The sequence below is a fragment of the Blennius ocellaris genome (assembly GCF_963422515.1).
Source record: "Blennius ocellaris genome assembly, chromosome: 5".
In the NCBI taxonomy this organism is placed as follows: domain Eukaryota; kingdom Metazoa; phylum Chordata; class Actinopteri; order Blenniiformes; family Blenniidae; genus Blennius; species Blennius ocellaris.
The window spans coordinates 15,349,981-15,477,472 of record NC_137654.1 but is presented as its reverse complement, the minus strand read 5'-3'; the positions used below and the strand labels follow the sequence as shown (position 1 = coordinate 15,477,472).

Sequence of the window (127,492 nt, the reverse complement as noted above, 5' to 3'; positions counted from 1 at the left end):
CATTTGGTTGTGAGTTGTTGTTTTTAAACGAATGGATGACCTGCGGTTGAGAGAAGCCATCAAACGATGAGACGCATTCCTATTCCTACTTATCGATATATCTCAGAATTATTAACCCTCACAACAGTCAAAGGTGGCTATTTATAAGACGACTGAATGAACTCAGTGACGATATCCAGGTGCGTAGATGGTCCACAAATTGGCAGGCTGGACGGGCCTGAACTCTACAGGTGATATCTGGTTTGTCCGACCTCAGCCTGCCAGGTGTTTGCATATCTATAGATTTGTTTAGTTTTAAAAAAAAGAAAGAAAGAAGAAGAAGCATGTCTTTATTCAGAAGAAAGAATATGTTGGGATCTCTGAAATGAACTGATATCAACTTGGTTCTCATCCCACAGCCCAAAGAAGCTCAAACAAGGCACGCAGTATCAGTGACTTGATGTGAACAACAACCTATTGTTCCTCTTGCCTAAAACGTGCAGCATTTTAATTCGGAACATTACCATTAATCTGAGGGTGGTCTGCAGTTTCTTTGCTGACGTTAGCCACATGAAAAGGTTGCGTGTTCATATGATCTGTTGTTTGAACAATTGCATGTATTGTTAAATGACGTCTGGTTATAAAAAAAAAAAAAAAAAAAAAGAGGAAAAAGTCTTTACAGTTGAAGTGTTGATGTTCAGGGAAGCAGAAGTCAGTCTATGACTCTCCTGCTACTCACTTCCACCGTCTGAGCGTTGAGCTCAGTGGATGCCTGTTCAGCGAGGAGACTCTTGTGAGTCGCACACGGCCGTGATGCAACACAAACACGCTGTGGTTTTACAGTGATTTATATGCTGTAACTTATCCCGAATGGAAGGCCGGACTTCACAGCTGTGTCGTGACTGCTGACTCCTGCTGCGTTGGTCTTTTGGACATACTTGACAGAGTGAATAACAAGGATAAATATAAAGCATCCTCATGGGCTTACAAGTGGAGAAATGCCAGGGAGAAGACTCATCTGACTGGAAAGTATTTTCTCATATGACATACAATTGGAATACAAAGCATCCACTATCTCTACGTGTGAAAGGAGCAAGTGTCTTATCATCGGTACATGTATTTGTTAAAATACAGATATTTGCTGTGTTGACTAGATTTGATGAGAAGATCAATACGATCCTCACGTAGCCACGCGCACACAAAGGAAAAATTTTATAATTCCACAGATAAAGTGTCCCAGACTCAAAGCAGACTCAGAGTTCACTGTTTACAGGCTTTTCTTAAAACATAACCAAGTAAGTTAAGCTGCATGTGTCCATACAGTTGGAAAATTGTCCACCTTCAAGTTAGGACTATTGATAATAAGAAAATAGTTGTATGACTTGAATGACAAACTTTGTCATGACATAATAAAGCTAACACGGATAGAGAATGGTCTGTAAGAAGAATAAGAAAGGTTTACAGTTCCAAGTTGCAATGACTTGCTGTGGCAACGCCTATAAAATAGAGAACCTCAATCATCAAAGCAGCTGACAAACTATGAAGGCAAGGCAAATGTCTGGTTACTTGAAGTAAAGGCTTGTAAGTCAAGTAAAGTATGAAGTAGGATTATAATAGTGTCCATCATTTAAAAAAAAACCCTCAAACTCATAAATGTGAAAGTTCTGCCCTGTGTAGTGACTCCATGTGCTTCTCACTGCTCTCTGAAATTCCCACTTTTCCAGGGTGAGGTTTGACAGTTAAGTTGTATTTTTTCCAAATAGAATTTTCTCTTTTCCAGTTACTCTTGAACGCACCATAACGACCTGCCAACTGCAGTGTTATATTTATTGTACATGATTAACAGCAGACATTTAATTTCAGGATCAGCAAGAAAATCTAGATTCACATTTGCAAGTTTGTTTATTTTATGAATGTATTTAATAGCAAAGTGGTTGTACAGTGATGAGGGAGGTAGTGTGCACCAATAGCAGAGACAAGGTTCCAGGTTTGAATCCAAATTGGCTGAACTGCCTTTTTCCCTGTGCATGCATGGGTTTTCTCCACGTACTCATGATTGCTTTCCACAGTCCAAAAATGTAATTATTGTCACAACCTGGACTGATGACCTCTCCAAACGTGTCCATCTCTTATACCATAGTCAGCTTCACAGTTTAATAATGTGGTTGAGAAAATAAATAGCTCAATGGACTGTGAAACAGAGAACAAACTTTAGCATAAGTATTTTTTTTTTTTGTAATGATGGAGTCAGGAAGACAAGAATTGACAAAGAAGATAACTCCAGTTCTATTCCATGTACTTTCTTGTGAAGTTTGCATAAAACCCCTGTGAATGTGTGGGTTTTTCTTTCACAAACCCCAAACAAAGTGTGTAAAAGAATAGTTGGTGACTCTGAATTGACCATTGGGTGTGATTGTTTCTCTGTGTTCCAGGGTGTAACCAGCCTCCTGCCCCCTGTCAGCTGGGATCTGCTCCCACTGATGAGCTCATTCACATCAGGAGATTGACAAATTAATGATTTCCAAATGTTTCTGTGAAAATGAGCACGTGACCATTCGGTTGTTTTAGGTATACTGTGATCACACATAAACTGTAATATTAAAAAGAACTCGTCGTTAAACTATTTGACTGCGATATCACCAAAAACAACTTAAATATCAGGGTGTATTTCATCTTCTCATCAAGGAACATGTCCTCAAGGAAGGGTCACATTAGGGTTACATATTTCTCACAGCTTGCTTGGTCACTTGTGATTGGTTTTGGGGAAGTTGTGGGTGGAAAACATTTCTGGTGGTCTTTTGTTATGACAACATACCGAGCAAACAAATGAGACCTGCCCAGAAACATTGGGCCACACAACTTGTCATTTTTGGTTCCAATCAAAATTTTTAAAAGCAGTTTATTTGGTCGAAATTGATCAAACTGTTCAGTTGAGCACTAACGGACAACAGTATTCAAAATACATCTCCAACTTTTCCTTTAGTGGGATTAGAAAGTTTCAGGCACTATACGGAGGCGAGCGCAAAAGTGATCTACACGACATGCCTTATAGTACGTACACAGACTATATAAAGGAATATTGTAGTGCAACGATGGTGACACCGGCTATTTGCACTGATGCCTGATAAGTAGTAAACAACACAGTTGGGGTCACCTCAGGGCCACACATTCTGCAGTCTAACCTACTTACACTTTAGTTTGTTTATTTAATCTGTAGAAAAACAATCAGTGTTACTTATTGAGCTTTAGAAGAGTGTTTAAATTGATTTTTTTTTTTTTTTTACCTGCCAAGATAACCTTATTACCTCTCATTCCAGCCTTCGAGTTTAGCGAAGCTGACAGGCTGCAGCCTTCAAAGCTACCTCTGAGGATTGAAACTGTTTGATGACTACAACCTCCAGAAGACAAACACACATATGTCATGGCTTCCAGCTCAAACGTTCCTCCTTTTAACCTTCTTTTCTTCAAAGGTGATTTTTTTTTTCTTTTTTCTGTGCCACAGTTTCTGCTCAGATTCTCTCTCTGCTTCACTTTTCCCGCATCCCGCCCCGCATGACAAAGCCTGCTAGCTGGCTCAAGGCCGCTCATTACCAAAACGTGGGGCTGTTAAATTCTTTTCTTCTCTAATACGGACACACCCTGCACTCGATGTGATTTAAAGCCAGGCATTAACTGTAAGGGTTCCTAAACCTTTCACGTACATATATTACCTCTGTCACTGCTCTCCACTCATCATCCTCCTTCCCCCAGCATGCACTTGCTGTGCACCTCCACATTTACTCCTCAGCCATTACCTGATAAATAATTTTATTCATAACAGCACGACCCGATCCTGACCTCCACACCATTTTGCTGGGGATAGGAAATTTTATTGTTTGATCTGATAAAAAAAATAAAAACGTGACACATTTCCACCTAAATACAAGAATGTGTCGTGCATATCCTCAATAATAGCAAAGAAAATGTTGAGCTTAATGAATGAGAAGCAGCTGTTTGTTTAAACTCAACAAAGGTACGTCTGAGTCATCGACTTTTACCCCGTAATCAGCTACAAAAAAAAAAAAAAAAAAGGATGCAGAGGGAGAAAACAGACCTTCAGGTGGTTCGACAAAGAGTACGTTGATTCACCTGCCAGCTGCTGGTGACACGGTCTGTCTGCCCAGGAGGGGAGGCAGTGATTAGGAAAAGGCTGGGAGTTGACCTCCCCTCCCTGGGTGAGTGGTCACACTCTGTGGGAGCCTAATGAAGGGCCTGCATGCACAGAAAAGCCCTGCAGGGTCACAGGCTGATGTCAGTGAGAAACTACAGAACCCTCTAATCTGGTGACACCCAACACAGAGCAGCAAGGCGGCCCGGACACGTGTATGTGAGCACATGTGGGAGCATATGACTCAGCTGCAGCGTGTTGAAATGGTCAGTTCACTGCACATACAGAAGGCACAGCCTCACCTTCAAGTCCTGTGGTGGAAAAGTCTGAGTTTTATTAATATTGATTCTCATCTTGGAGACCAACATGAGTATTTACTAGAGGGACTAAAACTATTCGCAAATATACTTTGAATACTTTACAACATAACAAATATAAATTATGTTTCTTCTTTATAATTAATCCACCAAGGGTTGTACTGTGTCATTAAGAGTAGGATTAAGAACAAAGCTCTGAGACCCGAGGCCGAAGGATCAGAAACGCAGCATTGAACGCTGGCTGCCACCTTCTCAATTGCAGTTTGCCTTTAACAATGCAGCCAGACTTGAGGGTGAACTCGTGAAAACAGGGATGTTAAAGGGTGCAGAAATCATGTGCCTGAGAAGTTTATTTGCTCAATAGAATTACTGTTACAGGATAAATGTCTTCATATAAAAGCTGAACATGAGCTTATTTCTAATAAAATGTCTAATTCATCATATTTTGTAAATATATATATATATATATATATATACACACACACTAGATTGAGATTTTTGCATTATGTACTTATTAAACTTTGCACCAAAATGAAGGACACCTTGACCACATGCACATGAAAATTGACCTTGACCTTGACCACATAAAAACTACCAGAAAGCTCAAAATATTAGATTTTTGTTAATATATATATACATACATATATATATTGGCTGATTCAGTGACTCCAGGACCTTTACAGTACGATCATCCACTCACAGACAAGATTCAACAGAATGTCACTTGTTCATAACAGAAAATAAAAAGTATTATTAACAGGACAAAAACATTAATTCATTATCCACTTATTTGACAATTCTACAGTCATAAAAATCTAAATAAATCATCATGAGTTGACTAAACAAGGAAACTGCGACACATTGATCTCACTGTTCTGGTTCCATTGAACAGTGAGATCAACACGCTCCACTGACTCATCCACACTTTTGGAAAACAAGCAAAGCCTTCACAAGCCTTCGGACCTTTTCGGTTTTAAGCAGGAGGTGTCAGAAAACGCTTGTTGATCCTTCGATGTCGGCTCTTCCTATCATTGTGAAGCAGAATTCACCAAGCGTTGGATTGTTCGCCCACTAATAGGGAACCCTTCTGACGATGTGTTGTTACAATACTAATGCCTCCGAGCTTCCAAGCATGGACAAATAACCCATACTGTGAGGCAAGAGTCCTGTATTAACAATACTTACAAAACTCTGTTTCTCGAGGCGCTGAGTCGTCACCATTGCACTTCTCACTCGTTTCTCAGTACATCTTCACTCAAAAGCCTCAGTGTTACTGTATCATGTCTACTGCCTTGGCAGTGGAGTTGAATGGGAATGTTTGTGCTTAATTTGGGTGAACTGACCTTGTAAAAAGCTCTTATATTAAACCGAGTCTTTTTAAGAGGAAAAGCATTTAGTAGTGGAACATTGGAAAAAAAGAAAAGTTGGCTAAGGATATGAACTATGAAGTGCAGGGTTCACCCATCGCTCACAGGGATGTCAGCCATGGCGTCTGCTCAGAAAGCATTTAGTATCCATTGACTGTATGCACACGCACGCACACACAGGTCAAAATATCCCTGAGAAATCTGTACTCACCACACAGATGCTATATTGTCCCATTAGATCAAAAAGTTCACTAATTGCTTCTACTTTTTCTTATAACATGTATGGAAAGTGTTAAAAAACAAAAGTGCTGGTGCTGGTCTGTGAGAAACTCAAGCAGAAAGTGAAAGAGGGAAGATCAGGATGTATTCATTAACCAGCTAACGGCTCAAGTTCACTTTACTCCACCAAGAATTTATGACAGTCTGAGCCTCTCTTCTCTTCCGTGAAGGTCCGCGCTCTTTTCCCTGGAGTTTAATGTCAGGGAGGGGCGTTTTGGGTTTCTATTGAAATATTTTATCATCTCCCAGGATGCTATCTGACAAGAGAGTCAAGTAAAAATGTACAGGGATCCCGGCTGTGTCCTCTGATGTTTTTCAAGAACGCCTCATCAGTCTCAGTTAACTCTTTGAGACCCAGACAGACGGGGGTCCTGGTAATCAGATTTCTTTGTGAATCCCTCTGGGGGCTTGGTGGGAAAGCCATCACATCTCATGAAGTGCTGAACCAGATATTTTTTTCTTCTTTCTGAGAGCAGCTGGGAGTGTCTGGTCATTAAAGGAAGAAGAAGGAGATCAAATTGACATTGGGCGGTGTGGTGACCCTCTTAAATCTGCCCTCTTGGTGCTGCTTAATCCGTCCTCTCTGCCAGGTTAAAAAGCTCAGGTGACTCTCCAGACTACTCGAAACAAAATTCCCGGCAAAGAAAAAAACCAAAAACAAAACTTTAGTCTTAGTTCAGTACTTATTTTACACCTGGTTTGAGGTTTTTTTGATTTGTGTGAAAAATGAAGGAGGAAGAAAAAAAAAACGGCATAAAGATAAACCGCGTCAGCATTCCAGAGCATTACCCAGCTTAACCTCCTGTTCATTTGGCTGAACTTATCTGTTATCTATTACTGATTGCTCACACTTAAAACCTGACATGAGCTCACAGATACAGCGCAGGTATTTTAAAAGAGCCAAACTCCAAATGACCTCACACTGCTTTTGTTTAGTCCACCAGTCAAAGGCATGTTTCTCAGTGTTCAGGCGAGCAGCTTACTGATACTTCCACTCTCTCTGAGGGGATCTTCTTTCCACTAAAAAACCCTGTGGTGGGGCTATAAATAATCTTCTGAAGTCATCCCTGATGTGTAATTAATTTTCAGCAGTAGGTCTCCCAGTGATGAAGCTCTGCAGTGTTATGACAAGCCCCTCCATCAAACCCATCACCTGTTGGACTCACGCTATGCTTGTTTTCCCAGCAGTAACCCGAGATCAAACCTCTGTCCAAGCATTCGGGTACAAAGGAGAGAGCAAGTAGAAAATAGCACGTGTGTCGGGCAAAGTCTTCTTATATTCAAGCTGAATGATTCCATATTGTATGTGTTTATAATAGTTGCTGGGAACTAACTAATGAATTTCTGGTGTTTGCTTTTCCTGCAAAAAAGGACTTCAGTAAGACAGAAACTTGCTAATGAAGAGTAGCCTCCTTCAAATCAGTTAAGGTCCATCCATTCAAACATCCATCCATCCTGCTGACTCAATCAATTTGTTTGAATGAAACATTGCTTACAATAAACAATACGTTTTACTTTTATCTGAGAAGATGTGACTTTTTGTCTGGAGCTTATCTACTTTTTCTATTTTTCTGTTTCATTTCTTTTCCTTCTTTATTTTACCTTTACTAATAAATTTTGTAATATTTACATTTTTTTTTGTATTTTTGTGGTTTCACCATATTCTGCATCAATGAGATCAATACAATTATGTCAACATAGTTTGGTGTCGTTTGGCTTGTTTGTTGTTGGAACAATGTTTATGAAGACAATCAAGATTTAGAATTTTGGAAATCCCTTTCTATTGCTTTTAAACTATTATTACCATTATTATGATTATCCAATTTCTTTTAATATATATTTGTTATAATTCCTGACATTTTTCTTTTCTTTTTATAGAACCAGAATGTTTTGATTTAAGTATTACTAAATTATATGATTTCTCATCATTTTTCACTTTTAAGTCTAAAATACACATCAAACCACCAATGTGGCAAACACTCAATATTTTTAAATTATTCCACAAAGGGAGAAAAAAGCCTCTTCACCCTCTATCGTCCAACACTAAATGAAGCCGCCTTTTCTCTGCATACATAAAAAGCCCAGCACTGTCGCCATGTGGAAAGTTTTACCCACAGAGAGCACGGAAAGTACTGTTTTCACAGGTACGCCAGAGAAGCCCTTTGTTACAGGAAATTAGGTCACTTAAACTGTCAATATACAAAAACAGGGACTGAAAACAGAAGAAAACATTAACACAGCTTTTCCTACAGGGAATGAGTACCACAGCTCTTTTGACACAAGAACAGGGGAAAGACAAAAAGACCAGTCAGAATATGGGGGGGGGGGGGGATTTTTTTAATGATTCACATAATTGTCCGTTAGGGAGAAGGGCACACGAACAGGAAGTGAGTCCACATCCTTTCCCAGATTTTCCAAAACACAAATCTTGCTTCTTCCCACCACTTGTATGATATGGAAGATGCTATTCACACACCACACGTTACACATCAAATGCATTAAGCACAAATACCTTAACTGAGCAGGAACATCATTACAACAAAAATACCAATTTCAAGAGAGCACAGCTTAATAGGTTGTTTCTCTTTTTTGTCATGGACAAAGTTTAAAGCATTGCACAACACATAATCATTTCAAGTCCCATCAACTCTCAGAACAAAGCTGTCATTTTTATAAAACATGATGAGGATTTGCCATTTCTGAGAAAAAGATGCTTCATTTTGCGAAGTCATCCAGTTTAGTCTAATCCATAAAATAACTGATGACATCTTTCATTATGAAACACAGCGACAAACAAGCCATTGCCATCAGTGAAGAAGCACATGTGCAGCTTGAATGAGGTACGAGTATAAATCTGTTCCGCATCATCGGGTTTTAATGAAAACACTTTTTTAGCGATTGATATCATCAAAACAAAATGAGAATAACCACAGACAATTGTTATTTCTCTGCTTCTTGACAGTGTTTTATCACAACCAACTCTGACTTAACAGGTACAATACATACTGTACAATCAGTACAATCTTGAGTATTGGTTTATCAAGACAATGTCGTGATACACTGCTGGTGTATCGAAAAAAAAATCAGCTGGTTTTCCAACAACTGTTGCCTAATTAGTCTTATGACACAACTTTACACCACAAGATGGTGTATTGAGTCTCTCAAAGAAGCAGTTTTCAACAATGGCTGACGCTCTGGGACACTACACAGTGGCAGAGCCAATGTGATTAGCAAAATCTGTTTCCATGCAACTCCTAAATAGGAGTGCCATTGCTTGTTTTTTCAATGAAACAATGCACATGCACAGACAACAATATTATATTATAGACATTAACAATGGGAGTACATGGACATGTGTATGAACGGAGGGCGGTGTTGGATTGGTACTACGGCTGACTGTCAACAATAAAACTACCAAGTTCCAGGAGAATATGGACTGGGACTCACGCCACTCTGGAGGCTGCCATTGTTGCTATTGTCCATCTACTGAGCATGTCGAGAAGAATCATTTACAACAGCCGTGGTGCACATGCACATTAGAAGGGTCTCTGTTGTCCACAAGGCATCCCAAGCATTTTCAAATAGTTGCGTTTTCCCTCATTTACATGGCAACGGGGTCGGAGCATTTTTGAAAAAGTTCCACCTTGAAAGTCATTTTTCAAAAATAGTGTTTTGAGTGGCTTCGAGCCACGTTGGCATGGGAAGACACACCCAAAACGCAATGAAAATTTAGATTTTCCACTTGAAAACATTGTCGTGTAAACCTCAGTTGGTAGAGCGAGTCATCTTCCAATCTCAAAATTGAGACGACGTACAAGCATTGTGCATGTGAATATCACTGATCATGTAAAAGTGTGTCAACAAATTCACTATAGTGGCAATTAAAATTAATCAGCAAGCATTAGAAATCAGTCCAAGCCAATTTGTCGTAGCAATGTGTGTTTCCATAAATTAAAAGCATCCTTCCAGCTGCAAGAGTGAAGCAACAGATGCATATTGCCTTTTTTACGGATACCACTGTTATGAAGTCACCTCTTTCTTCTCTTCACGGGTAAGATAGAAAACATTCAGATGAGGTTCACCCACTGGTTTTGGTTAAGAGGCTATGTAGGCATATAGACATTTAATCTTCCACCTCGAGGAATATGGGCCCACCGCCAGCTTCTTAGCTAATGGGATGGTTTTTATTACCACGACCGGGAGGAAGAACATGTAACGTTCAAGGAAAACCACAAGAAAACATGCACAGGAACAAAGCTACATGCTGCTGTGTTTTTCCTTTCACTTTTTTCCTCCCAAAACGTATGATGTTTTAGCGATGTTGTTGTTGAGGATCTTGGATAGCTATGATGGACGTGTCCTTGGGGACCAGCAGGCAGTACAAGACACATCATAACTCACACAGCTGTGTGTCCACAGCTGTTTTTTCTGGTTCTGTCAGGAGTTGTTCTGACTCTGCTGCCATGCTCTGCTTCACTTCAAATTATTTTAGTTTAGTTCAGGAAGTGCCATCTTGCCCCCAAAGTGATATGACATAATAGAAATCTTCAGATTTTAGTTTGAGTGTTTTGCTTGATAGCTGACCGTGTTTAGGCCGGATCAATGCTACATTGGATCAAATCAATTAACAAAGGATCAATTATCCAACCGCTTACAGTTACTAAAGAAAAGTAGATGTTACATTGCTATTTATTATCGTCTCAGAAAATCAATCTTCCATTAGCTCTGACTGCTTTGTGCAGGTCTACAGTTTTGTTTCCTGGTGTCCTTAGACAGCAGTCTAGTGCCCATAGTGGAGGCTGGAGTCTGACTGACTGAGTGAACAGGTGTTTTTTTATACAGGTGACCAGTTCAAACAGGTGCAATCAATAAGGTGGCGAATAGGACAGCTTCTTTAAGAAATCCTCATCCATTATTTAACAATCATACAATGTGATTTTCTGGATTTTGTTTAAATGACAGACCTCTAAATTCTTTGTAAGTGGGGAAAAATGCAACTGTTGTTACATTCGTTGTTTAGCACTGAAGCTTATATCATGATTCAAATTTAACTCTATTACACTTATAAAAGTTTCCTCTTCTACACTTGCTTTATTCAATTCTTGGTTGCAGGGAGCTGGAACTGATACCAGCCGATTATGGACAAAGACATTGTGCAAACTGCGGGAAATAGACATTTACAGACACACGTACACCAACTCAAATCTCAAGGTTGTCACTTACGCGGAAAGACAAGTCTGTAGGAAGAAATCCATGCTTGTAAAAGATGAACATGCAAACCCCATGCAGAAAGCCTTGACTCAAGAAAAGGAAAAAGCCTGATACACTGTGGTAATTCATCACAGGTAAAACAAAGTTATCTAACAGTTCGCGAACAGGACAAAGAGAGAGAGATGGCAGCTCTGAAACTATCCAACTATTTTTATGTATGATTGTGGTAATGAGGTAACAACAAAATCAGATGCTGTTTTAGTAGAAAACACCAGACCTACTGGTAACAATGTCAGAATGATTTATTTTTAAGAAATCCATAAAGTTTTACGCCATGCAAAATGTATATTGTTTCTACTCACAGGTGGAATAATGTCTCAGTATAAATGCTGTAGCTGAACTCAAACCTCTGTTCATTTAGAAAGAAAAAAAAAGAGAAAAGAGTACAGTGAAAGAGTGTCCTGTTTGACTGCAGTGGAAAAGTGTGCACACAGGACTTTGTTTCACACACCAGAACACCCACACGCAGTTTACACAGTGGTATATATACATACCAGTGTTTGTACAGGTATCCTCTACAGACCAACAGATGCTCACATGCACAGCTGGAAACCACAGACAGGACAAAAAAATGCTAATGTTTTCTGTTGTGGATCCAGCCACCCTCTCACACACAATTTAAAGTAAAAATCACAATATATTGACAAAAACATGTCCTAATCATATTATTATTTACTTTACTGTAGCGATGATGGCTCTAATGACATTGTTGATTAAAGATAAATCAATGGTACCATAATGATATATGATACAAAAAACACCACTGTACCCCGTTTGTTTAGATTCTACAAAAAGAGGGATTTTTCATCCATCCAATAATCATGTGCTGAGTTGTTCTCAGTCTGCTCTCAGTTTATCATGAGGCCAAACCAGAGGCAGGCCATTACCGTGTTTCAAATACATGCAGCAGATTCGTCCATCTAACAGGTCTATGGTCCTGGGTAATTCCTGAGATGTAACTCAAACCAATCAGGAAATGTTGAAATGGTCTGGAGGATTTGCATTCAGTGTTCTTGTTCTCTCCATCCAAAGACACATTAAATGGTTGCTGCTGGAGATCAGCAGCAACAACAACTATAGTGAACAAGCTCAGTAATTATTTTTGAACTGCAGTGTGGACTGCCTTTTGCAGTATTGTTTGTTATTGGGGTTTTTTTTATTCCTTTTGAACTTGTCAATATTTTCCTGTTTAATAGTGTTGAGCTTCATGGAATGATGGAAAGAAGTAGAAGAATTAAACACAAGTTAAGGTTTGCCTGTTTTTAAGGGGTTTATTTTTTTCCTGATTCTATGGATGAAGTGTTTCAATGTAAAAGCAGTAAATGACAAAATTCACAAAAACAATGTCTCCTTTTAACACTATTAAGTATGAGTATATAGACTGTAGGAGGAAGCTGAAGCACCTTAATTTTTTTTCTTTTTTCATTTAGAGCTACTTTCTAATAATATTGCTGTGAGTGAACTGACATCTGAATAAAATCCATAACAGTAAATTCCAGTGATATAACAGAGAATCCATTGTTAGCATGCATGCAGCAAATATTAGAGAAGTCATGTGTTTTCTACAGATGGCCTGACACAGGAAGTGGAGGGAGCTGCAGTAGTGTGTTGATCTTGACTGGCCTCATAGCTTCCTACTTCCTGCTTTCACTAGGTTATTCAGATCCCCTCTACTTAGCACACAGTTCAAACTTGACTACAGGACCCGGTTTCCCCTCTCCCGTTGAGACAGCGTGTAAAGTGCATGGGTAGACTATGAAAATACCACGAGCCAGTTTTATGAATAGTGCCATTTAAAGGAGATTGGTTTCAGCGAGGGCCTAATGATGCCATCGCCCTGGCGTCACAGGGTGAGAGAGAGGGGGAAAGAAGGAGCATTCTTTCCAGGCGCTGGAGCAGCGCTTTCAGACGGGGAGGATGGAGCGAGGTGGTGTGGCACTTTTCCATTTCACATACGTCACTCTTAGCGCCCGGCTGCTCTCCATGCCTCTGTCCAGTCACAACTCTTAAGCGAAGACTCTGATGGAGCTGCTGATTTCACGCGGCTGTCAGCACACTCTGGGATGAGTGTGTGGGTGATTTTCCCTGATTCTGATGTTTTTATAACGTCGTCTTGAAATCTTTCCACAGGGTCATGATGGGCTCCATCACCAGCTCTGAAGCTATCGGGGAGAGCCGACGTCTTCCGGCCATTGGAGAGGCAAAACAATAGGGAGCCAGAGACAGGAAAGGTTGCACAGACGATAGCCTATTCTAAAAGCTGTGGACCTCTGCCATGATTGTTCCAGAGGTTTCAAAGGCAATTTGTTTTTTTGTATGTTTGTGGTTGCCCTGCTCCCAGTCGGAGTGTGGCAGACATGCATTGCTTAGACCGGAACAAAGGAACTCTACTTTTTTTTGCACTGCACTTCCATTATGTCGGCAAAAGAGACACATTCAAAAGAAAATAGTCAAATATACTTTGTTACACACGAGGACAGAATGAAATAATGAAATGTGATTGATAGAAATATGTAGGAATTAAAATATTTCATGTCTTTGTTTTGGGGAGGGGGGGGGCTACTCTGCCACAGTGAATCCCCTGTCTCATTCACTGTTAGACCACTTGCGAAACAATTGACTTTTCTATGAAGTCTCCCTCTTTCCTCTGCTCACCTCATGTCCAAACCATTTCCATTTAGTTTGTTAGTTTTGTTACGAAAAGAACAAACTTAGCTGGCACCCATTGTCCATGCTGTCCACCCTGGACACTGCCAGTGCAAATCTCATCTTCTTCAGCCCAGCCTATTGTCTTTTAGACGGTGCCACTGTCTCCAAACCAAACAGTGCAATAGGTCTCACTACGTTCTTGTACACCTCCCCTTTCACTTTTGCTGCTGTATTTGTGTCACTCATCAGCCCTGACTCTCCAAGCTGCCTCCATCTCCATCCTTCTTCATTTTGTGTGCACTGTAAATGGGTTTGGATGGTTTACCTGAAGTACTTGAGCTCATCCACCCTCACTACTTCTACTCCTCTGTGTCACTCACACACGTATTCTGTCATGTCTCTACGGACGTTAATTCCCGTGCAGATCTTCACCTCTTCAGGCCCTTTTTTCACTTGTGATCTATGTCAAATTCAAACATCATGGTACACCTGGGAGTCTTCTATAATCCTGGCCATTAATATTACAAACAAAAAGGTTGCTCTGGTAGATTTAACTCTACACCCACCTCACTACTATGATGCACGTTCTGCACCACTCTGACATACTTTTTTCTGCCACTCCTGATTCCACAAACAGTCTCACAGTTCCTCTATTGGCACCCAGCAGGTATAAATATACAGCGTTACAAATGGTATGCGGCACTCAGAGAGATGGATTATACGGTCCGATGGTCTCAGGCAGGAATGACTTCCTGTGGTGCTCGGTGGTGAGAAAACTGCTGTCGCTGAGGCTATAAGCCCTTCTCCAGTCTACAACCCTTCATTTAATTATTTACTTTTGCTGTCAAAGACAGTAAATAATGTCATGGGTTAGAATTGCAACAAATTGAACATTTGACCCCAAGAGACCCGCAAGTTGAGGCTGAAGGACGACCTGGTTTACCAGCTGAGCTACAGAACTGAAGCCCCAATAACATCATTGCTGGTAATGAAATCTAATCACTGGAAATTATCTTTTTTTTTCTCCACCCATTTTGTTTGTTTGTTTTTCTGTTCCAACACACAACATACAAGTCAACAAATGAACGAGGCTCTGGAGAAGCCTGATAATGATCCTATGACATGGGTCAGGTGTGTTAGAAAAGGGAAGCATGCGTGCAGGGCGCAAATCCCTAAGAAACACTGCTATCAAGTAACTTTCCTGTCGTGTTGGATTTGTTACAAAGTCAATGTCTGAGAAATCAAGGTTTCCATTTTAAAATTGCTCACATTCAAAGAGTATTATCCAGTACATTTTTGTGAGCGGTGATGCAAACAATCTCAGTGGTCTTTGATACTTGTGCAACAATGTCTTCAGCCCCTGGCAGATAGTAGCAGTGTTTGGTAGAGCCACTCAATCACTGAGAGGCTTATTTGTACCAGACTTATCGGTATCTGGTTTGCTCAGCTTCTAGGAGGAAACTGAATGCCAGAGCAGTGAGACAGCATCCTGCATCTCACAGCTAAGACCTCTAAGATGTGAGGGCCACTGTGGGGGCCCATTGAGGAGGAATCCATTCCATCTTCCATCAAACGTATAGTCTGGTGTGATGCAGTTGACTCCAGCTGACGGCGGTTTTAAAGTGGACAAACTGGAGAAGTACAACACAGAGAGAAATAGACAAACCCCACACAGAAAGACCTCTAAATCAGTTGCAACAACCGGTTAAGTATAAAGGTAGCGTGAGAAAATGTTCAAGTTTGTGGAAAGACAAGGCTGAAAATATCATTTGTTCATAATATACAAGAGGAAAACTGAATCAAATGTGTTGATTTACAAAATGTACAGTAGAGCGATAAAGAAACCAAGCCGGATGTGATTTATGAGCTGCTACATTAATATCTCTCCAGTTGTTCACATGCAGCATGTCAGACGCTTTTAACGTCTGCAGTGAACAGACAAAGCGCTGAGTGTGTGCTGCCATCTAGAGGTCACAGTGGGCACCGCAATGAGTTTGATGAAAACAAAGGTTTTCCCATTTTTATGCTTCTCTTTATTTGTGTTGACACTTGATGCACATATTTCTGTTATGAAACTACATGATATTCTGGGAAAAATAATTACCTTTTTTTTCTGTTCCAAATTTTAAAAAAACCCTAGAACTCAAAAATTAACATCAAATTGCCTTATAAATCTGTTTTTTAATTTTTATCTAAATGATTACTGCATATTTTTTTCAAATTATACATTTTCATAACATCCTTTATGATGAACTCTGACCTGATTTCTATGTTGTTCCTTCAAATAATTATTTTTATATATTGTGTTATTATTTGGCAATTTAACTATTAGATTCTCAAAATGCACATTTACATTATACATATATAAAGATAGTGATTTGTTTCATCACAGGAGAAAGTTACTTCCATGTTTTAAAAGCACCATTCAAATAATCAGTTGGAAGTGTGTGATGTTGATGATAGAATGTAAAGGCAAACGTCAATTTTTGTCAGTCTGAAAACAGGAATTATGTATGAATTATGCACAGTGAAATTAAAGAAGATCAGTCTGAGGGCTGCACAGTGGTTAGTAGTACACTCTGTTCCCCAAAGAGTCCAAAAACAAGTTAAATTGCCTGTCGATGTGGGTGTGAGTAAATGTACGTGATTGTGTGTATTCTGCCCTCACCCAGCTTCAGCACTCTGTAATCCTGAGTTGAATAAAGTAATATGAATGAATAAGTGTATGGGTGATATTTTATTAATATCATTTGAAAGGACCTGATTTTAATCGGATTTCTATACGAGGTTTGGTACAACATTTGAGAGAAAATCTGTTGCATCTGCACATTATGAATGGATGAAGCTGATGTTTTTGATTTGGAGTCTACGCAATGATAATTATTTAATATTTAATCAACGCAGACACCTTCCCCCAAAAAAACCAAAATACAAATAAAACAAAACAGAATTTTCTATCAGTCTTCTTGTAGTTATTTGTTGAAAATGTAATTTTGAACATGCCAGGTTTTCTTGTGGAGTTGTATCTTTTTCCTTGTCTGCTGATTTGTTCCTGTTCTGATGAGAACTGTTTGGCTTTCTCCCTTTTCCGGTAACCTATGCCCTCGAACATGTGCAACCTGTGCCCAACTACTGCCACCAAGTGTCCAAATAATGCAACAAAAAATTATCTAAATTAATTCAATTGCAAACAAATACATATAAATGTCTGTATTGGAACAAGCTCCCTTTGCTCCCTCAGATATCTTCCAAACCAGCCAATCCTGCAGCAGGATACACCTGAGGGTCAGGGGGGATCGCTTATCCCAGCATGATTTTCAATAAGGTTTATAGTTTGAAAATGTTTTTATGTGTCACAAATCTAGATTTTTACTTGTGGCATTTTTTTAAGTATAGATATGTTTACAGTTGGAAGGCTGAAAATCTATTTCAATGGGGCAAAAATAAAGATAATTTATGTACAGTTACACATCTACCCATCTTATCTGCTTTATCCTGTATGGTGTCCTCGGGCACTGGATTCAATCCCAACTATGTGTGAAGGCAGAGAACGCTGGTTATACATTTATCTAGTAACCATCTTTCATAAGTTCGGATTTGTTGAAGTGTATTTGATGTTACGTAAAGCAGAAGTGTCATGCATCATTATGATCATCCAAATTCTAAAAATGCAACATAAGAAACACATTTTTTCCCCCTCATGTGGGATTGCTAATGGGAATGCTGTTAATATAACTGGTAATATCTAACATGAATAGCAATAAGAGATCATTACGTGACGTGAAACAAAGCATGTCAGAAACCACTGTTAATTTCTATTTCAAGCGATTAAAAACAACAACACACAAAAAGATTTTTTTTTTGGAATGAGTGTTTTATTGTCTTTAATTTTGTATAAAAAACCTTTTTTGTCCACTTGAGGCAACAGTTAGCATGAGAGTAGTCCTCACAGCTTTTAGATGACGTCTAAACTTATTCTTCTCAACAGTCTCTCTCTCTCTCTCTCTCTCACACACACACACACACACGCACACACACGCACACGCACGCACACGCACGCACACACAGAGTGTACTGGAGTTAATTTGGCGCAGTGGTCCCAAACCTAAGTCTATTAGTAGAAAGCCGAGGACAAAAGCTCAACAATAGGCAGCTTGTAATCATCACCACTTCAAAGATGGTACTACTGTCAAGGCAATTCACACAAACACAAAGAGCCACGATAAATCTGCAACCTCACGGTAACTACAAGAGGCTGCTTTGTTAAAATCTGATGGGTGAAACACATCATTTCATGAGGTTTGAAACCACTGCTTTGGTGCAACTCTTAAGCAGGTTTTATATTAAGACAATTAAAAAAAATAAATAATAAAAAACCTAAACAAAAGGCAAAGGAATACATCAGACAACTCATACACAGCAGCACATCCTGTGTTAGGCGTGTTGTTACGATGAAAGCGACAGCTGTCATTTTCAGCAACGAAACAAAGGACTGATTTTGTGTAAAGGAGAGTCGGCACACTTACGCATATCAGTATTAATCAGACGTAGCGTTAAAAAGACATTTAGAGACGAGAAACGTTATACGATTGCATTAACATAGTCAATCACAGAACACGTCAGTCCATGAGTCACCACGGTAATGATTTGCAGTGCAGTAGCTATTGCGTTCCTACAAGAGGCCCTCCGATAAGTTAAATTCTTACGTCAGTCACCGAGAAACATCTCCTTCAAACCATTTCTCATGATGGCAGGGAGACAAACCTGTAAATTGTAAATCTGTAACATCAGCACCTTTCAGGAATAAAATACGTATCCTCGCTAATACCCCCCCCCCCCCCCCCCACCCCCCCCCCACCCTCTAATACAGTACATACTCAGGTGCTTTAACACCTTTCTCTCACATACAGATCACACACACAGGTTAAAACTGAACAATCAAACAAAAAAACCCAACAAAAACAAGACAAATTCATGTTGTTATCAATCTGATCCATAAATTACTAACATCACATAGTTTTATATAACTACTTCCAGCTGCTCTGGCTGCAGTTTGGACTCTTTGAATGCTATTCTTCTTCATATGTAATTTGACAGAGTCATCACTGTCTTACAGAGCGACATATATTAAAAAAAAAAAAAAAAGATCTATTGTGGCATTTTCTTCACAACATGACTGGCTACATGGCATGACAGTGTAGCAGTATGAAAGAAATACTGTTTGCTTTCATTCAAAAGAAGCAAAAACAGACGGAAACGGACTTCAAAAACCAACAGCATCTAGTCCACAAGAGACACATCACTCAAAAGAATATTATAGGCATTGCAACTACAGATTAACTTTTTTGTTACGCTAGTACTTTTTTTTTTTTTTTTTTTTTTTTGTTCTGTTCATGTCGACCATTTGAACTGCATTCATACGAGCAGTCCAAAGTCAGCAACAGCAACAACTAAGGCCAGTGCTAAGCTGCTGCTGTGAGTTGGTTCACCTGCATGCTTCCATACAGCAACACCTGCTGCCCCCCCCCCCCCCCCACACACACACACACACACCCAGCCCCTGTTCACAATGTGCATACAGATGCAATAAGCAGCAACCTCAGCTCTGTCTTACACATTGCAAATGCATATACAGTACACAAAAAAAAACAAGTATTTCCAGGATTATTAGGTCTATTTTCAGCAGAGGATACTATCAGACGCCCTCATTTTGGCTTGACTACAGCGCAGGGTCGCTGTAATAGAAGGTGAGCTGGCTAAGTATCCAAATACACCAGCTTCTCGCGCACTGCAAAATTATGTGTGTAGAGTTAATAGCTTTATACAACACCAAACAAAAGGCTTATGTCAGCATTCACACTGTTGTTGGTTTTTTTCTTCTTCAGCTTGTTGTGTTGGAAATGTAGCACTGCTTGCTGTTCTCATTATCAGCTCCTTACATATAATTTTTTTTTTTTTTGTGTGTGTGTTTCTCCATTAAGGCCGCATTCATCACCCCCCCCCCAAAACAGAGTAATTAATGTATAACGTTGCCTTTTAACTGCATCCATGCTACTTCCGGGGAGTGATCCGTATGTGCTTTGAGCATCTCTTCTCCCTTTGTGTGTTCAAGCTCTGTCTGCAATGACAAGTCATTTTAAGAAACTGCAACCTGTAGTCATTCTTGATAGTATCAGTAATGCATGTAAAATGTGTAATTTACTCATCTTAGATGAAGCTATTGTGCAAAATATCTGCAGAGAAGCCTGTATTAAACCTCAGGAGGCAGTGGACTTAATTCTTTTCCCGAGCAGGGCTCCTCACGGCGCTGTGCTTCCAGGATGTTTTGCTGAGGATCGGAGGGCCCCTCCTCCACCACTGCTGCCACACATTCCTCTGAGCACAGAATCACATTGGTCAAAGACTTGCCCAAACTCTGCCTGCAGGCTGGGTTTTCATGCTTATCGTCATCGGGGTCTTCTCCTCCTTCTTGCTTCCTCGCCACAAACTCCGCTCTCACTGCATCCCGTTCTCTCGCCGAGCGCTCCTCCTGCTCGCCGTCCTCGGCTCTGGGCAGCGTCTCAAACGCTCCGGGTTCGATGGAGCTCAGCTGATAGTAGAGCAGTGAGGTGGAGTCTTTGAGGAGGTCCGAGGGGCTCTCCTCCTGGTTATCAGTGATGCACAGGACCGTGGCTCCTGTGGGAAAAGGCCCCTGCAGGAGGACCTGCTCCACACCCGGAACCTCCGCCTGCTCGGGCAGCTCGCCCCCCAAGGCACTGGGAAGGAGACAGAGAGGCTGCTCTGCAAGGCCCCCGCCGCTCAGTTCCTGCTGCACTGCCTCTCCTTCCGCCTCCTCCCTCTCCCTCCTCTCCTGCTCCTCGGCGCTCTGCAGGTGCAACACGGCGGTCTCGTTCTCCTGCTCCAGTATATCCTGCTCCACCAGGAGGTCCTGAACCTCCACCACCGAATGCACCTCGGTCTCCTCCAGCTCGGAGTCCAGGCCAGCCATGGAGGACAGGTCGGGGGAGGTGGGACAAGTTGAGGAGGGCGAAGACAAGGGGTCAGCTTCCATGTACTGGTCCCCGTTTCCCTGGATGAGCATCCGTCTTTTTTCCAAGTCCAACTTCATGATGGTGTGCAGGTAGTGAGTTCTGACACGCAGAGGATTGAACTCAATGCGTCCAGCTACGTTAGCACAGCCGTCCCTGGAGCAGCCACACGGGAAAGACATTCGATCTACCTGCAGGACAAAACAGAGGGGAACTGAATTTTATTTTCATCATAAATAAGAGGAAACGCCTTGAAACGACCCTTTATTTGCAACACAAACCAGTCCATTAAGGCTGACACTAGCTGCAGGTAAATAGACCATAAGCATCTGATTAAATGACAATCACATAAAAATTGCATATGCAAACACATCTATCTGATTAAATTGGCTCAATCCAAATCAAATTTACTTTAGGATCGGAGGTGGTGGTGTAATCGTTTATGATCCGATCAGTCAGCACATCACATTGCTTCTTGCTGTCTGAGCTTTGCCATGTCATGTGGAGCTTAGAGTAAAAATGAAAAAAAAAACACTCCTGTCTAATACAACAAACAACAATGCTCTTTCATGTTCTTAAAGACTCTTAGTTGAAAGGCTCCTTCTTGTTTCTGAGCAAGAACATTTCTTTGGTGCTGACAGAGGGATGATTTATCAGCACCTCGACTAATAACATCCTCGAAACAAGTCAGTCAGTGTTTTATTTCTCACTGTCACATGTCTTGAAAACCTCCTCTGAGGGGAAAACAAATATGTTCAACAGAAGAGGCAGTTTTGGATCCTGAGCTGGAGCCGACTGCACAGCAGCTCTCCGCAATAAACCCCAGCCAACTCCTACCTGGCACTTAATACCAGCCTGGCTGCAGCCGCAGTGGCGAGGGTCACAGTACAAACGGCAATCGCAGCCGCATTCCTCCCGAGAGAGGCGGATGGCTCTGAGCTCGGCTTTCTCCCGCGCATCTATGCGGGCGATGCCCGAGGCCCGCAGGAGGGCGCGGCGGCGCTTTGTGGGCAGCGGCTGAAGGAAGAAGCAGTCGTCGACCTCCACGCCGTCGACGTCGAGGTCCTCGTCCGACACGTCCTCCAGAGTCAGCAGGTCTGCCTGAGCGCACTCGACTGTCCCGTTCCTGGTCAGCTGCAGATGACAGTCAGTGTGGATCTGTGAGAGGTGGACAATAATAGACTATTTCGCTGTTCGTAAGGTCAAGATGTTGATAAGCATCGACAACATCTTTTTCTGCATGGTTCCTGGTACTCAGACGCAGGGACAAAAATACTGTCATTGTAAATATAATGACGAATGAAAAGTGGGTTGAGGTCTGCATAGGGTTTTCTTTTTTTTTAAGTCAAGTCTTGTGGTTCCCAGGCTGTGTGCTGACCTCTTCAGAGGGTCACAAGATAAATCTGAAGTCTGAAATCTGAAAAAACAAAGCCCAAATCGACAGCTATTTACTGATCTTTCAGGCTTATAACTCATCAGTGTAACACCATTTGTAAGACTGAAAAGTTTTACCTTCGTTCCCTTAAATCATTTTACAACACTGCAATTAATCAGCTTATGCTTCAGTATAATAAGGAAGATGAGGTTGTTCCTCTTTTTGATATTGTTATTTTATTGTGACATTAAAAGCCTTTTTTACTTTAAATAATATCAATAAACGACAATAAGACCATATTATTTTTTCCACATATTTTGCCGCCAAGATAGTTCCTGTTGAAAAAGATTTATAAATAAAAATGTTTACGCAATCAACTTGATGATGATTCTCACCCTGAAACTTGTTCTGCTGTGATGACAGATTGCATGTTTATCTTAAATCAACATAAATATAGCATCACTTAAGGATGGATTTCAAAATCCAGCACTGCTCTGCAGAGATAGGAAGTGTGGTTGTATATTTTTACTCTGGTGATACTTTCACACTGAGGTACACACACCTCTGAAGTCTGAAAATCTGTCGAGCAAATCATTGTTACTCCTCGTCTCTGTTCTTTTCCATCCAAAAAATAAATGCTGCTTATTGTCTGAAATGGACCCCTTCTTGTTAAAATGTCTTTGACATGGATGCAACGTACTGAATCTCATGATAACCGCAGGATTCAAACCTGCTTCATAGAACATGCTGATTATTTACACGAAACCAATACAGGTTTATAAATCAAACCTTATGCGAACGCATGTCCTAAAAGTAGAAAAATGTTTAAGAGTCTGTTTTCATGAAAGGGGAAATAACCTATCCTAATGGATGGAACAAAAGGAGCCACTGTTGTAAGTTTTTTTTATATGAAATATTATTATTGACACGTCACCCACGTCTTTGACTTGTGTGAGCAAATCACATTTTTAAGATGTCACGTGCATGTCATTCTAAAACCGATAACAACCTGATTCAACCGCAAAGGTAAAAAACGTCTGTGTTCACCTTCATCTTCCGGGCGTTGAGCTTCTCCTGGCGCAGGTGCTGGCGTAAAGTGTGCCGGTGGCTGGTCTCCTGCTCGCGCGCAAACTCGCCCAGCGTGTAGTGTCGGATGGAGGAGTGGTGACGGGCCATGCCCAGGGAGCTTCCCCCTTGGCTGGGCACGCTGGTGAAGCCCTGCCGCCGGGGGAAGTAGTAGACCGTCACCACGTCAAAACGCACCCGTTTGCCCCCCAGCGACGGCTTGTGCTGCCTGAGGATGGAGGTGGCTGATGCGGGGAGAGGAGTAGAGAGAGATTAGCCACGTGGGATTACACACCAGAGACTACTTGTGCCGATTGCTTCGTTTTTCGTGAAAACGGTCCCAGTGAGTGTTGCCTGATGTTTCTTACGGGTGAAGGCGGAGCTGGAGGGCGGGTTGAGGCTGTCACAGCTGTCAGCGCTGTCACTGCTGGAGATGTCATCATCAGAGTCTTTAGGTGTGGAGAATGGAGAACTGTTGTCCACCTCTTCATATCTTCGTTTGAGGCTAAGGGACGCACCTGCCTCCATGGAAACCTGGTGTCTGCGGGGACAGTGAGCACACGCAGGAAAGAGTGAACAACGTGGGAAGGAGTGATCACTTGACAATGATTTATGTAAAGATACGAAAGAAAAGAGGACGTGCGGTAAAGCACCTTTCTTAGTGGATTCTTTGTGTCGCTCACATATTGTAAAAATGTTGTTTGAGGTTCTTGGGAGAATTGAGGTCAATTTTCGCCTGAAGTGTACACGACACTTGCCCAACACTCGTTTGACTGTCTTGTTATTAAAATATGTATTAATATTATGCAACATGTTGATAGACCAATAGAGAATTCTTGACCAAATAAATAGAATCTTTCTCCAGTCCGGCAGTTTGTTTCGGGAATTCAAGCAAAGAATGGAAGCTGCTGGATGAGCGCCCCAACTGGACTACGGTGAAGACTCATCTCACACACTTCCAGAAACAACTACAAGACTATTTTGTAGTAAATTGTAGCGTAAGTTGTTTGTACATATTCATTTAAGTAAATTGTTAGTGAAGCGCCATCTATTGCTGCATTGAGATATTTTAGGAATGCCTACATGTTTGCTCCATGCTAACCCAGCCCAGCGAGATAGGGGCTTGGGGGGGCTCAAATATCAGATTTTATAACCCATGGGGTCTTTTCTTTAGCTTCATTAAGGAACAGTTACATGTAAATGATACACGGGACGTGTTTTTCAATGGGTGTGGTCTGAGATTTTCTACCTCGTTTACAATTCTTTTCATGCATTCAACTATTAAATTAATTGCATAGATAGATAGATAGATAGATAGATAGATAGATAGATCCCCCCATATCCCACCTATTAATGCCCCATACCCATTTAATGTATTGTTCATTCACAATGCAAGTTACTACCAGTCGTGGTAAAAGGTCGAGGTAACGCATACAATCCTAGTTCGGAACACAAGATTCTCCTCTATTCAAATTGTGGAATTGATCTGTTTCAATCTCAAAATTAGACCCCAGGACTCCATCCGACAGAGAACATTACCCCCGAGGCCACCCTGAAGTTCCGCCTCTGACTCCAGAGACAACAGGGTGTAGTTGTTTTTCCACAGAACTGGATATGTTGAGCCAAATTATTTCCGTGTGAGGTCAGTTCTCACCACCGACACGGAAAACAAAGCGAACAAAGAAAGACATAAAAAGAGGAGTGACATCTGTTCTCCATCTCCTTTCATCTGTATTCCAGCTCCATCATTTCGTCTCGGTGTGCCTCAACATCTCACACGGAATCCTACTTTGAAATGATCAAGTCAGGGAACGTAACCATGGCAACTAGACAAGCACGGTTTATATGAACAGCCTTGAAGCAAATGATCTCTGTGGCTCCACACTCTTTCCCCATCACCACCACCAATTCTGCTGTTAACAGTGCGAAGGGGGAAGAATCGATAAGCATGAATGTGAAAGATGGAGCAGATCAATCAATCTGCAGCAGAGGTCAAGCAAGGTGAAGAAAGGCAGCTGGAGATATAACATAAAGCCCTTGCGGGTCCGCGTCGCTCGAACCTTTGCATTTTTAGAATATAGTAGTTATACATTTATTTACACAAAACATTAATGTCAGCATTTACTGTGGTTTGAAATAGATATTGGTAGAGATAACTAGGTATATACTGCACAGAAGACCGGGGTTCTGAAGGGTCTCCAGACCAGACGTATGAATACAATCTTTGTTTTGGAGAAAAAAGATTGCACCATCTGACAATAATACACGCAATTGAAACGTTATCCAAAGCGCCAAGAACTATTTTAATAAAACTCCAGGTGCCCACCTCAAAAGAATTAGAATAGAGTGGAAATGGCCAGCATAATAAAACTTCTGTGATTAGTAGATCATCTTTCTGTTGTGACAATGATCAATAGCAATTGACCTTATGCAACCGAAAAGCCTGTTTAGCTCCATTATTGATTGTGACAAATTTGGAAGGTTTTATGCATTTGTAGGATGAGCAGCAAAGAAGCAGAATTTGTGGTTTCGCATTGGCAGAGGAAAGTTTTGGCAAACCCACGTACTCATCTCCACTGCTCATCCCACAAAGGCATGTTTCCTCCACCAGGGGCACTATTGGAAATATAATAGATTCACATTAGAGGAACAATCTACCAAGAACATAGGTACTCACTTTTTCTGCTATGTTTAGATGTATTACCCTTACTGCAACATTTCAAGTCAGTTTTGTAGTATTCTTCATCATTCAAGCTTATGCCACAAAGACATAATACAGTATCTAAAAATGTTGGGATATTTGACAATATATGATGTTCTGATTTTTAACTTGAGCATAGTTCCTACATTTTTAATCCCTCGGTTGCTTCAGTTTGTATGATTTGAATCAAGGAATACACGACAAATGAATTACCATTTCACTGATCATTCTATATCATTCAGATGTACCTATGCATCTCCAGATACTCCAGTTGGTGCCCCCGCCTGACAGCAACATGTAATTACCGGCATTGAGCATCATCATTCCTGAGCTACAAATGAGCAGTCATCCATCAAGGTTCTGAAAATCTCAAAGAAAATAAACTCCCCATGTTACATTTTCTTTTGCCATGTTACAGTTCAGTTTGTCCGTCAGCTAAATAAAGATATGATGGTGAGATGATGTCATGCAGAGACAGATCCTGAAGCTGCTCTATGAATAACTAAACAACTGCAGTCATGGTGACTTCACCGAGGACTTTTTTTTTTTATGCATGTGTTCGAGCCTAATTATTACAACTAATTAGATGGTGAGAAGGAAGATGCTGTAATTGTGTTGTCAAAGTACAAAATAAAGAAAGAAATACAGTGTTGATCACTGCACATGAGATTCTCACCTATTCCGACACACTTGAGGATCCTGATAGTGCTGCTGATGGAGGTTGTGTAGAGATGCTGACGTGGTTGTAACAGCGCAGGGCTCCAATGCAGGCATTTTTTGGAGTGGATTTTTGGAGGGGCAATATATTCATGATCATTGTACAAGTCGGACTACTACCCTCTGGAGACCTTAGAAACCTCTGGATAGTTTAGTCGCAGTCTAAAAGGAGGTCTGCATGATGCATTCATTCAGTTTTACTGTCATAGTGGACCAACTGTGTGAGGATGGGAAGGACATCATCAGCCTGACTTGCAAAAGCTCCACAACCCTGTGCGTAGTAGGCAAGCCCTCCCCATTTCTTTTTTTCTTTTACACACACACACACACACACACACACACACACACACACACACACACACACACACACACACACACACACACACACACAATGGCAAACCGCCCAGTGAATGAAACACTAAACCCTCTTACCTGGGGCAGAAACAGAGACCCTTATTCCAACCACCCGGTCGGTCGTTTCTCTTTCCAGCCCGGGCTGCACATCAATCTTTGCACGCCCAATCAGACGCTTTTTTTTTTTTTTTTTTGAAGAGGAGGAGGGGGTACCAAAGCCTGATAATCCTGCACTGAGTATCCCAGACTGCAAACCGTGGGGGCAATGGCTTGACCCAAGAAGTGATCTGACTACACGCTTACTTGATTGTCAATTTGCAACACTTGACGTCTGGGCTGAATTTAGGCTACTTGGGCTCCATGTTCATTGTCCTGCACAGTGAGAGATCAGAGAGAAACCCGGGGCTGCCTCATTACACCGGCGGGTTTCATTTAAATGTTGCATGCCTGGTCTATTTAAAGGACGGACGAGAGGCAGAGGGGCGTCATAGCAGCGATTTATCCCCAAACATTGTCGGTGCAGCATGAATGATGTAAATAGCTGGATGTCTTATCTTCTGGATGTGAGCCTTGAAATGCTTGTAATGGAGAAATCCGCTGACATCTGTGTTCGTTTATCCTTTTTTTTTTTTTTTTCTCGCCGGGGCGGGTTCAGTCGGTTGGGCTCGTGCTTCGCTGTCTTCTCGCTGTTTTAAAAACGCGGACCGGCTTCTTTCGGTTCGGTGTCGGAACGTTGCAGGGTTTCTACCGAGAAGACGCCTTTTTTTTTTCTCTCTTCCCCCCTCTCGTCCCGGCCCCGTTTGTTACAATGTAACAATGGAGGAAGAAATTCTTCGCCGAAGCCTTATTTATACCCCTGCGTGACGTCACCGACATGCACCGCGCCGAGGCATGCTGGGAAATTAAGTCTTTTTTTCCATTCTTTTTTTTGGGGGGAGCTTCTTTGTTCATTTTGTGCAGGAACAGATGTGAAAATGTAGCATGGATCCCACTGGCTTCACGAAGTATACAGCATATATGCATTTCACCATCGTGTCACGTCAAATCTACAGTTTCATTGGCAAGAAAATTGACTTTAGTCTTATCTTTACTGTAAGCTTGTAATTGTCTTCCAAGCACTGACACCTGACAGTGAGATAGCCATGGGTTCAAATCCAAACCTGGGCTTTCTGTGCACACATAGATTTCCTCCCACAGTCCCAAAACATGCAGTTGAGGTTAATCAGCAATCAGAGTTAGGTGTGAATGTACGTGTGGTTGTCAGTTTCTCTGCTTGAAACCTGCCTTGATGGATGGATTTTTTTCCCCCCAATTCACATTATCCCATTGTTATCTTTCAATTTGAGCTCTGTATCAATGTTTTTTTTATTGTAAGTTTATTTTAATCTCACACTTGGGTTTAGTTTTATACACTCTGACATTTAAAGGTCTGTATGTTTAAGAAACACTTCAATTTCAAACCACTTTCAGATGTCCTCTTCAGCATTTTCTTTACAAGCTTTTACCGGGTTACTTTATGCAACAGTTTCAGGAGGGTTTTTGTTTGTCTGGTCAGACCAAAACGACATCTGGTCTGCGGGGATCCATCGGAAATTAAAAGCATGATTTTTGTCTTTATTCCAGTTTGATGATTTTTATTCAACATATGGTATGCAAGTGCCAAAGCTTATTTTACCAATCCAATTAATCACTATAACATGTACAATAGTTCAGAAAATGTGCTCTGATGTGACACAGGGGAGGCGTGACCAAAAGTCGGAAAAACACAAGTTAGGAATATTGCTTTGTTTATTAATTTATAAAACAAAATCTTGAGAAAACAGACAGCAGCCATCAGTGGCTATGTGGGTAAGTACTTTAATAATGCTAATGAGATGCGGGAAGATGGCTTCCTAAAACGTCAAGCTAGAAATGTACAAAGGACTGAACTTAAAACTAATCATATCTTTCCACATGCAGCTCTGGTGTGCCCAACAACCCCACATGTGGTAACATCCACAGAAAAAAGTAGAGGATGTAAATATGTAAAAAAAGATAAAAAAAAAAAAAAAAAGCACTGCCAAAATAATTCCTTAAAAACAAAAATCTTAAAATTAACTATTTAAAAACACAGTTGGAAAATGGCAGAAAAGGAAAGAAAATATTGGTGTGCTAAATAGGCAGCTCAGGATAGAAAGCACAAGAAGACAGATTGCTGGTGTTGCGTCTATGATCACTAACTCGGAAAGTGTTTAAGTAACAATCACATGTGCCAGTATGCTGTCAACACAAACAACAGGGACAAGAAAAAAAAATATGAATCCAATGCCTCAGCTTTCTGTATTAATTGGTCATAAAATGTGATCAGCTCCACATCTTGTTTAATGTAACATCGCACTATCAACAATGAACTCAACTGCATGCTTTTGGGCTGCAGGAGAAAACTGCAGCATCCACAGAAAATCCTCACATGCACATGCAAACCCCACAAATTCCAAACATAACTTGAATCAGAGTTTTTCTAATTGAGTTGCAAGAACACTAACTGGTATACCAGCGTGCAGTGCAATCATATTATTTTACATTTTTATTGAACATATATATCAAAAAGAAAAAAAAAGGGGGGGGGGGGGGGCGTGAGTTCCACAGCGAATGACCAAGATAAAAGTTGAAACAAGACAGAGCCGAGGTATAAAGCCAGTATGAACTATAAAAACAGCTAAACTGTACTTTTCACAAGAAGCACTGCTGATATGGACACATTGCTAAGGTCAAGAATTGTTGATACATTAAGCAAGAGGTCACAAAGCCACTTCAGACTTTAGATATTCATCAGCCCTCAGTAATTTAAACTGACTTAACTTCTCCATTGATGTAGGTCACGAGCCAAGTTGTTGAAGGAGGCCCAGGGGGGCAAAAAAGAACCCTGAAAACAGCAGCTTAAGAGTTGAAGGAAAATATAATCTGTTCATGAGCCTAACGTACCCAAAACATGAAACAGAAATGTCTCCCTGACAACACGCCACAAATAAAGCCACTGATTTACAAAGAAACGAAAGCACAGCTGATGCTTGCTTAGCAGCACTCTCATACTCACCCACCCATCCATCCATCTCTATACTGTTCAGGGTAGCGGAATGCTGGGGTCAATCTCAGCTAACTATGGGAGAGTTCATGATAAACCCTGGACAGACCTGTCCACTCTCCAATACGACGGAGACAATCCTTTGTCATGAAGCCGAGACTGAATTGTTTAGAAAGAACATGCAGCAATATGCGCAGCACAAAACTGGCACCACACACCAAAGGAAAACACCGAAACAGTGAAGCAAAGTGGAGGGGACGTCGTGGTTTGGGGATGCTTTGTGCCTTGCCATACTGCGGGCATACATGAATTCCCAAGCTTATCTGGGCATGTTGCAACCAATACAGTAATGATGGCAAACGACATCATCATTTTGGCCATTTCAATTAATAATACATATAAATAATAACACAACTAATGTATTAAGTTGTGAAAAGTGTAATAAAACATTTCAGTCAATATCTTGATAAATGTTTTCCAATTATGGAAGAAGATATTACAATATTGGCTGGTTACTAAATCCTCAAAACAGCATGAAAAAAAAATACTGCAGGCAATAATGTTTTGCAGTTTTTGAACTGGATACTCATTTACCCAGGATACAGATTAAGCAGCACATTCTGATTTATAGTTTATTATTTTATGACATTTATGTCTAGTCATTATGCTATAGGCTGTATTACATTGAAATTGGTGAAAATGTATAATATTATTGAAGGGTACATTATAGGCCATTATTACATGATTGGTTGATACAATGGGTCTCACAGAGTCATCAATGCAAAACATCCTGAGATGGTTGAGGTGAAGCAGTTCTGAGAGGAAGAACAGTCAAAACGTTCTTCTGAGTGCTGCGCAAGTCTGGTCAGAAGCCACCAGCAGCGTTGAGTAGTTGTTATTTCTGTAAAAAGGAGGGTCAACCAAGCATTCACTTACTTTTTACAACTGTGCATGTTAACTGAATATGCTTGATAAAAACATGAATTATTAAAATGGGTGGGATGGTAATAGATCAGGCACTTTTGTCTACAAATCTTATGCATGATTATTGTTGAAAACTGAGAAAGTCCCTCAGATTCACATACTTTTTGTTGCCACTGTATAGGAACCTAACAGCATCAGGTAGTCTGAAGAATTGGAATTTTTCTTCAAAAGTAACAAACTTTGTTTGCATTCAAAGATGTTTTGAAGCACAGAAAGTTTCCCTTAACATCCTGGGGGTGGATTTTTGATGCATCATGTGTTGAACTGGCTGAACTGTGCGATTGTGTTAGCTTTAGCATGCTGTCCGTAGATTCTAAAAAGCAACCAAGCACAAGGATGGAGGAAATCATGCTCAATTGCAAGTACTTTCATTCTAACTCGCGAACTATCGCCATTATTTTTCTTTTTTTTTTGTCACTCCTTTGTTGTTGGTTTTCAAAGCGCCCGTAGACGGTTGATACTGAAACACAGGGTTTTGGCACACCAGATGCCCAGCTAACCAACAAACGACGGCAGCTGCCGTGCCAGGAGACACAAGCGACGGAGGAAAACGTGACCATTGAAGGGAGACACTGGCAGGGCAAGAACACTGTTAGTTCACTGTGGCATTAAGAGAGTCACTCCCTCCAAAGTAAGACAGTAAGGTATAGCAAGGAAAGGGCCAAGGGCTTCCGTCACATGTTCCTCCTAGTTGGCCTTGAAAAGTTTCTTCAGGCACCCCCTCCCCCACCCTCATAATGTGTTCCTGGAACAGCGAGGAGAGTGAAGCTACAGAGGGGCTGACTCTTTCGGGTCTAAAGAGGAGCGTGAGGAAAGGCTGTTCTCCCACAGAGTATTCACTTCAAGATGATGTGGTAACCATCGTTCGAGTCATCTGGAAAGGAGAGAATAACTTTAGCGTCAAGTTGAAATATTACAGGCTCCTTTAAGAGCATAAAACCACCGTGGCTCAATACCTTTCATTGTGTCCAAAACAAAACAAACTTCATCCTGAAAATTCTGAATCATCTGTGAGGAAAAAGAGCAAATCTTTGATTAATGAGTGACAGCCAGTGAAGTAAAACTGTAGCCTCCATTGCTTGCACAACATCTGCTCAACTTTTCGCAGAGTGGGAATTGTAAAGGCCACCTTACCTCGTCGCTGACCAGCACATGTATGCCAGTGGGCCCCTGTTTAAAGATCTGATTTATCTGTCTGGGCGAGATGCTGAAGAGCTGAGCAATCTTTTCTGTCAGCTCACCAGCTGTGAGTTCCTCCAGGTAAATGGCGTGATAAACTGCAGGGGCAGAAAGCAGATGAAATAAGAACAGGGGGAAGTTGGAAGAGACATGAAGAGAGCCTCGAGGTGCACACAACGTTTTGGGAAACACGACGGCTTCTTTCAAGTCTCCCTGCAGCTTTATATGTAGTGTGAAAATGTTTATCCGTCAACTGGGAGAAGAAAAAAGGGGGAAACACCCCAAAACCACAGCTTTGTCCAAAGGTGTACAATAATCATCGTATTCGTACGATCTGCGTACGATCAATAATACCAACAAAGTATGAACGTCTGTGGGGCTATAATCATCCTGTCATGGTCTGCTCGACACATTTTCCTGCCATCTGTTCTCATGTGACACGTTTCCAGCCGATCGTGGTTCAGCGTGTGATGAGAGTGAGTTTTGCTCACAACAACCATGACTGGCTGAATGCTCAGCTGTCAAGGGGGAAACACATTGTGAGTTTCGTACCGACGTCACAAAACCCTGAGCTTCCGCAGGAAGACACGGAGTGATTCAATACACACATCGTGCCACTGTCCATGGTGGGTTTTTGATCTTTTAACTCCAAAAGTACAATGCAATAGTGTTACATTTCCCACTTGCTCACACTGGCCTCGGTTTGAAATCAGGATCACAAGTATTACGTTGCACCATTTGGTGCTGTTGCACAGTGATACCCAGAATTATTCAGGTGTTTGTACATATTTTCAGTAACCAGGTAATTGTAATGCTTCTTTGTACAAGATTAATTTAATGTCCTGAGCAGGAAAATCCAGCTTTACTGGCACCTTCTGGTTTGTACTCATTGAGTCATAAGTTTTGGATTCCATAAGGTTCCTTCATTTTAATGAATGGCGGCATATCAGGAATGGAAGTTGGTGCGGTACACTGAGTGACGTGTGAAGTGAAGTAAAAAAAAAAAAAAAGAAGAGCTGTGCACACAACAGAGACCCATCTGGTCATGGGCGAGACCAGGGAGGGCCGAGGTCGGCAACGACATTCTGCCATTGAATTTCTTTCCTCTGACCAAAACAGAGTTTAGTAGATTTTTAAATAACAGTCTACTCTAGTGCTAAAAATCATTTGTTAATGCTAAATCACAGTTAACCTCTGAGCCTGTCCCGGCTGTGCAGAGCTGGTCTTTTCTATCAGATGCTGAATTAGAAAATGGCCTTGAGAGCACCATGAGTCATCAGACATTTTTTCTACAGCATAAGAGAAGGAGGAATAGATATAGATTTTTTTTTTTTTATGAAGACTGGAGGTCTGCATAAATGGCTGCCTATCACTGCAAATGTGCTCAAAACTTTTTAAAACATACATGTATATATGTATATACACAGTGATGTGAGGATGTTGTGACATGCCTGAGCTGCACCTCGGTTTATTTTTCTGGATCATAAGCATGGACTAACCGAAGAAAGTGTTGGCAGCAGCATCTCCATTCTCATGTTTCAGCTGCTGTTCGCGTGACTGCTGAGACTCCTGACAGACGTAGACGGTCAGCCTCGGCCGTACCACCCTGATTTAATAAACGGCAGGGGAAAAAGCAAATGCAAATGAAGAAATCTTTTTTATTTTTTTTATGATGTCAAATAAATTATATTTCATAAAACCGTGACAGGATTAAGTGCAACCCACCGTCCTTTCAGTGCATTAAAAAGTCGTATACCATCCGCTGGCCCACAGATTTGAATCACATCTTCTCTGGTCAGCTTCAACAGGTCTGTCCCTGGTACACAAAAAAACAACTTTTTGTTTTTAACCTCTACAAAACAGTTGGCGTCAAACAGTCTCTATGTTCAAAAATGCCTCTTCAGCTCTTAATTTTCATTTTGTCTGCTCTGGCTGGTATTGTGTAGTTTAACAACATCAGTCCTTGATACACCACTTTACACTTGATTCATAAAGAGCAGTTCGTCATTCAGCTCTTCAGAGACTTAGCTATGACTCATTCATTTTGCTTAAACAGGCTGGAGCATGGAGGAAACAGACAGGACACTGCTCACTTTTATTTATCCGCTTTCTCCAAGCAAAAACAGCTACATTAATTTGTGTATTCTGCGACAAACGCATGTCTCCCACGTACCGATGGGTACCTTTCACATTTGAACCAATACAGTACTGACACCCGGTCCCTGGTACCTGGAAACTGCCTCCTCGTTCACTCCCTCAGTCACAAAGATGCATTTAGATACGGTAAACTGATACAGTTTCATTTACGTGAATCAGTTGGTTAGAATCGTTAGTAACGATGGAGTTCGGTCGGTACCTATAAAAGTACAGACTTCGGTACCCGTCCCTATTTCCAAGTGACATATTTAAAATGAGACAACACTCATCTGCATGACATGTTGGATTTGTAAAAAAAGAAAAGAAAAGAAAACGCAAAACAGTATTTAACTTACCTGAGAAGTTGGTGAAGAGTCGAGAGTAGGGTGAGAAGCGATTTCTGTGAAGCCACTGTTGTGCATCCTGTGGCGTTGCAGCAGGTAACAAATTCTAAAAGAAAACAAAAAAAAAACAGAAAACAAGTAAACAAGTGTTAGTAGTTGCTGTGTTTACTTGGCTGCCCCACTTTAGAAAGTTGTTGCTACAACATAGACGTGGTTAGTTTTTAGACCAGAGGCCCTTTTCTTCACACCCAGACTGAAGGTTAAGAATCAACCTGCTGCACTAAAGGAGGGAGCGAAACACAAAATAAATCAAACTGCCTAAAACAGTCAACCCAAACGCTAACCGACAAGGAATAAAAATATATATTAAAATCTTTCAAATTCAAAAAGAATCCAAAATTTTGAAGAGCCAATTTAAACGGTACAGAATGGTCGATGATTTGCCAAAAACATTACATTGAAGCCAAATAATAGTGGTCACAACCATTAAAAAAAAAAAAAAACTAAACTAAAAATCATCTGAAGTCCACTGAAAAATCAGGGGTTTCTAATAAAAACATTTCACAGTTTGGATGGATGGATTAGAGGATCACTGTAAACTGTACCAGGATTCAGCATTTGCCTGATTTTCTCTAGTGTTTCTGCGTTGCCAGCTTGGATGCTTTTCAAATGCATCGTCTTAAATCTATGGAGCTTTCTGCATGGATTTGTCTGATCCTGGGAAGAAGAAAAAAAAAAAAAAACACTGAAAAACCCAGGAAATTGCAGCAGGTTTTCTACGTGAACAACTGTAATCCTGCGGAACACTGCACAAAGACACTGTCCATTTGAGTCGACAAAACACGTTTAGTCACAGTGTTTTGAACCTGCGCAAAAATTTAACTGTGACAAACTCAGCTGACAGTCTGTGTTTGTTTCCAGAATAATTAGCGCATGTAGGAATGGGGATCTCTTTATTTCTGTGTTAAACAATCCAACTACAAACTGAGCACTTCTCGACCTCACATATTCAGCAATAAAAAAGGCTCTTTTTTTTTTTTAAGGCAAAATACTAAACATATCCAGTGACGTACAGAATGTATACAGCATGATAGAGTCTGAAGTCATGAGTCAAATATTAGAAACATTGCGTCATTAGATCAGAAATCACTTTAGCTTTCTAAACGATCGTTGACAAGGGTCTTTTCCTTTTCATTCGGTATATTTCAACGCGCAGTAGAATCAAGCGAGTAGTGACATCATACTCACGTCTGCCACCTGAACCACCGGCTCAGGCTGGTGGGTTGGTGACCCGTTTCTAGAAAGGATGAAAAATGAACCGTGTTAAAAGATACTGAAGTCGTCACTGTTCAAACACAGCCATGTTGTTTTCACACTGAATAACATCCAAGCTGCAATATTTGCTCAGTTCTGACAGGAATGATCAAACACTCGTACCCTTCAGCCACTGGGAAGCTGTTTTGTGAGCTATTGAAGCCAGGAGAGGGGGAGTTGTTGATGTAAGCGACCTCAGGCCAGGGTGAACACTGCACAAGATAAACAATTGTTATTGGGGCGCCTCAGTAACACGTCAGAGCTTTCTTTTTTTGCTTTGAGATGCAGTATTATTTAATATCAGTTTACAATAAAAAAAATTAAAAAAAGAAAAGAAAAAGAAAAAAAGAAATGCAGCCAAAGATGTAGTTTTGCTGAGGAAACATATTTCAAATGCTTTTGTTTTTTTTGTTTTTATTTTTACTGCACAGGTGCATCTTATACAGTTCACACACTCACATTTTTTAAGTTATTTCTATACTCATAATCGAAAACATGCATATTCATGTGTGAACTCCAAATATAATGTGCAATATAAGTTCATTCACAGCTGACGGAAAAACATTGGATCTGATGAAATATGATCATTTTTGTATCAGAAACCAGCTTTATATTTGCTTTTGTATTTTAATGAGAAGTTTCAAAATAGAAGCATATGATGGTGTGGGTAATACGATGAGGCTGCATTTAGTTTTGATCACATTCATCCAAGCAGTGATTCATGCGTTTTACCCAAACAATCTGCAAACCTCAGTCAGGATTGTGGTTTCATAGGAGGGCTGGTACTTCTCCTTTTCCTGTGGCGCCCTCTTCTCCATCTTCTCTCGATCCGTCTTCTGCTTTCTGTCTGCGCCTTTGGGCTGAAACAGGTAATGTGGAAGAAATTAAGCTTGTGGACATGAACACCACCACCAGAGGGGCCAATCAAGCAGATGGCGTTATGAAAGAGGGGCTTTAATGTTCCTATTCTGCCCTGGTTTTCTCTCACCTTGAAAACTTTGACCTGGCAGGAGGCGGAGTGGAGATGCTCCGTGTACTCTCCGCTCTCGTTTTCTTTAAACGTGTCGATCTGGATGCGAAATGGGACGCCTTTTTCTCCGCCGTGCTTGCGCATGGTGAATTCTGTGCTGATGCAGTGAACCTTAAAAAAGAGAGACGAAACAAATTACACGAGTCACATATTTTAGGTCACTAAAAGTGATAAATCAACATATCAGTAAAACTGTTGCGTGAAATATCCTCTGTTATTTCAAGGAAAGGTAACATATGGGTACAGTCAGTTTAGTTTTATAGTGTCAAAGAGCTTTGACCTGCTTCTGGTTCCAACAATTAGATTGAAAGGAGTTCAACACTAGACAGGTGCATCACAAAAATGTGAGTATTATTGAAAACCCGATGGCTTTGGTCATTTCATAATATCCGTCTATCCTGAAGACGACAGACAGACAAAATATTTTGAAATTGGGAAAAAAACAGCGAGGTTTTATCGTTTGAATCACATTTTGCAGAAGATGTAGTATTCCACTGTATTCTCTCTCTTTTTTTTTTTTTTAGATGCACCTGTTGAACAGATTAAACAGCATGCTGCAAGAAAACTAGAGTCGGCCGTCATGCTACCTGAATAAAAACCGATGTTCTTTTCGATGGGTCCCAAAGGAACTCCACAGTGTTAAGCTGAGTAGGGTTAGCCCTGGGGTCGATAATGCCGACTGACATGGGGATATCTGCAACGGATCAATGCAAAAAAAAAGCGGGTTATCATATGAGGTCTTGAATCACAGCATCTTCTTTGCATTATGGCCACTGTCATCATCTTACCAACAGTGGAAACTACATGACGGTTAACATGGCTGCACAGCTACTTCTTTCCATTAGCAAAAAGTTGAACGCATTACATGGAAAACAAACTTTAGAAAACACCCAAAAACCATTTTCTGGGGTGTTTTTTTTTTTTTGCTCACCAAGGTCGAGGATGCGATCCCCGGGCCGGTTCCAGCGCCAGCCCTCCAGCTGCTGGTGCTCCGTGTACTGAAGTCTCCGGTCATGAAACACCACACGGATGATGCTCTGAAATCAGGAGGAATTCATGAGCTCTTTGTAAATGTTCACTCCGACAGACTGCTCGTACACACACACACAGCTGAACACATACGTACCTTCACCATTTTACCAGTGATTTCAGGAAGTTCCCCAATTTTTCGATTGTCAAGCATTCTTATTTCATAGGACTGTCCTGCAATCAGTGAAAAGAGCAAACACTTCAGTTACAAAAAACAGTTTATTTCACAGATATGCACCACAAAGCAAAAACAAAGCTCATCAGAAAGCCAGACATGCTGATGACAGTGGGATTATAAAGCGTCATTTGGAACATCAATTATAAAGTTAATATGTTGTGTGAATAATTTCATCACATAATGATTGACTTAAAAACAAAAATATGACAGGGGAAATCATACTATTCAGTTTTCTGTATTATGATATGAGTAATCTTTGTTCCAGTGGGATGATGTTAACTGATATACAGTAATAATGTAGTTTCAAGATGTGACACCACAACCGTTTGCTGTGGTGCCATTGTTTATGAATAAACTGTCTAATTACCATGTAAAGAATTCACAGGAAACGGAAACTGAAACTTTTCACACCACAACACTTGAGACAATGTTTGATGGTCTAATGTAGGAGTGCATTAAGATGTGACACAGAGCCTCTTCTTTTTAATGACAGCGTAACCATTCAATCTATTAAATTGTCTTATTATTTTTTGGAGAACTAACAAAATATTCTGACTTCATTTTCATGTGAAGATTATATGCGGCGCTATCTCTGAACTAAAAAAAAGAGGCTGGACTATATGCATATATATTCTTTCTATCCCCACCTCTGATCTCTACTGAATTTAGCATTTGACATTGTCGCTGTAACTCTTGAAGACTTTATACGGAGTGGAAAGTGGCTGGGATTCTGATGCTGACCTTGGTTGAGGTAGGTGAGTGTTTCGTCATGCAGTTTAACGGCTGGCGAGGTAGCTGCGCACAGAACATACTGAAAGGGAAGGATCTTGTTGTCAGAGTCTGGAGGCAGGTTGGACTCCTCCTGCTTGAAGATGGGGAGGGCGAGCACATCGCTGGAGAACGGGGACAAAACGAAAACACTGTCATCCGCCTGAAAGTGATCACTTCATTCAGACATGGAGTGCTTTAATTAAGAAATACAACAATATTCTAAGGGCCTGATTTATTACTGGAGCAGTAAGACATGCTCAATTAAAAACTGTTTAATGGTGCAAAAGGACGATGCATTTGTGGGATGAGCAGCAGAGTTGAGTGTGTCGATAACAAATTTGCCAAATCTTTGTTCACCAGTTCAGGCGGTTATTGACTCCTATTTCTTGGATTAGACAGCCTAAATTCTGAAGAAACAGGACACATTTGTAATTTAAAAAAAAATGTATCTGTTGCACAAACAGGAATCTGTAGCGTACGGACCAACCGCACAAAGACACAACAGCTGCTCAGCAGCCTGCTCACACACTGCTCTGTGTTGGCGTCACATTTTGCGATCAGCATTTGTCACGCACATATTCAAATCTAACACGAGTCAATAAACCAAAAAAATATTTTCTTCATGTTTTGTGCCATGGTTTATTTGTTTTTGGTGCATTGCTGTGATCCAGGGACCGGTTGGGTAGAGACGACTCGTTTTTTTTTTCCATTTATGCACTTTTAATTTAGCTTGTGTTATGTATGTACATTGACAAATCACATTCACATAGAAGAAGGGTTTGTTTTCATCTGATATTTGTTTAATTTCTTAATTTTTTTGGGGGGGGGGGATTAAATCCATTTGTTGGCAAGAAAAAATGTTATATTCACAACTCGCTTACACTTTTCAGAACATCTAAAAAGCCAAAAACAGACTCCAAAACTGATCAAATCTCCAACAACAAGCAAAATACTTAAGTTAGCTAAAAGTACATTTATTTTTATATAATTACAATTTCTATATGTTAGCACATACATTACGGAGTAATATTCTCTCCAAACAGCCAAAAAAAACCAACCCACATTAAACACAAAAGACATGCAAAACTACACACAACTATACAGATAGTTACACAAATGGGTTGAGAATATGTTGCATCGTGACAAGATAAATCTAATACTCAAGTAAACCTAGTTTCCAAAGATGAAACTCAGCCTTGCTGTTAAAATGTGGAAGCAACAGCGTGAGCTTTCATCTGCATGTGGTGATTAATTTGCTTCCCGCTATCTCTCATTACGAGATTCCACATGATCATGCACGGATTTAAAGCGTCGCATTTTCTTCCTCTCAAACTGCCCACTGGTGCAGACATAAAGCCCTACAGTCAGAAAATGTGAAGCACTCTGCTTAAGTAATCAGTCAGATAAATAATTTATCTGGAGTGATTTCCTTCATTTAATAATGCCTCGTCACACGCGAGTTCAAGCAAAATGAGAGTGAGAAAGGAATCCGAAAACAACTTCCGGAATATAACATGAACTACAAACAACAAAAGCAAAACACGGAATCATAAAATGACAGTCAAGCTACGGAAGAAGAGAAAAAAAACACACACGTAACAGACACTCGAGCTCAAGCAGACGATGCACTTTCAGTAAATGTATAAGAGCCTCTGCTTTCCCTACCATCAATGCCTGGTTGTGTAATTACAACTAATAGTTTTTAATCTTGATTGATATGTTCCAGTAAATATATTGATGTGGAGGAAAAGCACTACACTTAAAGCCCTTAGCTCATTACTACTGAGAGACATAAAAAAACCAAAAGAAAATAGATTTTCTCGGAACAATTTACAAGTGGAATTACACTGTATTGGCACTGCGTGTATCATAAAACGTTCAAGTAAAAACACCATATGACACTTGTCTGCATATATTAATATTCACACATCAAGCGCTATTTGATCAAGCTGACAATGAAAAAAAAAAAAATGCTCAAAGATTCATATAAACAAGCTCATGTATAATGCAGGGGTGTCAAACATAAAGCCTGTGCTCCAAAACTGGGCTGCAAAACCAAACCGGCCCGCCAAATCACCAAGCAAATGGTAGAAAAACATTTTTTTAAAAACAAATGTTCTAAGACCTGAACTGAAATGTTGGCAGTGCTGCTATGAAAGCTTGCTACCTCCCTGTTATCAATCTCGCCTCAAAGTCGTGCTGGCAGGGTGAGTTTGTATAAACATGCAACAGTGATAAGAGAAGCTTTTTGGACATTTTACTGTATTTTGTACCAGAAGGCATCATTGTAAAGTGAAGTAAGTCAGTAAATACATATAATCGAGTATTTTTTCATAGTGGATAAAATAAGAGAAATGTTTGACAATATTCAAATGCAATTTTAAGCCACGTCACCCACTCCTAAAATTAAAACCCTCACACAATCAAATCAAGTCGAGTTTTAAACGACTGTACCTCATGCTGTAGGCCCCGGCACCGAGCTCCTGGCCGATGCCAGAGAGGCTGGCATCAAAGTCCTGCACCAGGCCAGACTCGATCACTTCGTCTGTGAGAGGCAGCTTGAGAGCCCACGCCATGGTGCCGAGGTGGAGATTTGATGGAGTGCAGTCTCGGTTAAAACGTTCACCTTTTCCACAAAACCTTTTTCGAAATTGAAAAGAGAAATAATAGACATATTTTAAGTAGTATTTTAAGCAAACATGACTCCAACAATAACACAATGTAAATAATACAAAACATAACCAAAACTGTGACTCAAGGCAAAGTAAAGACATAAAGATGTGATATATGATGGCCCCTAAAAGTATGCTTGAATAAATTATCCAAAAAAGGCACAAACTTATAAAAGGGAAGAGACCACTTGTATGTCACAACAACTGCAGTTTAACTGCTTGACTGGTACTCTGCTACATCTAAACGTCTAGCAGATAAAACATTTTAATAAAAATACTTTTCATTCAATGTCATGATAATAGAAGAAATTTGACTACGTTTTTGTTTACTTTGAAAGCACGTTTCTCAGATGAATAGAAAAACATAAATTACGCACAAAACGAGAGGCGCTTGTGTTTGGTAGATTAACGCTTACACCACTAGTACATACTGGCTCCTATTATTATTGTAGTACACATTTGTAAGAAACCGATAGTTATAGGATGAGCAGAAGCTTTTAGCCCATAAAAAAATTCCCCAAATCTGTGCTATTCCATGCTGTCGACTCTTTGGGTTTGTTTGTGGGGAACTGGATGAATAAATTCTGTAGAAACAAGACAAGTTGACAATTTATAATTTTATTCATCCTAACAAACAGAAGCTTTCATAGCCTGTGGAAGAGCCTGGCACCTCCTCCTCGTGAAGGCCTGCTCACAGCCTGCTGTGGCGGTCCCATTCTTTACCAGCATTTGTCACATGGTTATGCGGATCACTCTGGCATGAACATCAGACTCAAGTTGATCCAACAAGTGTTGAGTGGCGTTGCGGTCAGGACTGCTGGCAGGCCATTCCGTCCTCTCCACTCCCAAATTCTGCAGGTTGTCTTTAAAGAATCCTCTGCAGTCGCCAGCATTGCCATCTTGGAGGATAAAGTTTGGTCTCAGATTGCGGGGATGTGGGATTGCCCCTGGGTGTATAATCTCATCTGGATAGCTCAGTCAACAGAACCAGCAGAGGAAAGCTGTTTCACACTTGTCTGAGGAGGTTTTGCTTAAACTTTCATGGACACAACACATATGCATGTTCCTTTCTAATTAAACAAGGGAAAGAAAGAAGCTTTTTAATTGTATCGGGTTTATTGCTGGGGAGCACAATGATCAGTGTGTGCAGTGATTGTGACATAATATAAACAAACAGATCCTCAAATGTTAACTATTGGTGGATTTTCATAATTGTTATGCATTATTCTTTACTCCCCTGTTAAGAGGCCTGTATGCTTACTGTCATCTGTCCCTGATTGGCAGGGTCATTGAGTTCTGTCCACTTTGACCAGAAGCTTGACAGTCCATTGTGGTTCCACAGAAGAGAAGGACATCAAACACCTGATAATTTGTAACATGTGGAGAGTGATAGTCACAACAAGCTGTCGTATCAAGGCTGAGTCTGAGAGAAACCTGGTAGAATATGACCAGTGGAATCATAGCCTCGGAAGTGGAGTGGCATCAAACTTGTTGTTTTTTTTTGCCTCGTTACTACTATCTTTCATATTTTCTCCAATAAACATCGCTGCTGAACACATCTGTCCTTCAGCTCGTGTTTTTTTTCCTCCACAACAGCAGTTCACACATGTTCACAGCGACCAAGTCCAACTTTCTCCTTATGTGGCTTCATAACGAAATGCAAACATAAGATGCAAAGCTTACCTAACGGAGAAACGTGTAGCAGCTGGCTAACACACTGCGATAGTTTCACGCCATCATGTCGCGCTGCTCCGTCCAGGCACTAAAATAAACATGTCGAGCTAACGAGTTAGCCTGACACTTCAGTGAGCCACAATGATGCTGGAGCTCCTTTATCTGCACTGTCGGGCTTCCACCGGACCTGACGGGTTCTGGTAAGCACATCTATCCACGAAACTGCGTCAAAATCCCATCAGTTCTACTCAATTGTGGGGGAAATATTGTCCTGCTTTTGTTTGTTTATCTTGCTTCGTCGGGGGAGAGAGCTGCCGTAAGTTCCGCTTCTTCTTCTTCGCGAGGACGAGACTCCTGTATATGTACGCCTCGTTACCGCCACCTAGCGCTGAGTTTTATACACAATGTATACTCGTAGAATTAGTTCGTCATTGTGCTCGTTTTCATCCATTTCAATTTAGAAAAAAAAACATTGAAGTTGGAATAAAACACATACATGTGAGCGATGGTTGGAAAGGGGATGGAATCTGAAGATAGAGAAAGTTGTAAAGAATAAAATGTGTTTACAATTACCTCCCTTCTATTTCCTGTAAAACCAATTATTGAGTTTTGGAAAATTGGAAATGGGGGCTCCATGAGGACCACAGGCCACCAGTTGTCATGTCTGTTTTATGATTTTAAAAATAAAATGGGGTGAAATGAAACTCTCAACAAACATAACAAAAACGTAGCTTTTTTCCATGTAATAAATGTAAAAATACAACTTTTTTGCATGTTGGATTAGCATTAAGGATTACAGATGAAAATGTTCTTTAAATTGTCACATTACTCTCCTTTTCTCATTATTACTCCTGAAAACTCAGCTTCAATTGGGAGACTTTTTGATACTCATGTCACATTAACGATTTGATGCTATGTAACATTGTTTTTGGGGGGAAAAGCCTCAAGTTGCTTTTTAGCATGGCAAAACTCTTCAATTTTTACTTTGAAACACATCATTATCCTTTGATTAAGTATCCAACTTTCAACATGTACTGTATATATTTCTAGGAGTGTCCAAAATATGAATTCACTCTAAACTATACCCATTGTGGAAGAAGTTTTGTTTCAGATCTTTCTTGTCTGACACAAAACTATTTTCATGCGCAACCGTACCATGTTGAGCACTGGCCCGACAGTAAAAATGCCACTCCATGGAGTCAGAGTTCTCTCTGTGTGCATCGGTTTTCTTTTTTCAGTCCAAAAACATGCATTGTGGAATAAAGGGTAACTCTTTGAGGGTGAGATTATCTCTCGAGCTCTCTTGTTTATTGTGTTCTAGACTCATGAACTTTCCATTGTGTGTCCTGTCAGAACCATATAGTCAGTTCTGATCTGTTGAATAGAAGATAAGATGGATGGATGTGACACAACAACACGGACTGATTAATAAAGACAAGGTTTATTTCATTTATCTTACAGAAAATGGCAAAAAAGAATTCATTTGTTATTCTTCTCTCATTCAGCTGACTTGACCTTTTAAATTGCTGTGTAGAGTAAAATGAATACCTGCCTGTATCTTATTAAACTAACTTATCTTCACCTTTATTGGGTGATATAGTACACTAAGCAGTATCATATATTGTCTCCCCATGTTAAACATGAATGTAAAGATGTTAAAGCAAGTTATTTTTAATGTTATCTTGATGGTAAGGTACATCTCATAGTATAGGCCTATCATTTAAAAGGCAATAAGAAAGTGGGGCATATGTATCACATGAGTTATATGTATCTCAGTATAACTCAATAACGCTTAACATTTCTGATTAATGCATATTAGCTCTTATATTTTGCAGTATTCTAGATTATAGCTGCATAAAAACTAAGATAATTTGTTGCTTGTCAAGTTGATAATTGTGATTTTTTTTTTTATTCTACTGCTACATTTTGCAAAGCTCCTTTTGTTCAGAAATGTAAAATACAAACATTTAAACTTTCAGACAAAACTGAAAATTTAAATTTAAATTCAACTTTATGTAAACCAGCTGTAATAAACCCTTCACTTTCCCTCCTTTCACTAAAGTGCAAACGACCCTTGAAATATTGACAACTTGAGACGTAATTGTCTACAGAAAGTAACTTCATACTGCAAACGTAAACTGTTTCCAAATGATTTGGGGTTGGATTCATAAAAACAATAGTCCAAAACCCCTTTCCGATGCTCGACAATTACATTTTTAATGTAGTTCATTAAATTTTAAACTCAAATGGCAAATCTTAAAACATTGACAGTAACGTTTGAGGCAATAATTAATGTCATAAAAGGACTATTAGGCTCCTGTTTTGCAAAGATGCTTTAACTGAAGATGAAAAATAGCAGCGGAAGCATTTTCAGGCCATTAAGGGAACCGTCAAAGCAGCAAACAAAGACAACATCAACAACAAAAAAATACTCTCAGAGTAATATGAGCACATGAAAACACATAAACATCACATTTACATGATCAGTCACTCAAATAAACTGACCTTCATAAAAATCTCAAATAGTTGCTCAATTGCAGCACCAAAGTCAAGAACTGATTTTGGCCTTTTTCTCGTGTGCTTCAGTGGTTGTGGGTGCAGCAGGGTATCTATGAGAGCACGGGTGCAATCAGTCGGGCGATGTATTTTTACCTCACACTTCTGCACACTGACCATTTCCATTCTTTCATAATCTGGAACGTCACCAAATCGGTACCATTATTAGGACAAATAAGTGACAGCTTAACAACCTTTGAAGGACAACTCAAGTTTTTCCCTTTGGTTTTTGTTCACATTCGACATTTCAGATTTTATCCTCAATGTGTTTTTAAATACAAAAACCTGTTGATTGCTTGATGTCTGCAGACACCTGCTTTATGAGCTAACCTTCATCGTATGGATATGGTGCTAATTTTACAAGTAGTAAGGTAAGAAACTAGTTTTTACTTTAGAATCTTGCTGCTGTCAGTTTTTCATCCAAGTGTTATGCAGGGTAGTGTTTTTTTTAAACTTTCCTTCTGGATCAATACCGTATTTATCTCTCCAATATATCTATCTATGAATAGCAGACACTTTCATTGATTAATTCCAGTTTATACTTTATTTGTAAATGATTCTGCAGGCCAGTATTTGACCCTCTCACAGACCATTCTCATCCCATGGCCCATCTGTTTGACATTCCTATGTTACAATGTTTATACTCATCTTTGTGATTATCAAGGAGGAATATAATTTTATCGATTGTCCCACAACTCTTAAGCTTGTAGTCAGTGGACAAAAATGAAATTTTTCTTATATAAATGATTCAGCTGGTAATAATGAAAGTGTGTGTGGTTTTTCTTATACAGATTCCAGTCTATCAGAAATCATGAGCTCGCAGAGCTTCTCATGCAGGATAAATGATATGCGAAAATAACAAAAGAACAGTTTTAACTCATATTTTCTTGTATGGCTGATGCATATTATTCAAATATCAGCTGGTTTTTATCCATTGTCACAAAGTAAAATTAGTGTGACTTAGTCCACAACCATTCATCATATAAAACCTCTTGTATAAAAGTTAAAATGTGATTAAACATGACATGTTATCACTGTATTATTCTCATCATTATTAGGAGGATCGAGCAGTTTTAATACGCCCTTATTAAAGGTCCCATATTATGCACTTTTTAAACAATTTCACAGAGGTGTCAGAGGCCCAACAAGATTGTATTCAAAGAGTATTGCCCCAAACCCAGCCTCGGTCCTGAATGTCAGTCCGTCTAAAAGTCCCTCTAATGAGCTCTTCTGAGAACAGGCTGTTTCTGTACCTTTAAATGCTAATGAGCTGTGTCTGTCCCCGCCGACTCCATGTCTGTTTTTAAGTAGCATTTGTGGAGAGATAAAAAAAAAGGCTTGTAATTTTACAGTGCAGAGGAGGGAGTGGTTAGTGCCCCGCATGAAATCATGAAGGGAAAATCTCAAACTCGCCTGTATGAGAACACATTTCTAGCAAGTGAGGGAGAGGACAGACTTTCTTCATTTCCGCGGCCTCATACGCTAGGTACGGAAACACATATTAATATCAGAAAACCATTATAAAGTGAACTTTGCATAATATAAGACCTTTAAAGTAATTTCCTTCATGTTCTCATAAAAGTTTTCTTTCAGTCTTAATAAAGTCACTTTTACAACAAACCTCATTTGTGCTGCTGCATTTTATCTTCCAATTCTGATAAGACCCTAAGAACAACCATAGTAATGGAAAACAAATTAGATGTTGACGCTTCCGTAATGAAATTGCTACTAAACCTGGAAGACATTAATCTTGCTTGTGTTCTTCAGTGTCTGCCGCCGGTTGCAGAACCAAACTCTCACCACCTCCCGGTCATAGTTTAGCTCTCGTGCAATCTCTGTGATCTCCTGACCGGTTGGCAGAGCGTTCTTCTCAAAGTAGGAGTTAAGGACTTCTATCGCCTGCGGTGTGAAACTGGTACGCCGCTTGCGTTTTTTAGAAGGTTCGCCGCCGACAAACTCCATCAGATTCTGTTGACCTTTCTGGTTCCAGTGTTCGGCTTCAGCCAGCCACTTCTCCAACACGGGCTTCAGCTTCTGAGCGCTCTTAGGGGTAATATCCAGCTTCTCAAACCTGCAGTCACAGAGATAAAGATGGCTCCCATTGCTTCACTTAACCGGTACAACAAATCAGTTCCATTCTTTAGACTTCACGTCGTATCAAGTTATAACACATAAAATAGGTTCTGATTCTGTTGCAGCGAACAGGATTTGGTTCTTCCAACCACGTCGTGACAATGGGAAGAAAGACATGGAGTGTCTCGTATAAACACCCTGAGGGAAACATTGACTGGATCAGAGAAAGTGACAATTTCACGTCATCGCACAATTCACTTCATGACATAACAAAAGTACAAAAAAAGAGATCTAAATTCTGAAGTTGGAACAGGGGAGTAATTTACCTGCAAATAGCAGATTGGCTGTAGGCCGGGCCCTCGGTCGCAGTAAGAGCCTGCCCTACTTGTGTCTGAGTAAGCCCCAAGGACAGCCGTCGGATCTTGAAATTCTTGGCGAACTCTCGGATTTCCTCCAGATTAATGCCTTCCTCGCTGCTGACTGCCTGCTGGGGTTCTACAATAGAGAAAGATCTGGTTATAAATATCTGCCTGCAGAAAACGGTTCTGCGCTCGGAAAGGAGAAGACGCAGGTGTACGCACTGCTGACAAGCTGGCCCACTTTTGCGAGATCTCCACAGGTGATGGGGACTGCGGAGGCGAGCGTGGTGGCGGGCTTCAGCACCGATGGCTGCGGTGCAATAACAACCGGAGACTGAGTGACAGTTGTTAATGCAGCCTGGAAGAAATATGTTATATCTCAGCTGCATCATATTGCGGTGCAGCTCCAAAAAAAAAAAAGAAAAGAAAAGAAAAACCCCCAAACATATAAAGCTTGTGATCAGCAAATGACTTACATCCAAAATGTGTTATGTGACCATCACAGTGTAATGAATAACATCATTTCTTTATGAACTCAAAGAATAATTCAGATTTCTGTGTACCGGCGTGCTGGGTTTGGAGGGTGTTGACGGGGCAGTGGCTTTCGGTAGAACTGCAGCAGAAGATGCAACTGCAGCATGTCCATTCCCTACTGTGGCAATGAGTTGACCCTGGGTGTTCAGAAGCAGCTGTGGCGTGACCGCCTGGACCTGGAGGCCCTGCAGGGGGAGGGTGGGAGTGGCAGCCCCTCCAGCCAGCGAGGCCGGATTCACCAGGAGTGGGAGGGTTCCTATGATCTGTGAAGGTTGAGTAATGAAAGAGAAATATGTGATAATCAAAGCCGAATGATGAAACTGTCATTTGGGTTTAAATACTACACAACAACAAAAAACTGGAGGGACAGTAATGGCTAGACTCAATAATAGATAATTAACTTTCAAAGCTTTGTCTTGCGCTTCAAAGCCTTCTATTAGCGCTACATACAAAATGCACAAAATGAAAACAAGCTCACTTTTAAAAGCCAACTTTTAACTGGATGATCGCTGCTTTGAATCCCATTGTCTGGGTAATGACTGCAACAGGGGAAAAGGCATGTGATGGTTTTTCATTATCCATCAGTATCTACAGGGAGTCACCCCTGTGGGTCTCCAGCTCTACACCACCTCACTAGTGTGTAAGCAGCCATTGTTAGGTTACTTTCAGTGCGCTCGGTTGAATCAGAAAGTACAGCCGGCAAAAATAAGTAGAGAGATGAGGGACAAAGCCGTTAGTAATGAATGTTGTACAACACCCACCTGTCCCTGCGCGTTAGTGATGATCTGGCTGGTGATGCCGGCCATGTTGGACATGGCACTGCTGATGATGGGAGTGGACGTAAGCGAACTGAGGAATTGGGGCTGCGCTCCCAGAGAAGCAGCGTTGATCTGTTCAGAGAGACCACATGTTTCTCAAACACTTGAAAAACGAAATGTTGGCTTACAAACCAAGTGCAAACAGTGAAAGAACCTTTAACACTCTTACAATCGCGGGGTTGATGGACAGTCCCGCAGTCTGAAGCGCTGCCAGGGGGATGTTGGTCTGAGAGGCAGAGGTGGTGACACAAGTCGCCTGGGCTGCCGCCATCTGACCAGCGAGCTGGCCGGCGAGCTGGCCAACGATCTGGCCAGCGGTCTGCACGGTGCTGACCTGCGTAGGCTGAGTCTGCACCTGCTGCACAGCCGTCTGCACCGGCTGCAACACTGTCTGTGCATTTGTCTGCAGTTGAGGCTGTATTGAGTTCAGGAAGGTTGCAGCTGAAGGAGGAAGTGTGCAAAACGTCAATGTTTATACAATAGGATTCATCCACTGAAAGTAGCACACGAGGACGGACAATCTATAGATTTGATAGCAGATCAGTGTATTCGGGCACAACGTTATGCAGGGTTCAATGAGCACTGTACAATGTAAAGTTGTTGTAATGCCTGGCTTGATGCTGCTGAATGAAACACCAGTGATTCACAGCATTGAAACTAACCCTTAAGGAACCATTAGCTGTTGAGAAATTCCCACTGATAGTAATACTCTCAAACTCACCATCGCACGTAAGGCAACAAAACAAAACAGGGCATATCAGAGTTGCTAAGAATGTCAGCACTCAGGGTGAGTACTGTAAGAGCCTGAATCAAACGGTGCTATTCGTGTGCCAAACCCACAACCATGAATAATACATACATGATGGCAGGTGTCTTTGTGTGGCTCCAAGATGAGCTGATGATATAAAGATGTGTTTTAAGTTTCACCTGCAGGTCAGCCCAATTGGGCCCAACGCTTTCTTCCAAAAGGCACCACTAGTTCATCTGCTACCTTAGATTTACTAAAACATGACGGTAAAGTGAAATGCAGGGCCCGAGTTCCAGGTTCAGATGTACTAGTTGACCTCTTATTTTTCCAAGCGGTGTATCGTGCATTTACGAGCAACTTTGAAATAAAAAAAAAACAACAACTTTTGTCATGTGAAAACTCACACACTGGAAATAGGACTTCCCAACAGGAGTTACCTTCTGCATGAAAGTATTATGACTTTGACTATGTTTTGGGTTTTTTTGGCAGGGGGGGGTGGGGGTGGGTAATCTCAGAAGGGATTTAGCAAAATAGAACAAAATAGAGACATGCACACAGCCTTTGTTTTACCTTGAAGGCCAGCAAAAGGCAGTTTGAGGAGGTTGCCAGCGGGGTTAGCAGCTGCTGCAAGACCAGGCAGAGTCGCTACGTTGGTGGTAGGAAGGGTCAGAACCGCCAAGCCGCCCTGGCCGGCAATGGAACCGGCCATACTGAGTGGGATGAGCAGCGGCTGGCCGAGGGAGCCTGTCTGGGCCATCATACCGGTCATCAGGGCGGCTAGACTTTCCTGGGTCAGTACCTGTGTCACACAAAAAGTCACTTTGAAATCTTTTCAAACAGAAGTACTTTTGGAACTCAAAGTAACTCTTAATCGAGTTACAAAACACTCACATCTATGTATAATTTACCTCACTATACTCTCAGAAGTTTTTTCACTGTGTTAAAGATTTTGCTTTTGTTGCAGCTTGTACTTCTGAAAATGTTCTGCCAGCATTTCCTCCAGCCTCCGGCTATTATGCATCCTTATGTTTGGGAACAACTTTGCTTATTTTGTTCCACATCCACTTTACACACCTGACAATTGTCAATCAGATGGCTGCTTCAACAATTCACTTGCAATAGCTTGAGGGTCACACTGGTGACACTCAAATCTTCTGACTCATTGGACAACATAACATTTACGAACGTGATATAAAACTGTCCATAATGTCTCAATTTGTTTCCCCCAATTCTAGATTTTATTGCAAAGATTACACCCCTTGATGCTTTTGCAAATTTTTTCCACAACTAGAAAAAAAAGTTCAAGTTCAGAAACACTAAAAGGACAACTACGGCATTCTTCTACTCAGAGGTAGTGACGCATACAGAAAGATTCTCGGTCATACCTGCGGACAGCCCTGCACAGTGATTGGCATGGCAGCCTGGGGTTGGTGCAGGGATACACTGATGGGAACAGCTGGAGTCAGCGTTTGGACAGCAGGCACCGGAGCCTCTACAGACACCACCTGCTGCTCACCCTGCACTGCGGGAGCACAGCCAGGGTAAGCACTCAGTCACATTGGAAATGTAATCACGGCTGACAGCTACAATTCACAACTGCGGGAGACACGAGGATATGAAAAGAATCCACTTGTTTATTATTATTAGAGAAAGAGCCATTCAGATTGTTAATGCCCCCAAGTTCTGCGGCTTATATTTCTTTTTTTTTTTCGTCTTTAGTAAATCTCTTCACTGTCCACCTCACACTGCCCCGTCCTCCATCCTCCTGTTTTCCCACAAACTTTTTTCACTGAGAAAAAGCTCTGATGATGGTCAATATTTGCTCTGAGATCTAAATTCAAGAAGATGTTTAACTGAGGTGTCAAATGAAAAAGAAAGAAAAACACCAAAGGAATGTCAACTCCACTTGAAGGATTGTGTCAATGGCATAAAGATTAAAGACAGGACATTATAAGATACGTTTTGTTGCTTCATCCTTTCCCTTCTCAAACAAGTATTGTGTTCAAGATCTATTACTGAAGGGGATTGTTAATCAACCTCTGGCAATGCCCGAAGATGATTATCACTGTGCTAATTCATTGAGAAGTGAACCATGGAAGTGTACTTTAGGGCACGGTTGAGACAAATACAATTCAATCAGTTATTTAGAGCAGTTTCTCAACTGTGTTGCGCTGCATTAATCTCCCTGTATCACGATACGCACAAATCTAGATCTGGTGTGTTGAAGGAGGAAACTCTGTCTGTTATTGCTTCTATGGGTGGTCAGATGATTAAAACATTCACGTGAACACCCCATTAAGACAGAGCAAAAGCTCTGAGAATCACACAACAGACAGCTACTTAGACAGTGATTGACGGCAGAGACTTGTGAATGATACTGTAAATCCTGGTAATAGCATGTCTTTTCTTGGCAACGATTCATTTGTATGAACGACCTTGTTATTTGGAAATCGTGAAACGTGTATAATATTATCATGCAGCTTGTACACTCTCATAGTGCAAACACAAGTAATCCTTAGAGAACCCATAGTTTCCATAAAGCACTCAAGAGAAAACAAAACCTGAAAATGGAAATATTTGAATGTGATATAAACCACTATACACTATCCTTTTTTACAATTACATGTCATTAATATACTATCTCCACTTTAGGTCACTAAAATTTAGGTTTTTTTTCTTTTTTTTCCTACAATGCAGACTTAAAACAACATGCATGAGAGAAGAGGGTTGATTGATGTAGGATCCTGATTTACCTGCTGCCCCTGTGTTCTGGAGCATGGTGGGACTGTCCTGGGTGCTGCTGGCATCAGGTTGCTCTGTGGCCTGAGCCACGCCCTCATCTGCTTTGCCTTCACTCTTCACATCGGGTCCAGATGTTGGCAGAGACGCATCGACCTCTACCTCCAGCACACGAATAGTCTCGTGGCCGGACATCACAATGACCTGCAACCATCATGGATGAAATCTGAGAGGACTCAAAAGAACAAGGATTTGAAATGAGGAAAGACATTCTCTATTTTTTGTTCGATTGCTTTAAAATGTAGTGTAATTCATAAAAAATACATTAAATAGTACCTAGTTCACTTGTGAAACTCACCAAACAAGAAAAGTGAAAAGTGTGACTTGATTTTCACCATAAGAGTCACAAAAAAAACCCCAAAACCCTAAGCTTTGTATTTCTTGTCCTACACCTGGATTATGACTTTTCTGATGATTCATGGTACGCAGTAATGAGAGAGCTAGCAGAGGGGCAGCAAGACAACCTGGTCTGGAGGGATGAGAGAGAGAGAGAGAGAGAGAGAGAGAGAGAGAGAGAGAGAGACGGGGGAGACAGAATGCAAGAAGAAAGAGGTGGATGCATACCTGGTTGTCTTTGGCAGGGAATTTCAAAGTGCAGGTAGGTTTTAAATGGCTGAAAAAAGACTTCTGCAGTCAGACAGTGAATGGCTAAGGAGAACAGAGAAGCCGAGCACATGTTAGGACACAATGACCCAAAACGAAGCAAAAATAAAAAGGACACAAATGGAAAGAGCATGAGTACGCCAAAAACAATGACAAGAGCATCAGCCAACAAGCAGCTTAAGCAATGCCTTCTACAAGCTCGCTTCCTGTGCTCCCGTGAAGAGCATTGGTTTTGTTTGCCGACTATGCATAAACAGAATGTTGAAAACCAGAGGGAGAGAAAAAAAAACCAACAAACCACGATTAATTTATCAATCGTGGCAGTTAAAAACGTTGGTGAGCCACACAAGACAGAGCAGTAGGTAACATTGGGCAATAAAACACAATAGTGCCTCCTAATCTAAAATGTGCTGCATCAGAGCGGTTAATCAGTCCATTGTGATGTGGTAGGTTGGCACATGGAGGGTGACAAGAGCAAACAGCAGCAAAGGAGGCAACGCGATTATGAGTGTCTGACTGGCTTTGCTGTCATTTGGACATATCACTACAGCGCCGTAATCTCTTCACTGGCTCCTGGTACAATATAGAATGATCACCTTTAAAATCCTGCTAATAGTCTGTGTCAAACTTCACAGTTTGGCCTCGTTTTACATCTATGACCTGCTCAAACTGTCTGGTTTATGAGCAACTGTGCCCAGAGCAGACTTGAGCACTATGCATGATGTCAGTAAGACGTTTTGACTCGAGTGATCATTTGCCGACACGATATATGCTACACAACTGTTTTACTGGCAGAAGAGAACAGCATGAACTGATGAAGCCACGTGGATAAGATGCTTCCTACCTGGATAAATGAGAATATGCATTATACATATTTCTGCTAGAGCTGAACAACATTAGGTAAACATGCAAACGGTGATGATGATATGATTTGTCATAAATACAGATGATGATGATGATGATGATGATGATGATGATGTCTTTGTACTTTGGCATATGTTCCTCAAAATAACCACTTTTTCACTTGCCCCCATTTTACACCAGCTGCGACTGGGCCCTGTTTTTATTGATTGTTTTTTCCACATCACATGCGTGTCTGCAGGTGTCTCCACTAGCGTTTCAGGCAACTTCCGTTTGCTTCTAACTTCCGTCATGATAAGTATATTGTGCATGTCAATAATGATAAATTTGATATATTGCATAAATCCTCGCTTCTGCTTGTGGTTGTACGTTCATGTGTTTTCAAAGAGAGCCAACAAACAATCCCATACTCAATTGTTGACTATGGCAATCAGTGCAATTTTTGTGCAAGGTTTGCATGTTGCCGCTTCCATGTTTATTCCTAGTAATCTGGTTTCTTGAATATTCCAAAAACACGTGTTCTAGGTGAATCACGTGTAGGTGTGGGTGGGTGTATGTGTTTCTATGTGATGTACACCGTCTTCCCCAAATGTCTGTCACTGCGATATCTATTCCCATGTGTATAACTGTACATGTTGTATTTAACTCAGGGGGGGGGGGGGGTATTAATTCCAATAGTCTGTGCCATTCTTTTAAAGGCAGGTGGGTGTTACCTGCTCGTTGACAGTGAGTGGGGCATCTTTGGCAGGCAGATCCTGGGAGGTCATGGCTGGCTCACACCACCACCAGTCACAGTCTTCCTCTCATCCTGAGAGAACAAACACAGATTAAACAAACTCCTTCCCGTGTGCTGTGCAGTCGTCACACGCAGGTCAAAAAGCCACATCAAATTAAGTTTCCTGCGTGCACTATTCACACACACTTGCCACGTTTGAGGGACAAGTCCTGCCGAAATAGACCCCTCACGCAGAGGGCAGATTTTGTTTTTGTTTGTTAATGCGTGCCTATTTCTGTCACTGCAGGATCAGACTATTTGGAGGGGCCTGTAAACAGGCCATGCTGTTTTGCACTATAAGCTGGAGAAAACGTGATCAGGCGCGCAGATCGTTGGCAGCGAGTGCCAACTAATTCATTACAGATCGCCGTAAAGGGCGACTTGAGTAGTGAGAGTGGTTTCCTGCTGCAATGCCCCGCTAGAAAGGAGGATCTGTCAAAACTTCAGCGGCTGTGGCGAGAGAGAGGAAGAGAGAGGGGCTCCCCACCCCCATCCTGCCCGATAAAAGTCTCGCCGCCTCGGCCACTTTTGGGCACAGGCAGCCGGCGCCGAGCAGGGGCGACACAGACCATCCCGACCCGTGCCTGGAGACCGAATATTATGTATTTCCCTCTCTTTATCATAAATATATAAATTATGCTAATTACGAACATTGCATATTAACCAAAACTCATTTCATCTCGCCATTTCGCGCAGCGCGCGACGCACAGGCGACATCACGGTCCCGATTAATCATATGCAACTCACCGCTTTAAATGCAGCTTATTTTCTGTAATCCCGGGCTCTTACAAAGGTCCTTGTCACAGTTTGTTTCAGTCACACATAATTAAAAATTCAGCTCAGCTCCCAGACAGGCGCTGTGACTGCACACAAAAGGGCTATTTGCATTGATAAGGAGGCTCGCAGTGTTAGGATCTCCTCTCTTAATATTTAATGACGATGCCCTTTTCTGCAACAGTTCAGATAGTCAGATAAATCCCGGAGGTGGCTCGCAAGGTCCCGTCTGAGCTGTAAAGTCGGACAAAATTGCCGGAAAATTGGCCTTTTTGCACTACGTCATGAACATAATTTATGCAAGGAAAAATCTTGCATTGAAAAATGTCTGCCTCGACTTGAGAGGAGCCGTGGTTCTCTTAAAGGGGCCGCGGCGCATTTCCAACGGGGGAGGAAAACACGGACATAATGGCTCTGAATCGCAGACTGAACTGTTTTAGCAAGGCAAAAAAAAAACCACAAAAAAAAACTAAGGAAAAGAAAATTGCTATGCACATTGTGGTTGTGTATTCAGTAACACTTCAAGTCCCACTGATATCATCTGACCTCAGGTCTTATGCACAGTCCGCATCCACTCACACTTACAACTTATTCTGAGGCTTCAGTGTACATTGCACATTTCAGGGGTATGTTGTACATTTAAGCTTTTTAACCGCTTTTTACAAATATTGATGTACTAATTTTCTTGCCTACATTCTCTATTTTCTTATTTCTATTTCACTGTGGGTCTTGTTAGAATTGGCAATACATTTCACTTTCACTTTTTTTTTACATTGGAATATAAGTGTTTGGCAGGCCTAACAGCACTGGAGAGCCACACAATCATTGCACAAGAGGCCTTCTCCCAGCCTCAATTTTAATCCCTCAGAAGAAAATATGAATTACTATTTTATATAACCTCTCTCGACACGTTCCTAGTTACAAGAGAGTTATAACACACAATATACACAATATCTGTAGCTGAAAAAGGTCTAGGCAGAAGCCAAGGCTTATTTTTGCCTATCCCTTAGAGACTAATTAACATTCATAACTTAGTGCAACATTTTAATTAACTTTGTCATAATAACTTACTTGTATATCAGTCGAGTACTTCTATATCTTATTCTGTATTGTGTTTTATCAAACAGTCTGAATGTATTTAGATGGCACTGGACATTCACACAGAAATGCAAACTAATGTGTTGTGTGTGTGTACACAACATAAACGACAATGTGATGAAAAAAGTAAACGAAGCTGTTGATATCAGCATTTGAATGAGCTGACCACGGACGTTAATAAATGGCAGTAACAAAGTCACCCTACTGCCTGTATCCTGCATATGTTTTAAATTAAAAGCATTCATGTATGCCCTATCATATTATTTGAAATGTCTATTGCTGAATGCACACTCACAAAAATACGTCTACACATTTGGACAAGGCCCAGTTTTATACTAAACACCATTCAATAATATAATATACAAAGGGTGTTTAATGCTGAATGATCATGTGGCGCCACCTAGTGGAAGTATGAAAATCCTGTGGAACAAATACAAAAAGTCCTCTCGTGATGATGTCTTCAGTGTGAGCCAACTGTTCCATGTGTGATCGTGAACTGAGCTGCTGGCTGCTTCTCCATTTCTTCCAGAGCATCTTCATCTTCAGTTGGTCTTTGAAGGAATTATATGTCTGTACAATTTAATGCAAATGTGTTCCTCCTCTGTTAATGTTTGTTGAAGAAACTTTAAATAGGTCGTGACTTCATTTAGATGCTTTATTTCAAACATGCACCAAGCAGTGCATTCAGGTTTCCACCTTACTTCTGTCTGTCACATTCAGTCTTGAATGATGTGTGTCAGACAAACAAAAAGATCCAATCATTACCCAGTTGACATCAGGCCAACCCCCCTTATTTTTTATGCTGAAAAACAAGCACAAGATCTTTGAAAAAAAACTAAAAACTAACGAAAACCAAACATCACCTCCTGATAGAGTAGATAAAGAAACACTACTCTAAAAAAAAGAAAAAACTACAAATACACATTGATGTGATTGTGAATATAAATGACAAACACAGCACTTTTTGATGCAATTGTTTTTATTATTTGCTGATGATGAAAAGACTTAGAAAAACCTGGCACCATTTACCATATTTGACACAAAAGCTCAGATTCAGTTCAAAACTGTAATCAACTGTGTACTCAAGTGCACAAATTGTTGATTAAGTTGAACAATGTCATAATAAATGGTTTATTCCATTTTTATAGGGTTTTTTTTGTTTGTATTTTAGCATTAAAGAAACCCAGAAAATGCCCCCAGTATGTAGAATTCAGTGTGGTTGAAGATTGTTGAATCAGCAGGGCTCACTGCAGGAATGGCACCAGTTGTTTTGCTGGATTCCTTTTCTTCTCAACCTTTATCACTTTCAAACTTCTTTGACAGGTATTAATCGTTCCAGATGGCTGCAAAAAAGAGGAGAAAAACACTTGCAATTAAAAAAAACCCCTCTAAACTACACAGGAAGGTTAAAAAAAAAAAATCCTCTCTGGAGTTTCTCATATGAATAACTTACAACGTAGACGAGTGCACACTTGTCCACACTGACGTTTGCAGCACGCAAAGCCTCTGGGGCATGGCTTGTCAGTAGAGCATTGGCGGCGTTGTGAACCGAAAGCACACACCTGGTCACCGTTCCAGCGAATGGGGGGGCAGCTTAGTGGCTTGATAGCTGAAGAAAAATAAATGTGTAAAAATATGCAAAGCTATGAAACAGACAATCTGACAGTTTTTTGCTGTTTAATAGTGTAACAAAGAGTCTTCTGTAGAAATCAAAAGATTTTACAGCTGCCCAATTGAAATTATATGGAAAGATAGTGAGTGTAAAAGTGACTAAAATGGACCAAAAACCTTGACTTCAGAGATAGTGAAAAGTTGTTATCAAACAGTAATGAAAGAGAAATGTGGAAATATTGAATAAATTATGAATACATGATATTTTAAATGATTTTCATTGCATTAACAACAATACATAAACAATACATTTGGCAAAAAAAAAACCTTAAGCATCATATATGTCTCCATTTATACATACATTCCTTCATACTGTGCCTCAGATTTGGAGGTTTTGACAAATGTGGTGGTTGTAGTGACTGACTGACTGACTGACTGACTGACTGACTGACTGACTGACTGACTGACTGACTGACTGAACAAATGAATGAATGAAAACAATGAGCTAAGTTGTATAATGTACAGTCTATTGCAGAAACTAATAAATGTGGTTGGAATCGGTTTAAGTTGAGGATCTCAACAGCAGTTCATTGCCAAGGCTCGTGATATATTCATCTGAAGAACAGCAAAAAATATAGTTTTATTAGAACTATTTATATATTACTTTGTTGTTCCTCATCAGAAATCCCCATTTGCTCATTAAACGCATGGCTCATGCTGCCAGAGCTACATTTTCATTTTGCTGAACTGGATATTGTCTTACATCTCATCTCCTGGGCAGGAAAACTGCCATGATTAAGATTTTGGATCAATACACCAATACCCTCCTCAAACAAATTCACGAATGTGAATGGTTCTTTCTGAGTGCCAGTTTTGCTTTGTGTATTCCTGACTGACAACATGTAAATGTTGGGCTGTGTGAAATGAGACCTGCTCCTTGTCAAAATATGGAAGGTTCATTTCAAGATGGAGCAAATACAACAACTCTTACTGAACTGCAAGGATACATGAGTAACATCCAAAATGTCAAGGACACTCTCGATTACAGAAAACGCTAAACTGCACAGGATGTATTTGATGTTGTCACTTCATTCATGTCTCACCTGGTGCAAGACACACAGATCTACATCCTCTCCTGCAGCACTTGTGACGTCCAGGACAGTCGTAGTCATTGGAGCAGCCGGGCCAACTTTTACACACAGAAGGCCAGGTGAAACCCCGTGAACTTGAGGACCCGTGAACCTGAGGGCATGATCCAGGCTTGACTGATGAGAAAGAGAACACAGTGTTGTAAAACAGTAAATGTAGCTTTTGAAGGTTTGTTTTCCTTAAAAACTAACCTGGATTGCATTCCATAATCATTTATTGCCTAAGGAGATTCAACGAAATATTTGGAAGCTCCCCATTTGAAAAATGAGAAAGACAGACGTTTGTACAAAAAGTAGAAAATACCACATGGAAACTTTCAAAATTGAGGTTACAGCATTTATGGCTGGCAGGACAGTGTTTAACACATGCACACCTTTAAATAGGCTATTCAACGTCACCTTCTTTTGAAAAAAAAAGAAGAAAATTAAAGAAATGTAATAGCCCTTTCCAGAGCCAGTTTTGGTTGTACGTTTTGAACTACTAATATTATTCAAAGCATGAAAAACCCTTTATTACACGCCTTACCTCTTACTACTACTCTCACTGGTGCAACACACACAGATGCACACCCTCTCCTGCAGCACTTCAGTTGTCCGGGACAGTTGTTGTCATTAGAGCAGCCAGGCCAACTTTTACACACAGGTGAAGGCCAGGAGAAAGCCCGTGAATTTGAGGACCCGTGAACCTGAGGGCATGATCCAGGCTTGACTGATGAGAAAGAGAACACAGTGTTGTAAAACAATAAATGTAGCTTTTGAAGGTTTGTTTTCCTTAAAAACTAACCTGGATTGCATTCCATAATCATTTATTGCCTAAGGAGATTCAACGAAATATTTGGAAGCTCCCCATTTGAAAAATGAGAAAGACAGACGTTTGTACAAAAAGTAGAAAATACGACATGGAAACTTTCAAAATTGAGGTTACAGCATTTATGGCTGGCAGGACAGTGTTTAACACATGCACGCCTTTGAATAGGCTATTCAACGTCACCTTCTTTTGAAAAAAAAAAAAGTAAAATTAAAGAAATGTAATAGCCCTTTCCAGAGCCAGTTTTGGTTGTACGTTTTGAACTACTAATATTATTCAAAGCATGAAAAACCCTTTATTACACGCCTTACCTCTTACTACTACTCTCACTGGTGCAACACACACAGATGCACACCCTCTCCTGCAGCACTTCAGTTGTCCGGGACAGTTGTTGTCATTAGAGCAGCCAGGCCAACTTTTACACACAGGTGAAGGCCAGGAGAAAGCCCGTGAATTTGAGGACCCGTGAACCTGAGGGCATGATCCAGGCTTGACTGATGAGAAAGAGAACACAGTGTTGTAAAACAATAAATGTAGCTTTTGAAGGTTTGTTTTCCTTAAAAACTAACCTGGATTGCATTCCATAATCATTTATTGCCTAAGGAGATTCAACGAAATATTTGGAAGCTCCCCATTTGAAAAATGAGAAAGACAGACGTTTGTACAAAAAGTAGAAAATACGACATGGAAACTTTCAAAATTGAGGTTACAGCATTTATGGCTGGCAGGACAGTGTTTAACACATGCACGCCTTTGAATAGGCTATTCAACGTCACCTTCTTTTGAAAAAAAAAAAAGTAAAATTAAAGAAATGTAATAGCCCTTTCCAGAGCCAGTTTTGGTTGTACGTTTTGAACTACTAATATTATTCAAAGCATGAAAAACCCTTTATTACACGCCTTACCTCTTACTACTACTCTCACTGGTGCAACACACACAGATGCACACCCTCTCCTGCAGCACTTCAGTTGTCCGGGACAGTTGTTGTCATTAGAGCAGCCAGGCCAACTTTTACACACAGGTGAAGGCCGGAGGGAGCCCCCTGAATTTGAGGACCCGTGAATCTGAGGGCATGATCCAGGCTTGACTGATGAGAAAGAGAACACAGTGTTGTAAAACAGTAAATGTAGCTTTTGAAGGTTTGTCTTCCTTAAAAACTAACCTGGATTGCATTCCATAATCATTTATTGCCTAAGGAGATTCAACGAAATATTTGGAAGCTCCCCATTTGAAAAATGAGAAAGACAGACGTTTGTACAAAAAGTAGAAAATACGACATGGAAACTTTCAAAATTGAGGTTACAGCATTTATGGCTGGCAGGACAGTGTTTAACACATGCACGCCTTTAAATAGGCTATTCAACGTCACCTTCTTTTGAAAAAAAGAAAAGAAAATTAAAGAAATGTAATAGCCCTTTCCAGAGCCAGTTTTGGTTGTACGTTTTGAACTACTAATATTGTTCAAAGCATGAAAAACCCTTTATTACACGCCTTACCTCTTACTACTACTATCACTGGTGCAACACACACAGATGCACACCCTCTCCTGCAGCACTTCAGTTGTCCGGGACAGTTGTTGTCATTAGAGCACCCAGGCCAACTTTTACACTGCCAGAGGAAGCCCCGTGAATTTGTGGGCCCCTGAAATTGAGGGCATGATCCAGGCTTGACTGATGAGAAAGAGAACACAATGTCATAAAACAGTAAATATAGCTTTTGATTGTCTGTTTCTTTTCAAAACAATGTCAGGTCATTTGTTCAACAATTTTTTATCGCCTAAAAAGATTTAACCAAAGACTTGGAAGCTCTAAAAATTTATCCTTTAACCAGCCAAAGCCAGGGTTCACGCCAGGCTTGATTGATAATTGATGAAACACAAAATGTACAAAAGTAAACACAAAAATACCTGAGGCATCTGAGTACCCAACCACTCCCAGAATCAGGATCAGCGCACAGACTGTTGACAGGTGACCTTCCATGTCTCCACTTCCTATGCACAAGGTTGCAACTGCTTCTTGGGCAAAAATCTCTGGACTTATATACTGTCGCAGAGCAGTTCAGTCAGGGGATTGGCCTGCTCCTCCTCCCATCATACGCTCTAATTATGAATAGATGAGTACTCTGACACATGTCACTCAGTCTATTGCTTGTTTCATGTGGGTGACGTTTTTACAAAAAAAAGCTGTAATCAAGATGAAGATGGTTTTTAGTCAACCAACCAACACAATGCTTCCTCCACCCCACAGCAATTTTCCACACATGGACATTTTCAACAGCAACAACAAAAGAAACAAATGCCAAAGGTAACTAATAACAGTATTCTATGATCTTTTGGTGGTCAGCTGGTGCACACCAAGGCAAGGTTTTTCCTTAAAAGCTATAATCTAGGTTGTTATGTTGCGGCTCAGAAAAAAGACCAGGGTGGTGCCGTCTCCACCCTCAATCACACAATTATCATTGACATATTATTTTTGAATTACACTAATTCAACACACACACACACACACACACACAAAAAATAGTCGCGCAACCAACCCCTACACAATCTGAGCTGCTTAAACCAATGTTTAAAAACACAAGACTCAAGGTCAACACAATCCATCATCAGTTTTGGTCACCTTTCACCGCCCTGAAATAACCCCTGATCTTTCTCTTACATATTCTCATCGTTTTATTTTATCTGCCATAGTCTCTCAATTCTCAACAGACTTTCTGCTATTAAATATAAATGTGTTAAAATATGCAAAGAATATCAAAATTCATATCAGAAAGATTGAAACTGAACTTATATTATGAACATAAGGGAACTCTGTGCAACACATTCTGCTCTGTTTTGCATTAAATCAACAGCTTACTACAACCAACTAGTCATGCTGACACATCATTTCTCATCTTCATGGCCAGCCTGAGACATAGGCCATGGAGACACAAACCTGCCTTGCATTGCCTTGTTCGTTTTCTCTTTAGACTTTTGTACTTCTGCTCTGGCAGCTGATGAGAGTTGATACAGATGTTATATAATGATGCAAATATTTAAAAAATAAAAGTTGGCAGCCTGTCAGTTACAGTAAAGTGGATGTTTTCCAGCTATAATCAATCACGTGTGATTCAATTCCAACAGTTGGATTAAGTGTTACTGAGTGTCAGTGGAGTGCTCCCTTCAGCATATATAGAGCATATGTAGGCTATGATAAAAATATGTGGAAAACCTAATCAAAAAAGTATTTAGTGTTTGTGTGATAAGGCTTTTAAATCATAAGATGACCATAACAAATCTTTATCATCTCACATGTTTCAAATCATCAAATCACATCCTCATTCACAGCTTTCATAGGCAGAGTCCATGTTCATGAGGATATTAAAAAGAAAGTTCATACTTAGAAATTTGTCAAGCTGTGCTTAACAAGAAAGGATATCCTTTGACAATGACTGAGGATATCATGACCTGGGAAGAACACTTTTCGGAGAAACATTGAAAACTATGTAGTTAGTATGGCAGGCCATGGGGGTGCACTGTTGGTTTGAGAGAGCTTGCAAGTCTTTTCTTTCACAAGCATATAGGATGAGTTCCACCATGGGAGACAGTTTTAAAAAGTAACAGCTGCGGTGGCTCTGAGGATGGTTGTCGTGTAAACGGACACCCAAAATACGACGAAAGTTTTGCGGTTGTACTTGTTTTTGTTGGTCGTGTAAATGGGGCCTACTTTTCCTCTTTCAGACAAGTGACTCAATAGACCTGGGGGTCTATTGAGTCAAACTCTTGTTTGTCATCATCTCTTCCTGCGCCGCTGTGTTCTTCTCTTCCAACTGTCCCGTCCAAGCACACCAAAAACCCGATTGTATTAGCTTCCCTAAAGATTTGGTATCAGTTCCACCGCCATTTTAAATTCTTATCCTCATCTGTACTTTCTCCCATCGTTGGTAACCACCTATTTCCCCCGGCTTTAGATGCGTCATCCTTTCTGTGGAAAGCAAAAGGCATTAATTGTTTCCTGGATTTATATGAAAAAGGAGTTTTTTCCAGCTTTCCAGCCCTAGCTAAAAAATGTGGCCTGCCGCACTCGCATTTCTTTCGCTACCTACAAGTAAGACACTTCATTCACACTCAGCATCCCCGGTTTCCTTCTCCACCACCCACTTTGCCCTGGGAGGAATTATTGAAATTAAGTCCCAATCAGAAAGCTCTTATATCCCGGGTATAGCTGAACAAACTGATCAGGAAGGCAGAGTCTGTTGTTGGCTCCAAGCTTGTCACCCTGGAGGAGGTGGTGGAGGACAGGATGCTGGCAAAACTGCTAGCAATCATGGACAATCCCTCCCACCCCCTCCACAAAACACTGGACAAGCTGAAGAGCAGCTTCAGCAAGAGACTGATCCAACCCCGCTGCTCGAAGGAACGCTACAGGAAGTCGTTCCTCCCCACGGCAATAAGACTTTTTAACACGTCTACCTCCGCCAGAGCCTCATTATAGTTACTCACGCTCATTTCTTAAGTTATGTCCTACCCAGATATTTCTATATTTCTATATTTGTATATTTTTATATTTTTATTCCCTACTTTTTATATTCTATTCCATTGTATTTTATAAACCAGAATGCTGCAACAAAACAATTTCCCTTCAGGGATTAATAAAGTCATCTATCTATCTATCTATCTATCTATCTTATGTCGCTCAGTAACAAACCTGTACTCATAGCTAGGGTTGCATGGGAAAAAGAATTAAATGTCGTTTTCACTGATGGCTGGTGGGCCAAGGCAATCGATAGAATGAGCTCCACGTCATCTTGTGCTCGCCTAGGGCTCATACAGTTTAAGGTATTCCATAGGACCCACTTTTCTAAAGCCAAATTGTCAGAAATATACCCTGACGTAAACGATAGGTGCAATCGCTGTGGCTGCGCCCCTGCTCATCATGGTCATATGTTTTTTTTCTGTCCAAAACTGAATAATTTTTGGAGTTTTGTATTCAAAACACTGTCCGACGTCCTGCAGCTCAACCTCCTGCCATGTCATTCGATAGCCATTTTTGGGATCCCCTTGGTGCATTCTCAAGACCGCAAGCAGATGTTATTGCATTCTCATCTCTCTTAGCTCGGAGAAGAATACTTTTTGAATGGAAATCTCCCAAGCCTCCCCTCTCATCTTCTTGGTTGAGGGATGTTATGTTCTTCATCAAGCTTGAAAAGATTAAATACACTCTGAGAGGTTCTTTAAACGTTTTTGGTGACTAGGTGGAGCCCCTTTATCTCTCACTTTGATAAGCTAAAGTTACTTCCCGATGCCTAAGTAACAACATCTGTACGTTTGACATCGATGCTTCTCCTTTCAAGATTTGTATTAATGTCTACATGTAATGTATTGGGCCGGCATTCTCTATTCTGAGGTTGAACACTCATGTACTTTTCTTTTTTTTTTACACTGTTTCTTAATTTTTAAATGTATTTGTCAATTTCATTTGTCCAAGGATGTTTGCGGGGTGGGGAGGGTGGGGTTGTTTATTAATGTTTGTATATGTGTACAATTGAAATTCAATAAAAAAACATTTGTGGGAAAAAAAAAAAGACAAGTGACTTATGAAAGAGATGTATGTTGGGGGGTGGAGATGGAAAAGTTGGGACCAAAGGATTGAGACAGTGTCTATCTTAGAAATAGGAGAAAGGATGGGAGATTCAATTCTTTTGATAAAAAGGTGAAACTGAAAAGAAATCCTCATGAACATACAGAACTTGGAGATCTTTATTCTGACATTTTATGCCATAATGAAAATAGTGAATCTTATATATCTGGTTGAAACCAGAGAAGTTAGCACAGGTGCAGTTGGCAAAAGTGTCGCAACATGAAAACCACACGGTAATAGGCTAAATGGAAAGTTAGATATTTTTGTCCCACTTTTCAATGTCGGGCAAAATACTTTTTAAAAATATTACAAAAACACTACTGCAAAAAGAACAAAAACAACTTAGAGACAACAAAAAGGAAATAAACACAAAAACCTGATTAAGCTTAAGGAGATTCTAGCAGACGTCAGAGCTGTGCCCTATGGGAAAATGAGTTACACAATTGGCACACAAAGCAGGAAGAGTGAGTTACAAACACAGTAGGAAGCTGTGCAACCAGTTCAGGCTCCCTACGTATTATTCTAGAATTCGGGAGATGCACATCGGCATTACAAACGCCACAGCTGTCACACAGGTTCACCGTTGCACCAATCAGCTGTCTGGTTTGGCCGTCTGGGTTTCCAACTTGTCAAATCTCTCATACAGCTGAGCACACAACAGTTAAACACAAGACGAGGGGAGTCTGCTTCGGCAAGCACTCATAACAGGAAGTTTGTAGTCAGTGGCGGACCAGGCTGGTTTTCCGCCCTGGGCGAATCACAGACGTTTATAGCTAAAAGACAAGCTTTAGCAGATAAGTTGCCAGCTTTTTGCACAGGTTCGTTAATACTGGTTAGTTAATTACATTTAATTAAAGTCCACCATAATCATAATCAATCAAGTAATAGACACAAAGTCTGGCTGCGCTGTAGATAAACTTACGTTGTGATCTTTGCAGTTGTTTCGTAACTTTTACAGTTGTGTTGACATTCTGAGGCCACCATGCAAAATAGCTGGGCATACTCTAATATTCCATTAAACTGTATCAGGTTCAAGTGCATCTTATTTAAATGTAATCAATATGAGAAGTGAAATACTTTTCTTGATTTTATTTGTGGCATTCCTGAACGGATGGTGGGTCCTGAAGTTAGACCAGTTGTGAAACACTATTCTAGTGAACTGTTGTTCAGCTGCTGGTTTAGTACTGTTTTTACTGTGCTGAAACTGAATGACACAAAATGAACAACTGTGAAACTAATGTGTAACCCTATGATTGTAGGATGGGCTTTTTTATTTATGGTATTATTATTTTATTTATCGATGCATAATCACAACTCGATAATAATTTCTGTTTTGTTGAACACAATGATATCACTGTTGTTGTCATGATTAACACTGAATGTTCCATTTTAATCTTTTAACTATTTATAATAAATGTTGGTCATCATCAAATAGAATAAAGGTTATTCACACTGTTGCTTTATATGATGTGAAATGACACAACAGACCTTTTAAAGTGGTGTAACAACACAGAGATTCTGTGTGTTTGAATACAAAGTCAACAAGCAGCAGCACATCGCTCATCAGCTCATTGCCTCCCCACTTCCAGTGAGACATGACTTGAAGCATTCCTATGATTGTGACTTGCAGCTGTGGTCTTGTTTCTGTGGCCAATATGTTCAAAGTAAGCCCCATTTCTGGTAATTCCTCCTGACTGGAATATTTCTTTGCCTGTTAGAGTCTCAATACTTCTGTCAATATGGTAGAAGCACAATATTTAGAATATAGTTGATGATAAACATTATTTACAAAAGTAATTCAGATTAATATAAATATAAACTCCAAGCATCAATATTTCTAAGTTGTCTTCATGACATATTAAAGCTAGAAGAGCTGACCTCTTTTCACTGAATTTCACTAAAATATCCATTACTCATGCTTAAGTAGCACTCTACTTGATGTATTGTTCTTTTTAAAGGAGTAATGTAGATATATATTTTCATCAATAGTATGTCTGATGTGCACACTGAAGCAACCAGCAGGACATTCACTAACTCTGTTCTAACACTGGTAAATCAGAAGTCTCTGTAAATCAGTCTATGTTCGTCACAACTGAACCTGCAAACAATTATTAACATTTGAAAATGTCAAGCAAGAGGAAAAAGTAAACCTGAACACAAAAACTAAACCAAGACCACTTTAGTCAGTGTATCCTTTTTTTTTTTTTGGGGGGGGGGGGGGGGGGGGGGGGGGGGGGTAATAAACACTCAATAGAGCAGGTAAATAAAGTCTATTCCCACTTCAGGAGAAATGTTAAAAGTACACACAAAGATAACTTTTTTAAACAGTCATTGTTTTATTGGTTTCCAAAATACAGATTCAGGGCAAGAGTTACCATGTCATTCTTTGGTTGAATCTGGTTGATTCAACAGGTGTCTTTCTGAATTTCTTCTTTTCTGAACCTTCTTCATTACAAAGGAAGGATACCTGACAAAAATAGATGATGACACAATTAAAAACAAAAACAAAACCGTAAACAAACTCTTAACCTCACAAGTAGGGTTTGAAAATAAAAGTTACTGGATATTTTCACATCCATGTCTCACCTGGATACGGTCGACTGCACACACGTCCACATTGCTGGGTGCAGCACTTCAAGTTATGAAGGCAGTCACTGTCATGAGTGCACTTGTGTTGTGTTCCTAGATGACACCGGATCCCTGATAGCCAGTGGATTTGGGGGCAATTTCCTGGCTTGACTATAAAAAGAGAAACCAGAATGTGCATAAATGATGGATGAGACTCATACTGAAATCAAGGACCAAAGGACCAAAAAAAGAAAGAAAGAAAGAAAGAAAGAAAAACGACCTGAACTTAAAAGTAAGAGTATTTTATTATCTTGCATTTAAAGTTATAGGAAGTTCATTTCTCAAACTGATCTCTGTAGTAGAATGTAAATTGCAGAGAAGCAAGTGCACAGTCATCATGTTGATGACCTCGCCAGACCTGATTCGACTAAACTTTGGAGATAAAGACCTCTGAGAGTTTATGGAATATGTTGCGCCTGAAGACACCAGTACACCAGGTACTCAGTGATGACCTCCAGAGTGCTGTTCAGGGCATAGTGCTTCCCACTTAAGCTGCAACTTAAATCAGATACGGTTGTTGAAGACTGAAATTAAAGAAGACACCCAGACTGCCATTGTACAAGTAGAGGTTTTATCATCTCACCCTTGTTTATCGGTAAAGGAGCCGCACACACAGGCCCACATAGATTGAGGCAACATTTTTGTTTCCCATTGCAGTCGTTGTCTTTCGTGCACACAGGCTTCACGTAGACAACACACTCCAAATGGCTGGAGATGGGAAAATTAGGGCACACGCCAGGCTTGACTGTAAAGACAGAGAACAGAAAGTATAGAACACACTGACATCTTTTATCTCTTTGCTGCTTTCTCATACAGTGTCAGAGCTTATTTTTCAGAGTAATTACTTCAGGCCTAATCTAAGTTTTAATAGATTCTCATTTGACTACATGTGTAGTTTGTACAAAAAGAGTCACCACAGTCAAGCACACTTTTATTATTGTAATTTCAGTGTTCATCATAGGCACACCCATTACGTGTCTTTCACAACACTCAAATCAATTAGTTGTAAAACTCACAAAAATTCAAAAATATTTTTTTTTCGTTGCCCAGTTTTTGTCCCTCCAAAACCACCAAAATATACACTTGCATTTAATCACTCCAGAACCAGATTCAACCCAAGCACTCATCTACACGTAACTAGAGATGATGCTAAGGTCGCCAACCAGTTTGATGTTATTTACTCTGCAGAGCCTGAAGGTAATGCAGCTCTTCCTGCTGATGACCTTGTCAAACCTGCTCCCACTAAACTTGTTGAAGAAACCCAGAGTGCCATCATACAAGAAAAGATAATATTCCTCTCACCCTTATCCTTTACTGGTAAAGGATCCGCGCAAACAGGCCCACATAGATTGCGGCAACATTTTTGTTTCCCATTGCAGTCGTTGTCTTTCGTGCACACAGGTAGCAAATGGTGAGCACACACTGGACGGTTGGGGGTGGGAAAATGAGGGCACGTTCCAGGCTTGACTGAAATAATGGAGAAAACAAAGCATGCACAAAATCAGACAATGAAATCTTTTATCTCTGCGTTGCTGTCAAATGCACCGTCAAGGATGGTCTTCCACAGTTATTAATTCAACACGAAGAATTTTTGTGGACAAGGTTTTTAAACACTGTATGATAAATTATTTCTGTGTATATACTCATTTGTCCAGGTCAGAGTTTTCTCAAAGCAGTTTTCTCAAAGTTGGCCTGATTAAAAAATCAGGTCAACTGGACCTGGTGTTCATATATATTTGAAGATGTATTTTATCCAGGTCTTTGAGACGAGCCAATCCAGTCAAGGGAACAACTGAACTGATGAAGCCACAAAGAGAGGGCACACTCCAGGCTTGACTGTAGGAACAGAGAAGAAAATGTGTCCAAAGACAGACACCTTTGTGACTTTGTTGCTGTGTGATGCAGTGTCAACACCTGCAGTTAATTCCTCATGAAGTCCTAATCTAAGTTCAAACAGATGCCCCTTTGAGCACAAGTGTTGTTTGTACTGAAAATAAGATGACAGAGTGCCACAGTGACACATTTATGTTTTTTTTGAGAGGCTTCATCACATACACATCCATAATGGCTCTTTCACCACACCGATTTCCCAATTTGTTCAATCCTGATTAACGTTCAAGAGGCCTTTTTCCCTAACTCCCCTCCTGACCCTTTACTCCTTGTAAATCACACCATATTTACAGTCACAACCACTATGACTTTACGGAGATATTGAAGAGCTGGGAACATTTTCTGCTGGAAAGTAAGAAGCTTGAACAGCATTAGACTCATTCGGCAACCACTTGCTGTTCATAACTGCAGATAAGTGAATAATGTGTTCTTCATGCCAATGTTTAACATTAAACCGACTGCAAACAGTCTTGTATATGTTCATAGACACAAACCAACATAGCCTCAACCTTTTGCACTGGGGAGAGCTTGTTTTTGTGGCTGACTGCACTTCCTCTGATTGAATGTGGATAACTTTTGCCTCAGCTATTTGTACTATAGTGGGGTGAACTCAGGCTTGAAGACTTGAAATAAACATCTTCAAAGAGTTCTAAAAGAGCCTAGTTGGAAAACGTTTGTAACCAATTGCTTCCCTTTACTATGTCTTGTTTTTCCACAGCAGTTCATTACCCAAGTAAAGATTTCACAACTTAGACTTTGGTGAATTTATGCTGCGTTACTAATCAGCAGTAGGCATCGAGATGTATTATTACTTTAAAAATAAAAGCAGCAAGGATCCATCCAATATTCAAGCAATAACCTGGTACAAATTGTATGAATCTCACCTTTGATACAAACAATGTACAATTACAGTTTTATGATACTGGTGAGTCTAAACAAACATACCTCTTGTCAGTAAAATGGCGTCGGAGCACCCAATTGCACCCAGAATCAGGATAAATCCACCGGCGGTAAACAGGCCCCCCTCCATGTCTCAACTTCCTGCACAAAAGGACACAACTGTGGTCAGCGTAAAACCTCAGTACATATATACTGTTAGTATAACAGGTCAGTCAGAGATTGCTCAAATTCAGTAATTAATCGATAATGTTCAATCAGATTTCAGGATATTCTCACCAAGCAGACGTATCTGGAGATGTGTTGAGTTTGACGATAGAAGTGTCGTAGTTTCACAAAGGTCCCAGCAGATCCTTGCACTCTTTTGTCGCTGTCGAGGGTTCGAGGCAGAAAGATTTTATAGTGGACCCAGCTGATAAATATTGTGTCTGGTCATCGGGTTGTTGATATGAAAAGGTCCTGTGAGTGTAAGCAAGACCGAAAAGAGAACAGAAAGGCAGTTCTCTGTATATCAGCAGATGATAGTGCACTGTCTACATCCATGTTCTGATAGCATGACTGCAATCTGTGTCACAAGTACAGAACATGATGTCATTCCACTTCAGCTGTTTCAAAGCCATCCCTCACTATTGGACTTTTTTTTTTTTTTTTTGCAAAACACCATGACTTCCACAAAAATAAGAGTGCACCAGGCCATTAATCCTTTTTTTTCTCTTCCCAAGAAGCATCTACACATGATTTCATGCACCTTCTATTTCAGACTGAAACTCCAAAATTTTGCAACCCTGACTTCCTCAGCAGCAAGAAAAATACACCGCAGCACAAGATTTTCACTTTAACCACTACCGTAGAACAACAGGGTCACCATACATTCAATTCACTGAGGAAACACACCACCAAAAACCACCTCGTCTCCAAATCTCACAGAATATGCTTTGGTATTTAGATATGTGTTTACAATATTTTGGCTCTGATAGGCCACAGAACGCAACAAAGTAAGAAAGTGCCCGGTTTAAGTCTGAGTTGGGCTCGGGGGGGGGGGGGTCTTCTAGTCTGAAGTATATATGTGGGTGCATTTGTTTGTGTTTTTCTGTTACTCCTGTTTTCTTCCACAGACCAAAGACATGCATTTGTTTTTGCCCTGAACTTAATTGGCAAGTTGTCCTGTTTCACCATTCCTCAGCAGATGGACACAGAATGTGTTTTCTTCTGTGAAATCTGCACATTTGGGGACATTACTCACTTTTATTTAATCAGGATGTTTAAAATGAACACGTCAATTCAAATAGCTTCTCATGCTTGATAGTTGTACAGTTGACAGATAGCGTTGACATCAGCATCGGAATTAGTTGACAAAGGAGTGTTTATCAATGGCAGTGGCAAGGACAAACTCCTTCCTGTACCCTGCACATGTTGAAAACAAAAACATGAACGTATGAACCTGCATATAACAAAGTAAAAGTATACATGGGGCATGGCCTACTTTTCTACAAAACACAATTCAATATATACAATAAATACAGTAAAGGGTCCCCCCCTGACGTATTCTTAGATGTTGGACTTACAAAGTTTTATATCCCTGATAGATCTGCACTGCGTGTGGTCTGTGCTTGGGTACGTAAAAGTGAGAAAGCAAGTTTATTGAAAGCCTGCACATTTCAAGCGAGTTGTAGTTCATGTGAGGATGTATTACTACTTAGTGGTTTGTCACCATGCTCAAGTTTACTTTTTTGTATAACTATGTATGCTTTTGCTTGATTCTATATTTTTGTTGATATTATCTCTGTTATATTTGTTCTATTTTTAGTGCTGTAAAGTACCTTGTGATATCTGCGAAAGATGCTACATTAAATAAAGTTATATTCTATTCTATGATTGGGGAATGACTGCGCTATTTGTTGAGAGCCTGACTCTATTCCTTTATACCCATATTTTGGTGATTTGGTGTAGTTATGAAACTTATTGGAGTATAAAGTGTTGTGTATTATGCACATGATAAATGTATTAATTCAACAATTGTTGGAAGAGAGCAGTTGTGATTCAGATTAGTTTTTAATGTGTTGAGTGGCTCATCTTATTCTGGGGCTGGATAAAGTCGGATCTGGCAACCCTTACCATGGCAGTGCTTTCCCTGGCCTTTTAACCTGGCGTGGTGAAAGCTTCTTCAATCTGAATTAAGGAAGTGTGGCCAGAGGGGGCAGAGCCTCACCCATCATCACCAAAAGTACAATACATCATTTTTCTATAGCCCTTCCTCTTGTTCAGGGTCAGGGGCACTGGAGCCAATCCCAGCTGAGGGTGGTGGCAGGTTCCACTCTGGACAGGGTCACCAGTCCATCACAGGACAAATACACAGAGGCAGACAACCACACACACTCACATTCACACCCAGGGTCACCAATTATCCACACATGTACGTTTTTAGACTGTAGAAGGAAACCAGAGATGATTCCCATGACTGTATTATACTATTTTGTGTTTGAATCAAATTCACTGAATTTGCATATTACCAACTGGGTTTTGTCCATGAGCTGAGCACCTGTTACCTTTTCACTGTTTGTATAGTAGAGTATTTTATTAAACATCTTCTTGACTATAAGGGGCAGTGCTGAGGATCAAAGATAAGAACTGCTTTTACACTGTTGTGAAGCTCTACTCAAAAGATGTCTTTAGTGGGAGAGGCAGGTGATCCAAAACTCTTTGTACAATAGTTTCTACAGCTTTTGCTGTGGATATATTTGAATGTTTGGAGGTCTGCTTACTGTAGCAGCACCAGTAATGACAAACCACCATTTTAAGTCTTTCTTCCTTCAGACATCAAGCACCTAAATCTTGGGAAATGTCTGGTCCATGTAAATGGGTTGCTGTGTATTTGTTTGGGTTTTGCAAGACTTTCCGTAAATTTTTTTCAAAGTTTTGTAAACTTAACAGGACAAGTCATGATACCTTGGTTAATAAGCAGTGCTTAAAAATATTTTGTTTTTTCAATTTATGTTTGCTATTCCATTAAGTTTACTCTACTTGCATAAACTATTTAATAAAAACAAGTAAAACATACATCTAGTGTAAGCAGCAATGAAATTCATAATTCATGTAAATTAAAAAACATAGAAATAATACTCTGCAGCTCCAGTTCCTCCTTTGTCATCTTCATCCAGATGGACACCATGCAGGCATGAATAACATAAAGTGACATCTTAATAAGATTAAGATTATATATGCTTGTCCAAATGTTGGAAAAAAAAAAATTAAATATTGTCAATAGCTTACTTTATATCCGAGTAAGCCGACTTTCGTGAGCTGACAGTGCAAGTAACTTAGTTGTAACAAGTATTATAATGTCGTTACTATTTTTAATCAATCACAATGTTAAAATTTACACTTTACACCCAAGTCATAAGAGAATGGCATTGACTAGGCTGAATACACTTATTGTAAATTCAGCAAAAATATATTGATTGTTGGTATTGCATAACATCTCTTAGAGTTCCATTTGTCATGATCTCACCACTGGCTGTTTTTCAAATCTACCTGCCTGTTCTGAGAGCAGCAAATCTCCTTCACACAGAACTTCTTTCTGTCATCCCTTTATCAAACTGATGAAGCAAGTGCTTCCTCTAGTGGCCACAGGACGTCATATCAGGCATAAATGTGATTTGTAGAGGTCTGCCATCAAACATAGAAATAGCAACATTCACTCGACATCAAACTACATGAGTTAAAACTAAAAGAATATAAATCTCAGTTAAAAATGTAAAATGCCTACACATTTAAAAAACTATGGATGCAGAAATTTTATTGATAATTAATATATAATATTAATCGAGGGAAGCGAACAATTCTATTCACAATAGAATAGAATAGAATAGAATAAAATAGACAATACTTCATTAATCCCTGATGGAAATGCTTTAATGAAAACGAAAGAAACAGAGGTAAAGATTTTTTTTCCTGCCCGAACACCTTCATCACTCAGAACATAGTAAAAAGCAAAAATTGAAAATTCCAATGTTAATTACACTTTTAGGTTTGTTTCTTTATGGTTATACTTTAAATGTGTAATAACATTAAGGCTCATCTCACACACACCCAATTACTTCATACATGGAATCAGCTACAAAATCTACCACTTATATTTTGCTCCTTGGTTATTACTGAGCACGATGCAATATGGCCCAATCCTTATCCAAATACAGGCAGACCAAAGTGACGCAGATATGGCCAATATGCTTCCCCATTCCAATCTCTTATGTTCCATGAGCCATTTTAAAGGGATTCATATGTATTTTGTTTATAGGTTATCTGTATCGTAAAATGTCCCAATAATTGAACCTGTCAAACTGTGCAATTAAGGATTTAAATTAAGAATTTGTTAACATTTTTGTTATTTCTCAAATCATAACTAATTTACTGGTTATCCTTGTAGTAAATGTGCTTGGTCACATTCATGCAAAGCTTTATGACGCTCACAATCTTTAAAGTTGCCCATCTCTGATGTGAAGCAGCTGAGAGAAAACTCTTGGTCGTTTTTCAGGTCACTGAAATCCTAATCCTAATGAAAATGTGTGAAGTCTTTCTCTTAAAATATTTCCTGGAATATTGAGAGCCTGTCCTTCAAGTCAATCATTTAATGGGAAGTTCACTTTTAGTTTCAGACCTCAGTTGGACAGGGTATGTAAAGGAAGGCAAGGCAAAATAATTTTATTTATATAGCATCAAGTAAAAAAAGTAGAAAATTTCACATACTTTTTTTTCAAGTGGATGAATTTGTGCATTTCCTCGGATAGCTACACTTCTGGCTGAACTTCATAAATTAGAAACAGAGGTTTGGTCTAATCATACGAGATAGATTAATACTTCACATATGGTTTTGTAAATAATTTAAGTTGCTATCAGGTCAGACAGATGGAGCCATTTCCACTGTTTCAGGGATAAGATATTCACAAGTTTACTGAGACTGCATTTATAATCTTACAATAATAATCAGCTACTTCACCCTTCAATGCCAACTATTACCGCTGTCACATGAATATGTAGCTTGATCACACAATATTGACAAGGTTGTTGAAACAGATTCCAGATCAAATGCAAATGTATTATTGAGTGAAAAGGAGAAACATATTTAAAGGCAAAGATTATAATAACCAAATTATACATACTGTATATTCAGAAAGACTGAAAGAAATCAGAAAGAGCTATATTGTGCTAAAGTGCTAAAATGCTGTTATGTTGCAGAGTCCATAAAGAAGGGGGAAAAGTGATATATAGACTTTGCTCCCACTATAATTTTTCTGTCCTAGGTTATAAGAATCCTTGCTCATTCCCAAAGGCGAACATGCAGCAGGTGTGCTCTCCTGGACATGGCCATCAGGATGGCCGTTGACACTGGGAATTGCCTTGGGAAAGCGTGCAGAGACCTGCGTTCACTATCAACAGGAAGACAAAAACACATTCAGTGATTATGAAACAGCCTTTGATGCACGTGGACTATTTGAGAGACGCTGCCACTTAGTGAGCAACTCACCTTAGTAAGGTTTAGTGCACACATATGCACATCCGTTGCTGCAGCACTTATTAAGGCTGGGGCAGTCGCTGTCAGTGGAGCAAGCATTGACACAGGGGCCAAAGCCTGAGGGCTGGGGGCACAGTCCTGGCTTGCCTGATGAATAGGAATTGAACTTCCTGTATCTCCTTTTCTTCAAAATGGGTCCTTGAGAGAGAAAATGTAACCAAATATTGAACAATTGTCTTGCACATGACAGTGTGATAGTTTGAAAGAAGGCTATGCTAATTCAATGCTGCGTTTTACTGATGTACAAATGAGTTCAATTTATTTTCTTGAATCAACATAACTCGCTCTCAGAATAAACGACAGCCACTGTGTTTCTGTTACACCTGTCTAAGATGATTATTAATATGAGCTGTCACATCTTGATCTATATGGTTCTCATTTCAATGACGAGAAAATATTGACTTTATCGCTCCCTCATGAAAAGACACTCGCACTACAGAGATGCTCATAGAGATGCTGCCACAGGTATATAATTAACTGAGGAAACATTAAAGCTATCAACCTTCTTCCTTTCCACAGTCGCAAATAAACCTTCTTGCTCATGTGGATATGTTGGGCTTTTCTATTTTCTCTGTTAAAAGCACCCAGGAATGAGTGTATTGTACTTAAAAATGTTTTTTTTAATTAAAACAAAACAAAAAAAAAAACAAGTTATCTGACAAAAAGAGGCAGAAGTTCCAATATGATTAAAAAAGAAAATACAATAATACGGGAATACAATTGTGAACCTCGGGGCAGCTGAGGGGCAGCTGAGGGGCAGCATGTGACAGTCGCTCCTATTCATTAACACTTTGCCTGAATAGGTTTGTTGTAAAATTTTTGTGGCTGTATGACAGTAATGACATTACTTTCTTAGCACAGTGATTATTGTATTATGTGTTATCTTAATGTGGTATTAAGAACAGGCTAAAATCTGATTTGCTGCCCTGTCTGGTCATCTTATTATCGGGGGTGATTTTAAATTGTGTGTTACAGCCAGAGTTGGACAGAGCCACGGGGATAGACGCATCACGCCCACAGACAAGAAAAGAGCCGCTTCAGTGTATGGAAGATTTTAATTAAAGAAATGTGTGACGTAAACACCCAAACCAGCTAACTTTCTCTTGCTCCTCCAGTTCTAACCAGATTGTTTCCAGAATCAATTATTACCGATTTTCAGCAGGTTTATTATCCATGATTAGTAACTGTAGGTATGATAGTATAATAATCTCAGTTCATGCCTCAACTTCATTCCTGTTAAAATAACAGAACATTGTTTGCCATCCTCCTACATGGCGGCTGCAGACAACATGGATCAGAGACCCTGAATTTATTGAATTTCTTTAAGCACAAAGTACCGGTAATGAGATACAAAATGAGGTTTGGATTGATGAACATATTTGATTGTTAGTAGGGCTGTCATTGTTATTGTTTTTTTAATTCTGTTTTTTGTTCCCTTTTTTTCTCTTCTTTTTGGGCTTTTATAATGTGTGTATTGTATTGTTATACAATAAAGAGATGGTTTAAAAAAAAAGGTTTCACAGCATGAAGGTTTACTTTTCTAACCATAAAGAATAGTTTTTCAAGGCGAGTGTGAAAAACGTACTTTTTTAATGCTTGACTTCGATATGTGATTTCATTAAATATATTCTTCCACTAGCTCTACCAATCTTTAGTCTTTTAGTGTTGTTTCAATTGGAGATCCAGCAAATGTTATGATTAACAGAAATCCAATGCTAGTTTTTGGTTTGTAAGGTGTGACACTCCGTTCCATGTGCAGATAAGTAGGGCACATTTCAAGGCCATACAACCACAATTACAATTCATTTCAGAAGTCGTTGTATTAGTATCTCACCTCCGTTTGGTGCCACACACAAACGTCCACATCCCACTTTGGTGCACTCCAGGTTTGTGGGGCAGTCCTCATCAACATTGCATTCATCAATGCATGAGTCCGATGGTAAGACATTATTAGTAGCATCGGAATCCCACAGGTCAGATCCGTCTGAATAGAAAGAGAATTCATGAGAATGGAAAATAATTGCAATGGCCATTTTTATTTGCTCAAATCAATTAAAAATAAATCTGCCGTTTTCATTGGTAAGGACGCCTTGATTATTCCTGTGTTTGATCAGGAGATGATACTCCACTGAACTTATTTTACTCTCTCACCATTGTATGATGCTTTGCACACATGAGAAATACAGAAATAAAAATGACAAAAGAAATGTATTTCACTTATATAGTGCTTTAATAGCTGTGTGATGGTTCGAACAGTATCTGCTGATCAGAGATCACCAATGGCGCAGTCATGTCTGCGCATGGAATAATGAATATGTCCTATGTATGAAATACCAAGCATTAGGAATCTTTGATTTAATTAGAAAAGATAGGTAGGATAGGTTCTTCCTTTTAATAAAGGACAATATATAACACATGAAAAAATAATTTACAAATGAAAGGGCTGTCCTATAAACCGAATATCTTATCTACGAGAGGCATTTCAGAGGGTTTGCCACAGAACTCACCAAGAATGTCTGAACTCATACTGTCACTTCCTGAATACCATCCACTCAATGTGTCTGAAGGCAGAGAAAAACAACCGTGAACAATGTAAACATAAAATATGAAAAATACGAAAATACACATGTTCCCACTTTCAATCATTCAGGTGAAGACAATGTAGCTCCACCACTGCTAAAGGCATACATACTTCATGCTTCGAGGAACAAACTTTCTATTGGCAATAATAATACTGGCATCATATCTTCACAGAGACACAAGCCCTGAGTTTTGCTTGTCTTAAAGTTTTGGTTAAATTACATTAAAAGAAATGGCTCTATAGAAAAGAAAAACAGGCTTCTTGTGTAATAAAATCATCACCCAGTCACATACAATGTCAAAGAGGATAAGAGCCCGAAACATAAACAATAACAAAAAGAAAATATTTCCTATTATTATTGTTATTATTGAGGTTTTACCACAAAACTCACTTAGAAAGTTTGAACCCGTTGTTTTGCAGTATGAACCCCAGTTCCACAGCGTGTCTGAAGGAAAGAAAAACAACCATGAACCAGGAAACAAAGTTTAATAACGGAGTAACCTTAAACTACATGTGGTATTTTAGTGGTTTCCTTATTGAACTCACCAAGAACGTTTGAACTTGACTCATCAGTTCCGGTCAATGAATCCAAATCCCACAGGTTGTCTAAAGGAAGGAGAAAACAACCATGACCAAACTATTGTGCAACAGTCTCAACAATGTGATAATCCACATGTTACAATTTTCAATTTGGGGGTTCAAAGTAATGTAGCTTCACCTACTTGTGTAAATGACAAATTCTTCATCAATATATGCCAAAATCTTAACTGTGTGAGAGTTCACTGGATTTACCACAGAACTCACCCAAACTATCTGATGTCTTCACGTCACTTCCCTCATAAAGATCCAAATCCCACAGGTTGTCTAAAGGAAAGAGAAAACAACCATGACCAAACTATTGTGCAACAGTCTCAACAATGTGATAATCCACATGTTACAATTTTCAATTTGGGGGTTCAAAGTAATGTAGCTTTACCTACTTGTGTAAATGACAAATTCTTCATCAATATATGCCAAAATCTTAACTGTGTATGATAGTTCACTGGATTTAACACAGAACTCACCCAAACTATCTGATGTCTTCACGTCACTTCCCTCATAAAGATCCAAATCCGACAGGTTGTCTGAAGGAAAGCGAAAACAACCATGGCCAAACTATTGTGCAACAGCCTCAAAAATATGCCAATACACATGCAGTTTGGATTTTTGAGGTTCAAAGTAATATAGCTTCACCTACTTGTGTAAATAACAAATTCTTCATCAATATATGCTAAAATCTTAACTGTGTATGATATTTCACTGGATTTACCACATTACTCACCCAAAATATCTGATTTCTTCAGGTCACTTCCCTCATAACGATCCAATCTCCACAGTTTGTCTGAACAGAAAGAAAAACAACCAAATCTTTAATTTACAGAAATCAACAGGTTGCTATTGTTAGGTATTCAGATCAAATGAAATCAATGTGGCTCCATGTCTGCTGGAGCGGTACATGCTACAGGGAGAATAGATTTAGGAGCAGCTGCTGTAACAACCTCAGTGTGTTTCAAGAGCTGTTTCCTTTTAAGTTAAGAGATAAAGAGACTTTTCAAGTCATAATTTTAATTTACTGGCAAAAGCCATAAACAAAAAATAATCTAAAAGTGAAAATGTTTAGAAAGGTTATTTAATGATTAACCTTCTGTTGAGAAAGGTTATTTCATGATTTCCTCCCCCTTGAACTGCTACTTTATCGTGGTGGGGGAGTTTGAGCACCCGAATGATCCTCGGGAGCTATGTTGTCAGGGGGCTTTATGCCCCCAGTAGGGTCTCCCAAGGCAAACAGGTCCTAGGTGATGGGTCAGACCAAAAGCAGTTTAAAATACCCCAATGAGCACGCATGAGAGGAGAGTAGAGACGTCGCCAGGTTTGGCGCAGCCGGGGCCACACCCTGGAGCCAGGCCCGGGGTCAAGGCTCGTATGCGAGAGCCTGGTGGCCAGGTTCTTTTTTTTTTTTTTTTTTTTTTTTTATTATTATTTTTAAATACTTTACAGTCATTCCAATTTGCTGTTATAGAGAAAATAGAAAAGCCCAACATATCCACATGAGCAAGCAGGTGTGTTTGCGACTGTGGAAAGGAAAAACTCCCTCAACAAGGAGAAACCTTTGCAGAAACCAGACTCAGAGGTGGCGGCATTCTGCGGACCGGTTGGGGTGAGAGGATAGAGGAGAGGAGAGGAGAGGAGAGGAGAGACAGAGAAAGGCTTGGTGAAACAAAATAAATACAAAAAATACAAAATACAAAATACATACAATACCCTTGTTAGTGCTACATACAATTGTTTTTTTTTTTTTTTTTTTTTTTTTTGATAATACATTAACCACAGTGATCTAAATATTTTCCAACTGCCATGAGATTAAGACCAGCCTGAGCAACAACAGAGCAAAAGACCTAAATAATGACAACAATTATAACAAAAGCAAAAAGCAAAAGGACATAGAACAAAAATAAATAAATAAATAAATAAAACAAACAAACAAACACAACAACAACAAAAGCAGACAACAACTTGGTTTTGATAATTAACAGAACAATCTCGTCAATGAGGAGTGGGAGTGTGTGTGTGTGTGTGTGTGTGTGTGTGTGTGTGTGTGTGTGTGTGTGTGTGTGTGTGGTTTGTCCTCTGGATGTGAATGAAACTGTTGTGGGGGGGCCGCAGCACCACCCCGGAGCCCAAGGCCACCAGGGCCGGACGCTGCCACTCCGGCACCCAGCGACCCACCGGATCCAGGGAGGCCCCGACAACCCCCCCCGGAGAGCCACGCCCCAACCCGGAAGGCACCAGACGGAGCGCGGAGAGAGGACCCCCCCCCAGGCCAGAGGGGCCCACAGGAGAAGGATAAAGGGCGCAGAGCCCCGGGCCCCGACCGAGCCGCCAAGCCGGGACCGGCCAGCGCAGCGCCCCCAGGCCACGCGGGCAGGGAGCCCCCCCGGCCCCGACAGCGGAGCCCGCCGCACCCCCGGGGGCCATCCCCCCACCACCCCCCCAACCCCCGGCGGGACAGAGAAGGCCCCAGCCGCCGAGCCCCAGACCAGCCCCCCCCCCAGACCAGGAAGAGCGAAGGCCCAGCCAGGCCCGGCCGGAGGACAGCCACCCCCCCCCCCCCCCACCCCATCACCTAATCCCAGCCCACCCACACACTCACACCCAAGCATACGCATACACACACACAGACATACATACACACCCACACAGATACACACACCAAGCATACACATACACACACAGACATACACATCTACATATATACAGACATACGTACATACATTTATATGGTTGGGAGGGGGGTGCCCCCCACTCCCCAGGCCGCCAGCCAGGCCCCCACCAGGCCACTACGGGATCTCGTCCTCCACCAGTCCAACTGTGAATAGGGAGGGAGGACCACTACCCAGCCCCCCCGGAGGTGCCACGCCCGAGCTAGCGTGCCCCCCGCACTCCAGCCGCACCCGCCCCGGAACACGGCGGGACCACAGCGGGAGGTGCTGGGGGGAGCCCCCACCCCCCCCTCCACCCTGTGGGGTGTTGGGTGCATGTGGATGTGTGTATTTGTGTTTTGAAGAGGTGGTGCAATGTGTGTGTCTAGGGTGCGGTTTAAAATTGAGGGGTAGCGGGGGCCCGGGCGTTCTACCGCTGCCCAGCGGCAGAACCCCGAAAGCCAGCTGATCCCCTCAAGACCCTGCGTGACTAAGTGTAGTTAAAATTGTGGGCGGCGCAAAGTCGGGGGAGGGGTAGACCACAGTTAAGTGGCCTGGACCCCTGGTGGCCAGGTTCTTGCCCGCGGGACCCGGCCGGGCTCAGCCCGGAGGGACAACGAGGGCCCCTCCTCCTCATCCTCCTGTGAGCCCACCACCCACAGAGGCTGCCGTAGGGGTCGGGTGCAGTGTGGATTGGGTGGCAGCCGACGGCAGGGGCCTCGACGATCCGATCCCCAGACACAGAATCTGGCTTTTGGAACATGAAATGTGACCTCGCTTTGGGGGGAAGGAGCCCGAGCTTGTGCGGGAGGCTGAGAGACACTGTCTAGATATAGTCGGGCTCATCTCCACTCACAGCTTGGACTCTGGAACCCAGCTCCTCGACAGGAGCTGGATACTCCACTTCTCTGGAGTTGCCCGCAGTGTAAGGCGGTGGGCTGGCGTGGGCTTGCTTACTGCCCCGCAGCTCAGCCGCCATGTGTTGGAGTTCACCCCAAGAAACGAGATGGTTGCGTCCCTACGCCTTCTAGTAGGGGACAGGTCTGTGACTGTTGTCTCTGACTGTTGTCTCGGCCTATGCACCCAACAGCAGTTCAGAGTACCCAACCTTCTTGGAGTCCCTGGGAGGGGTGCTGGATAGTGCTCCAACTGGGGACTCCATTGTTCTCCTGGGGGATTTCAACGCCCACGTGGGCAATGACAGTGAGACTTGGAAAGGGGTGATTGGGAGGAACGGTCTCCCCGATCTGAACCCGAGCGGTGTTCTGTTATTGGACTTCTGTGCATACAGTTTGTCCATAACAAACACCATGTTCAAGCACAGGGGTATCCATATGTGCACGTGGCACCAGGACACCCTAGACTGGAGGTCAATGATGACAATGACTTTGTGGTCGTGTCAGCTGATCTCCGGCCGCGTGTCTTGGACACTCGGGTAAAGAGAGGGGCAGAGCTGTCAACTGATCACCACCTGGTGGTGAGTTGGATGCGCTGGACCAGGAGAAGGCCAGATAGACTCGGCAGGCCCAAACGTGTTATGAGGGTCTGCTGGGAACACCTGGCCGAGCCCTCTGTCCGCGCAGTTTTCAACTCCCACCTCTGGGAGAGCTTCTCACAGACCCCGAGGGAGGCTGGAGACATTGAGTCCGAGTGGACCAGGTTCTCCACTTCCATTGTTGAAGCTGCTGTTCAGAGCTGTGGCCGCAGGGTCTCTGGCGCCTGTCGTGGCGGCAATCCCCAAACCCGGTGGTGGAAACCGGAAGTAAGGGATGCCGTCAAGCTGAAGAAGGAGTCCTATCGGGCATTGTTAGCTCATAGGACTCCCGAGGCAGTCGACAGGTACCGGCAGGCCAAGCGAGCTGCAGCCCGGGCTGTGGTGGAGGCAAAAACTCGGGTCTGGGAGGAGTTCGGAGAGGCCATGGAGGAAGACTTTCGGTCGGCCACGAGGAAATTCTGCCAAACCCTCCGGCACCTCAGGCGGGGGAAGCAGTTCTCCCCCAACACCGTTTACAGTGGATGTGGGGAGCTGTTGACCTCAACTGGGGATGTTGTCGGGAGGTGGAAGGAATACTTCAAGGACCTCCTCAATCCCACCACCACATCTTCCGTTGAGGAAGCGGAGGCTGGGTTCTCAGAGGTGGACTCGTTCATTACCCAAGCTGAAGTCACCGAGGTTGTTGCGAAGCTCCTCGGTGGTAAGGCACCGGGAGTGGATGAGATTCGCCCAGAGTTCCTTAAGTCTCGGGATGTGCAGGGACTGTCGTGGCTGACTCGTCTCTGCAACATCGCGTGGCGGGCGGGGACAGTACCTCTGAACTGGCAGACTGGGGTGGTGGTCCCTCTCTTCCAGAAGGGGGATCAGAGGGTGTGTTCCAACTACAGAGGGATCACACTCCTCAGCCTCCCCGGGAAAGTCTATTCCAGGGTACTGGAGAGGAGGGTCCGGCCGTTAGTCGAACCTCGGATCCAAGAGGAACAATGCGGTTTTCGTCCTGGTCATGGAACACTGGACCAGCTCTATACCCTCCACCAGGTGCTTGAGGGTTCATGGGAGTTCACCCAACCAGTCCACATGTGTTTTGTGGATCTGGAGAAGGCGTTCGACCCTGTCCCTCGAGATGTCCTGTGGGGGGTGCCCCGGGAGTATGGAGTCCGGGGCCCTTTGTTAAGGGCTGTTCGGTCCTTGTATTCCCAGAGCAGGAGTTTGGTTCGCATTGCCGGCAGTAAGTCGGACCTGTTCCCAGTGCACGTTGGCCTCCAGCAGGGCTGTCCTCTATCCCCGATTCTGTTCCTTATATATATGGACAGAATTTCTAGGCACAGCCAGGGGCCGGAGGGGGTCCAGTTTGGGGACCACAGGATCTCATCTCTGCTATTTGCGGATGATGTGGTTCTGTTGGCTCCATCAAGCCTGGACCTTCAGTGTACAGCTGGGATGAGTATCAGCACCTCTAAATCCGAGGACATGGTTCTCGATCAGAAAAAGGTGGCTTGCCCCCTCCAGGTCGGTGGAGTGCCCTTGTCACAGGTGGAGGAGTTCAAGTATCTTGGGGTCTTGTTCACGAGTGGGGGAAAGATGGAGCATGAGATCAACAGGCGGATCGGTGCAGCGTCTGCAGTTATGCAGACGTTGTATCGGTCCGTCATGGTGAAGAAGGAGCTGAGACAAAAATCGAAGCTCTCGATTTACCGGTCGATCTTCGTTCCTACCCTCACCTATGAAAGTACTTTCAACAATGAACTCACCTAGAAATCCATACTTTGTACTCCCTCCACTTCCCTCTTCTAAATCGTTATAGAAATCCTTATCTGAAGGCAAAGAAAAACAAACAAGAACAATGTAAAAATGAAGAATATGTAAATACACATGTTCCCACTTTCAATAATTCAGGTGAAGACAATGTAACTTCACTTCTGCTAAAGGCATACATACTCCATGCTACAAGGAACAAACTTTCAATTGGCAATAATAATACTGGCTTCATATGTTCACAGAGGCACAAGCCCTGAGTTTTTCTTGTCTTGAGGTTTTGGTTAAATGCCATTAAAAGAAATGGTTCTATAGAAAAGACAAAGAAACAGGCTTCTTGTGTAATAAAATCATCATCCAGTCACATCCAATGTCAAAGAGGATAAGAACCAAAAGCATAAATAACAAAACAAGAAAAGCTTTTCCCCTATTATTAGATTATTGAGGTTTTACCACTCACTTAGAAAGATTGAAGTCTTTGTTTTGTAGTATGAACCCAATTTCCACAGCTTGTCTAAAGGAAAGAAAAACAACCATGAACGATGAATCGGTTTCAGGAAACAAAGTCCAGTATTTAAGAAATCTTAACTGCATTGGGTATTTTAGTGGTTTCCTGATTGAACTCACCAAGAAAGTTTGAACTTGAGTCCCCACTTCCACTTCCTTCTTCCACATCATATCTCCACAGTTTGTCTGAAGGAAAGACAAAACAACCAAATCTTTAAGTTACAGAAATCAACAGGTTGCTATTTTTACGTATTCAGATCAAACGAAAACAATGTGGCTCCATGTGTTCAAAGAGTTGTTTCCTATCAAGTTGCAGTAAAAGAGCAAAACAGACTCTTCAAGTCATAATTTCAATTCACTGGCAAAAGTCACAAACAAAAAAGAATCTAAAAGTGAAAATGTTTAGAAAGGTTAATTAATGATTTCACCAGCGAACTCACCGAAAAGACTTGACTTCCCACTGCCACTTCCCTCGTCGAGATCCAAATCCCACAGGTTGTCTGGACACAAAAAAACAACCACATTTTTACTTTACAGCAATCAACAGGTTGCTATTTTTCTTATCACACAAATCTTAACTGCATGAAGCATTCAGTACTTTCAACAATGAACTTACCTGGGAATTCTCTATCTGTAATATCTCCACTTCCCTCTTCCAGATCGAAAAAGAAATCGTCATCTGAGGGCAAAGAAAAACAAACAAGAAAAATGTAAAAATGGGAATCCATACTTTGTACTCTCCCCACTTCCCTCTTCTAAATCGTAATAAAAATCCTTTTCTGAAGGCAAAGAAAAACAAACAAGAACAATGTAAAAATAAAGAATATGAAAATACACATCCCATTTTCAACCATTCAGGTGAAGACAATGTAGCTCCACTTCTACTAAAGGCATACATACCCAATGCTTCAAGGAACAAACTTTCTATGCTCAACAAAAATTAAAAAAACAAACATACAAATTAATTAAATATTAAATAAGCTGAGTGATGATGAAGATCCACTTTATTCTAATTTGAGCTGCCTTTCATAACATTGTGCTGGGATTTTGTGAGAGTTAACATCTGAAAAATAGGCACTATTTTAATGGCAAAAAAGTAAATATGTAAACATTTCAACCAATGTATTTGGAGGACGCCTTCACCAGTGACAGTAATTGGTTAATTAAGTGTCACTGAAAAGCTGTTGGTTAGTTGAATGTGGGCAAGTGAGAGTGAGACAGAGCAACCATCCTCCCCTAATAAGCATGCCCACATATATGCACCATGATTTCATTTCATTATATTCCTAGATTACTTTTTGTTATTTTCGATAACACCTTGATCACAAAAAACTGTGTTGGTTATTTAAGTTTTTGCTGTCTTTGTGATATCCTTTTGCCTTTATTATTTATAACAATTTTGAAGCTTTCTGTGCACTGTGTTGGTCTGGTTTTTAATCGAGTTGGTCGGATTTAATCTTGTATTTGGACATGAACTGGTCAGATCACACAACTCTGACTGTGCACCAATCAACTTTATGATGGGACTTTAGTATTACAACACTGCCCCCTACTGGCTGTAATTCACCATAGCAAGTCAAAGAGGACAATGGCCAAAAGCCAAAGAATAAAATACATATTCATTACATACCAGAGGGCATGTAGTGATTTTGATACAGAACTCACCAAAAAGTATTGACCTGCCGCTTCCCTCCAATGCATTTCTTAACTCTTCAAGTTGTTCTGAATGGGAAGAAAAAATAAGAATAAAAACTGCATCAGCAAAGAGTTTCAAAATCTCATAAATCCAGATCTTGGCATTTTTATTCATTCAGGTCAGGATTATGGCATCAATCCCACTTTACCAAGAACATGGAGAAATAAAAAAAAAAAAAAAGAAATGCTGTTGGGTCTCCATTAGCAACTTTTCAGTTCTTTTCCTCTTGTGATGAAATCACATAGCAGATAAGTTGATCAAGCAGCTCGGTGATTGGGTACATTTTTATCATGTTATTGGTATCATTTTTCTAATTTGTTTCATAAATTAATTAAAATCAATGCATTCAAAAAAGCATGAATGAAAAACAGGCAAAAGTGCAAAAGACATAAATAACGATGAATATGTAAGTAAAGTAAAGTATGTAAGTATCATATCTAGTAGGCAAGTAGGGGTAAGACTGTCTTCTGAGAGTTTTTAACCACAAAACTCACCGAGATCACCTCCATTCAAGTCGCAAATTCCCTCGGCACAACCAAATTCCTGCTGCTGGTCTGAATGGAATAATTAGAATTAAATGGAATAAGTAAAAATAGCCACGAATCATCAATCATTACAATATGGCAATACACATGACCGAAGTAACAGGGCTCCATGTCTGCGGAATAAACACATTGACTGATTTCTGACAAACACACCTCATGAAGACTTTGTCAAAATAAATAATAATAATAGTAAGTGTTTATTCAGCTGTTCCCCTTTACAGGGGTTACCGGAGTGCACATTATTTTTCTGTCTGGTGCAAAGTGTTCATATTCTAAGATAGGTAGGAGCTTCAGTTTGCCATTAACATGTGGAAAGTCACAAACTATTTCCAGGGCAGCAGATTAGTTTTTACAATACATTTTTTCCACAAGCTTGAACTGAAATATCATGAGTACCAGGAACAAAATATACTCACATCATTTTTTACTTACTACAGCTTAAAAAAAATATTGTGCTACTATTGTCATCATTCAACTTTCACTAAGGTTTTCTTTGAGAAAACTGATATGTGACCATGGCTGAAAAGTGTAGTTACAATACAAATACTAATGTGCGTCATGTGTGGATAAAAAAAAAGGCATAGAGAGTAACAAATGCAGATATTTATGTTTGAAGTTTGCCATACACAAATACAGAAAACATTTAAGAACAAAAAGTTGTAGTTTAGAAATTGCCATCAAGCTTACCTGTGCCTAAATATTTCAATGAATCAAAATCCCACGATGCAGGTAATTCTGAATGAAAAGAGCAAATAAGATTATTAAAACATGCTGAAAATGTGGCAATCCACTTGCTTCCATTTTGAATTGATGCAGGTCATTTTAGAAATGAAGATATGTACAAGACATGAGCATCTTTTTATCACAAATCCTGAAAGCTGAACTGATAGCAAAGAAAAACGACTCTCAAGACAGTCACAAGTTCTGTCATTAAGTGATTGTACAATGACATACAAAAAAATATGTTACAAAAGCTTATCTCAAACAATCAATAACAATCATTGAGATACTTAGGGGATTTGTGGAAGCCAATCCTAACCTCCTTCATCATAGTTCCAAACCCACGGAGCAGAATCATCTGAATGGAAATAATAAAAGAAAAAATGTAAATGGAGTTGTAAAAATGGAGACATGAAAAGTGTGAATTCACACACACTTGAATCATTCAGGTCAAAACAAAGCAACGGAAACAGCTAAAGAAAAATAAGAAGTAAATACTCTCTTTGTAGATTACAAATATGCTCAAATAAAATCATAAAAATGCATCTGTTTCTTGTTTTAATTGACCTCCACAGCGTTCACCTGGTAAGGTGAATTTATAGTCCTACTCCCTCTTTTCTAATTTACAATTCCACAGTTGAAAATGTAGCAATATCCAGGTGCAAAAAGTTGTGAGATAAACAGTTTGAAAAATGTGGCTTTTGACAGCAACAGGCTTGTTTGTTGTTCTTTGAAAATGTGAGTTTCTCATATGAAGGTGACAAACATCCTGTCGTAGGAAACCATATTTGATGATGTGCCTCTTAACTCATCACTTACATTCGTATGATGCCACGCACAGCCGTCCACATCCCTTCCTGAGGCACTTTGTGTTTCCGGGGCACTGGTTGTCATTAGAGCACAAATCAGTGCAGGGTGAGTCGCCGCCCATTAGAGAGTCCCAATGCCACATTTGAGACTCTTCTGTAGGGAACAAGAAGTTGTGTATCAGAAGGTCTGAAAGATGTGACTTTGTAACTTTTTCTGCAAGGTTTAAAATATTCACTGAGGAAAAAAAAAAAAAGGTTGAACAACCTCATGTAAAGCAACTGAGACTGAAACAATCAAACTATCACATAAATGGGCTGTAAAAGCTCAGAAAAAAAGGCCATTTGAAACTTCTGGACCACCAAATGGTGGCCTCCATGGCCTATGCCATTATCCTAATGTAGACAAGATGGGCACGTAAAACAAGTGATCATTACATTTGCCTGACGTCAAAAGCTAAACACTTTTGAATGCCTGTTTTTTTTTGTTTTTCTTGCTGTTTTCAATCCCCAGCTCACCGTTGTCTGGTGCCTCACACATTCGTCCACATCCTTTGATGGAGCACGTCGTACTTTCGGGGCAGTCGTCGTCAGTGTAGCACAAAGAAATGCACGGCATCAACGCGTCGAGACCCAGGTTACAGTTCGAACCACAAAGTGAAGGCTCCTCTGAAGGAAAAGAAAAATCTACTTCAAAAAACAATGTTGTTGTTAAAAAAGAAAATGTGGCTTTTGACATTGTTGTTAGTGTTTACCTTGGTATGATGGTGTGCACAGCCGTCCACTTCCCTGATTCACGCACTTCATGTTGTTAGGGCACTGATAGTCATTAGTGCACAAATCGACGGCACCCAGTGTGGAGTCCAAATCCCACACATAAGAATCTTCTGAATTAAAAAGAAATCAATATTTCAAAACAAAACAACACATGCAAAATGTAATTATTACCAAATCCAAAATTATTACCACTTTTTAATAGCAAATTGTGATGCATAGTTTACATTTCTCCTTTCATTTTGTTTTATGTATTTTTTTATGATTAATCGGTCTGTGATAATCTTATGTTGTGCTCTCTCTCTCTCTCTCTCTCTCTGAGCTCACCTGCATGCATTGGCATGCACATTCGTCCGCATCCCTGTATGGAGCACGCCATATTGTTGGGGCAGTCGTCATCACTGTAGCACAGGCTAATGCAAGGCATCAACGCGTCAGGACCCAGGATATTGTCCTGACCACAGGGTGCAGGCACTTCTGAAGAAAGCAAAAAACAAGTGCAGAGTTGCAAAGTTGTATTTGAGTCTTTACACCGATGTATGTTTACCTTGGAAGTTTCCAAAGAAATAAATCAACTTGTTCAAAAGAGATGTGAACTAAGATTATTTCAAAAGGTGAGTTTGTTTGTCCACTGGTAAAATCTCATTAACGACTTAACAAGTCTTGACCAGGAAGAGATCCCCTTTGGGGCTACTTTTGTTTTCTAAAAACTCTCGGGATATTGGGGAGGTTTTGCCATATTCATTCAAAGCTCACCTTCCTCTGGTGGCACGCATATTCGTCCACATCCCTTGATGGCGCACTTCATACTTTCGGAGCAGTCGTCGTCATCGTAGCACAAACTTATACACGGCATCAACGCTTCGATTCCCAGGACACAGTTCGAACCACAAAGCCCAGGCGCATTTTGTTGAAAAGGATCAGCTGCATGTACAAAAAGTTAAATAACACATGAAAAAATTAGGCTTTCAATTTAATCTTTCAGTTGATGTTCATTATCAGTGGTGGCCACCAGACTGCAGAGTATCATTCAGAGCGCATTTTGAAACTGTGATCAGTCCAAACAACACAATTTAAAGGTATAGTAGAGGACTTTCTTCTTCCGGGTGGATCATCAAAATAACTGGTCCTCCCAATTGTCAATCATTCTGGTGATATATGACGTAAGCCCGTCGTACGTGCTCGTCCCTGCGCGCAGCTCACTCTACACGGTTCTCATCATGCCGGTGGCCGACCCGACGCATTATTCTCGGACATTTTTACACAGTTTCACCCCCTCTGGTGCAAATCTTCTTGTAAAGTGAGCTTATGTGAGCGATGCCGACTTGTGACTTGTAAACAGAGCGTGCACGAGGAGAACTGGGCTCGTGCATGTCTCTCGCACGCGTTTTAGTAGGCGTTCCGTCTCGGGAGCAGGTACAGCGTTGCGCATGCGCATTTTTTTCAAAAGGTGGAGAGGGCGGTTCTTTCCTAAAATTCGGGAAAATCCTCCTTTAAGAATGCGAGAGATTGTATGTGTTTTGCCTGTGACAGATGGATGGATGGACTTTAGAAGATGATCAGAGACGTCTTTAAATATTGAAACTGTGTCGTAACACTGTATGAAATATGTATAAAACACAGTATTTCGGGGACATTATACTATAAGGATTTTGAGAGCATTTTAGGCTAAATTCTAAAACCAGAAACTGCTGAGCTGTAAATGGAATCGAGACAAAATTGACCGTAGCAGTAAACCTGCTCATGAGCAGCATTGACTCAAAGAAACCTTGTCAAACTCATAAATGCTAAACATTTTCTTTACTGTTTTACAATTCTTTTTATATTAACCGTTGGTCTGTTAAAAACATATTTGAGCAGTTATTGTACTTGACTTAATAACAAACTCACAATAAGGTATTAACAATCATTTTACTGGGGGAAGACAGTTTATCACTCTGAACGAGACATTCAGTACTATTTGTTCTTTATTCCAGTGTCATAACGCATAGTTAGCAATTATAATTTAGGGATGGGTTGCTCTACTTGGAATGTTTTTGATGTGGCAGAGTTCCACCGTGTCATTTCTCATACTGAAAAGCAGCACCAGTTTACGTCATACACAAAGAACAATAACGAAACCCTCTTTGTTTAAATTTTTTTTTTAAAAGAAAAAGACTATAAGAATGAAGCCTGGACATCAACAATGGCATCAAGACGTTAATGAAAACTCATCAATCGTCACAGCCAAAAATAGAAACAGGTTTAGCCAGAACATGGAGATAGGGATATGGAGAAAATCTCTCCATATCAAACATACATGATAGTCAGAGTAGTTAGTTGTAAAATGAGTAACTTTTTTTTATTTATGAATAGCCGGCCAAAATACAACACAGAATAATTGTATAATTGATGGTAACAAAGAATTTCTGATCCGACTGTACTTAAGTACCTTTTTAAAAATCTCGTCTTGAGTATCTATTATTCTGATAACTTTTGTTAGTCACATTTATATATAACTGACTTGGTATTTGTCTTAAACTCTATGGTGATGACTCAAATTTAAAGTAGCAGAGCCAGTAACTGAGCACAGAGTATCCCATGTTATAAAGAAGTAAGTTGCCATCACTACATGTTCATTGAGCTCAAATTGTAAGTTCACACATTTAAAAAAGGACTTACATTAATAATAAAATAGCCAACACTATCGGTTTCTGTTGAAAACATAAAAGAATTAATAAAATATTGAGTTATATACCAATTAAATCCTCCAAAATGTTTCAATATGTAATTCTTATTCCAGTCTTCTTTGTACAGGCACATGTACTTCTACTGAAGTAAATAAAAGTACTTGACAAAAAGAAATGAAAAACAAATAAATAAATAAATAGAAACCCTTGACATATCTCTTGGTGTGTAAAATCAGCAGGTTACATTACCATTGAAACCATCGATCCATCCTGAGGAAACGGAGCTGAAATGCGCAAATATAACCAGTGTAAAAATGAACGCACAAATAGAAGACTTCATGTTGATGTCATGTACAGAAAATCTTCACCTCTGTCATTATAAACATCACTCTACATTTATACTGCAGGCTGGGCACACCTGCCAGAGGAGGCTGGGTCCTTGTGCCTGTTGAGTTACATTACTGAGGAGAAAGTTGTTGAGCTCAAACACTCAACGCTAACAGTTGAGTGTTTTTCCCTTCAAACAGTGTATTGAATTTACCACAGTGTTGGTGGCTCAAGGAGCCAATATAAAGATAGATACAGATAAATACTCAGATTTTTTGAATTGGTAATGCTGCAAAAGATTGATGGATACACCATACACTCAAGGATACTGATGCTTGTCCTCAACTCCACGATTACAGATTGAAGGCTGTTGCTTGTGGCTCTCTCTCCTTTCCTTTTCTCTCCCTCTATCCCCTAACCCCAACCGAAGCAGCAGAAAGACGCCACCTCGGAGTAAAATTCTGCAGGTTTCTTCCTGTTGAAAAGGACTTTTTCCTTTCCACCATCGACTATGCTTGACCATGTGGGATTGTTGGGTTTTTCTCTTAAAAAGTTTCTTAAAATGGCTGTGTTGTTTGATGCTTTATAAATAAAGTTGATATGAATTAATAATAAGAATGTGCATAAACAACAGATTCACAACTGTTTCCCTCCATAGCTCATTTCTTTTTATTTTGGTCTGCTCTTTCTTATTCCCTGCTACAGTTTGTTCCATTTCTATTTCTGCTTTCTTTACATAATTTCTGTTTCTTTTATTGTTTCATCATCCGATTCCAATCCCATTCGATCTTATCTTATCTTATCCCTTGTTAAAATCTTTATTGATTAACAGCATCTCCTATCCTATGTTCAAACTTTTTTCTTTTTCCCATGATTGATTCTTCTATTTACTGATTCTATATATGACTCCATCACATAGTAATGTTTCTTGAAGCAGTTGAGCTATAGTGTAAAGCTCTGTTCACCAGTCGGTCTACATTCCCACCATCATGTAGTTCCATGATCTTTGAGGCATGACAGAAATAATGATTGCATGGAATGAAGAAGTTGAGATCAGTTTTCTCCCAGCCAGGAAACATTTTCACTTATTCACTGGGTTTGGTTTGCTTTCATGTTGCTGACGAACCGCTCATTTTGGGCTGCTGTCACCCCAAATGAACACTGACCAGAGAAGAGGAAAAGCATGATGAAGTAGAAACCTGGCTTATTGACTGGTCCAGACCAAAGTAGTAACCTCGCCTCTCATGGCTAATGGGTAACCAAGAGCAACTGTGTTACATACTGTTCAGACCAGATATGAATGAGTACCTTTTTCACTACTTCCTCACTGCTCAATGTCGACCCCCAAGACGTTTTCCAACTTTCAATTTCTGCATAGTGTCTGCTTCTTCGGATTCATGCTGTTAAACTAATTTGTTTACTACCCAAAATGCATTGTACTCCACGTCACATCCTCTCGCTTGGTCTGCTGGATTTGCCGCTGATAGTCCCTGCAGTGGTCTGCGACCTCAGTTCACTATGCAGTTGAACCGAGATCTACGTTTTCATGTAGACCAGAGTTCACATTTATGGTCCGGACCAGAGTCTGGGTGAGCTTTCCATATCTCTGGTTTGGTTATGTTTGAAAACGCAGAGGGGGAAATATACATTTTTGTAAATGGATGCATAAGTGTGGCCAAATTCTTCTTTTGATGCGTTCTCAGATGCCAGCCGAAACCTTCCATAAAGCTTAATATTGTGTGGAAATAGGAAATTTCCCTCAGTTAACTTAATGTTTTATTCAATTTACTTGATCTATAGATCAGTTCCTTGATGTTTGAGGACGCTAGAAATATAAAGAAAAAAGAAATTACGTTCACAGCAGTAAAGATGTTTCGATTTTAACCACACCTGTTGTACTAAAAAATACAAAGGTTTACAATTATCAGGTCGAGCTTTGATTGGCGTTCTGCTACAGGGGGCATCAGAGCAACATATTTTTTGTCTGTCTTCCCCAAATAGAAGTCCTGTCCTAATTTAGATTCTTTGTTCTGTGGATTTGATTCCACCCAAGGACAACAATACCACTCAATACGATTTAAAAAAAAATCAAACCTGATCATCATCATCAGTGCAAGCGAGAACACTAGCATACAACCTCACACACCTCGTAATGGAAAACACACAACTTGATTATAACAACAGTTCATAAGGTTTTAACACAAAACATTTCCACAAGAGAACATTTCAGCTGAATCAAAATTTCCTTCGGTACAATATAACAACACACACTAAACTACGCCTACGAAACAGCAGACAGCAGGTAAATAAAAAGGCTCTTGATTGGCAGGTGGAAGTTGTTGGGAGCGGCATCCGGAGTGGCTTTGCATGTGGCGGCAAATAATTGATCTGGGCCCCTCCCAGAGCTCATGACCAGCAGCACTATTTGAAGTGGAGTCTGATGCATGAGCTCGATGAAGATCAGGACACTTAGCCGCTGGAGAAGTTTGTCGTCATGATGTATGATCACTCTATTTTGGCCTAAGGGGTTGATGATGCATTGTTAGACCTCTTTGTGAGGACATGGTGGTTCCATGATTTGCCCATTTTCAATTCGACATTGCGATAGATCCAATAAGCACATGCTCAACGAAAAATACAAATTTTAAGTCTATTTGAAAATATTTCACGGTCAAAATCATTTGATCTTTTCATGTTTGTAGGATTGTGAGGCCTGATTAAAATTTTTTTTTTAAAGTAACTGGAAGTAGATAACAGTTTATACATTGAGGGGGTACGAGACCATAAACCTGGAGGGTGAAGCTTTTCCAGGTGAAAGAGTTGAAGAGGGATCGTGAGATCAGATACCGGTTCCAGCAGTAATCTGATTGCTGTACCAGACTGCGATGAAGACGGAATTACACACACACACATGCACACACTTTTCTCTTCTTGATTAGAAGAAGTGTTTGTATGTCTACTGCTTTTGCAGTTTTAGGATCAACAGACAATGAAACATATCCACTGGGAAAATGGTACTCATGTGTTGAACTCTGGCCCTTGAGGGCCGCCGCCCTGCACGTCTTGCACGTCTCCCTGCTTCAACACAGCTGGTTGCAATGAGCAGCTAGCGCTTCGGACAATAAGGATCTGAGTTTGACACCCCTGCAAGAAGAATTATAGCCTTGCAGTCTTAAAGATTGTTGTTCAGCAGGCTCGTTTTGTACCTGAAACATTTGGAAATCCTGCCCGAACCTGTTTGACAAGCTGACTTCAAGTCTCATTGTTATACTCCACCACCATCCACCACCTACATTTAATGATGTTGGTGGAGGATTTTAATTGAACCTGGACTTTATTCATTAACAATAGGATTGTAAGGAACATCAAAAACAGCCATCATTTAGAGAAAAGTGTTGCATCAGTGTGTTGATGTTTTTGACGCACTTCTTCAGGTTTTAAGTTATATCTTGCTATTAGGTTTCTAAATGTCCTGTCAACAGTTGATGAATCAGTTTACTTCCAGAACAGGTAACACCCTGTGCATTTTAACTTGTTGCTATATCCTATATAACAATTAAGTTAATTAGTCGTTTGGAAAACAGTGAGTTTGAAACAAAATAACTTTGTGAGGATTTAAAAGATAATTACATACGACAAGTATCAACAGTGCTTTTGCAGTTGTAGTTTCATCATTTTGCATTCATATCTGTAGAGTAATTAGTGAAGTAATTTGTTCAGTTGTCAATTGTATAACTAAGGAATTTGACCTTACCTTTTAGCATGTTCATAGTGACCTCAGCTGTCTTGAAAGGCACTGATAAATAAAATGTATTATTATTAATATTACATTTAAATTAAAGTGTAACTGTTTAACAATCTGATCTGCAGTACAAATAAACAATATATTCAATTGAATACTGCAGACACAGTTACAATATTCAATGCCTTATTTTATGAGTATTGTTGAACATGAGACACTCAGTGTTAAGAGAAATCTTGTTTTGTCTCATAAAGAATGATACACTGTTGGAACCTCTGTGCTACTTTTGGTGTCGTTCAATGCAGAATCAAAACAATTCAGTCTTTAAGAAGATGCTGTCTGACTTCATAGATAGATGAACTGCTGGACAATCATACAAAGGTTGTACTGTGACATTGTCTCGACTTGCAAGAATAATGTAATAAAATTGTCTTAAACTTTCTAAATCACTCTGAATCTGATTACTGTGCATTGTGTCTACCTGAGGCTTTTTACAAGGAAATTGTCCCGACACTATGTATTTCAGAAATATTAGATTTCCCGACCAACTGAGACATACAAAAAAAAACAACTAATCGTCATAATTATGACCAGAATATAAAATCTTGAGGGAAAATTTCAAAGTCAGTGTCAAAAATGTTACTCCCCCCCACCCCACAAACATCTGTAAGGCTCACAACATCATCCATCTTGACCATTCGAACCTGCGCTGAGCCTGTTCCTGCTGACATTTGATCCTCAGTAGGCTGTGCAATGTTGCACATTAAGACTGACGGCTCATTGCCAACACACACACGCACGCACGCACGCACGCACGCACACAAGCTTTATATCTATTTCTGTCTTTGCAATTATGTTGGTTCAGCCCTCGCATGCATTTTGTACATATCTGTCTTTTGTTGTTGCTCCGACTGATGTCCAATTGCCAACCTCTGCCTTTTTTCTCATGCTATAAATCATCCTCATTGGAACTGTGGAGCACTTTCGAGAATTTGCAGTTCCTACCGTTTCCACACAGCAGCTTTGAAAAATTCCATCTTGGTAGCCGCTTTCAAAAAGTTGCTTTTTCAGCGGCTCTGAGCACTGTGGTTGCCTAAATGGACACCAAAAACACAACAAAAGTTTTAAATTTTTACTTGATAATGTAAGCGCGGCCAAATTCAGCTTGAAGTCAGCTGAGCAAGCAGAAAGGACAAAGATAACCACCTACTGTTCTCTGCAGTAATCAGTCATTATAGTCATCATTGATAAAGTAATAGCATTACAGGAGTGCCTTATGTCCAACGTAACATTGCTATTTGATCATGATTTAGATTTTTCCAAGCCTGACTACATAGTTTCAATTCAGTCAGTATTTTGCAGTATGTGCATGTTGTGATTGAAAAGGACCCACAAAGCAGCAATTCAGACTTTGTTACAAAAAACATCTAAAAGTTGACAAAAACCTAAGTACAAAGCATTTATCAACACAGCTGTAAGAATAATGGGCAAGAAGGTTGGATTTTCCATCCAAACACACTTTCTTAAGTCTCTCTTGACGATTACTGGAACCTGAGCTGGAGTCTTTATAGTGAGCAGGCAGGTGAGTTCTTCATGACGGCAGAGTTGCAGTGTAGAGAGCAGCGGTAGAGAAGGCCAGGATGGACAGCAGAGGGTGTGCAGCTCGGGAAAAACAAATTTATTGTTCAAAAATGTATTATGGAAGGAGTTTCATTTTTACTTGCACATTTTATATTCTCTATGACAAATTTCACAATTGTTGCAAATGCCATAAATATTGTACCTGTTCAACTGTGCATGCTCTCTTTGTATTCATTAAGGATAATTGATGCCATTTGCCATTCTGTTGTTGTCGAGTAACACAGCTCAGGCTACAAAAAATAGAATGTACCAGCTCTTTTTGACACCTGAGTCATTCAATCAGTAACTCATCTTTATACGACGGCACTCCCAATTGTATACCAGCCAGTGCAACTAGAACATGATGACAGATAAACAAGTGTACGCTGTGAAACAAACACCATTAGAAAAAAACAAGTGGCTCAACACAACGTCTATTTGTTACATAAATATAAGGGGACATGGCGAGGTGACAAAATGACAACTTTGTTAGGTTATTAAATGCGTATAGAAACTTGATGATGGCACTTAGTCCATTAAATGTAATATAATGTAAATAATGTAAATTCTAGCAATAGCAACTTCACACTGTTCCCTATTTATTTATTATTTATATATGTGAATGTGTATGTGTATATTATATCTGATACTTGCGATATTGCCCTTCTGGTTAGATGCTAAACTGCATTTCACTGCATTTGTAATGACAATAAAGTTGAATCTAATCTAATCTAATACACTGTCCAAGGATAACATTTGGACAGCGTATGTGATTCATTTCAAACGTGATGTATATGATTTGGAGCACTTCGGATGTTCGGTCCGTTACTTCACGTCCTGATGTAAAATCCAAATCCAACAGTCCCATTTTTCCTATCTGGAAATTAAACTATATAATATATAAACAGTTGTACAAGTACAGGATAAATACCTTCTTTGTTGCTATTTACTGGGGCATCAGTATATATTTTAAGCATACTGTTTGTTTTAAAACAGTAAAAAAAAGGTTTTTTTACAGAGATATGAAGGGTCACATTGAAGTGATAAAATCACAGCAACTAGCCTTTTTGAGAAATTATACAATGACATACAAACATGTTAGAAACCCAAATTTGTGGCCGGAGTTTTCAGGAATTCTCTTTTGTGGTGACTTGTAGCGGCGTTTATGTGTAAACGCAGAGAAATATCACGTTTTGTTTTTTTAAACCCGGGCATGTGTAAATGTGGCCTCGATAGACCAACAAATCTTGTCAAACAAACAAAAAAACTTTTGGTTCACGCTTTGTGCTTCTGCTCCTCCCCGATCATCCGTGATCATTGTCAGCTGTGTCTCGTCTGTCAATAGTTCTCTCCCAGGGTTTGCTTTTGTCACTTCATCTGTTCAGTTCCACCCTTTCATTTTGCAAACCTTATTTGCCCTGTCAGGTTCGCCAATACTTCTCAACTGTTTCGTGTTTCGCCCAGCCTTTTTTACCTTCAAAATTGCATTTATCTTTTCCTTACGTTTGTGTAAAATTTCATTTTTTTGGCATATTCCCTTCAATAAAAGATCCCAACTATTAGGGTCCTCTGTCTCCATGTTCTTTATTACCAGAAGGTGGAGAGGGTACCAAGTACTACCTTTTTAGGGAATCACTCAAAAAGACTGGAAATGACACTGCCCTGGAAGTTATAATAGATTTTATTTGCACAGAAAATTGAATGAGGATGTGGTTGTTGTGCCATGGTTCTGTGGTGAGCATGACTATATTTGCTATCATTACTTTTTTTCAGGATCAGTACAGCATGAGATAGGCAAACTAAAAAAGAAAAACTAAATAAATCAGTGTGTGTGTTTTTTTTTTTAATGATTTGATTCAAGTGGCAGTACATTTCTCTCTCTCTCGTTACCCCAGCAAGATCCAGTCGTAATGTTTTTCTTGACATGTTACATGCTGTACATCTATTGACAGTACAGTACAGTAGCTTATGTCTGCTATTAAAGATTCTGCTGTTGTGATTCACATAAAAGCATTTCACTTTAATGAATGTGACAGTGATTTCAAAAGGCTTTAAGAGTCTTCCACTCCCATATTAAACATGTCTGGAGGACTCTTTTCTTTCACCTGGGTAATGTTGACTCAGAGTGATGCTGGAAAATTAATCTATCCCTTTTGACTCCGCTACCCAATTATCAGGTTCTCAAAATAGCTACATAAGAAGTCTTGACTTGATTCAAAAGGCTGCAGCGAGGACACAGCTAGAAACCAATGGCAGACATAGAAAAGAATAGAAATACACATCACTCCATCATTAACTTCTCTTCATTGGCTTCCTGTTAACAACTAGCTCTATCATACTGTATCTGAAAGAGGTGTTCCTCCCATATTACCCCAGAAGAACACTTCGTTCATAGAGTGAGGTTCCTAGGTTTTCTAAAAGTACAATGGTAAGTCCGTCTCTCGCTCTACAATGGACATTTTGTTATTTTCACACCCATGCTGTGTTATTATTACTCTGGATATATTTTGTCCTTGTTATTTCTATGTGTTATTTTGAATCATACTTTGACAAAAGGTGCTGCAGGAAAATAGTTGTTAAACTTCTGTTGCTAACAACATTAGATGAAAAAAAAGTAACACTGACTTATTATCGCTGACTTACCGAGATTGACTCACTCACACATCCACTCCTCCTTCAGGAGAGGGTGCGTCCTTCACAATAAGACAGTGCAGGAGTGAGTGACTCTGTCATACCAGTAAATAGTGTTGACTCATTTGGGCTATGAAAAGCACAAAATGCTGATACTTTCAAACCTATAGGTAGTGTGAATTGAAAAATTAATTATACTCTATATTATAATTATAACAAATAATCAAAATGAATTTTTCATTAATTTCAATTCAGCCTTGTGTTGGGCACTGCCTCCTCTGACTGCACGTCACTGATCTATATACACTATATGGTATGTATGCATGTATGATTGCTGGTGCCCAAGTCATTTATAGTCTTCTGTCCTCCATCATCTGTAATCCATTGATGGCAGCTTTATCATAGCAAAAATCTATTCCTCCAATCATCAGTATCATCAGTTTCATCATAGTATATTTTAAAACAATTTTAGGTCGTTATTACATACTGGGCACTCACAAGACTCATCGTCATGCAGCAGTATTTGGATGTTTATGACATTTTTTTTATAAATTAAGCAAACAATGCCACCGACTGCCAAGGTCCCTCCTGGGCCCACAAGCCGTTGATCATAGTCATATTCTGAAGAGCATGAAGGCCGTGCAGATTGTCTGGTGGCAGAAAAACTCAGAGAGGCTAATCTCATTGTTGCTCAACTGGCAAGAGTGACACATTGACATGCTCAGGTCATGATTGAGTTGACATCACGGAAGAAAGCAACAGTTACTGGATTTAGTACCGACTGATTGACAGGAAGCACTTTTTATAACCAGTTTCTGCAGCAAAGTCCCGATGTCAAAGGGTGAGTCTGTGTGAATATAAACTTAGGTTTGTATTGGCATTAACTCAAAATGAAAATGATTGATGTTGTGCATCACAGGCTGGAGTTTTAAAATGTTAAGCTCCTTAAAAGATTTTATAAGGTAATTAGTCACAACATGCAGCCTTTCAACACATAAAACACTGGTGACAGTTGTGGTTGATCATCTTTTATGATGAAATGATTTCCTTGGATATAATTTATTTTATATTTTGTGATCTATTTTTTTGTCGTTTTGGTTACAAGAGAATTTTACAGAATAAATACAATCAGTAAGGATTTCACACAGCAACAAAAAACCAAACAAAACAGAACTATTTCCTTTCCACCTTGCCTTGCTGAATTATTTGAGACAAAATAAACATAAAAACTATAGAAAGTAATAAAAGCAACAAACATGTACACAGAAGCAGAGTAATACAAAATAATAGAGTTTAACAAACCTAAAACGACACCAACTAATATAAAGAGGTGGGTAGTTTGCAGTTAAACCTGTAAATATGATTTTCCTAAGTGAGAACCTGGTGTTATCTCAGAGCCGAATAATCATTAAATGGTTAGATAACAGGCTATTTGGGAATTGGAAATATCAAAATATTTCCCAAGTTCTTGGTCAGCTTATTCCAGAAGTCAGAAACTGGAGGGTATTCCAAAAAGACATGAAGGCAAGTACAGACATTATTTTGGTTACATTAGTGCAGTTTGGACTTTCTATAACTTTAATTTTAAAACGCCTGTATAGTGTGGCATAAAATTTGTGCACAAACCTTTAGTGTACAAGTTGATGTGCTGCGTTTTTGGATGAAATATATTAGACCAAATCTTATCCCAGTGAAGTTCAATGTTTTGTCCCTCTCAGTCATGCTTCCAGGAGTCAATCACGCTCAAAGTTTGGGCATTTGTTTGTGGCCAGGTGATTGTAAATTTTAGAAACTAAGCCAGTATAGGATGATCTCGGTTCAAGCCATATGCTTAATGGATGAGAGGGGAGGAGTGAGTACCAGGGGACTCCATGAGCATGGATTGCTGATCTCAGTTGGAGGTAAAAACCAGGAAGACCCGGGAAGAGAATATTTCTCTTCAAGTTTTTGAAATTATAGCAAGCCACTTCTATCGTACATAAATTGGAGGTTGTGGATTCCTCCAGCGGATCATTTATAATCAAGATGCGGGCCAGTGCTCTTGTAATGGACAGGCAGTTATTTACTCATTTTAAGCACTCACAGCAATTTATTCCAGCACTTTAATTGTTCAGCAGCACTTCAAGAAGCAAACCACATTTTAAGATCAGGGTATTTGCACATATATTAAATGAAATTTGTACAGAATTGTTGTTTTAACTTATTCATTGAAAATTTCTTCTGTTGTCTGTAGATCTGGCCATCTGTGGAGGCAACACAACAATTAATTGATAAAATTGGGCATTGTGCAATATATGATTCTTTTAGTTGATAATTTGTCGCTGTGAATGTTTTAAGATGCGGGTGAGAGTGTTGTGTGGTGTGTCAGGAGAGTTTCCACTTATCTTCTCTTGTTTTCAGGCTGGTGTCCGAGTAAAAGATTCCCACTGGAATTGACACCACTGAAGAAGGTTCCGGGCTGAACCAAAGAGGAGGAGCAAGTGGGGGTGTTGTACACAGTTTTAGTAGGGTTTAGGATTTAGTTTATTATTGAGGTGTTTGGTTTTTAGATGTATTTATTAATGTGAGTTTCTTTCATTAAGTTATAGTTATGGTTTTTGTTTGGAGGATTTTAACTTAGCTTTTAGACACTAATGTTAACTTTTATCACCTATGGCATTTTTAATGGTTTCACCCAGTGGAGGGAATTGTATTTAAGGCACCTTTTAACATCATTCACTGTTCTGCTGCTGGAGAAGCTACACTCCGCAATCCTCCAATGCACTTTAGGGGCTTGGCACATTTTGTTGTGCACTTTTTGAAAAGAAAAAGAACTAAAAGATGTGGACCACCCACAAAGCTTACGCCATCACTTATTTATCGGGGATCTGAGGCTAACAGCCCTGTAGTAAATTATAATTAAGCCAAACTGGGGAATGGTTATAAAGATTAATATAACAGCTCATGGGTTTTTGTATGTCAGACCAGATTGATAACGAATTACCAATAACTGGTCCAAACTTTTTTTGCTCTAAGTTGGGTTTAATTCCAGAGAACAGTATATCTTCTAGCCTGTGAGGTCTTACTAGTTCCTGCTCTATCTAATTTCAAGGTGTAGCTGCTTCTTTGTCATGGCAAGTTGCCAGAGTTTTAGTGTGGAAAGACCAATAATACAACTTGAGATCAGTTACAGCCAGACCTCCAGATGATTTTGAGTGTTGAAGTGTGCAGAGTTGAATACGAGTTCTCTTGCTCCCTTTAAATACCTCAACACGTGAAGGAAATGTTGAAGACAAAATTCAAAATCAAGCTTGACAGTTGTCAAACATGGTCAAGATGTCAGGAGATACTTTCCTCAGACCTGACAAAGTGTCTCAAGGACCATTTGGAGTCAGAAAGTAGTAGTTTCAGCTCTTACAAACAGCTCTTTCAGGGACACATCTGCTTGGCGATTCACCATTAGCACCAGGAGAGGCTCAGCATCATCAAGTGCTGTGTGACTTCTGTTTGACATCTGTGATGAGAAATGAAACTGAATGAACTTGATGAGCTGCTGAAGCTGTCAAAATTATTGCTGAAGTTGACAATAAACTGATTAATGAAGTCAAGCAAAGAAGACACACCTGAATGAATGTGAATGTGTGTTAGGACCCTGGTGGCCAGTTTTATTGGACTCTGAGACTACTTCTTTCTCTGATCTCACTTCTAATTTCAGTGGCTCATCTGTTCAAAATGTTTGTTTTGTCTCATTATGGAGTTTTTATATTGTTTTACAATATTTTCTAAGCAAATGAGACACAGGTAAGATAGTACTCCCAGTGGGAAGAATAAACAGAAATTATTCTGTTCATTCTACATTAAATCCTCTATTTACACTGTCAGTTTTTGTTTTTGGAGAATACCATCTGCTGCTCAGTTTTCTTCAGCTCTGCTTGCAGGCCATGCTCCCTCACAACAGGCACATCTGTTACATAAGTGACGTTTTAACTTTTTGACTGCACAGCTTGTTTGTTGTTTCAGAAATACATTTAGCTGAACTGTTTCAGTAATAAAAGACAAAGTTTGTGTCCAAGCTGGGATGTTAGTCCTGTTTAAAACACAGGTTTTCACAGGTCTTCATCACAGGAGCTGACAGCCATGAGTGATGCATTCAGGGGCATCATGTAAACTCCATTTCTACATGCTAACAAGCTTCGGTGCTCATACAGTAGCAAGGCGACATGCTAAACATGACTGATAAACTCATTAGTGAGCTGGAACACGGCACATCACAGTGCATTAATACAAAATGCACAGCCTTGTCGCAGACGTGGTAGAATGTGGAAGTAAATAAAACAAAGTCTGACCAGTCATACACGAGTTTGCAGACCACACTGCAGAATTTAGACATCATACTTCGGCCTGGACGGTTGACACACCTGAGCTGTGTTCTGACAGAAGAAGTGGCTGAAGCAAATAACGTCATTTGTTTGGCAAGACCCTGGATTATCCAAAGTTCCTCCCTGTTCATATGGAGCATCATTTGGCCTTATACTTTAGGATTTGGTGAGCAGGGCGAGGTGGTGGAACAAAGACGAGCTTATGATATTAGCCTGCTATGTTGATGACAACACCCCCTTTGGGCGATTCTGGTTTGAACAAATAGCTCATTAAAAAAATCTCAGCCATTTTCAAATTCCAGATATTCAGGCAAGTTTCAACCTAGGTCCAACACAAAAGCCCCGGTCCCACCGCACACAAGTGCCAGGACGGAGTGGAGCGGTACGGAGCAGTACGGAATAGAGACCCCGACCGAAATTTTGGGTCACGTCCCCACTGCAGAGAGGAGCGTGAAAAGTAGGCGGGGCTTATGAGCTCCGCAGAAATGTGACATTATAACAGAAAAGAAAGTCGTCAGATGTAGATCTTATGAATCCTCTGTTGTTGTTTAAATTCTCCACTTTGCACTTTTATTTTTTGCAGCGGAAAAAAAAGAAGTTACTTTTTGCAGCAGTCATTTTTTGCAGCGGCCGAGCTGCAGCGCAACTTCCATGTTTGTTGTGAGAGAGCGAACGCTCAGCCACTTGCCGGCGACTTGGGGCGACGTGCCCCGCACTCGAGCGCTCGGGTGTGGGGCAAGTGACCGGAGCGTTCCCCCCGGTTGGCTGAGGCACAGACACGGGAGTCTGAGCTTTCTGCTCAAACGCAGGAGGCTCTCCACTCCGGCGCTGATCGCGGCAGCTCAGCGTTGGAACACGGAGGCGCTGAGCTCCGAGCTCCTTTTCATCGCTTACGCGGTCCGTCCCCACGATAAAGCGCCGCTGACCCCGGCTGAACAGAACGCTGACCGCCTCTGGAAAGCGGAGCTGCCGGAGCGCGGTCAGCGCCGGAGACGAAAGCTCCAGACTCCGGTGTCCCGGACGCGCATCAGCGCCACGGCCAGCGCTATGCTGCAAACAGAAAGCTCCAACGCGATGCAAAGTCCCGAGCCCCGGTCTCCCCCTGCCTCAAGTCCGCTCTTTCACAACAAACACTAAAGTTGAGCAGCAAAGAAAAGAAAATGAAAATAAAAACAACCAGTGCACAGCTGACCACACTGACAGCAGAGGATTCAGCCGGCACATTAACATATTGAGGGCGTGTAGTAAATCACTGACCAATCAGCAGACAGCAGCTCAAACTCAGACCCGTTCCATGGTCCCCGGCACCCCAACGGAAGGGTAGCGGAAAAGCGGTTGCCTTTGGAGCGGTCTGGAGCGGTCTGGAGCGGTTTAGACCACATTCCTGTCGTGACACGCGAACCGGAGCGGTTTAGCCTAGGCCGGCACTATTTGTGCGGTGGAAACGGGGCTCAATATACCTGTTTTAACAAAGATTTTCAGGTGATGTGTTTTCCCTCTGTTATACACCAAGAGTCAAAATGCTTATTCTGGAAAATGATAGGAATTAGCCAATTAGGAACAAGGATTATAAAGAGACAATGAGAAACTGGTTGTGGAGATTTTTCTTATGTCTTTGCAGAGGCTGCAAAGACAAATATTAGTGCCTTTGTTGAGCAGCCTTTTGTTTCTCTTCGTGACATTACTGCTGTAGATTCCAGTAACTTGTTTTGTCACTCTTCTCCACTCACACTGCATGCTGTCAACAAGTTGTCAATTCAAATAAAGGAAATCTTGTGGCTTCATTCAGTACAAAGGCAAGTACAGATTAAGTTTATACTCCTCACATTCTTTTCACTCTAAGCTTCAAGACTCTCTGAGCTCCCCTTCTCCTCACTAACACTAGCATCTGCTGACGGAAGTAATGTGATGTTCATAAATATATACAGCCCAGTATATTGTAATGGTTATGCTAGAACACAAATTTCCTGAAGCTTTAGGTTCTGACTTTTGTATTTAATACCAGACTGCAAAGTTTACATTTTATGAAACAATACAACAGCTTGAGGACTGTCCTTCCCAAGGTTGTTGTATTTTTGCTGACCCAGTATTCCAGAGGTTTTCATATGTTTCGCGAAATGGAGCTTAAAGCAGTAATTCAACCTGTAAGACGGACCTGTGGGTCATCATCCAATCACCACTCGCCTCAAGGCACACCCCCATGCGGCAACCAATCCCTGCTGTAAATCCCCACATGGAAAGAACCTATATGAGGATATATGCACATATATGAACCCTATATGCAGCATATATGCAGCATATATGTGCATACATGTAAGAGCAATAACTAAGAACTAACTAAAAAAACAATTATGCAAGAAGAACTTATGTATGTGCGAACACGTGAAATTGGTATCACATGTAATTGGCATGTTATGGAATTTAACTATGGCAATTAAGTGAGAGGAGATGGAAAGCTATGATGTCTACATGTTTTCCAGAAATATTTATAAGGACAATTCTTTCTTGGATGAAGATAGTGGAAAAGAAGGAAATGTATAACAAAATGGTTTGTCGTTTTCTTTATTTTGTCAATCAAGCCTTTTTTACAATTTTCACTTCCAGATTCACATTACAGCTCAAACACATTCGCCGTTACACCCACCAAATGTGTAGAGGCTTGAATATAGTTATGTTATAGAAAGAATGGAAATAGACACCCCACCCATAAAACTTATTTTTATTTTATTTGTTTAGAATTATTTGGTTCAAATACAAGCTCTTTTGAGTCAAGTGTTATTCCTATACTGTCCATTAGACAGCGCATGTCGGGAAGTAAATGGCTTCAACGCATGTGCTCTCTCTTTTCTTTATCACAGGTTGGTAAATACTTAAGATTCACAAATGTAAAGCATATTATCTGGGTTGTAACATGTTAAAGATGTGTGAGTAAGGAGTCGTAAAACTAAGAATGTTCATAAATGTGAACCATGTTGATGCTAACCTGCTAAACTAATAATTGACAAGTATAAGGAACGTACAACGTGGATAAAAGTTAATCCAGACCAGTTTGGTACAAAGAACCACCTGATCACGAAATCTTAAGACATTTTATGAAATGTTTTTCAAACAATGTGCAATTTACTGGGCTTGATGTGTAATTAAATGTGCATATTTTATGGTGTATTACCAAATAATAGTATTGCTGTTGAAAACTGTATTGGATACAGCATAGCCATTTGAGGTTGAAGGCAATCACTGCATCATGTGCTTAGTTAATCACATTTTAAGCATGGTGACTTGGTTAAAACCAGATTTCATTGGTTCATTGTAAAAAGAAAAAGCAAATACTGTACAAGTGAAAATCTTTTGTGTTTAAAACGGAGTTTAAAAGAGTAGATTCATTGATAATTGAATGATTAAAATGCATACATAAGATAAATACAGTAAAACATGGTTTAAAGGACAAGGTATGTAAGTTTGTATTGTCTGTTATCTTGTGGAATTGAAATGTATGTTGATTGTGAGTAAGTTTTATTAATTATGGCCACCTGGACTTTTGGACTCTTTAAGGCCATTTAGCATGTTATGTTCTGGATTACTGTTGTTGATGTAGCAGAAGAAAACATCCGCTATCGGGAAGGAAATGGCTTCAACGCATATATTGGACATATACAATATATGTCCAATTGCAGCAGTACAGCACTTTGGGTGCTGTACTCCGAATAATATAGTGCTTCCTGATGAAGCACTATATTATTATTATTATTATTATTACACTGTCTTATTATTTTTTTCTTCTCTAGATGCTACATTGAAGAAGTGGCCGGCAGCCAGCCGAGGGCAGATCGGCACATCTTTCAATTCAAAGATCAACAAGATAAATAGTTTTTTTTTTCTGTTCAGTTTTTTGTCTTATTTTTGTTCTTGTACTAATTGATTGTTCTTAAGTAAATAAATAATGTAAATTTCATTTTGGGCTTTTATTTATGTTGCCTCGTAGCTATGGATTTTAATAATTTTACTAATATATAGGTAAACCTATTGGTGAACATATAGGTGCATATATGCACACATATATACGTGCATATATGCACACATATACATGCATATATGTACCTATATAGATACCTATATGCACGTATATGTGTAAACATATATGTGCATATATGTACATATAAGATAGGAAAACGGCCAATTTTATATATGTCACATATATTCAAAACCTATATTAAAACATGTATGTTTATATAGGTTCTTTCCATGTGGGTCACCTCTGCCTCAGCCAATCATTACCCAGGCTTCCCCTCATAAGCCCCATGTTCAAGCCTCATTCATGACAGCCATGTTGTTACCCTCCTCCACTTTTTTTCCTTTCCACAGTTGCTCACGTGGATCTGTTGGGTTTCAATGCGTTCAAAAGCTCCAAGAGACAACCGTGTTGTTCCGGAACCACACATTTGTGCTCTGTTTACACGACAACGAATACAAGTGTATCTGCAAAACTTTCTTCTCTTTTGGGGGGTCCGTTTACACAACACTAGTGTGTGGATCCACTGTATCAGCAAAGTTTTTATCCGGGCTCCCAAGGTGGAAAGATTCTTTAACGGCCGCTATTCCCTCCTGCAGGGACTGTCGGAGTCTACAGAGCCTGTTACTGCACGTGCGCATCTCTCCCCCTTCCTTCCCCTTCCATCCACTTGTAAACAAACATGGCGGACCGCAGTGGTATTAATCGTGGTCCGTACTCTAGTTTTATCATCCATATCAGTAGTTTTATAGTTGAGATTCACCCCTGATAGCATCTGATGCTTCATCAGTCCATGCAGATGTTGGGTATTCTTCATTTTCTTCACATTTATAGTGTTTTGTTCTCTGCACACGTCTGTGTGGTTTCATTACAAAATCAAGCAACAGTGCCTTCCCGTGGCCCGGCATACCAACTACATCATTGTCTCTGTGTCCACTGCTGCAGTGTAAATACACTCCTTTTTTTTTGACAGATTGGGTGTTGTCACATGAAACGTTGCCATGTAAACGGGGCCTTAAAGTCAAATGGAGTCACCTGCTTGCTTCAGGCCTCATCCTCATCCTTGCAACCACCAGTGTCCAGATTCCTGGGAAAAGACTAATCCAAGATCAGTGTGTTCATGCATTCATAACTTTGTATGCAGTATTCTGCTAGGGTCTGAGCACCAAATAACCTTCTCATGTCAATAAAGCTCTTCTAATGCATACCCATGTTTTAGTCTTTTCAGGGTTGAAATGCAAATTATACCTTGATCGGTTTTACTTGCACACCACATCACCAGAAGCTCGAAGATATTAGCTTTAATTGGGTGTATATAATCACAGAAAATCAAGTAAAAATTGGTGATCCTTAAGAGGTTAAAGAAACTGCAGTGATATGGTAATGGGATCAAAAAACCTAATTGTATTTGCAAAATGAACTTGTCATATTCAAGTTAATCAACATATTTTTAAGCGTCACTTGTTTGGCAGTTCAATGACTTTAGCATGACTAAGCAAATGCACACGCCAATGGAAAGAATGCAGGTGTAGTCTTTTGATTAACAGCCCAATTATGTCTCTGAGACAGCCATCAGAAGAAAAATGTTTTCAAGCTAACCTGTTCTCACAGCACATTATCTTCAGCAAACACGCCAGAGTGTTCTGAGCAATGCGACTTGAAAACAGATCATAGCCACTGAATAAAGAAATTGTACAAATGAATATATTTATCTTGAACCTGGATTTAAAATACAAACGGCAGCCAAAAAAAATGCATTTCACCATATTTTCTTCCATTTCCATTGCAGAACTCGAGAATAGCAGACTGAATTATTAACAAGTTTATGGGAAAAAAAAGAAAAAAGTTTTTTGTAAGCATAATGAACTGAATTACAAAATCCACGTTAAAATGAAGAATAACAGACTTAAAACTTGTAGCAGTAGAGCAACTGAAAATTAAAGCTGCAAGCAGCATTGGTCGGGACCTCGAGATTGCCCGTCGGTGGGGTGGCTATGAACGGTTAATTAAAAAAAATATTATTTAAGCAAAAAAAAAAAGTGGCCGCGCCCCCAAAGGACTCTGGGAGGGTCAGGAGAGTAACCGGATGAGTGCGGGGCCTCCGAAGGCTCACTGTTGGCGACGACGAAATCCAAAAGAGACCTGCCGTTGGCTGGGCTTAGGGCCCAGCCGTTGGCGAGGTCCCTAAAAAACAACCAAACAAAAAAACAACCAGTGCAAAGCTGACCACACTGACAGCAGAGGATTTATCCAGCCGACACAAAATATTGAGGGCGTGTAGTAAATGACTGACCAATCAGCATACAGCTCCTCAAACTCAGACCCGTTCCATGGTGCCGGGTACCTCAACGGAAGGGTAGTGGAAACGCGGCCGCCTTTGGAGCGCTTGTTTCCGCATTCCTGCGGTGGAAACGCGAACTGGAACGGACTAAACCCATCTATCCCCGCACTTTTTGTGCGGTGGAAACAGGGCTTAAATGCACCCTCTGGTGGACATGGAGTGTCAGAAAAGACATTACTGTGTCAACCTTGTTATTTAACATCCAGTTACAACAGAGTCATTGAAAAAAGTTTGGGAAAAAATGTGGACACTATAAATAAATTGTGAAGATGAAGATTTTTAAGACACTAGATATAATGTCTGAGAAAACAACACTTTTCACAAAGTCCTGGTTCTGAAAACTATTTAAAAGGACAAAGGGAAAACTTATTGTGATACTTCTGTTACGGCTGAGAGCCGGTGTGCAGTGTTCTGAACCCAGAAGCAGACCAGGAGCCGGAACAGGTGCAATTGTCAGTGGGTTTTTATTGTGAACCAGGATCGGGGAGACGAGGAAGAGGAGACTCCGGGAGGCAGAGTACGCAGGCGGGAGGACAGCAGCAGGGAGGTGCGCTGCACCATGAAGAGGAGCACAGCAGGGAGAGCTGCGCAGCGAGGAGGCTGGCCGAGGACGCTTGTAGAGGAAGCCGTGGAATACCTTCACACATGTTACTCCGACAAGGGACACAATCTTCTGGCACCGGACCCACCTCCCTGCAGGGTTTAAGATGTGGGAGCAATCAATCAGTTGATTACCTGCAGGAGCATCAATGAAGGCGGATCCGGTGCTGGAGCGAGGTGTGGATCCTCACAACTTCAATCTTTTTTAAGGCATCCTCGACATGCAACTATTGTGATTTGGATACTGTTTCCGAGCATAATAATCCAAAGTAATGGCACAGCTCATGAACCACCATGTATCATAGTTTAATTTTCAAAACTAAATTATTTTCTAAAATAAATGAATAAATAAATCCCTCCATTTATTTATATAATGGTTTCCAATCACCTGTAGTTACCCAAAGCACGTCACACTGTGGCTGTCACAAACAGGATAGACCAAATAGCAGACTGACAAAATGGAGTTCAAAAGGCCAATGGATCCAAAAAGGGGGAGGAGTGAGAGAATCCAAAAACAATGGAAGACACAAGTAACTCACATGGTACAACACACGTGTGCAGCAGGCACACAAACACATGTCACAAGGGCACACACGGATGAGACAGAGACAAATGACAAGACAAACTTCACTGGGGAACGGATGGGACAGATCGATTCCTGACAGTAGCATGCAAATAAACTGAATAAGAAGACTAAAACAGGACGTTTAATACATCTTGTTGTGATTACTTTGGTTTTTGCTCTGTTGTTGCTCAGGCTGGTTTAATCTCATGGCAGTTGGAAAATATTTAGATCACTGTGATTACTGTATTATTAAAAAGAAGAAAAAAATGTATGTAGCACTAACAAGGGTATTGTATGTCTCTCCCCACTAAGTCTTTCTCTGTCTTTCCTTTCCTCTCCTCTATCCTTTCACCCCAACCGGTCCGCAGAATGCCGCCACCTCTGAGTCTGGTTTCTGCAAAGGTTTCTCCCTGTTGGGGGAGTTTTTCCTTTCCACAGTCGCAAACACACCTGCTTGCTCATGTGGATATGTTGGGCTTTTCTATTTTCTCTATAAAAGCAAATTGGAATGACTGTAATGTATTTAAAAATGTCTTCCTTTCAATTAAAAAACTAAATAAAATACATCTGTACAATGCATAACAACTACAACTAAATTGAAAGAAAACCTCAAAAAAACTGTAATTTAAACACAAGATTACATTTTAAGAAGAATGACAATGAAAATGGTCAGATTAAAACAAAGGATAAGGAATTAAAAACTATTTTAAAATTATTTGAGAGCCAAAAGAGAGACTGAAGCACAGGAAAATCATTACCTTCATACTAATACAGAATACATGTGAGGTTGAATATACAGCTCTGAACCTTTGTTGCATACGTGGAAACCTGTCAGTGATAAATCGTTCAATGAAGTGAACAAGGGGCGTTAAGGTGAAAAAAAAAATCCCACTGAATAAGCCTTCGTCATGTAAGATAGATATTCCAGTAGGTGTCAGTGTTGCACTGTACATCGCTGACGCTTGTTCAGTTTGTTCCTCATAGGACACCACACTGCTGAGATTGTCATGTGAGCCACTTATGACTTCATACTGGTTTTGTCTTGGTCTGAGAGGTAAGTAGCATCACAGTGTAGAATAATGCCTAATGAAACAATTTTCATAGTTTTAAACTATTTCAGAATTGAGGGTCTATTGTGGTCAAGCCAGTTGGCAAACTAGTTTCTTTATTATTATAGCAGATAATATTTTTTAAAAAAAGAACATACCACATACATACATACATACATACATACATACATACATACATACATACATACATACATACATACATACGTAAGAAAAAAGAGAAAGAGAAAAAAATAATAATAACAAAACAACTATGACACAAATATACAAAAATTGTGCATGTTATCAATGTATAGAGACTTTTGTACCAACCTAGTCTGAGTTTAGATGAAAATCTGTAGCAGCTTTTCAAAGGTCTGACCAGGGCTTCCATAATGTGGTTCTCGGATTCCTCCAATCGACACATAAAGCTGAACATCAGCTGTTTTAGTCGTGCCTCACGTCAGCCCATTAGAGGACACGGACAATTGACTGGCACTATGCCATCTTGGAACTCGGAGCAGCAGCCTCAGAGCATCATTGGAGGCTACTCTGAGCCTCTGCATGTTCAGCTTCTAGTAATTAGACCATAAAGCAGCAGTGTATCACGGTGTGACGTAGGCCTGAAACAGTGAACACTTGACCAGATCTGAGCACATAGAATACTTCCGAATCAACATGTTCGCTTTGGCATGCCGATAGATGTCTTTATCGTCCCTCCAGTCATCAGATAGGACATGACTGAGGTATTTAATTTCCTCACAGACATCAAGTGGACTTTTAGAACAGATAAAATGTTGGGAAGCATGATTTCTTGTCCAGAGGGCTTCCAACTATCATTATGCAGTTTTTCTTAGCATTATATTTGATGTCATGATCGCTGCCATACTGAGAGCACACCTTCTGTGTCTGTTGCAGTCCAGCACTATAAGAGCTCAGTAGAACCAGCTCATCTGCATGCATAACGTGATTTACAATTGTATTGCCCATCAGACAACCTGTGCTACTCATTCAACAGATTTGAAAGGTCATCCATATAGATATTAAATAAAATAGGAGCTCGTATTCTCCCTTGTCTTACTCCATTGCTCACATGAAATGGAGCAGTTAAAACATTATCCTATTTAACATTAAAAGTTTGGTGGGCATACCAGAACACTAAAATTCTCACAAAAAATGTAGGGACACCTCTGCCCAGCAGTTTCATAAACAGTTTTTCATAATTAATCCTATCAAAAGCCTTAGATGCATCAATAAAACATAAAAATACAGTGGAATTAAGCCTGACTGGTTATCAGTGGTAAGGATATACATTTCTAACTTTGTTGGCAAGATTTTCTCCAGTACTTTCAACAAGACACTGGCTTATGCGATAGGTTGATGATTGTCGATATTGTTGTATTGTCTAGTGTTGCAATGCTATAATATAATAAGTTGTGGAGCTGATGAAGAACAATTAATGAAAAAAAAACAAAGATATTTTCTTTACTCACTATTTTGATTGAAATATGGATGAAGATACTTTATTCATCCCCGTGGGGAAATTAACAAGGGAACAACATGATTCATAGATTTTTTTCAAATGAGCTTGGCTCTCAGCAGGCTTGTCCACAGGTTGTCTCACAGTAAACATGCCCTCATGGACGTCAGCGCTCATTTACTAGTTGTCACCACCCTGTGGGAAGCATACAGGTCATGATCAGAACACAGAAAAATAAACACACTAAACAGTGGATGTGGAGTTGTTATTTATTTTTGCAAATTCTGTGATTTTGTCTTACTTCTTCGTCTCAAGGGTATCATGCACTCATGTCCACATCCATTGCTGCAGCATTTTTGATATGTTGAACAGTCGTCATCATTATTACACAGATGATCACAATTCGTCAAACCAATGGGCCTGGGACACACTCCCTGTTTGGCTGGTGTGGAAAATAAAATAAAATATGTAAAACAACCTGGGAAATCTGGTTTTAGATTAAAGAGGCTTTGTGCCTTTCCAAGCACCTTAGAAGAAGTGACAGAAACTGAAGAAATATCTGATTACAGGTCATCAAGTAGGAACAGCAGCACATCCTACAACATAACATCTCAATGTGTTTGGCAGAAATAAACAGTGCCTGGTTTGCTTGCTTCCCTCCTGAAAAACTCATATTTGAAACTTTCACTACTGTGAAGCAGTGGTGAAAGGTCCATCTCAGTTGGTTTAATAGTACAGTTTTGTTGCTTTCCCTCGAAATGTGCCAACATCATATGATAAAACCAACACACACTTAATAGCACAAAGGGAATTGGAGTGACATGAGAGGCACTTCGTTCACTTCTCATCTATGACTGGTGACACTTATACAACAGTGTTGGTCACACATGCACTTACATTGGTGAACCCTGGCGAACCACCTAGGATATCCTAGGCGAACCTGAGTTGGGTGGTGTGTGTGGTTATATAGAAGAGTGTGGGGTGATGGCAGGGTCCCGGTACAGCAGGCTTTATTGTTGGTTCTTCTACACATTTTTGCACATAGAGTACAGAAATGGCATCTTTCCCTCACACCACTTTTAAGAAATAGAATTCCACTCACTAAAAGAGACGAAAGGCCAAAAAACATAACCAAGCCAAAAATATGCAGGCTAAAATATAATAAGTAAGGAGTAAAAAAGTAAGATGGAAGTAGACATGGCAGTGAAAAGAACACAACAGAAAAGTAAAATGTAACAGTGCAGCTTTCAGTGCAGCTGAGTAGCTTATACATGCTGTGAAGTGGCTTCGTGTCACTTTCAGTCCGGTTGTGTTTAGTGACCAGTTTCTGTGTGCAGGAGGCAAAGAGGGAGGGCGGGCATAGGTGTAGTAATTGAACAAAATAACACAACAACATAATGAATAAATCTTAACTAACATTGTGGATATTGACAATTTACTCTGTATCCGGAGCCGAAAAATCTAATGAGCTGGAAAATAACCTAATATAAGCTAAGGTGTACGTAACACTATCCGCTGTCACTGAGGTGATCAAATATTCTGAAAAGTCCATATTATATTTCAAAAAGAACTTAACTAATATGGAATCTAAAAACTTGTAACTAACAAGGACCACATGTATTTTGATAGTTGCGTAATTGGTGATGAATATTAGCCATAGCCATAATCATCATGATACATGTAGAATATGCATGTAATGTTTGCAATTTACAATAGACAAGTGTGGGTTACATGGAGCAAATGGATACACTGCTGGGCATGCACATATTGGTAAATATTGATGACATTTATTATATCATAAGAAATGAAAATAGATTCACTCGATAGATATGTTTTGAGGGATAAAGAAATGTTCAAAATAAAGTGATGTCGATTAAGTTGTAGTTGTAGTTGAAAATGATCAATGGCATAATCATGATCATTTTGTATGAAAGATAGTGTGAATGGGCATTAAACAATTGACTTTATATGTTAAGAATCTTTCTTAAAACTGGTATTTCTGTATTTCTCAAAACTGATCAGAAATAGTTTGTCAGAAGCAGCATTACTGGATTCCTTGACCTGAAAAAAACAAGGTTACGATTCTAGCACAATTAGAAGTTAAGAAAACCCAATTTTTGAGAATCGCTTTGGTTTTATTTGATGCGGTTGATGGTATCATTGTAATGTTACCATGTTTAATATGTAATTTCCCAGATAAATGTTAATCTATTATGACCCCAAGAAATCTGATATTTTTACTCTTTCAATGTCAACGTTGGTCAGCCCTCTATGAAATTATATTTGTTTTACTATACCCAAAAGTATTTATTTTGTTTTATTTGAATTTAATTGCATCAAGATTTCTTATAAACCAAACATTTAACTTTTTTTTATTCTGTATTGCCCTTCTGTGTTAATGACTGCAGGTTCAACACCGGAACAGAAGATATTGGTGTCATCAGCAAATAAAATCATCTTTAGGGTGTGTGTGACACCTTGCATATACTGTATCATTAATACTTTCTTTGTAATGTGTTTATTTATTTCAATAACGAATTAGCTCTGTATTAAATAATAAGTCATCAATGATGAAACCACACCTCTGATCCGCTGAGATAAACAATTCACACTGTTGTTTTTTTTGTTTTTTTTGTAAGTTGATGCAAAGCCACACATTGTAGCTCAGCCTTTATTAGGTGTATGCATGCTTTAATTTTTTTTTTATTTCTCTTTGGATTGATGAGCATCTTGGTATTGTCCTGACACAAATGTCTGATCTGGTTTATTTTTTCACCCCCATAATAAAAATAGAATATGTGAAATGTAAAGGCACCTCACCGTTATTGTATGCAATCCACCTCTGGTAGCTGCGGCGCGCAAGATCACATACTACAGGCTGTTCTGAAGAGAAAGAGAAGTCAAAATGAATTTTGGGGAAATTAGGAAATCTACAGGTTGCACTTCTTCCAGTTTTTGAGGATGAATTTGAGCTACTATCATAACTTACTATTGTAAGTTATGGAGAGATCTAGATGATAAAATATATTTGGATTCTGTGAAGGGCATGTATCTTGCAGCTAGCTTTCTCTTAAACCGAATGCGTGCAACATGATCAGTCTCCAACTGTGACAGTCTGACATTACTATTAACACTTTCAATGCACTTTGCATAGAATCTCAAAGTTTGACTACATTGGTCAATCTGTTCACATCTGACCGATTGGCAGATTATAAATGGAACTGATTTCCCTTTCTTTGCGCGCTTTTTAACTGCTTGAGCAGTGCTACAGTATCTATAGTCACATTCACGCATTCACACGCCAATGGAGGCGACTGCCATGCAAGGTGCCTAATCCATCCATTGGGAGCAGTTTTGGGGTTCGGTGTCTTGCTCAAAGACACTTTAACATGTGGACAGATGGAGATGGGAATCAAACCTGTAGTCGGACTTGCAATCGGATCTACAACCTTAGAACTGGGAGGCGACTGCTTTTCCAACCGAGCTGAAGCACACACAAATCCACATCCATTGTAGCAGCATTTCTTATCATCCTCGCATTCAAAGTCGCTGGAGCACATTGCCAGCCGAACAAAGGGGCAAAGTTTTCGAGATCCGGTCCAGCTTGTCGGACAGTATCCAGGCTTTCCTGCAGTAAGAAATCAACATGCACTATGAGGTGTAAAACAACAAAGTTCGATAATGTTGCTGTTGACCATCACAGGGTTGATAAATATCCATTCAAGACAATCCTGGCTTGTGTACCAGGCAGAGTCAGACAAAAATCGAACAGGGCTCGAGGACATCAAGATGACTTTGACAGACATACTTCATACGCAGCAGTTTGCAAGTTTGTGTGTAATTAATATATTATGTTAAAACCCTGCCACAATTAAAAGTCAAATTCAAATATCTTGGTTTTTATACTGCAAGAATTGGTGTTCTATTTTAACATCCATTACAGAACACAATAGTTTCCTAATGCCAATTCAGAGTACTGAAGTTCAAAAACAATGAATGAAAGGACAACAGGGCTGGAAACCAAGATGTGCCAAATGAATCATTCAAGAAAAGGCTAAAAAATTTAATTGGATAACACAGGGCTAATATTCTGAAAGTTGTCAACTGTATCATCTTTTTTACAAAAGAAACACTAAATAAACCAGTAACAAGTGAAACACATCTGAGAGTTTACATACCATTTAAACCATCTCTAGCAGAACCTGGGCTGAAGTGCGCAATGGCAACAAAAGCAAAAAGCAGTGCACACACAGTCGAGTGGACTTTCTCCATGATTGGACACAAAATCTTCACTCCTGTCAGAACAAAAATGCTGCAGTATTTATACTAAAATCCAAGCAGCAAGTCAGTCAGAGGAGGCTACGTCCTTGTCCCTAAAAAGATAGAGACAACATAGATTAGATGGTAGACGCTGGAGTGATTCTTTTTATATTTGTTGATTGTATTTTTTGCCCAAAGAGTGACATGTGATTTTTGTGATCCTTACATTTAGGTGAGGTGCCTATACCACCATTGTTAGAACAGCCATTAAATTGCTATGTTCATTACATTCCAAATCACCCAAAGCAAACACTGTGAACCTCAATGAAGAATCTCGAGTCCTCAGTGGTAAACACAGTTGAATTCAATTCAACTTTATTTATATAGTACCACATACAACACAGTCATTTCGAGCTGCGTTTAACATAGTGAAACCCAACAAATCCGCACATACACAGTCTTCATCCTTTATCACACACAGTTACCAAAAAAGAAATCTGTTGCAGTTAATGTTTAATTTATACCGTTAGTTTTTTTGTATGTAATGGTTATATTATTTATTTTCGTAGTGTTGTTCTATGTGTTGTTACACACTGCCACGCAAATTTGGTCATGTGACTGTTATTGGTTTAACAGGTAGTCGATGACTGTCTATTGTAACAATGACTTTAACAAGTATCATCCGCAAGTTAATAGTGATGGTGCCGATATTTGCCCCCGATAACTTTACCGATGTAAACCCAGAACTGTTGTATGAATGGAATTCTGTGTTCAGCCACGGTCTGAGGACAAGTTTGAGAGTTCTGCAGATAAGCAATGCGTCAAGGATGTTCCAGGTCTGGAGGCAGACAATGAGCAAAATAACGTTGGTATAGCCGGCTGGCCGGTTTGCTCCAGCCTGTAAAGTTACTGGTGAGGCTGATCGCAACAGGGCTGTGACCCTTTGTCAGCCTGGCTATAGCATTGAAGAGAAATCTGTGGTTGGTCTTATTTTCTTTTATAAAATAGAAATAGTGGGCAGATCAAGTTTTGCAAAGGACTTTTTTTTAATGCATTAACAAACTATCTCTCCAGGCAGTATGAAGCCTGTCAAATTGAATTAGATTGTGTTTCTTCTGCAGTTTTTGGGTTGATTTTTTTTTACATTTTTAAATTGTTTATTATAACCCGAGAACTAACCTGTTGCTTTTATTGCCAGAAAGATAGTGGAATCAAGTGTAGAGCAGAGTAAGCAATTGAGACTAAATGCTTCCCGAACAAAGCACCCTTGCTTACTTGCTTACAGTCCACATACTATCTCATTAGCCTTGTAGTCTAAACTTGGTACATATCAATGTGGGCTTTCTGCATTTTGGGCACAAAGACCTTTATCAAGCTGTGAGGACAGAAAGTGATTCTTTCATAGAGGGAGAAGATGGGCGATGTGGCCATGAAGTTTTGGCTGGAAAGACCAAAATTAACAGTTTTGGCTGTTGTCAAAGATAGTGAGTGACGTAATGGAAATATTGTGAACAATCGCTCCAGCAGGGTGATGAAGACCAAAGGAGCGTTGAAAAGGTTGTTTTGAAAGAAATGGTTTGTCATTAGTTTCTCAGTAGTCTCTCTCAAAAAGTTACAGTTTAGGCAAACAGGTGTTGTAATGTTATAATATATTGTGTATAGAGTTTAAGAAAAACTATTTAAAAAAATCGGATACATTTTTTAAATCACTTTTTTTTATTTATTTGAAAGTAAGCAACAAACAAGGGAACAATATGATTCAGCGTCGATGTAGACTTTTTCAAATCAGCTGGATTCTCAGCAGGCATGTCCACAGGTTGTCTCACAGTAAATGTGCTCTGATGTGTGGCAACAAACATTCAAGTAGTTCTCACCACCCTAGGGGGAAGCAAACAGACACATGGCTTAATTATGATTCACAACACAGAAAAATAAAATAAAACCACATCAGTGGATGTGGAGTTATTAGCAGATTTTGTAAAAATCTTACTTCTCACAGGAGCCATGCACACATGTCCACATCCATTACTACAGCACTTTAGATGTTTTGGACAACCGGCGTCATTATTGCACTCTTGAATACATATCCCATAACCGGTAGGCGTGGGACAAGTTCCTGGTTTGTCTGGTGAAAAAGAAAAGTACATTTGTGAAACAATCTTGGAAATTTGGTTTGGAATTGAAGAGGCTTGGTGGTTTCCCAAGCACCTTGAGAGAAGTGACAGATACTGAAAAAATATCTCATTACAAATATCAAGCAGGAACAGCACCAGATCCTATAACATCCAACAAAACATATGTATGACAGAAATAAACAGTGCCTAAATTGCTTGCCTGTCTCCTTCTGAAGGCAAGGTAAATTTATTTATAGAGAACCATTCAAACACAGGGTGATTCACAGTGTTTTACAAAGAAATGACAGAAATACATTAAAATTAAAATAATGTAGCTTTACCATAAGCATAAACTAGACAAAGGACTATCCATAGGTGACCCTCCTGTGCTATGACCTTTACCCTTTCTGGGACTCTAGAAAAAGTGGAAGACAGACTTCTCTGCTCACATTCCTTTGTAGGGGCACAAGGAAAATAAAACCCTGTAATTGATACTTGGAATTTAGTTTCTTTCATTAAGTATAAAGAGTAAAACTGCCTAAATTCTTTGGTTCGGCGCAAGAGCAAAACCTGTGCATACACGAAACCTAAGCATTAATCTACCTTCTCTGATCTCTGTCCTTCTCTGCATGTTTACGATTAGATTGTAATGGTCACAAAAGTAAATCTCCAGATCTTTGTGTTTCCCACAGCCACTGACCATATGGCTCACTTTGGGACCATGAAGACCTTTATGAGGTTCACCAGTTAGGTCTTTAATATTAGCATAAATCTGAACGACCTTCTGAGTTGGTTAATGGTAAGAGTTTTGCTTCTCTTCTGCAAAATATGAAGGTGCCAACATCACATTAGAAAACTAACAATCACTTAATAAGACAAAGAGAATTTTAGTGATATGAGAGGCACTTTGTTCACATCTCACCTATGACCGGCTCCACACATGTGGGTCCACATCCACTGTTGCAGCACTTGAGTGTTCTTCCACAGTCTTGGTCACATGTGCACCTTTGTTGGGAAACGTCACACCATCTCTGGTCTGTGGAGGTCGAAGTAGGACAGGATCCTGGATTGGTGGGTGGAGGTGGTGGAACTGGAAATCAACATGTGAGAAGACATTATTGGAGAAACATCTTCCAGGCTTCCACTAGGTAGCTTTACACAAAAAGCCAGGCTCCTCGATGATGTAATTGTAAACATTTTTGCAAATTCTGAAAGCAGCAGAAAACATCACTTGTGATCCTACAAAACACCCTCATTACAGGCCCACTTTTTTAAGATGGGACAAGTTTACATGAGGTCAACATAATTTTTAAAGCTCCCGAGGAAGCTGTAATCTATGCTAACAATCTTCAGTTATTTATATATTTTGTAGCTCTGACATGATACATCAAGATGGTGAGTTTTTAAAGAATGTGTTTCTCATGTGAACCAAGAAATATGTCAGAATTGCCCGTGATTATAATATATTATTGTGTCTCTGACATCACAAAGAGGGTAAAAAACATAGTTACTTAGGTTGAACATCTTGTTCTCAACTTGTGTTTGATTGGTTGTATTTTGCCACCATGTACATCTCACCTATGACCGGCTTCACGCATGTGAATCCACATCCATTGTCGCAGCACTTGAGTGTTCTTCCACAGTCTTGGTCACATGTGCACCCTGGTTGGATAACACTGGGACACCATTTCAGGTCTGTGAAAGTCGGAGCAGGACAGGATCCTGGATTGGTGGGTGGAGGTGGTCGATCTGGAAATCAACATGTGAGAAGACATTACTGGAGAAACATCTTCCAGGCTTCCACTAGGTAGCTTTACACAAACAGCCAGGCTCCTTGATGCTATAATTGTAAACATTTTTGCAAATTCTGAAAGCAGCAGAAAACATCACTTGTGATCCTACAAAACACCCTCATGACAGGCCCATCTTTATAAGATGGGACAAGTTTACATGAGGCAAACATAATTTTTCAAGCTCCCTCAGAAGCTGTAATCTATGCTAACAATCTTCAGTTATTTGTATAGGTCTGACACAATGGTTCAACATGATGAGTCTTTAAAGAATGAGTTTCTCATGTGAACCAAGAAATATGTCAGAATTGCCTGTGATTATAATATATTATTGTGCCTCTAACATCACAAAGAGGGTGAAAAACATAGTTACTAAGGTTGAACATCTTGTTCTCAACTTGTGTTTGATTGGTTGTATTTTGCCACCATGTACATCTCACCTATGACCGGCTTCACGCATGTGAATCCACATCCATTGTCGCAGCACTTGAGTGTTCTTCCACAGTCTTGGTCACATGTGCACCCTGGTTGGATAACACTGGGACACCATCTCTGGTCTGTGTAGGTCGGAGCAGGACAGGATCCTGGATTGGTGGGTGGAGGTGGTCGATCTGGAAATCAACATGTGAAAAGACATTATTGGAGAAACATCTTCCAGGCTTCCACTGGGTAGCTTTACACAAAACGCCAGGCTCCTCGATGATGTAATTGTAAACATTTTTGCAAATTCTGAAAGCAGCAGAAAACATCACTTGTGATCCTACAAAACACCCTCATTACAGGCCCACTTTTTTACGATGGGACAAGTTTACATGAGGTCAACATAATTTTTTAAGCTCCCTAGGAAGCTGTAATCTATGCTAACAATCTTCAGTTATTTATATATTTTGTAGCTCTGACATGATACATCAACATGGTGAGTTTTTAAAGAATGTGTTTCTCATGTGAACCAAGAAACATGTCAGAATTGCCCATGATTATAATATATTATTGTGTCTCTGACATCACAAAGAGGGTAAAAAACATAGTTACTAAGGTTGAACATCTTATTCTCAACTTGTGTTTGATTGGTTGTATTTTGCCACCATGTACATCTCACCTATGACCGGCTTCACGCATGTGAATCCACATCCATTGTCGCAGCACTTGAGTGTTCTTCCACAGTCTTGGTCACATGTGCACCCTGGTTGGGTAACACTGGCACACCATTTCAGGTCTGTGAAAGTCGGAGCAGGACAGGATCCTGGATTGGTGGGTGGAGGTGGTCGATCTGGAAATCAACATGTGAGAAGACATTATTGGAGAAACATCTTCCAGGCTTCCACTGGGTAGCTTTACACAAACAGCCAGGCTCCTCGATACTATAATTGTAAACATTTTTGCAAATTCTGAAAGCAGCAGAAAAAATCACTTGTGATCCTACTAAACACCCTCATGACAGGCCCACCTTTTTAAGATGGGACAAGTTTACATGAGGCAAACATAATTTTTCAAGCTCCCTCAGAAGCTGTAATCTATGCAAACAATCTTAAGTTATTTGTCTATTTTGTAGCTCTGACACAATGGTTCAACATGATGAGTCATTAAAGAATGTGTTTCTCATGTGAGCCAAGAAATATGTCAGCATTACTGGTGATTATAATATATTGTGTCTCTGACATCACAAAGAGGGTAAAAAACATAGTTACTAAGGTTGAACATCTTGTTCTTAATTTTTGTTTGACTGGTTGTATTTTGCCACCATGTACATCTCACCTATGACCGGCTTCACACATGTGAATCCACATCCATTGTCGCAGCACTTGAGTGTTCTTCCACAGTCTTGGTCACATGTGCACCGACGTTGGGAAACGGCACACCATCTCTGGTCTGTGAAGGTCGGAGCAGGACAGGATCCTGGATTGGTGGGTGGAGGTGGTCGATCTGGAAATCAACACGTGAGAAGACATTATTGGAGAAACATCTTCCAGGCTTCCACTGGGTAGCTTTACACAAACAGCCAGGCTCTTTGACGCTGTAATTGTAAAC

At 40.2% G+C, this 127,492-nt stretch overlaps 5 protein-coding genes across 12 annotated transcripts; all 5 read right to left on the bottom strand.

Moving 5' to 3' along the window:
* Nucleotides 1-19,571: 19,571 nt before the first annotated feature.
* csrnp2 (cysteine-serine-rich nuclear protein 2) lies at nucleotides 19,572-28,053 on the bottom strand. Of its 3 annotated transcripts, none has more exons than XM_080497026.1 (5): nucleotides 26,855-28,053; nucleotides 23,846-24,018; nucleotides 23,460-23,722; nucleotides 21,875-22,195; nucleotides 19,572-21,228 (listed from the first exon to the last, which is right to left on the bottom strand). In XM_080497026.1, exons 1-5 carry the CDS (start codon nucleotides 26,950-26,952, stop codon nucleotides 20,260-20,262), a joined length of 1,824 nt encoding a protein of 607 aa, XP_080353152.1. In that variant the 5' UTR covers nucleotides 26,953-28,053; the 3' UTR covers nucleotides 19,572-20,259. The 3 variants fall into 3 exon arrangements, with proteins under 3 accessions (XP_080353152.1, XP_080353153.1, XP_080353154.1); XM_080497027.1 differs by having other exon boundaries at nucleotides 21,875-22,171; XM_080497028.1 differs by having other exon boundaries at nucleotides 27,328-28,053.
* A 934-nt stretch (nucleotides 28,054-28,987) lies between these two features.
* Nucleotides 28,988-43,900, bottom strand: tfcp2 (transcription factor CP2). Its single transcript, XM_080497394.1, has 16 exons — nucleotides 43,634-43,900; nucleotides 41,733-41,918; nucleotides 39,249-39,400; nucleotides 38,427-38,503; nucleotides 38,232-38,337; nucleotides 37,888-37,994; nucleotides 37,259-37,411; nucleotides 37,020-37,130; nucleotides 36,394-36,482; nucleotides 36,205-36,253; nucleotides 34,969-35,062; nucleotides 34,202-34,292; nucleotides 33,976-34,082; nucleotides 32,432-32,574; nucleotides 32,254-32,305; nucleotides 28,988-32,171 (listed from the first exon to the last, which is right to left on the bottom strand). The coding sequence occupies exons 2-16, from the start codon at nucleotides 41,852-41,854 to the stop codon at nucleotides 32,134-32,136; spliced, it is 1,491 nt and encodes a 496-aa protein (XP_080353520.1). The 5' UTR covers nucleotides 41,855-41,918; nucleotides 43,634-43,900; the 3' UTR covers nucleotides 28,988-32,133.
* Nucleotides 43,901-45,134: 1,234 nt separating this feature from the next.
* pou6f1 (POU class 6 homeobox 1) lies at nucleotides 45,135-56,726 on the bottom strand. 3 transcript variants are annotated; one of them, XM_080496438.1, is made up of 11 exons: nucleotides 56,498-56,726; nucleotides 55,689-55,783; nucleotides 53,466-53,655; nucleotides 52,098-52,234; nucleotides 51,283-51,511; nucleotides 50,134-50,405; nucleotides 49,908-50,036; nucleotides 49,176-49,409; nucleotides 48,835-48,970; nucleotides 48,580-48,748; nucleotides 45,135-48,251 (listed from the first exon to the last, which is right to left on the bottom strand). In XM_080496438.1, exons 2-11 carry the CDS (start codon nucleotides 55,740-55,742, stop codon nucleotides 47,909-47,911), a joined length of 1,893 nt encoding a protein of 630 aa, XP_080352564.1. In that variant the 5' UTR covers nucleotides 55,743-55,783; nucleotides 56,498-56,726; the 3' UTR covers nucleotides 45,135-47,908. The 3 variants fall into 3 exon arrangements, with proteins under 3 accessions (XP_080352564.1, XP_080352565.1, XP_080352566.1); XM_080496439.1 differs by having other exon boundaries at nucleotides 48,835-48,922; XM_080496440.1 differs by lacking the exon at nucleotides 56,498-56,726 and having other exon boundaries at nucleotides 53,466-53,677; nucleotides 55,689-55,776.
* Nucleotides 56,727-58,646: 1,920 nt separating this feature from the next.
* On the bottom strand, nucleotides 58,647-63,174 carry LOC308130705 (uncharacterized protein). Its single transcript, XM_080497140.1, has 8 exons — nucleotides 63,096-63,174; nucleotides 62,686-62,859; nucleotides 62,094-62,276; nucleotides 61,501-61,683; nucleotides 60,908-61,090; nucleotides 60,337-60,498; nucleotides 59,076-59,231; nucleotides 58,647-58,965 (listed from the first exon to the last, which is right to left on the bottom strand). Exons 1-8 carry the CDS (start codon nucleotides 63,166-63,168, stop codon nucleotides 58,949-58,951), a joined length of 1,131 nt encoding a protein of 376 aa, XP_080353266.1. The 5' UTR covers nucleotides 63,169-63,174; the 3' UTR covers nucleotides 58,647-58,948.
* Nucleotides 63,175-76,116: 12,942 nt separating this feature from the next.
* Nucleotides 76,117-94,939, bottom strand: LOC308129969 (uncharacterized protein). 4 transcript variants are annotated; one of them, XM_080496112.1, is made up of 24 exons: nucleotides 94,831-94,939; nucleotides 92,669-92,836; nucleotides 92,240-92,389; nucleotides 91,894-92,025; nucleotides 91,658-91,807; nucleotides 91,152-91,295; nucleotides 90,652-90,690; nucleotides 90,300-90,347; nucleotides 89,562-89,621; nucleotides 89,037-89,093; nucleotides 87,988-88,050; nucleotides 87,812-87,871; nucleotides 87,492-87,557; nucleotides 87,325-87,378; nucleotides 86,861-86,923; nucleotides 81,697-81,756; nucleotides 81,440-81,499; nucleotides 81,180-81,239; nucleotides 80,922-80,981; nucleotides 80,767-80,820; nucleotides 80,302-80,355; nucleotides 79,629-79,778; nucleotides 77,747-77,932; nucleotides 76,117-77,648 (listed from the first exon to the last, which is right to left on the bottom strand). In XM_080496112.1, the coding sequence occupies exons 1-23, from the start codon at nucleotides 94,919-94,921 to the stop codon at nucleotides 77,748-77,750; spliced, it is 2,028 nt and encodes a 675-aa protein (XP_080352238.1). In that variant the 5' UTR covers nucleotides 94,922-94,939; the 3' UTR covers nucleotides 76,117-77,648; nucleotide 77,747. The 4 variants fall into 4 exon arrangements, with proteins under 4 accessions (XP_080352238.1, XP_080352239.1, XP_080352240.1 ...); XM_080496113.1 differs by having other exon boundaries at nucleotides 91,894-92,022; XM_080496114.1 differs by lacking the exon at nucleotides 81,180-81,239.
* Nucleotides 94,940-127,492: the final 32,553 nt, after the last annotated feature.

Excerpts from the sequence above, each read along its gene's own strand:
- csrnp2 (XM_080497026.1), bottom strand. The coding sequence starts at position 26,952 with ATGCCTGCATTGGAGCCCTGCGCTGTTACAACCACGTCAGCATCTCTA. Across the intron at positions 24,019-26,854 it reads CCTCAAGTGTGTCGGAATAG|ACACCAGGTTTCCATGGAGG; the intron begins GTGAGAATCTCA and ends CTGTCCCCGCAG. Across the intron at positions 22,196-23,459 it reads TCAACGCCCGGAAGATGAAG|ATCCACACTGACTGTCATCT; the intron begins GTGAACACAGAC and ends CACCTCTCACAG.
- tfcp2 (XM_080497394.1), bottom strand. The coding sequence starts at position 41,854 with ATGGCGTGGGCTCTCAAGCTGCCTCTCACAGACGAAGTGATCGAGTCT. Across the intron at positions 36,254-36,393 it reads AGCTTCCCAGTGGCTGAAGG|AAACGGGTCACCAACCCACC; the intron begins GTACGAGTGTTT and ends CATCCTTTCTAG. Across the intron at positions 32,172-32,253 it reads TGTTTTGGACACAATGAAAG|ATGACTCGAACGATGGTTAC; the intron begins GTATTGAGCCAC and ends TCTCCTTTCCAG.
- pou6f1 (XM_080496438.1), bottom strand. The coding sequence starts at position 55,742 with ATGACCTCCCAGGATCTGCCTGCCAAAGATGCCCCACTCACTGTCAAC. Across the intron at positions 52,235-53,465 it reads CCAGAACACAGGGGCAGCAG|TGCAGGGTGAGCAGCAGGTG; the intron begins GTAAATCAGGAT and ends GTGCTCCCGCAG. Across the intron at positions 49,410-49,907 it reads TCACTAACGCGCAGGGACAG|ATCATAGGAACCCTCCCACT; the intron begins GTGGGTGTTGTA and ends CAACCTTCACAG.
- LOC308130705 (XM_080497140.1), bottom strand. The coding sequence starts at position 63,168 with ATGGAAGGTCACCTGTCAACAGTCTGTGCGCTGATCCTGATTCTGGGA. Across the intron at positions 61,684-62,093 it reads AGTGAGAGTAGTAGTAAGAG|TCAAGCCTGGATCATGCCCT; the intron begins GTAAGGCGTGTA and ends CTTTCTCATCAG. Across the intron at positions 59,232-60,336 it reads ATCTGTGTGTCTTGCACCAG|CTATCAAGCCACTAAGCTGC; the intron begins GTGAGACATGAA and ends ATTTTTCTTCAG.
- LOC308129969 (XM_080496112.1), bottom strand. The coding sequence starts at position 94,921 with ATGAAGTCTTCTATTTGTGCGTTCATTTTTACACTGGTTATATTTGCG. Across the intron at positions 81,757-86,860 it reads TACAAAGTATGGATTTCTAG|ACAAACTGTGGAGATTGGAT; the intron begins GTGAGTTCATTG and ends CTTTCTGTTCAG. Across the intron at positions 80,982-81,179 it reads GAAGACATCAGATAGTTTGG|ACAACCTGTGGGATTTGGAT; the intron begins GTGAGTTCTGTG and ends TCCTTCCTTTAG.